Raw genomic sequence first — 144,179 nt, 5'->3', positions numbered from 1 at the left:
CAACTGTTGTCAACATTTGAAACATGAACCACACTTTCTTGCATAAGATTCTGTCATCATATAATTATGTTATTGTTGATACCTGTCAGTATTTACATAACGTTTATAAAAACAGAACTGCACTCTTAAAGGATGATTGATATTTATAGTTCACTCAAACATACTATTTATAATGTTAAGCAACTGTTGGTAATGTTTGAAACAAGTACCACACTTTCTTTCAAAAGTATCAGGTCATCAGATAATTATGTTATTCATGATATTTGTCAGTATTTACATAAAGTTTATAAACTCAGAACTGCACTTTTAAAGGATGTGTGATATTTATAGTTCATTCAAACACACTATTTATAATGTTAAACAACATGTACAATACTTTCTTGCAAAAGTATTAGGTCATCATATAATTATGTTATTAATGATACTTGTCAGTATTTACATAAAGTTTATAAACACGGAACTGCACTCTTAAATGAAAAGTGATATTTATAGTTCAATGAAACATAATGTCTCAATGTTAAACAACTGTTGTCAACATTTGAAACATGTACCACACTTTCTTGCATATGATTGTACATCTGCCTTTATATGAGCGTAAGCGCAGTACATGTTCATAAAATCAAGCATGTATTATGGGCCTTTGGCCTTTATACTGTAATGAAGAATCTGAATCTGAATCTGTTCTGGTTTATCCCGAAGCTAGATGTATCGTTTACAGATATATACATATGGCATTGATCCATGTTGATATATGTGTAACATACCATTGATACACTCTCCAAGTTGGATGCAAGGATGAGTGAGTGATTATTGTTTAACTCCGCACCAGCATTCTTGCAGCAATTCGCGGCCAGGATGAGCTGCATCCCGCCATATGATGCAAGGCAGCAGAGAAGCAATTAAACCCAAAGTCAAATACCTATTTCCACACTTACAAGACATGTCAGTAGATTTCTGTTTCTGTATTCAGAAATTAATACAGTATACGATGTTTTCTTTATCTATGGAGGCGGGACTGCTAGCGGACGTCCGGACAAACTGGATCGCACTGTAAAACTATTAGAATCTAGCTTGAGGACTACACTATAATATTACATATCTACCGCTGTACCATAGTGTTGACCTTGTAATCAACAGTGGGGGCTGGTTCACCGCAGTACCATAGTGTCGACCTTGTAATCTACAGTGGAGGCTGGTTCACCGTAGTACCATAGTGTCGACCTTGTAATCAACAGTGGAGGCTGGTTCACCGTAGTACCATAGTGTCGACCTTGTTATCAACAGTGGAGGCTGATTCACCGTAGTACCATAGTGTCGACCTTGTTATCAACAGTGGAGGCTGGTTCACCGTAGTACCATAGTGTCGACCTTGTTATCAACAGTGGAGGCTGGTTCACCGCAGTACCATGGTGTCGACCTTGTAATCAACAGTGGAGGCTGGTTCACCGCAGTACCATAGTGTAGACCTTGTAATCTACAGTGGAGGCTGGTTCACCGCAGTACCACGGTGTCGACCTTGTAATCAACAGTGTAGGCTGGTTCACCGTAGTGCCGTGGTGTCGACCTTGTTAACAACAGTAGATGCAGGGTGGGCGCCGTGCTGTAGTGTCGACTTTGTTAACAACAGTAGATGCAGGGTCGGCGCCGTGCCGTAGTGTCGACCTTGTTAACAACAGTAGATGCAGGGTGGGCGCCGTACCGTGGTGTCGACCTTGTTAACAACAGTAGATGCAGGGTGGGCGCCGTGCCGTGGTGTCGACCTTGTTAACAACAGTAGATGCAGGGTGGGCGCCGTACCGTGGTGTCGACCTTGTTAACAACAGTAGATGCAGGGTGGGCGCCGTACCGTGGTGTCGACCTTGTTAACAACAGTAGATGCAGGGTGGGCGCCGTGCCGTGGTGTCGACCTTGTTAACAACAGTAGATGCAGGGTGGGCGACGTGCCGTGGTGTCGACCGTGGTTATCACCACTACGAGATCGTTCACTGATGTACCATAATAACGTCCCTGTAGATCACGTGCAGTAATAAGATAAACCACGAATCGCCAGCTACCACCATGGGCCAACAGGCGAGCGGGACAGAACACACGGAGATTCAAAAGGATTAATTTGAATTCAAATCACAAACAAATGGTTACTACATCGAAACGTCTGTCAGTTGTATTGAATTCATTCATACACAGGAAGCGTATTATCATCAGGTGTATGCGCGTGAAGTGACTATTTCACAGCTCGACTATTCAAAACGCTTTTTGGAATATCGCGGCGCACGGCCACACGGAACATTATGTATTAAGACATGTAGCGCTCTTCGATTTCCAAATGATCTGTATCTGCAGCTAAGACAGCAATAACATGTGCTGCTTGATGAAAGCCAAACGCTGTAAACAGTTGCATATAGCGATAAACAGAGACCACCATGAATATGTACATATGAGTAAAACCTGGAAGATTTCTGCATTAATATTCATTCGTCACCACCGACACCAGTGCGAACTGTGTACTTCTAAATACTTTATCAGTGGTGAATGTTATCATTAATCCTACTGCCAACCCGATATAGTTTTGTGATGGCATACAGTTCTCGTTGCCGCTATTAGTATTGATTCGCACATTTCGTGAAGCCCCGCTCTCTAATTTATTGAATACACATCCCATCTCTGTGCTAGGCAGCTTGTGTCCGTGCTCGGTTGTAGCGCTGCCTTCACCCAGGCTCATTCAGCCAGAGGAATTTCATTGAACTCTTATCAAAAGCCTCTGCCTTCCACCCAGGGCAGTTGTCGCCGACTGGTCCTCGTGTCGGTTGTGTATAGGACTATAAGTATGGATATCCCGTCACTCTCCGGGCAACACACGGTAAGTCTTGTCTATTTCAACCTCAAGCAAGTCTATTTCAACCTCAAGCTAGTCTATTTCAACCTGAAGCTGTTATTTCACTTATCGGTGGTTCCGAACGGACCAGCGTTACTCCATGGACAGTTGGCTCATTGAAATATGATCATCTGTAGCCGAGGGCACATTTCATTATGAAATGTACAGTTGCAGATTTCATGTTTTGGGGTTGGGTTAGATGTCGACTCACTATGTCGTATAGCATATTTGTATGTTTTTGCCATGTAGGTATGCATGAAATACTATACTGAATGTCAACGGTCCTGCAAAACGTATGCTATCGGTGTCTATGGACTATATGAAAGTGACATCTGTTGCGTATTTCAACGCTGTAGACAAAATGAAGGGAAAATGTGTCTATCTGATATGCATAATGTATGGCAACATGACAGTCAGCCCGACATGGAGAGACTTCTAACGTAGCGGAACCCTCTGACGTCGTTCTGCCTTCGATTAATGGACTACTGCCTCAATTAAAGATGCAATAATCACACAGAACGTCGTATCCCGTGAAATTAAACCCAACTGTGGGAGAAATTAAATTCCTGGATCGTTTTTCGATAAACAGCGGGTACCAGGCTTGAAATAGACAAGCAAGTACCGCTGCTTCCATTGATCATAAATCACTGACATTTCGGTACCCAAGTCAAAGGATAATGTGCCACAGAAAAGATCAAGCGTCCTTTACGTAAGCAACAGTGTTTGTTCATGTCATCTCTCGGGGAAATAGACAAGCACTCCCATTGAGAGAGACAACTCTGTTGGTAAAATTGATCTCAAATATCGAAAGATCACGTCCTGTCCCGAATATCAATAGATGCCCAAGCATCGAGATTCCTGAATCGATTTCACCCTCAACAAGCGCCTGAAATTGACAGCCTTCTAAAACGAAATTTTACATTAATTTCGTGACCTAACGCTCACGCGAAGGGTCCAACTTGCGGGATCACTTTGTGCTGTTTACTAACTTTTAGCATTAGGTTGACCGTAATGAGATTTTCTCTCTTTTGTATTTACAAATCTCACACGTTTTAACGACCAGACACATATTGTTTGCGGACTAGAGATGTAAATTTCATCTATTTACATGTCATTACATGTTATTGACAACCCTCCCAGACTGTCAGCCTCCTTCAAACTGTGTCCACGATTGATTTCCTAGAGAGAGTGCCATCCAGAGCACATAGGAATATTAATACAACATAACGGTAGCCTGAAGAATGCATTAAGTATAACGACTGAGGGGGCTTCAAGTGGCCATCTCCAACTGCCTGTCATGTGTGTGGCTTCCCGTACAGCGTATATAGCACACATAGTGTGTGTTCACAAGCAGGTGTTTATGTGAACGTGCATCGGATATGTGTATCGACATTGTGTACCAGGTATGATGGCATGACCACGCGTAGAGTCCATGCTATGCAAGTCTCGTGTTGCTTGGGCAGCTGATATACGCTGTCTCCACCTGTTACTGAAACATAGACGTGTCCATTTCATGCCTAGATCTCGACATGCGACAGCAACGTATATTTCATGTAGGTGACCCGAGAGGAAATACTTTTGAAAAACATGTGGTCATATTTGAAGAAAAAAACAAATACTAAAATCACTTTGTTTTTTTACGCATCATTAAATGGCATCGTCCGATTTAACCGAGTGTGGAATAGATACTCACGTACTGGCACAGTCTACACGAGACCCTCGTATTATTAAGAGCATTATAATATGATAAAATCTACATGTTACATATACCGGTACGCACGTATTACTGATAGCATAAGAACATGTCCAAGTCTACATATGACATAAACCCACGTATGACTGATAGCATAATAACACGTTCTAGTCTCACTGTCATCGCTGTGTTGAGGTGAACAGTACTTCGTGATAACCTCACTGTCATCGTTGTGTTGAGGTGAACAGTACTTCGTGGTAATCTCACTGTCATCGTTGTGTTGAGGTGAACAGTACTTCGTGGTAACCTCACTGTCATCGTTGTGTTGAGGTGAACAGTACTTCGTGATAACCTCACTGTCATCGTTGTGTTGAGGTGAACAGTACTTCGTGTTAACCTCACTATCATCGCTGTGTTGATGATGAACAGTACTTCGTGGTAATCTCACTGTCATCTTTAGGTTGAGGTAAACAGTACTTCGTGATAACCTCACTGTCATCGCTGTGTTGAGGTGAACAGTACTTCGTGATAACCTCACTGTCATCGCTGTGTTGAGGTGAACAGTACTTCGTGATAACCTCACTGTCATCGTTGTGTTGAGGTGAACAGTACTTCGTGATAAACTCACTGTCATCGCTGTGTTGAGGTGAACAGTACTTCGTGATAACCTCACTGTCATCGCTGTGTTGATGATGAACAGTACTTCGTGGTAATCTCAAAGTCATCTTTATGTTGAGGTTAACAGTACATCGTGATAAACTCACTGTCATCGCTGTGTTGAGGTGAACAGTACTTCGTGATAACCTCACTGTCATCGCTGTGTTGATGATGAACAGTACTTCGTGGTAATCTCACTGTCATCGTTGTGTTGAGGTTAACAGTACTTCGTGATAACCTCACTGTCATCGCTGTGTTGAGGTGAACAGTACTTCGTGATAACCTCACTGTCATCGTTGCGTTGAGGTGAACAGTACTTCGTGCGCTTTGAGATCATTACGAATTCTGCGGTAGACGTTTTGAATTGATAAAATTAAAAATAGTCACTTTAATGCAATTTTAAACTGTTTCGCTGAAATTATATTTGCTTATGAATAAATAATTCATATTCTACGACTGTGTAAATGTTTTGTAGATATGGCAACCAGACGTTTATGATGCATACGACGGACAGTTTTTTTATCCTAAAGTTCTTGATTGGCATACCTTTCCTCAATAGTAGGTGATTTCATTCAGTTATCATTCCCAAAGAAAGAGTACAATGGATACAAACAAATACTTGAAAGAAATCTGAATTATCAGGCTGGTTATTCGATATTCCTATACAGAGCACGTCCCAGTGTATTTTGTAAAACCATATTCCCATACAGAGCAAGTCCCAGTGTATTTTGTAAAACCATATTCCCATACAGAGCAAGTCCCAGTGTATTTTGTAAAACCATATTCCCATACAGAGCAGTGTGACTATTGAACAATTAACTATCATAATCCGAATCAAGGGTGTGTGTACGTCGCCCCTGATTGTAGCAGCGCCTGTTGCCGGTACAACACCCACTCAGTCAGCCAGTCAGACATGCCCTCAGTGGCTGCAGGGACACATCAAACATATCACGCAGTGCCTTACAGTGCATCACATAAAGTTCAGTTCGTGAAACCATGTACATAAATTATTAATGTTCAGAAAGGGTAATAATCCCTCAGTTAACATATACACAAGTCACTCCAAGTCTGCTAGCTCAACTATCATGATGTAGATTAATCTGGCAGACATTGTTTACCCTGATTACACCGAGATACTGACCATGTTTCACACACAGCACTAATTACAATGTCTGCACGTGGAAAGAGATGTATTTAAGGCCATAAGGAAGCGTCCCGTGACTGTGTGTGGCGCGTCACTTATATCTGGAGGACTACTTGTTCAAATTTTAATTTAAGCATTCATGAACTTACCGAAATACCTACAGCCTTATCATTAGATTATTATATGTTTATTTAAATAAATGAATAGATAAAATGTCATGAGAAATTATATCTGATCCAACGTCCGTGTTAACTACATACACTGATAGCCACCAGTAGCTTCAGTCAACGTCAAGGCGCCAGCCGTCGCTACGCGGAGCTGAGTTGATATGAAAAGGTGGTCTTAGGTTCTAGTCTCGGTTTAACCCTGATTAGGAGCTTTGGTCTGTCAGCACCATACCTGTCTGCGGCTTACGCATCAGTTAGCGTTATCATCAGCAGCATCACCGCGGGCTCTCACCCCTCATTTAACTGACACGCCATGATATAACTGCCTTCCTGTTTAAAGCGGCGTGAATCCCAATTAACTCGCTTAATACACAAGTGTCTTTGTGACGCTAATACAACTGATTTGCAAATGTCATTTCAATTGTTTATGAGAGAATCGTGAAGACTCGTATGGAGGTCAAATCAAAAACACAGAGCAGCCAAACCATTTCATCTACCTGGTTATCAGAGATGGCATTTGGTGTGTTTATGTTCACAATGTAATTAGAACGCTGGGGTAGAAGTTTAAGGCACCTTTACCATTTCTCGAGATCCGTCTTTGAAACCGAACTCCCACGCCACTTCCTCGGCAAGCTCACGATCCCGGAAAGCAATGAAGTCACGTGGTATACTTTGGGGGTATTACCTGGTTGTGATCTCAGTTTCAATTAAACTCCCTTTTCTTCTTCCAATTGGATTTTTTCTCGATTTGCATCTGGTGTAACCAACTGATTTGACTTCCTTTGGAAATGTATAAACTTCTCTTTGAGAACAATCGATTTGACCAACCCACGTGACGGTGAGAGTCATCGAATGTGCGTCACAACAGGAAATACATTTATTTTATAGCTGGAATTGCAATGTCGTGCTCAGAACTCTCGCTGATTCTAAATTAGAACTTACTGAAAAAAACATGTGAAAAAGAATGTAAGAGACGAACAGCATGTCATATTGAAAGTGTGAATGTTGATTTTGCTTTTTACGCCCAAAGAATCTGTTTCGGCGAATGAAAGAGACGTTATTCTCTAGCGTCGACGTAAAGTATTTCGAAAACGACGTATACCTAAATCCATATTTTAATATTCAAATATTATTACATAGGTCAACGCGTGGCGTCCATATGCATTATTGTATTTATGAGCAGTGTACCCATCACATTCCGTGAACATTACTTTAATATATGAATAACTATATGAATCTAACTTCGGGTCTTTGAGACGTTACATGGAAAAGGTGTTTTATTTTGGCCGGTGGTCAATGAATGAGTTGTTGTTCTTCAACTGTATGTGCACCTTGAATAAAGTCTCCTGATGCCGGGGCCACAGTAGATCACTGTATGACCGTACGCGTGGGGTCGAATCCCGGTTCGCCTCGATTATGTTTCCACGTTTGTCAGCACCATACCTATGTCGTGAGTTTAACCGAAGTGGTTATCGTTTGAGAACTGCATCACTTCGGACTTTCCTCCCACCTTTAGCTGACCACAACGCTTTAATATAACCGGAATGCTGTTCAAAGTGGCGTTAAACCAAACTCACTCACTCTCCCGATGCTGACGGCAGACCTGCTTAAGTCCCACCAACCGAACAATTTGCCACCTTGGTTCAGCTGAGCCCCTATGTCGACAAAAGGGGTCACTTCATAGATACAATGTTGATGAAATTAAGTTTGAGGTTTGGTAGCAGTGTGTTTTGGGGCAACGCTATTGTACTTTGTCAGTGAATGTTGTTGACATAACAAATTATATGCATATTGGTGTTGCCAATTACTGTATGTGTGCACACTTTGTATTTTGGCAATATTAATGAATTTCGAATTTTTGTCTTCTATTTCCTATATCTTTTTGCATGTTGTATCGAATTTCTTTTTCACAGTTGTACGTGTCCTGACACTTCTGCGAGTTATATTTCATCGTTATAACTACTAGTCATAAAGTACAATGCGTGGTCCACCACGTCTCTTTACAGTGTTACAAAGCAACTGACACTGCTGCGAGTTATCAATCGAGTCTCGGAAATACTAACTTGAGGTAAAACTCGTTGTTCATTGCACTAACTCTGCAAACACTGTTACACTCTACTGACAAAATGATGCGACTTTTCCTGCGAGGCGTCGCTAAAACAACTGGAAGTGAAGCTGTTTGTATGATATTGCGTCAACTCTCCTCACACTGTTGAACATGTACTACACTTCTGCAAGTCGTCATGTGTGGTGTCGCTGAGAGGTCGTGTGATGTAGATGTGACAGGGAAGGTCAGATGGAAGTGAAGACAATCTTTGTAAGGGGGATCGATATCTGTGTGACCCAAGGCCTCCGAGCTGCCCGTGCCGTGCACGACACTGCTCCCTGTGATGGCGCTGCTACCATTTGACAAGCTGGGTCGGCGCACTGCTCGTGGCTAAACGCCAGTTGTTTTTAGCTAAATAGGTAAACGTCAAGAGTCTGTAATAACTAAATAAAAAACAAACCTATTACCATAAACAGAGATCGCTTATGTGAAGTCGTCGTTTTAAGCATATCCATCAAAGGGAGAGATAAGTATTTTATGATAAATAACGAAGATTCATGGCTGCAGTGTCTCAGATGGTTGGGCTGGAATCATGAAGTACTATCTACATATGTCTCTATCAGTCCTGCTTCAACACCCTAGATCTGTCAACACCCTACCCGAGCTCGGGGAGTTTCACAACAGCAGTACAACATCACATTTAACTCATACGATGCTTCGACCTCGCCCGATAATGCGAGTTACGTGGGTATTGAACAACACGGTCGTTAGCCCACGGAAGTGGTGCGGATGCAGACTCTGATGATGAAAATCAATCTAAATCTATCTTGCATCATATCGTGGAATCGTTCACATCCGTTCCCTCTCACAGATCGATAACCTGATTGTATTCGTGCACTCTAGTGCCGTGGACAGACCTTGTGGTGTTATGGTAGTTGTCGTTGTTGTTGTTGTTATTATTGTTGTTTTTTTCTTTGTAATGTTGCGAGGGCGATATTCTTATACCTGTATTCAATTTATCTCCCCACCGAATATCATCTGATGTTTTCAAACAGTGGAATATGTTATTCTTTAAAATCTTGCCACTTTGTAATTTGCAGAATTGAGAGAAACACGTCATTATACTCAGTATTGATTTCCCCTGAACATTGCATTAAGGTTTTGTATGCCAGCTACTAAAGTAGCTGTTGTAATGTGTATTTCACCTGCCCGTCACACGGAATGTCAACAGTGACGGACGTATGATTGGCAATGTAGCACATGTATTTGTCAGACTCCTCAATGTAATTTATACCAATCAGTTTCCACGGTTTGTTCTACAGGAATCTGGCGTGATAATGCCAGCCTAAGGCTGATTAAAGTCCACAGAACAAGACGAATGTTGCAATTTGTGTTTCTTGACCTCATAACTTGTGCGGGTGAACAAACCCTCAAGTATGCTTGGAGCGTGTCCTGAAAACTACGACTCTGCTGTGTGGGCGTGTCACACACTGTGTGCCTCTCCTGTAACGGGCCCCTTGAAACATCGCCACGCGTCACCATTGTAGTGCTATTGATCTGTAGGAACTTATCAGAATCACTGTTGAATTATTTAACTATGTTTAATGACAATCTATTTATGGCAGCTTTGTAGATAGTGATAGGCGTTATTAATTTGAATTCGTTGTGCTGGCCAAGTTTACACCTTCTCCTTTGTGTGTATGGGGGGGTCACGCTTAGCAGTTATATCTGATCATAGCGAACGGAATTTCTGAACGGAACTGTTCAGCTATATCTTCCCTCCAACAACCCCTGGGCGCTTTGGCATTTCACAACTGATGACATGTTTGAGTACATGAACAATTCTCTCTGATTTAAAAATGAATGCGTTGAAAGCTATCTAACAAATACTGTATGGTGATGAATAGAGCAGCGTGCGAGCGTTGCTAAAACTTTGGTACATGATGTGTCAGACAACTTCAAACTTCTTTCGTAAGGCAAGAGTTGAGATTCGCACTGACCTCAAAACTGAGTGAAACATGAACCCACTGGTGCCTCTATGTCCTCCATGTCCACCCTTCGACGTGAATAACCCTGGTGAACTACACAGTGTCATGCTGGAAGTGAATAACCCTGGTGAACTACACAGTGTCATGCTGGAACCCTGGTGAACTACACAGTGTCATGCTGGAAGTGAATAACCCTGGTGAACTACACAGTGTCATGCTGGAACCCTGGTGAACTACACAGTGTCATGCTGGAACCCTGGTGAACTACAGTGTCATGCTGGAACCCTGGTGAATTACACAGTGTCATGCTGGAAGTGAATAACCCTGGTGAACTACACAGTGTCATGCTGGAACCCTGGTGAACTACACAGTGTCATGCTGGAACCCTGGTGAACTACACAGTGTCATGCTGGAACCCTGGTGAACTACACAGTGTCATGCTGGAACCCTGGTGAACTACACAGTGTCATGCTGGAACCCTGGTGAACTACACAGTGTCATGCTGGAAGTGAATAACCCTGGTGAACTACACAGTGTCATGCTGGAACCCTGGTGAACTACACAGTGTCATGCTGGAACCCTGGTGAACTACACAGTGTCATGCTGGAAGTGTTCATTCATTAGGGTAGGACATGACAGGATTTTAGCATCCGTACTTGCTGACGGCAGAATAAAGCAGATGTGTCTGCCGAGTCGGGTTACGTATTGGTTGTATCTCCACGGCGGCACCACCCACAGACCATGTATATAGATAAGATATGGGAAAAACATAGTACTTCGCAACTCGACATGCAGCTCCCCAGATACCAGGATCGGCCGAGCGTTTGTTTTTTGATCCGTTAGCCAATATATATAGCTAACTGGTGCTGTGGAAGGTTGGTTAGGGGACCAGAATGTTGACTTCTACCGATCGGGCATCAGTGACTGGCAAACTAGGGGGAACAAGTGTGTGGAGTTGGGAGTGGACTATGTTGAAAAATAAAGTAGTAACAATCCAATTCTTTTACTTTTTCTGTGTGAGGCTCAAAACTTTTTGATATCCCCTCGTATATTGTTGTTGTTATCCTGCGCGGAATAAACAAGGAATCAGATTACTGTGCAATGTTTCTGACAACGTTCAAGTCGCGATAGTTCCACACTTTGTCTGTATACATACACTGTATTCACGCATAGGTGTGACTCACTAAAGCCATCGTTTCCTAGTTATAATGCTTATCCTAACGTGGTATCCTCACTCCTTATCGTCACGGTTTGTCATCAGAGGAAATTGCTGCGTCATGGCGAAATGTTGAACCAGTTGAAAAACCTTTAGGAATCATCTTTGACGACCTTACAAAACTCTGCCACAGACGACATCAATCGTATCGGTTTATTTGATAGTGCAAACTCAAAGGAATCTTACTTTTGGAAACCGATTCTCTACTTTGAGTTTCTAGTGCTCCAGAAAGCAAATACCAACAGTGACGTAATTTCATAGATTATCCATACTTGATGTCAACTAAATTGTTCAGTAAATGCAGGCTTATATTCACGCGATCACATGTAAACCTTAAGATGCTAATGATAATGTATGAAGTAGTTTGTTTGTTTGTTGTTTAACGCCACACTCAGCAATATTAAAGCTATATGACAGCGGTCTGTTAATAATCGAGTCTGGACCAGAAAAAAACAGTGACTGACATCATGAGCGTCGATCTACGCAATTGTGATACGATGACACGCATCAACCAAGTCAGCCAGTCTGTCCACCCGATCCCGTTAGTCGTCTCTTGCGACAAGCATGGTTGCTGAAGGCCTTTTCTAACCCCGCTCTTGACCCGTCATGTAGGAAATAGACCACAGATTAAGGACAGTTTACCATCGTGACATCATACATTGTTTATTTATGTTTATTAAGTTTGAAACGAACCTTTACAATATTTCGTTTTTACATTCAATTTAAAGGCCAACTTGGTAAATTGCATTATGAGTGTCCGCCTGTGTGTTTAACCACTGACCAAGGGGATGCTTCATGGTCATACTGTGTCTTCTCAGTGTCATTGCATACTGGGCGCACCAAGGTCTCCATGTGAAACACGCCAGACTAGGAATACTGACCTGGGTAGACTGGTTGAATGGAGTCATCAGCACGCAGCAGTAGTTTTTTTGCGAACGAACGCAAGCACCGGATTGTTCATGTGAGACTGTCAAGTTGAACTATTATCAGATAAGTGTTTGTATGTATGGATGGTTGGTTGGATGGATCATTAAAGTCAAATCTGCATGAACAGATCTGGACACAAAGAAGAAGGTTGCAGATGCTGCGTGTAATTGTTCCTCTGTTTAAAACCTGCATCCTCCACGCTACCAGTGCACTTCCTCTGATACTTCAACAAAATCAATTATTCAGAGAAAATAGTGATTTACTAGATTTAATTGGGGTTTTACACGAAATCGGAGACGCTTGAGGGAAATGGGTCAAATATATGTGCGTAATAAATTATCAACATGATGTGAAGGATGCGCTTGTGTTTAATCTTGATGTGGTTCAGGGCGTGCATCTTCTTCATCTTCCTCAACAACACCAGCAGCATCCTAGCTGGTGCGCCTAAATATCCATTCGCTACAGGCAGTGTATCAGTTTCAATTTGGCGCAATCACACTAACAGCAGTAGACGTCAAACTGTCGACATCGCTCATACAATGCCAGGATGAACACTCAGATGCTACAATTTGTCATTTTAACTCAAAGACTTTGAAAATACAGTCCCGGTTCCAAACATGAAACTGCTTTATGGTACGACACAAAGCCGTCGTTAACTCCATTTTATCATAAAAACATTTTTTCATTTTCATTTGCCTGTACCGTGTATGTGTTACACCACATGCTGAGATTAAAACCACAAAAAATAAATCATCCCCGAAAATTCTGTTTCATATTTCTGGGGAAAAAGAAATTGTCTAGCACCAAAATTACCTTGTTGCAATGTCCTTTTTAGAAAAAATATTTTGCCTTTTAGATTTTAATAAAAAAAACATCTGGCTTTGCAGCTGTAGCTGAGAAAATATATGCCTCAATACAAAATGTCAGCCCACACCACCTCCACCCGTCTCTACACCCCGTCTTTGTTTCATATGTAAGCTGTAACTATACTTCAATCAACAATTAATGGAAACCTATAATAATTCTTTTCAATCTGTTTGTATTAAAGGGCCTTGGATACAGATTGTTTCTTCACAAAAGATGTCTCATGAAGACAATTTCAATGCAATTTCCTGTAACGTCGAACGGATTGCATGATCTTATCATTTCGCATGTTTGGTCTCCCTTGGAGATCCAACAACTACAAATGGTACATGTTACAGAACCGCTAATCCATAGACCAGTCGGACGAGCAGCATATTTCCAGAATACAATTAAAGGTAATTGTCAACTTCAGATGAGTACAATGTGAATGTTCTTGCCAGAAAGCCTTCTTGAGAGCTGTGCAACTCCGGAGCAGAACATCAAAGAGCGCTTATCACAACCAACCCAACTTGAAGCTGTCTAGCACGAATGCTAGGGCAAAAATCAATTGAAAGTTTTCAAGGGATTCTTTGGGGCTGGGGTATTTTGACATTTGACGTGTCCCAAGAGCTCAGGAGATTTCGCCGGTAGACTGGGGAAGGGCTAGAACTGCCCGGGTCTGATTGTGCTACCCTGACTGGCGCGGCGCCACGCTGGCCCATCTCATGTGTACAGCGGAAATGAAACCTGGAGGATATCGTCAAGATTGCTTCACTTTTGTGCGTGGAAATATATGTACCTAGTGGAAGTTCATTTGAAATTGATAGTGTTTCATCGTAAGAGGTAGTCAATAATTCTTCTGATGTGGTTGGTTATAGATTTAGTTTTGTACAATGGTTTGGATTGCATTCAGATCTCGTTATAGTAACATTCTCAAACGTTACGATATACCGATATCGTGTCGGTATCTTTATACCCACTGTGTCAGGGATGCAGATATTTGTTTGGACAAACATTGACGAGGCGTACCGGCTCATCAGACGCCAGGGCACAGGGCATTGAAATCACTGGATTTATACAACGGTCGGCTTCTCGAGTCCAGATGGGAAAGACAATGTGTAGATGATATTACATGCAATGTACTATATTCCTCTCCAAGCATCTGCTAAAAAGCTGCAAATATTATTGGGAACACATCCATGTTCAGTAAATGTCAATTAACAATGAACACTTATCTATTAAGTCAATATTCCAACACAGTGAAATCATTACCAGACCACTCACCCCTCTGGGGAGGGAGGGGGAGGGGGGGGGGGGGGGAGGAAGTGGTGTAGCCTAGTTATTTAAATCATTCGCTCGTCACGCCGAAGGCCCAGGTTCGATTCCTCACAAGGGTGCACTATGTGAAGCTCATTTCTCGTGTCTCCTGCGGTGATATTGCGGGAAGATTGGTAAAAGCGGCGTAAAACCATACTCACTCACTTACACCTCGCGGAGTGCAAGCAGGTTTTAATCATCAGTCTGAAATACCAGTGCTCGTACAGACCTGTCACGTCAATTTCGGGGACATGTGTGGCAGCATAACGATACGTTCATTTCAATGACCAACAAGATCTTTGTATTCAATACGATGTTTTGTCTCTTTTGTTTCTGAAACAGTTTGGTTGATGAAGACAATTTCCACTTTATCTAAAGTCCCGTTGCCGATACAGAATCAGTGTCAAGATCTACCATCTTTATCAGTGGAACTGTTTGCATGTTTGTGTAATCTGTGTATGATCTATACCTCTATGTTGTATAATGAACACCTCTGACCCTATGGGACTCTAACCGAGACGGCTTGAGAGACGGAATGGGGCAGCAATGTCTCCACCATTGATGTATTTACACTACTGAAATTTGTCAGATGGATTGCTCAAGGCAATGAGCAAGTAAATATACTTGCAGCGGAAATTTCCACCTGATTTTCGTTTTGCCAACAAATGTTATATTTTAGGTATAAAGCGTGTCAGTTTAAGATTATCCCATTCTTCTCAAATCAATAGGTAATTATAGGAATCTGTTTATACCATATGTGGAATCTTTAAGATGTTTCCTACACCCTTTAACCGTCGTCGTTATTTTGTTACCTAGACTATTGACGCATGTATATAGTTTCCCGTTTCAAAGTTTGTGAAGGGTTCTTTCTGAGGAATACTTTGAGATTACAGGTAACTGTAAAAAGGCATCGTGTAACATAGGCATGGAGAATCTACATACAGATTACAGGTAACTGTAAAAAGGCATCGTGTAACATAGGCATGGAGAATCTACATACAGATTACAGGTAACTGTAAAAAGGCATCGTGTAACATAGGCATGGAGAATCTACATACAGATTACAGGTAACTGTTAAAAGGCATCGTGTAACATAGGCATGGAGAAGCTACATACAGATTACAGGTAACTGTAAAAAGGCATCGTGTAACATAGGCATGGAGAATCTACATACAGATTACAGGTAACTGTAAAAAGGCATCGTGTAACATAGGCATTGAGAAGCTTCATACAGATTTCACTTTTTTGCAAGTGATTTCATATTGATTGTAATTAATACCGATCAGAATGTGTCAGCACTATGGAGATAACCTGATTACCTACAAGTGTCGAGATAGAGTGAAATGGATTACAGTCCTTCATACAGAGGTTAAGCTTGACGCGGATTATTTGCGTGATCGGTCCTTCACTAAATAACTCCTCTCACGGTTGACTCAAAGAGCCATATCTGCATATCAAATAATCTCCAGTACCCCTAGTAAAGTGGCGGCGCTGTGCCAGACCTACCCGGGATCCTAGTTATACATGACACACACCTGGGAGCACAGGTCTTCCAAACTATAGTAAACCATGTACCGGAGGTTGTATAGGAAACGGCGTCCTTTTGGTATAAGGGTAAGTCACTTCTTCTTTCAAGAACGTACCCATGGTGTGTTTTATGATGCAAGTTGCCCTGTTCAGAACGTTATTAAGAATGAGGAACAGATTTGTGTTTATAATATTGGATTGTGACTATATTTACAAAACACCTACAGTTTGTATCCGGTTCTAATAGATAACAGGTTGGAGATATAATCAAGTTAACCCAAACAGTATAAATTGGATGTGTTTGTTAAAATGGTTTGTTGTCGATTGCAACTTCCACAGGTTAAATGAAGCGTACAGTGAACGATGCCTTAAAATTAGTCGCAGTTTGGTTGGTTTTAGAACTTTGACAACAATCCTACATTTGTAATCGAAACTATAATGTGAAATAACCCTTCGCTTTAATGAACACATTACCGGGCTTCACTGCAGGGTAGGGACACTGACTTAGAGGCAGTGTATGTAAACAGTTCCACTACTTCAGTCTACTGAAGCAGAAATAATTAGTTCAAGGACATTGGGGATTATAGCCGCTCATCATGAAATCTGTCCTTAACAATAGACAATGGAGACTAGCACCACACACGGGACAATAACGGGAAACTATGTCATGGTCGGCGTCATTCGTCAAACTCTGTCATGCGAGTCTCGTGTGCATCTAGAGGCTCTTTAGTTAGTTGAGGACTTAGCATGCAATATATTTGGATGTTTTTGTTCTCAGTGTCATGAAAGAGAACCTTGAGAGTGGCCATGTTATATGGCCATCCATATCGGGGTTGTAAGTCTTCCAGTGGACATATTCTGCCTATACCCGTTGACATTAATTTGTTCTGAGGGCATTCAGGATGGTGACGCTTACGTACATGTACTAGTATACTCCGTGTACAAGCCTTTGTCAACACGCCCCTTTAAGCCCTTTATAGTATATACCTCATAGTACTGAGTTTCATACTATACTTTAATAGTCATACATACGTTTCAGTGTTTGCCTCTACGTTGATAATGCATGTCGTTCCCGAGGCCGCCCATGATGGCTTGCCATGGCCCGTCGTTCCCGGGACCGCCCATGATGGCTTGCCATGGCCCGAGGTTCCCGAGACCGCCCATGATGGCTTGCCATGGCCCGTGGTTCCCGAGGCCGCCCATGATGGCTTGCCATGGCCCGTCGTTCCCGAGGCCGCCCATGATGGCTTGCCATGGCCCGTCGTTCCCGAGGCCGCCCATGACGGCTTGCAATGGCCTGTGGTTCCCGAGACCGCCCATGATGGCTTGCCATGGCCCGTGGTTCCCGAGACCGCCCATGATGGCTTGCCATGGCCCGTCGTTCCCGAGGCCGCCTATGATGGCTTGCCATGGCCCGTCGTTCCCGACACCTCCCATGATGGCTTGCCATGGCCCGTGGTTCCCGACACCTCCCATGATGGCTTGCCATGGCCCGTGGTTCCCGAGGCCGCCCATGATGGCTTGCCATGGCCCGTGGTTCCCGAGACCGCCCATGATGGCTTGCCATGGCCCGTCGTTCCCGAGGCCGCTCATGACGGCTTGCCATGGCCCGTGGTTCCCGAGACCGCCCATGACGGCTTGCCATGGCCCGTGGTTCCCGAGGCCGCCCATGACGGCTTGCCATGGCCCGTGGTTCCCGAGGCCGCCCATGATGGCTTGCCATGGCCCGTCGTTCCCGAGACCGCCCATGATGGTTGCCATGGCCCGTCGTTCCCGAGGCCGCCCATGACGGCTTGCCATGGCCCGTCGTTCCCGAGACCGCCCATGATGGTTGCCATGGCCCGTCGTTCCCGAGGCCGCCCATGACGGCTTGCCATGGCCCGTGGTTTAAGCATGTTCAACTACTCCACTTCATTGCTTGTATACATAAATAGTATATCTGTCATATGTCAAATCATGACAATCTCCAGAAAACATAAGCCCTGGCGAAAACACATTATGGCATTATCCCTCTATTTAATGCCTGTTAAAGGTTTATTTACACAAGACGGCGTCTATTGTGAAGATTTGGCATTCGTCCATACACAACCCGCTTTAACCCGTATACATATACTCAAACATCCTATACATATTAAAGTCGTGTTTGATGTACTTAACCCGGGGCCTCGTGCATAGCTGTGGTACTCGCACTGACAAAGTTCGCAGACGGCATTTAACGTTATTGTGGGTGTCGGTATACTGAGAACGTTTATAACTGAGCTTTATTACCAGCGCTTTGCCAGACGAAGTGCATGTGTCTGCTTGCGTTGTATTCACCTATGAAAGACGTGCGAACAAGTTATCACCTATTGCTCTGCAACTGTTTGGGACAACGTTGTGTTTTATGCATAACTGATTCCATTGATTGGGCTTCGTTTCATGATAAGTGCTCTACTCGTGTTTGACACTAGTATACTGATGCGTGTGAAAAGGTAACAAAACAATAATGTTCTTTGTAAGAACTATATAGATGTAAAGGACACATTGACAATAAACATGTACATATAGAGATACAACAGAGGTTAATGGGTAAATATAGGTTTGAAGGTGGGAGTGAAAGTTGTTTTACTTATCAGTCGTCTATATCAGGCGTGTCCGAAGAATATAAAAAATGTGTACGTTATTTTGTTGACTTGGCACAGATCCAACAGCTGAAATATATGTAGTCTACGGTTTGCTTAGAGTTCACACGCTCACACTATGTGGCGTGTTCTTTGAGATGCTGGGGCGGTGGGGTAGCCAAGTGGCTAAAGTGTTCGCTCTTCACGCCGAACTCTTCGATTCCCCACATTGGTTCAATGTGTGAAGCCCATTTCTGGTGTTGCCCGCCGTGAAGTTGCTGGAATATTGCAAAATGCGGCGTTCCACCCTACTCACCCCACTTTGTGATGTTTTCAAAATGCATGATCGTCTCATACGGACTTAGATGATAGCAGAGTGTTAGAGCTTGTTTTATATGTCAGTTTTGTTTTGTTTTTGGCGAAATATATTTTTTCAAATTAGAAAATAATTACTCCTTTAGAAGAGACACTTTGTAACGTCTACATTTTCCAAATATGTGCAAGTAATTTCTGTGATTTACAAACGTCGCATTCAATTCTCCCAAAGCCTATGAATCGAACACGGCTGTTCCAAATCTTATAACAAATACGATCTTATATTGTGAATGTGTATCCCTTGTTTGACAAACATTTTACACTAACACGGAAGGATGGCCGACGTGTCTCGCTTTACACAACACAGGAGATGCTACCTGGGTGTTCACGTGGAGAACGGTAATAACACCGAAATAATGACTTGGCGATGTGTTCTATTGTTCGATTATGACAGTCAGTGTCCAAAACCGAATACTAGTCTCTGATTTATGTTTACTTCCCCCTGTTTCCAATGTCAATATACCAGGATATTTAACAGATATTCACCAATTAAAATAATGCATTCCCTATATTTCCTTCGACAATGTATCTCGTTTATAAAAAAAACCCACATTTTGTATGTTTACCTTTGATATACCGTGTTTGTCACCATCCCCTGAAATATACCATGTTTGTCATGTCTAGATGTTCTTCTGAACATACTAATTGTATCAGGGGCCAGTGGCCTCCTAGATTAATGAACTACAAGCTTCTGGTACCGTGTCTAGAAGAGAGCGCCGATAGCGAGGCTTCCTGTTGCAGTTCGACATGAGAGATATACTGAGAGCTAATCAGTGGTATCTGTCTGTGTTATGTATGTTAATTTATGTATTTTCCATCTAATCTATATTGCAAATATTTTTAAGAAACACGAGAGCAGAAACCCTATGAAATATTGAGCACGTTCTGTTCATGCGATATTAGCACTATTAAATCAATATTTACTATTTGTAAATAATAATTGAGGGACAAATGCAATATGACACATCCAATATGGAACCCCAAGTTACCATTACGTATTATTTAAATATGCTTCATGACGTCCTTTCACTGATACCAATTCTCAGTATAAAAAGTATATGTTAGATTAAAAATATGTTTCCTTCTTCGTTAGAGCTTTGTCCCCGTTGCTGACGTATCACGGACAGCGTGTCCATGTAACATGACATATCCTAGAACTGGCTTGAATGCATGGTGAATGCTGGGCACGTTCTGCACAACTTCTGACAAACTGTGGGAATGATTAGTCAAGGCTATATCACTTGACCAATGTCATCACGCAATCAAAAATACATTCACTTCTGCCTCCACTCCAAGCTGATATCTACTGCCATTACTATTAAATTGCTACTACGCTCTAACCACGCAAACACACCTCCACCCCACCCCATCACACACACCAACCCCATCAAAACACTAACGCCAACCCATCACACCCACAGATACACACCAACCCATCACACCCACAGATACACTACAATCCCATCAACACACACACACGCCAACCCATCACACCCACAGATACACTACAACCCCATCAACACACACACACGCCAACCCATCACACCCACAGATACACTACAACCCCATCAACACACACACACGCCAACCCATCACACCCACAGATACACTACAACCCCATCAACACACACACACGCCAACCCATCACACCCACAGATACACTACAACCCCATCAACACACACACACGCCAACCCATCACACCCACAGATACACTACAACCCCATCAACACACACACACGCCAACCCATCACACCCACAGATACACTACAACCCCATCAACACACACACACGCCAACCCATCACACCCACAGATACACTACAACCCCATCACACACACGCCAACCCATCACACCCACAGATACACACCAACCCCATCAACACACACACACGCCAACCCATCACACCCACAGATACACTACAACCCCATCACACACACGCCAACCCATCACACCCACAGATACACACCAACCCCATGACACACACACCCCAACCCCATCACACACACACACGCCAACCCATCACACCCACAGATACACACCAACCCCATCACACACACAGATACACACCAACCCCATCACACACACACCCCAACCCCATCAACACACACACGCCAACCCTTCACACCCACACACGCCAACTCATCACACCCACAGATACACACCAACCCCATCACACACACACACACACACACACACACACACACACACACACACACACACACACACACACACACACACACACACAATCACACACAATCACACACAATCACACACAATCACACACAATCACACAATCACACACACACACACGCCAACCCATCACACCCACAGATACACACCAACTCCATCACACACACACCCCAACCCAATCACACACACAGATACACACCAACCCCATCATACACACAGATACACACCAACCCCATCAACACACACACGCCAACCCATCACACCCACAGATACACCCACAGAGGTTTCCTGCCTGAGTTTCCCTCTGAAGGCAGCCAGGTGACAACATCCCCGCACCAAACTGTAACAGCTCCACCTCATGTAGCTTCACGCCCAAACGAATTTTTTTAAAGACATGCTGCTAGTCCAACCATTAATTCCGTTCAGTTGATTACGCTTTGCACATGAAGCATTACTGGTTGTGCCGTTAGACAGCGACCATTTTGTACTCCATTGAATATTCCAATTTACGACCCCGCCACGGCGTGGGTGATCTCCTCGCCGTCCCTGCCGGGTCTTTGGGGATGTAGTTGACACTCGGTGGGAAATCATTTCTTGTGAAATATTACTGATTACTCAGGGGTCAGTATGTTTATCTGGATATGTTATATGAATGGAACGAAATCTAATTGGCTGCTTCTTCAAGTTTTTTCATCTGTTATGCGACAAGGGATATTGAAAAAGAACAGAAATAATGTATATTGTGACATACATATGTGACAGTAGGCGTGATTATTGTGACATACATATGTGAAAGTAGACGTGTGTATTGTGACATACATATGTGACAGTAGACGTGTTTATTGTGACATATGAATATGTATTGTGACATACGTATGTATTGTGACATACATATGTGACAGTAGACGTGTTTATTGTGACATACATATGTGACAGTAGACGTGTTTATTGTGACATACATATGCGACAGTAGAAGTGTGTATTGTGACATACATATGTGAAAGTAGACGTGTGTATTGTGACATACATATGTGAAAGTAGACGTGTTTATTGTGACATACATATGTGACAGTAGACGTATGTATTGTGACATACATATGTGAAAGTAAACGTGCGTATTGTGACATACATATGTGACAATAGAAGTGTGTATTGTGACATACATATGTGAAAGTAGACGTGTTTATTGTGACATACATATGTGACAGTAGACGTATGTATTGTGACATACATATGTGAAAGTAGACGTGTGTATTGTGACATACATATGTGACAGTAGACGTGCTTATTGTGACATATGAATATGTGAAAGTAGACGTGTGTATTGTGACACACATATGTGAAAGTAGACGTGTTTATTGTGACATACATATGTGAAAGTAGACGTGTTTATTGAGACATACATATGTGACAGTAGACTGTTTATTGTGACATACATATGTGAAAGTAGACGTGTATATTGTGACATACATATGTGAAAGTAGACGTGTTTATTGTGACATATAAATATGTATTGTGACATACGTAAGTATTGTGACATACATATGCGCCAGTAGACTTTTTTATTGTGACATACATATGTGAAAGTAGACGTGTGTATTGTGACATACATATGTGACAGTAGACGTCTTTATTGTGACATATATATGTGACAGTAGACGTGTGTATTGTGACATACATATGTGAAAGTAGACGTGTTTATTTTGACATACATATGTGAAAGTAGGCGTGTATATTGTGACATACATATGTGACAGAGGACGTGTATATTGTGACATACATATGTTACAGTAGACTTGTATATTGTGACATACATATGTGACAGTAGACATGTGTATTGTGACATACATATGTGACAGTAGACGTGTGCATTGCGACATACATATGTGACAGTAGAAGTATGTATTGTGACATACATATGTGAAAGTAGACGTGTTTATTGTGACATACATATGTGACAGTAGACTTTTGTATTGTGACAAACATATGTGAAAGTAGACGTGTATATTGTGACATACATTTGTGACATTAGACTTTTGTATTGTGACATACATATGTGACAGTAGACGTGTTTATTGTGACATATAAATATGTATTGTGACATACGTAAGTATTGTGACATACATATGCGCCAGTAGACTTTTTTATTGTGACATACATATGTGAAAGTAGACGTGTGTATTGTGACATACATATGTGACAGTAGACGTCTTTATTGTGACATATATATGTGACAGTAGACGTGTGTATTGTGACATACATATGTGACAGTAGACGTGTGTATTGAGACATAAATGTGACAGTAGACGGGAGATATACAGTTGTCTTGAAAAACATTAATCCCAATTCTATTCTATGAATATTAGCTTCCGCGGTGATGCGGCCGTCAAACCAGCTGTTTCAATCAGAGGGGATTTATTGTGATTTAATAGCCTCTGACTGACCGATCAGAATCGAGTAAATTTCAAATTCAAGATAGAATTGACGTTATATGGCATGTACATATCATTTCATTACTGAAAAAGACGCGGAGTATTTAGAAAAAATCTGTATGTATCTATCACCTTGAAACGAGTCATCTCACAAACACAGAAGTGAAAACCCATGCAAGAAATATCAGGCTTTGAGACGAACAATTACAGTCGCACAAAGTAATATGCTTGGTTGACGCGAGGCGGGCTGAGGCCCTAAAGGTAATCTTTCTGATAGAGATTCCCGAGGCTGCGTTTCCCTAAAGTTGGTTTATTGAATGCATTACCCGCTGTCACTCACGACATCCCTGGTACATCACAGTAAAGGTGGCATGCGGGAATCTTGGAGCAGCAGTTTTGCCAACAACGTCATACAGGCGGATCACCTCATTTCTGTGATGGTGCTTCCACACATTATTGCAAAGGTTAATATCCCTCGTCCTCTTCCCGCCAAATGTCGCTCCCAGAACAATTGCACTTAAGTGATTTGCATGTCCTTATCCCAAGACGTGTTGTAATGTTGTCAGTGCATTTTAAATAACTCGAATACCGTCGCAGAACACACGAGGGTCCATGTGAGCGGATTCTTGTAGGCACTTCAGAAGAAGCATTCAGATAAGCAAGTGAGTGAGTATGGTTTTACGCCGCTTTAAGCAGTATGCTAGCAATATCATGACGGGACAGAGATACGAGCATAATATATGTCATAGTGTTGGTATTCTTAATTTTCCTTCCTATTTAGGTTTATTTGGTTCTGAGGAAGAGAATTTATGGATCTTTATGGATTTATGAATTTTATTCTCTTCCTTATGTGTATCACTTCTAAATACCATTCAGAGACTTAATTTATACGAATGGTATATATACAGACGCAGCATATCGACGAGGCCTTAAACAAAGACCATGTGGACCAACGTAGGAAGGAAATGAAAATACCAACAGTACAATATATCTCATGCTCAGATATACCATGTAAAGAAGCAGCATTAAACCTCGTTGATTTATTGGTCTTTTTATACAGTATATATGACGTACATAATAAAAAAAACATGTCGTACGTGACATATCGTGCGCCACACTGCGAAACTACACACAAACGCGCGCAGTAGATGACAATCCTGTCTTGACCCTCATGGAATATACAGATCGCTATGGTTCGAGTCGTTAACATTAATTATCTTCCAGATAACAATGTTCGTGTAAACCTCAATGGGTACCTAGGAACGATTAAAGTGGGAGTTTACTGACCGTGAAGTTATTTGTTATACAAAGGTTCAGGACCTCAGTGTGTTCACGATCTGCTGTTGTTCTCTGGGCAGCCGTACTGAAAGCTAACGATGTTTGGTTCGGTCATGTAGTGAAGGCTCACACACGATGGTATGTCACTAAATGAAGTAACGACTTGCATCGGACATCATTTCATGTGAAAGAGTAGATTGATAACATGATAGGTTGATACTGTTATCAATCACTCTCACAAAATAGATTTACAAAATTGCTTGCCTAAACTTGCCTGTCTTTCTTTGAAAATGTAATAGAGATAAGCGTTGTTACAGCGTCATCGGGCTGTGGTTGGCCATTTGACGAAATACTGGAAGCCAATGGCTTAACCCGACGATATTTTGTTTTTTACAAACGTACCTACCACCCACACCAACCTTTTATCAAGCTCACAACTAACGGTATTGTATGTATGCCCCAAACACATGGACCGGTTTATTCAAGTAAGTAAGTGTTTGTTTTGGTTAAGTACATTTGTCATGCGAGATTACTTACCTAGTTAGGAGAGGTTACAAAAGTATTTTTTAAACTGAAGCTATTTAATCTCTGTTCGCAACACTACTCACGTGAGTATTTGTGTTTGACCTTTAAGTGCTTTATTTTATAGTTATTGTTCCCAGAGTCGTAGAGTAATACAGTATTCCGTCAAAACATGCTTCGGATTGCATAAAAAGACAGAAAACACTCTTTAAAATTAAAAGGTTTGGAAACAAACATTGTTTCATTTCATACTAAAAGAGTTGCAACACACAATCAGACTCAAACATAGCATGTATCAACAGAGAGCACAGAATGACATGCTGATATAAAAGCGACTATTTTTAGTTAAAGTTATTGTTGTCATCCTTTATTATAAATTTCTCGATTGAATTGATGTTTTTAAGTAGGTTTAAAAGTATTTTCGGTTTGATTCCTTTGATTCCGCATACACGAATACTAGTATGCCCTTTTCCCTTAAAGTATATGATTGATTAAAGTATCAGAGTAGTTAGAACCAAGCCAAATCAATTTAATTTTTTGTGAAAAATAATTATTAAGCCAAAGTTCGAGATCATTTTAAAGTTTTTTAGTTTCATTACATTCCCAAAAGACATGGCTGATTACATCACAAAAGCTACATACACTGTTTTCTACAAGATTCATTGTTAATAGTTCCTTCTTGTGTAGATAATTCCATGTAGAAATCTGTACTGAAAATCTAAACGTTTTACATCCTTCAGTTTACATCTATAAACAGTAAATATTCTTTTTCATTTAAACTCACCATCAAAAAGTGATAGCCATTTATCACAAACTTTAAGATTAAATTCATTTGATATTAATGTATCATAAAAGATTCTTGCGCCTTTAACAGGTTTCATCAGATCACTTCAGCAACTGTATATATACACATTCTGTAAATGAAATCTACTTTTCTTGATTGTTGCTTTCCATAAGTAAAAAATGAATATCTATAGTCTAATAGTGTGCCTTTTATCGCATATTTCAGTTTCAGTTCTTTAAATGATATGAACCTGTTTTCATTACATATATCTTTAATTGAGTAAATTCCATCATAAGCCCATTGCTTTATATAGTATGCTGCTTGTTTGAAGCTGTGATTAAGCCATAATTGTTGGGACAAAATGTCTTCTATAGTGTCAACTTTAATCATATTTTTTCTACAAAAGTTGTTCCAAGCTTTCAATACATCTTCCCAGTTGGCGTTCTTTCACATAAGATTGCTTGTGAACATTAGAACCCACAGAGAGTGTATCTTTGATAAAGATATTACACGGTTTCTATTTGTGTTATATAATCTGAGGGTAAGTAGTTTTAGTGCGTCAATGTAGGCTCTTACGTTAATCATGCGTAATCCACCTTCCTCATATTTTCTTGTCAAAGTGGTCGTTTTAATAAAATTGTAAAATATGTTGTCAAGTGATAAAACAAAGTCCTCAGGAAGGTTTGGTAGTGTCGAAAATGCTAAAAATAATATGACTGTAATTTCTCCCTATTAACGTTATATTTCTTTTTCTCCAATTTGCTAGCAATATATTTCTTTCTTCGAGCTTTAATTTTGTATTGATCACCCAGAGTTTACTTAAGTTTGCATTAAACATAATTCCTAATACTTCAAATTCCTCATTGTGACATTCCATTCGTAAATCTTGACAAAATCGATCATTGCTACCTGCTTTTGAGGTACTTGGCTATCGCCAATCGTTTTCTTGATTACACTGGCAAGCTGTCCCTTTTCCCCTTTGGCTTAAGATACTTCGACAATTTATCACAAACTGAATCAAACACACCCCTGTCCATTAGAGAAGTCTATATCCGGCCATGTCCTGGCTACTGTTGAAATCATCCCGCCATGTTGGTTGCCTTTCTAGGAGATAGTCGTGTTATGGGTTAGTCTAGCTGTACGTGCATCCATAGTCGCGTTATGGGTTAGTCTAGCTGTACGTGCATCCATAGTCGTGTTATGGGTTAGTCTAGCTGTACGTGCATCCATAGTCGTGTGATGGGTTAGTCTAGCTGTACGTGCATCCATAGTCGTGTTATGGGTTAGTCTAGCTGTACGTGCATCCATAGTCGCGTTATGGGTTAGTCTAGCTGTACGTGCATCCATAGTCGTGTGATGGGTTAGTCTAGCTGTACGTGCATCCATAGTCGTGTGATGGGTTAGTCTAGCTGTACGTGCATCCATATACAGTCTTACGTTTCTTTGGTACGACAACCCTTCCAACTTGAGATTTATGTTGAAACTGAAACAGTTAAAAGCACGCCTGAATAGATGAAACACTCACCTTTCGTTGACATCATGCAACGTACAATTCGTATCTTTTACTTCCAGGGCGGTCGGCTAGCCTAGTGGTTAAAGCGTTCGCTCGTCACGCCGAAGACCCGGGTTCGATTCCCGACATGGGTACAATGTGTGAAGCCCATTTCTGGTTTCCCCCGCAGTGATAATGCTGAAATATTGCTAAAAGCGGCGTAAAACCATACTCACTCACTCACTTTGACTTCCGTGAGTAACTGTACTCACGAGAACATACACACAGAAGTAGATTGCTAGCATGTGTTTGTTAACTCGTTGCATTGGTCCAGATCACAGAAGAGATTTGAAGCGTGCAATTATTCAACAGTGAAATCCCATTACTCCATGCAGTTAGAAATGTACGTGTATGCGAGTAAACACATATTCTTGTATTAGCCAAGTTACTTCAAAAACAAAATTGAAACAACAATGACCAAATTCACAAGAATGTTTCAAAATAAATTGATACAATAAATCTGAAATCCTTTATGTTCTCGGGGCGATGGGGTAGCCAAGTGGTTAAAGCGTTCGCCCACCACGTCCATGTCCCGTGTTCGAGGGGGCACGGGAGGCCCACTCGTCTAAGGCGCCCCGATTCGCTGTGCAGAGTTGCGTCCCTTAGGCACGCCAGAAACCAATGATTGTGGGTTCGAATCCCGCTTCGCCCCGATTATGTTTCTAGGTTTGTCAGCAACATACCCCTGCTCGTGGGTTTCACCGAAGTGGTAAACGTCTGAGACCTGCATCACTTCGGGCTTTCCTCCCACATTAAGCTGGCACGCCGTGATATAACTGTAATACTGTTAAAAGCGGCGTTAAGTCCAACTCACTCACTTACTTCCTTGTTCGAATCCCCACATGGGAACAATGTGTGAAGCCAATTTCGAATACCCGTCGCCGTCATTTGCTGGAATGTTGCGAAAGGCGGCGTATAACCAAATTCACTCAATCATGTTCTGACGTATTTGAAACGCTTTCACGCAGTTGCTTGGGTCGAAACAGACTCGGATCTATGTCGTGGTGACGTCCGAGTCCGCCATTGTTGATCTGATTATTACGTCCCTGATGTCGGATGTGGGTCAAAGTATTGTGAAAAATGTAGGATTGATATAGTAGCGTAACTATGACACTCCGTGTATTATTGATTTGATTTGATTTCTATGTAAGGTGATCTAGCAGAATCGCTTCATTATGTAATTTGAAAAAGTCTGACGTCATAACTGTGATCATTAGACATTTACAACCTCATGTAGACAGGATGCAATGTAAACGCCGTCAAGATCATTAAATCTACATTTTGTTCAGCATTAACAGACAGTGACTGATGCTTTCTCTGCTTGTTCTATGTGACTCGAGATCATTCATATACTGTTAATGCGTGATGCAATTCCAGTTTGCAAACTAAAGCCCATGTAGCAGCTATCGTCCTTTTTAACCTTATTTTCTGTATGGATATCATGATCGTTCAAAGTCATTTCCAGAGCAATGTATCCAATCTCAACTGCAGTTATACAGTGCTATGAATTTGAATATTCCCAATTTCTTAATGTTATTAACGCGAATAACCATAAATAACTAGTCTATTACTTCATATCTCCACGCCATGATGATAAACTCATAAAGCATCAGTGAGCGTCAAATACATCCAGACATAAAATCCAAATAAAATCAGGTCTGGATGATCGTTATGTACGACTTCATTTCATTTGACTTTGCAATGTGGAGGTTTCAAGACAATATACCGTTCTCTAAAGCCTGCCCAGCATACACTGCCCCGAATCCTAAACTCCAATTTGCAGTTATTAAGACTTCTCCAGAGCGGTCATACGCTTTCAAGTAGCACAGCTATTTCTTCAAGGAATCGATACCTCCCCATCAGTCGCTAACAGTTCGATCATCACCTATAATCAGTGCTTGCATGTGGTATGTCTGCTCCATCGCATGTGCTCCACTTCGTATTATGCCAAATTGACGTTGACTTCATCTCCCTTTGGAAAGCTCTCAAGGCACTGGCCCCCATGTTGCAAGGGTTGTGCCCGGGCGCCTGTTTGGGCTGACCCCCTTTAGGGAACTCAAGTCGTTGTACCCAGCCAGAAATGTCCATTGCTTCTGGCTACTTGTCTATTTCAAGTCAATATGTAGGTCAATTTCAAGTTGTTTCACGATGGCGCTGTTATTATCACCGTTTGCCCTGTGTTGACAGTTACAATTGCCATAATGATTTCATTTACAAGTTCCACGAAGCGTGTAAAATTGAAAGAACTGCAACGTTATTGTCTGCCCTGAGCGTGCAACACAGCATCAGGTTTATCCCATGCACTGTGTTAGACCATCATGTCTTGTGTCTCGGGGAGATATATACTGCTGGTTAGACCACCATGTCTTGTGTCTCGGCGTGATATATACTGCTGGTTAGACCGTCATGTCTTGTGTCTCGGTGTGATATATCCTGTTTGTTAGACCGTCATATCTTGTGTCTCGGTGTGATATATACTGCTGGTTAGACCACCATGTCTTGTGCCTCGGTGTGATATATACTGTTTGTTAGACCATCATGGCTTGTGTCTCGGTGAGATATACACTGAGTTAGACCGTCATGTCTTGTGTCTCGGGGAGATATATACTGCTGGTTAGACCACCATGTCTTGTGCCTCGGTGTGATATATACTGTTTGTTAGACCATCATGGCTTGTGTCTCGGTGAGATATACACTGAGTTAGACCACCATGTCTTGTGTCTCGGTGAGATATATACTGTTAGTTAGACCACCATGTCTTGTGTCTCGGTGAGATATATACTGTTAGTTAGACCGCCATGTCTTGTGTCTCGGTGAGATATGTACTGTTAGTTAGACCACCATGTCTTGTGACTCGGTTAGATATATACTGCTGGTTAGACCACCATGTCTTGTGTCTCGGTGAGATATATACTGGTGGTTAGACCACCATGTCTTGTGTCTCGGTGAGATATAAACTGCTGGTTAGACTGTTATGTCTTGTGTCTCGGTGAGAAAAATACTGGTAGTTAGACAACCATGTCTTGTGTCTCGGTGAGATATATACTGGTAGTTAGACCATCATGGCTTGTGTCTCGGTGTGATATATACTACTGGTTAGACCACCATGTCTTGTGTCTCGGTGAGATATATACTGCTGGTTAGACCATCATGTCTTGTGTCTCGGTGTGATATATACTGGTAGTTAGACCATCATGTCTTGTGTCTCGGTGTGATGTATACTACTGGTTAGACGACCATGTCTTGTGTCTCGGTGAGATATATACTGCTGGTTAGACCGTCATATCTTGTGTCTCGGTGTGATATATACAGCTGGTTAGACGACCATGTCTTGTGCCTCGGTGTGATATATACTGCTGGTTAGACCGTCATATCTTGTGTCTCGGTGTGATATATACAGCTGGTTAGACGACCATGTCTTGTGCCTCGGTGTGATATATACTGTTTGTTAGACCATCATGGCTTGTGTCTCGGTGAGATATACACTGAGTTAGACCACCATGTCTTGTGACTCGGTGAGATATATACTGGTAGTTAGACCACCATGTCTTGTGTCTCGGTGTGATATATACTGTTAGTTAGACCACCATGTCTTGTGTCTCGATGAGATATATACTGGTGGTTAGACCACCATGTCTTGTGTCTCGGTGAGATATATACTGGTAGTTAGACCACCATGTCTTGTGACTCGGTGAGATATATACTGTTAGTTAGACCACCATGTCTTGTGTCTCGGTGAGATAAACACTGAGTTAGACCATCATGTCTTGTGTCTCGGTGAGATATATATTGTTAATTAGACCATCATGGCTTGTGTCTCGGTGAGATATATACTGTTATTTAGACCATCATATCTTGTGTCTCGGTGAGATATACACTGTTATTCAGATCATCATGTCTTGTGTCTCGGTGAGATATATACTGGTAGTTAGACCGTCATGTCTTGTGTCTCGGTGTGATATATACTGGTAGTTAGACCATCATGTCTTGTGTCTCGGTGTGATATATACTACTGGTTAGACCACCATGTCTTGTGTCTCGGTGTGATATATACTGCTGGTTAGACCACCATGTCTTGTGTCTCGGTGTGATATATACTGCTGGTTAGACCACCATGTCTTGTGTCTCGGTGAGATATATACTGTGAGTTATACCATCGTGTCTTGTGTCTCGGTGAGATATATACTGTGAGTTATACCATCGTGTCTTGTGTCTCGGTGAGATATATACTGTGAGTTATACCATCGTGTCTTGTGTCTCGGTGAGATATATACTGTGAGTTATACCATCATGTCTTGTGTCTCGGTGAGATATATACTGTGAGTTATACCATCGTGTCTTGTGTCTCGGTGAGATATATACTGCTGGTTAGACCACCATGTCTTGTGTCTCGGTGAGATATATACTGTGAGTTATACCATCGTGTCTTGTGTCTCGGTGAGATATATACTGTGAGTTATACCATCGTGTCTTGTGTCTCGGTGAGATATATACTGTGAGTTATACCATCGTGTCTTGTGTCTCGGTGAGATATATACTGTGAGTTAGACCATCATGTCTTGTGTCTCGGTGAGATATATACTGGTAGTTATACTATCGTGTCTTGTGTCTCGGTGAGATATATACTGTGAGTTATACCATCGTGTCTTGTGTCTCGGTGAGATATATACTGTGAGTTATACCATCGTGTCTTGTGTCTCGGTGAGATATATACTGTGAGTTATACCATCGTGTCTTGTGTCTCGGTGAGATATATACTGTGAGTTATACCATCGTGTCTTGTGTCTCGGTGAGATATATACTGGTAGTTAGACCATGACGTTTTGTGTCTCGGCGACACTGAAATAACACTGCATCAATTACCTGAACACTAGGAGATGTCCCCGGTGTTCTGAGGAATGTACTGCGTCGCGTGCTGGTAAGCCCTACAATAACTGACCCCTGGCGACAATGTATATTTCATCTCATCTAGAATATACATACATATTCCTTGCAGCTTCATCATGTCCATCGGCCTTGTGGACATTTCACAAGGATGGTGATGTCTATTTCGGTCCAGGTGTTGTCTGATGTGGCCAAACATTGATCTGTGTCCATGCAAGTCTAGTATATTTCAGACGAGACAGATAGCAATCAGTACTTAGATAGGTTCTGTCTTGTGTGTCAGTCACTGGCCTATTACGGGAGTATCGATATTTTCTTTAACTTTGACAGTTATGGCTGACAAAAATAGAGCACTTCCAACCACAGTTACCACTTGCGAGTGACAGTAATGTCTTTTTGGGGGGTCTACCGCGAAGTCACTCACTGTTTCACATTGTTCTTCTTTATCGACCAGTATGTGCCTTTTAGCCTTTGCAATATGGAAACAACAATTTGATGTATTTTAAAGGGTGGGTTCGGCGGGGGGGGGGGGGGGGGGGACGGTTGGTGTTAAGATTAGATTAGATATTCATGTTGTGGCGTGCGGGCGGGCGAGTACACGTGTGTGCTTGCGTGTGTGTAGAGTGTATGTGGTATAAGTAAATTTTCACAGATACTTCGATCGATCGATGGTCCCAAATCCGAGAGGCGATCACGGAGGCGCCAGATAAACTAATTGGCCGGCGCAGACTATGTGATTTATTGTCTAACCAGTCATTTAACACACTTAGGGCCACCAATCCCCACTGCATGCATGTGTTTTATTTACTCGGATATTAGACGAAGGCAACGCTCACCCAAAGTTATTGGCAGGAGAGATATTGCCAGCTCGGAAAGTGTTGGATCGATGACATTTTGTAGCGTCCATTTGGAAGGCAAGTCTACAATCCGGGGCTTGAAGATAGTGTGACTCAAGCACGGCCGGATTGTTTGGGCGCGGTATCAGAGTGGATGACTTGAGTCTGTATATAGGGAGTTATCTGTTTAACTAGATCTCGGCATCACTGATAATGACTTTAAAAGCTCGTGTTTTATTTTACCTCGTGATTAAGATACACATACTTCTATTGACAGAATATTTTGACCTGAAGTAAAACACACACAGAGAGAGTTAGTCGATTATATTTTTAAATTATCAACACGATGCATGGAACGTAGAAGTCGTCATGTCTCGCACCCATCCCGGCTTCCATACTCGCGCCTTTACCTTTATATCACGCCATGGGGACGTCCAGATAAAAGTCCCACTGTCTAGACAATCTTTCGATGCATTCACTGCCTTCAGATTGAACCATCTTCTCGAGTGAAGAGGACACCATCGTGAGATATCTTCGTTGGAAAGGTCTTGAAGCATGTCCGGGGAAAACTGGTTGACCGGGAAGATGTAGGAAGATTGTTCGATTGCTGCTACAAGACCTTCCCTTCTCAAGCGATAACATAACCCGCGAGACCTTCATTACAACATCTATGACGTCACGGAACGTTAACGCATCCACCAGGGGCCGTTTGCCATTGATTTGCTTGGAATTACAGGGGACAAACTCGCTAGCCGAGTGAAACTGCATTTATTTGGGAAATTTCACCGGTTTAAGTTGACATTTTCAGTGTTCGATTTTAATGCCGCGTGTGGGTCTGACACATTGAACCGAGTTCTACACTGGCGTCATTGAGGTAATTGATTTTAACGTCAGAGCTATTGATGTCTCCCCTCGGTCATAAATCACACAAAAGACGCTACACTGGTTTTGCGGTGAAAATCTTTACACGTAAATAACAAAATTATGAGAACAAGAATGATTATTTAAATACATTTGCAGTTCAATAAAAGGTTCAGGTAGATCATTCTAGACATCTCATTACTATGCAGTGGTCATGTTTGTCTCTCAATGATTTGACGTCTCCATTCTTGCAGGCCGACACTAGGTACGTCTTGATACACACAGGCCGTCACTATATGTCTTGATACACATAGGCCGTAACTATGTACGTCTCGTCTTGATATACACAGGCCGTCACTATGTACGTCTTGATACACGCAGGCCGTCACTATGTACGTCTTGATACACGCAGGCCGTCACTATGTACGTCTTGATACAAGCAGGCCGTCACTGTGTACGTCTTGATACAAGCAGGCCGTCACTATGTACGTCTTGATACACACATGCCGTCACTATTTACATCTTGATACACGCAGGCCGTCACTATGTACGTCTTGATACACGCAGGCCGTCACTATTTACATCTTGATACACACAGGCCGTCACTATGTACGTCTTGATACAAGCAGACGGTCACTATGTACGTCTTGATATACACAGGCCGTCACTATGTACGTCTTGATACACACATGCCGTCACTGTGTACGTCTTGATACAAGCAGGCCGTCACTATGTACGTCTTGATACACACATGCCGTCACTATTTACATCTTGATACACGCAGGCCGTCACTATTTACATCTTGATACACACAGGCCGTCACTATGTACGTCTTGATACAAGCAGGCCGTCACTATGTACGTCTTGATATACACAGGCCGTCACTATGTACGTCTTGATACAAGCAGGCCGTCACTATGTACGTCTTGATACACACAGGCCGTCACTATGTACGTCTAGATACACGCAGGCCGTCACTCTGTACGTCTTGATACACACAGACCGTCACTATGTACGTCTAGATACACGCAGGCCGTCACTATGTACATCTTGATACACGCAGGCCGTCACTATGTACGTCTTGATACAAGCAGGCCGTCACTATGTACGTCTTGATACAAGCAGGCCGTCACTATTTACATCTTGATACACACAGGCCGTCACTATGTACGTCTAGATACACGCAGGCCGTCACTATGTACATCTTGATACACGCAGGCCGTCACTGTTTACGTCTTGATACACACAGGCCGTCACTATGTACGTCTAGATACACGCAGGCCGTCACTCTGTACGTCTTGATACACACAGGCCGTCACTATGTACGTCTAGATACACGCAGGCCGTCACTATGTACATCTTGATACGCGCAGGCCGTCACTATGTACGTCTTGATACAAGCAGGCCGTCACTATGTACGTCTTGATACACACAGGCCGTCACTATGTACGTCTAGATACACGCAGGCCGTCACTATGTACATCTTGATACACGCAGGCCGTCACTATGTACGTCTTGATACAAGCAGGCCGTCACTATTTACATCTTGATACACACAGGCCGTCACTATGTACGTCTAGATACACGTAGGCCGTCACTATGTACATCTTGATACACGCAGGCCGTCACTGTTTACGTCTTGATACACACAGGCCGTCACTATGTACGTCTAGATACACGCAGGCCGTCACTCTGTACGTCTTGATACACGCAGGCCGTCACTATGTACGTCTTGATACACGCAGGCCGTCACTACGTACGTCTTGATACACACATGCTGTCACTATGTACGTCTTGATACACGCAGGCCGTCACTATATGTCTTGATACACACAGGCCGTCACTATGTACGTCTAGATACACGCAGGCCGTCACTATGTACATCTTGATACGCGCAGGCCGTCACTATGTACGTCTTGATACAAGCAGGCCGTCACTATGTACGTCTTGATACACACAGGCCGTCACTATGTACGTCTAGATACACGCAGGCCGTCACTATGTACATCTTGATACACGCAGGCCGTCACTATGTACGTCTTGATACAAGCAGGCCGTCACTATTTACATCTTGATACACACAGGCCGTCACTATGTACGTCTAGATACACGTAGGCCGTCACTATGTACATCTTGATACACGCAGGCCGTCACTGTTTACGTCTTGATACACACAGGCCGTCACTATGTACGTCTAGATACACGCAGGCCGTCACTATGTACGTCTTGATACACACAGGCCGTCACTATGTACGTCTTGATACACGCAGGCCGTCACTACGTACGTCTTGATACACACATGCTGTCACTATGTACGTCTTGATACACGCAGGCCGTCACTATATGTCTTGATACACACAGGCCGTCACTATGTACGTCTTGATACACGCAGGCCGACACTAGGCACGTCTTGATAGACGCAGGCCGTCACTCTGTACGTCTTGATACACGCAGGCCGACACTAGGCACGTCTTGATACACGCAGGCCGTCACTATGTACGTCTTGATACACGCAGGCCGACACTAGGCACGTCTTGATAGACGCAGGCCGTCACTCTGTACGTCTTGATAGACGCAGGCCGTCACTCTGTACGTCATGATACACGCAGGCCGTCACTATGTACGTCTAGATACACGCAGGCCGTCACTCTGTACGTCTTGATACACGCAGGCCGACACTATGTACGTCTTGATAGACTCAGGCTGACACTGTATACGCTTTGGTTCATGTACGTGTATGTATTGTGTAAAAGTTGGAATGGTCAGACCGCGATAATAGTCACGTCTCGGAACGGCAGACCACGACAACGGTCAGGTATCACGAAAATAGTCACGTGTCTGAGCGGGCTGACTACAACAATAGTCACGTCTCTGAACGGGCAGACTACGACAATAGTCACCTCTCTGAACGGACAGACTACGACAATAGTCACCTCTCTGAACGGGCAGACTACGACAATAGTCACCTCTCTGAGCGGGCTGACTACAACAATAGTCACGTCTCTGAACGGGCAGACTACGACAATAGTCACATCTCTGAACGGGCAGACTACGACAATAGTCACGTCTCTGAACGGGCAGACTACGACAATAGTCACATCCTTAGTGCCGATGGCTACACTCCATCAATGTTATTAGATAACCATTACCGTGTTGCTGATTCAGATGTCTTGTGAACCTGTGTGGCGGTACTTCCTGGATCAGCTGTATTACCACAGCCTCGCCATTCCCATCGTTTTGGCAGGGGTCACTGAGGTGAAGGATTGGCCAAATCTCCTGACATCTTTCACAATGGCCGACATAGATAGCACCAGTATGCGATGTCGTACCCCTGAGACAGCTTGTGCTGGCATACATCGCAGGCCATTCGGCATAGTAAATGTTCAAGATGACATTATCATTGTATAAAGAGCCACACGGGAGCGTGGACGAGACAATAACGGGCTCTCCGAGCTTCTCGCTGGTCCAGTTAAACTCAAGCTGGAGATTCGGGCACGTTGTTCCTGGCCACTGATCGATGGAGTGGCACGCCTGCAGGTCCACAGTTCCTGCAAGACAGCAGGAATGGAGTCAAATTATGCAGGTGTGCCACTGGTTAATTCGCCTCTCTCGCGTTGTAGTCTGTATTCAGAACAAATGGTGATCTGAATATTCCCAGTCAAACATAGCGTAATTACATGGAAACTCAATATATGAGTCGAATATATTATGCATTATGTTATGTTTTAAAATGAAATAATAATGAAATGTGACAAAAGGGTTAACAATAAGATTGGTATGCGTTTCATGCGTCTACAGCAAAATTTGAAAAATAAATAAAACATAAGAGTCAGTCCATTGTTCGATTCGGACCATCGTAAGCATGTGTTAAAGAAGCACTATCAAATAGTGATACTACCGGGTATACGCGAAAAGGTGGGCGTATCCTGCCCCACTGGTAGAACCCGTCACAAACACATGCAAAGGCTAGTCAAGTTTTCACCTGAACACTCTGGGAAACATAGGGAATTCCTTTGGGCAACAATTTGGTGACTGAAATTTCCTCCACATATCGAACATAAAACTTTTGAGCAAAAGTCGTTGAAATGTTCGTAGAAAGAGCGTGCTCGAGCGTACCCCAACAGATGTGAAGTGTAAACACCATACATACGTAAGGCTGGAACTGTTGGAATGTTAATCCACATTAAGTGAACGTTGCCTATGGAACATGGAACTCACCCTTCTTGTCACAAAGTCTTTATGCACGGTGTTATCTCGAGGGATACAACAGTGTCACATGACCCACACCAACAAACTGGCATTTATGCCTGAAATCTGTCAAGTAAGGAAGACAAAGAAAATCAAAAGATAGCCTCACGTATGTATAAGAATCGTTCGTAACTCTGTTTCACGGAGAGGACAGCATAGCCTTGAGGAAGCCATACCGTTGTAAACCCTTGCGGGTCATGTGATGAATGACCTTTCATCCGACCAATCAGAGCGTCGCTAACCAAATGGAGCAAGTGACATTCGGAATGTGTTTTCTCGAAAACCTCGAAAAGGTTGACATTGGGTATTAAAAACGACAGTTATCGGCAGTGCGTTTGATTCCCTCAAAATCATCGTCTATCTCTTGCTTCAGCTGGACAAACAATTCAATCGGAAGAGACTTTCCATCGCCCGTTGGAAGTACTGCCATACAATCTCGGCTATCTATTAGACATTCCAGAATTTTATTCTGTTCAGCTTTCATATTTTGAATAGAGAATTTTTCAAAATATTTTTCAACGCGTAGTCAGGGGAAGTCGACAGCTGCAGTTGTTTCTGATTGGCTAATATCCACTTCTTGTTAGTCATTTCACTGGTCGGTTAAAGTTTGCGAAAGTCGTTCTGTTCTGACCCATATATTTCCAAGACGCAACATTGACAGTTAGACAAGCAATGTCCATCGTAAAGCCGGGATGAACAAAGGAAGTACAGCCTGTCCGCGTGACGGCCTATAACGTCACTCTAAGACAACTGTTATTACCTGATGCCAGTCTCCCACCTCCTGGTGCAGCGTATAGCACAGACAGGTAATCCGGTAATCCCTCCATTGTAAGTCCTGTAGCTTTAAATGAAGTGCGGCGCATTATAGCTGTGGCATGGAGGTCCAGGAAAGTCCCGAGATGGCCGAGCTTATTCTACTGTTGGGTTGAGGTCGGAGCTGAGGAAAATATCTCTTATTGATGAAGATTTTCAAATAGGGTTTAAACAAAAAAGGGAATCACGAACAAGGGAACAGGGATTTTCCCCAGCGCTTACCTTTATAGGGCCTTTCAAGCGCCCTGTCCTCTGTTCCCACTCCAAGTTTTGATTGCAAGGAAAGGAAAACATCGAAAAACATAATTTGGTGAACATGTTTTGAGGTTAGGGCGATGTAGGATGTTATAGGGAGTGCAGTCACCCTATTGTTCCAGTGTACATAGAGCATGGGTCTCGGGGTTTGTACGGAACTGTTACACGTGAAGGAGTGCTGCTTCAAAGATAACTGATCTCGATGTAGGTATGGTGATTCTGATGTGATATTTGACTTGATCACATGTCCATGGCCATTGCAAGGATGGCATTATGAGATTCGTTGCATATGTCCATACAAATAATTACAATGAGATACTTTGTGTTCATCAGAGGAAGACATTGAAAGCAATGTCAAGACAGACGAAACCAGGGCCACTTGGCAGACTGCCATCCACCAAATTATACAGGCAAACCTAATATAGCTACTTTGACGAACAGCAATGCCGGGCCTTGATCCGACAAACAATTTGGTCCGTGGAGATCTGTGCTTTCTTTGAAAGGTGTGCAGGTTGAAAATCTATTAGGTTTAGAGTATTGATTATTTTAGGTTGCATGTATCAAAGCATGGACTTTGTGCAAGATTCATTTCCATTTACGACTGTTTTCAGCAGTAAATCCTTATTCGCTTTTATTCAATCAAGTTCTACCGGCCGGAAACTGCGCAGAGGAAGTAATTTGACATCAGAGAAGTTGTCGTCGAGTTCGTCCTCTCCATAGAAACAATCCTGCCCTAATGATTAAGGTGTTCTTTTACGACAACATGTCTCACAGCACTATTATAAATGGATTAGTGCAACAATGTTTCCGTGAGATAGAATCATTGAAATATCGCCATGTAGCCGTTTACGACAACCATAAACCGTCCAATGTCGCATGGTACACATACTTGAGAAGCGAACCATAAACTGTCCAATATCGCATGGTACACATATAATACTTGAGAAGCGACACAAATAACCTTGAGAACTACTTCCCCAGTACCAAAAGCAAACTGTTCGTAATTTTCTCGACAAATTCAATTTATCCGGTGAGTTCAGTGTATGGTGTGTTCGGTATGTCCGGTGTGTCCGATGTGTCCGGTGTGTCCGATGTGTCCGGTGTGTCTGGTGTGTCCGATGTGTCTGATGTGTCCGATGTGTTCGGTGTGTTCGGTGTGTCCGGTGTGTTCGGCGTGTCTGGTGTGTCCGGTGTTTGTCTGGTGTGTCCGGTGTGTCCGGTGTGTCCTGTGTGTCCGATGTGTCCGGTGTGTCCAGTGTGTCCGGTGTGTCCGTTGTGTTTGGTGTATCCGATATGTCCGGTGTGTCCGATGTGTCCGATGTGTCCGGTGTGTCCGATGTATCCGATATGTCCGGTGTGTGTCCGATGTGTTCGGTGTGTCCAGTGTGTTCGGTATGTCCAGTGTGTGTCCGGTGTGTCCGATGTATCCGATATGTCCGGTGTGTCCGGTGTTTGTCCGGTGTTTGTCTGGTGTGTCCGGTGTGTCCTGTGTGTCCGGTGTGTCCTGTGTGTCCGATGTGTCCGATGTGTCCGGTGTGTCCAGTGTGTCCGGTGTGTCCGATGTGTTCGGTGTGTCCGGTGTGTTCGGTGTGTCCGGTGTGTCCGATGTGTCCGGTGTGTCTGGTGTGTCCGATGTGTCCGGTGTGTCCGATGTGTTCGGTGTGTCTGGTGTGTCCGGTGTGTTCGGTGTGTCCTGTGTGTCCGGTGTGTCCGGTGTGTCCGATGTGTCCGATGTGTCCGGTGTGTCCGGTGTGTTCGGTGTGTCCGATGTGTCCGGTGTTTTCGGTGTGTCCGATGTGTTCGATGTGTTCGGTGTGTCCGGTGTGTTCGGTGTGTCCGATGTGTTCGGTGTGTCCGGTGTGTTCGGTGTGTCCGATGTGTTCGGTGTGTCCGATGTGTCCGGTGTGTTCGGTGTGTCTGGTGTGTCCAGTGTTTCCGATGTGTCCGATGTGTCCGGTGTGCAAGTTTGCCGTGCGTGAAGAAGACGTCCGTCGTGAAACTTCACGCAAAAGTGAATTGTCTCTGTTTGATGATGGAATAAAGCTTAGGGAAAGATAGCCGCAAGGGGAATAGTATCTTGTCTGTTACATTCTCCCTTGGTAATCGATACGACCAAAGTGTAGCGGATTCTTACTGTGAAAGCAGAAAATAAGACATTATCACGTCACGGAGGGTGTTCATGCTGTCATCAACGGGACACATGTCTTGCAATTCTTTTGCTTGATTCGGAATCCACCGAAATGATTTTAATATTTAAGCATGAACGTAGTTGTCTAAAGTAGCAAGTGCTTCAGATTGCAGGTTCATTCTGAAAAGATTCCTTTTCTCTTCTAATGTCGGTTCTTTTACTGCCCTTGAGCCATAATCCAATCTGGACATGGACTGGTGAAGTCAGACGGTTTTGAGGCTGATGCTCTCAAGCATGTTTTCTGCAGCTGCTTACACTCTGTTCTGATATTCGAAGTTCATTTACATGCTGTTTCTTTGAATTAACCCTTTCCCTCCACCTAATGATACTGGCGTGGGTACACGTAGCAAGGTGTTTGCTAAAAGACACGGGCAGTGTTGGGTGGTACTTTGGGGCAATGAACGTGTCGAGTACTAGGACTCCTCGGCACCAACATGAAGTCGGACTGCCAGACGAGAGGGTGCTACAAAAGATATGTGGTAGAATAGAAGGTGTTGTGTAAACATTAGTATGTAACTTGCGCTTTTATTGTAACAATCTCCAAGTTTTATAAACCCACTGCCACTTTTGCCTATTGTATTGGAGGCCTCTTCCTTCCTCTTGGAGGATTTACTTTTTCCATGTACCTTGTCAGGATCACCATGGTATATTACATGTACCTTGTCAGGATCACCATGGTATATTACATGTACCTTGTCAGGATCACCATGGTATATTACATGTACCTTGTCAGGATCACCATGGTACATTACCTTGTTGGGATCACCATGGTATATAACATGTGCCTTGTCAGGATCACCATGGTACATTACATGTACCTTGTCAGGATCACCATGGTATATAACATGTGCCTTGTCAGGATCACCATGGTGCATTACATTACCTTGTCGGGATCGCCATGGTATATTACATGTGCCTTGTCAGGATCGTCATGGTATATTATATGTACCTTTTCAGGATCACCATGGTATATTACATGTACCTTGTCAGGATCACCATGGTATATTACATGTACCTTGTCAGGATCACAATGGTACATTACATGTACCTTGTCAGGATCACCATGGTATATAACATGTGCCTTGTCAGGATCACCATGGTACATTACATTACCTTGTCGGGATCGCCATGGTATATTACATGTGCCTTGTCAGGATCGTCATGGTATATTATATGTACCTTTTCAGGATCACCATGGTATATTACATGTACCTTGTCAGGATCACCATGGTATATTACATGTACCTTGTCAGGATCACCATGGTACATTACCTTGTTGGGATTTCCATGGTATATAACATGTGCCTTGTCAGGATCACCATGGTACATTACATGTACCTTGTCAGGATCACAATGGTACATTACATTACCTTGTCGGGATCGCCATGGTATATTACATGTACCTTGTCAGGATCACCATGGTATATTACACGTTCCTTGTCAGGATCACCATGGTATATTACATGTACCTTGTCAGGATCACCATGGTATATTACACGTACCTTGTCAGGATCACCATGGTATATAACAGTCGCGTGAACCTTGTCATGAATAACATTCTTATTACAAATGAAGATAGGAATGTGCTTATCGTGTCGTAATCTTCACAATACATTTCATTTGGCTCGTGTTTTAAAGCCTCTACTTCTGTCTTAGGGAGATAGACTTAGAGAGCCATGCTGACGTCTGGTTATATTGTTGGAAGTATATGCGACAACCAACTAGTGTAACGCTGCAGGAAACTCCTAAATCTTGCTCCCAGTCAGCGGCTCCGCCTGCAAATGGATGTTATCGGTTCAACACGTTACGGGTGTTCATAAGCCGAAAAATCATTAAGTCCAAGTTTGAACCTACGCACGAAGGACCGGCCAGTGATATAAACGTACTCCGGTGCACGCCGGGCGGAAACTGACACTATTTTCACTCATCCGGGTTGGTTCCTTTTATCTCGACGCGGAAAACCTCGAATAATTCCGACTTTGCCTGCGCATAAATCTTCATTTACTAAGTTATTATGTCCTTAAAGAGATCGGCTTTCCAGAACGAATAGTTTGATGTATCCGCGCACCTTTGTAGCCAGGAGAGAGAGGCGGAGAAATACAATTACATAGTCCTTAGGGAACTATAAGCGTTAATCACGTCTAATGGCAGTTTGGCCACGTCCCATCAGCTGATCAGGTCGATTTCAGCGAGAAATTAAATGCTAAGTTAAAGACTCGTAACGTCGACTTTTTTCAGATAAAGCTGAACACCGTACTACAGTTTGGATTTGCTATCTGAAACATATGACAAAAGGGTTTTATCTTTGATCACTCCTATGGTGAATGTGATTGTGACATCGATGTTGTTGTGTGTCAAGTGCAAAGCCACATAGTTGGACACGTTCCGGATATTTCTGAATCGACGCTGTGTTTAAACGTTTCCTAATATGGCGCAGTTTCAAAAAGCTTCATACTGGTGATATACAGTATTGTATGACAATGATATTTGTGTGAAAGCATCCACGTGGTGTAGGACTGACTGAACGTGGTGTAGAACTCACTGAACGTGGTGTAGAACTGACTGAACGTGGTTTAAAACTAACTGAACGTGGTGTAGGACTGACTGAACGTGGTGTAGGACTGACTAAACGTGGTGTAGGACTGACTGAACGTGGTGTAGGACTGACTAAACGTGGTGTAGGACTGACTGAACGTGGTGTAGAACTCACTGAACGTGGTGTAGGACTGACTGAACGTGGTTTAAAACCAACTGAACGTGGTGTAGGACTGAGTGAACGTGGTGTAGGACGAGCTGAACGTGGTGTACGGCTGACTAAACGTGGTGAAGGACTAGCTGAACGTGGTGCAGGACTGACTAAACGTGGTGTACGTAGGACTGACTGAACGTGGTGTACGACTGACTGAACGTGGTGTAGGACTGACTGAACGTGGTGTGGAACTGACTGAACGTGGTGTAGAACTGACTGAACGTTGTGTAGGACTGACTGAACGTAGTGTAGGACTAGCTGAACGTGGTGTAGAACTGACTGAACGTGGTGTAGGACTAGCTCAACGTGGTGTGGAACTGACTGAACGTGGTGTAGAACTGACTGAACGTGGTGTAGGACTGACTGAACGTTGTGTAGGACTAGGTGAACGTGGTGTAGGACTGACTGAACGTAGTGTAGGACTAACTGAACGTGGTGTAGGACTAGCTGAACGTGGTGCAGGACTGACTAAACGTGGTGTACGTAGGACTGACTTACCGTGGTGTGGAACTGACTGAACGTGGTGTACGACTGGCTGAACGTGGTGTAAAACTGACTGAACGTGGTGTAGGACTGACTGAACGTGGTATAAAACTGACTGAAAGTGGTGTAGGACTGACTGAACGTAGTGTAGAACTGACTGAACGTGGTGTAAAACTGACTGAACGTGGTGTAGGACTGACTAAACGTGGTGTAGGACTGACTGAACGTGGTGTAGGACTGGCTGAACGTGTTATGGAACTGACTGAACGTGGTGTAGGACTGACTGAACGCCCCAACATACACTAAAACCAACCACTCCAACATACACACAAACACACCACCCGAACATACACACAAACACACCACCCCAACATACACACAAACACACCACTCCAACATACACACAAACACACCACTCCAACATACACCTAAACCCACCACTCCAACATACACACAACCCCAACATACACACAAACACACCACCCCAACATACACACACACCCACCACTCCAACATACACACAAACCCTCCACTCCAACATACACACAAACCCACCACTACAACATACACACAAACCCACCACTCCAACATACACACAAACCCACCACTCCAACGTACACACAAACCCACCACTCCAACATACACACAAACCCACCACTCCAACATACACACAAACCCTCCACTCCAACATACACACAAACACACCACTCCAACATACACACAAACCCTCCACTCCAACATACACACAAACCCTCCACTCCAACATACACACAAACACACCACTCCAACATGCACACAAACCCACCACTCCAACATACACCTAAACCCTCCACACCACTCCAACATACACCTAAACCCTCCACTCCAACATACACACAAACCCTCCACTCCAACATACACACAAACACACCACTCCAACATACACACAAACACACCACTCCAACATACACCTAAACCCTCCACACCACTCCAACATACACCTAAACCCTCCACACCACTCCAACATACACCTAAACCCTCAACTCCAACATACACACAAACCCACCACTGCAACATACACACAAACCCTCCACTCCAACATACATACAAACACACCACTCCAACATACACACAAACCCACCACTACAACATACACACAAACCCACCACTCCAACATACACACAAACCCACCACTCCAACGTACACACAAACCCACCACTCCAACATACACACAAACCCACCACTCCAACATACACACAAACCCTCCACTCCAACATACACACAAACACACCACTCCAACATACACACAAACCCTCCACTCCAACATACACACAAACACACCACTCCAACATACACACAAACCCTCCACTCCAACATACACACAAACCCTCCACTCCAACATACACACAAACACACCACTCCAACATGCACACAAACCCACCACTCCAACATACACCTAAAACCTCCACACCACTCCAACATACACCTAAACCCTCCACTCCAACATACACACAAACCCTCCACTCCAACATACACACAAACACACCACTCCAACATACACACAAACACACCACTCCAACATACACCTAAACCCTCCACACCACTCCAACATACACCTAAACCCTCCACACCACTCCAACATACACCTAAACCCTCAACTCCAACATACACACAAACCCACCACTGCAACATACACACAAACCCTCCACTCCAACATACACACAAACACACCACTCCAACATACACACAAACCCTCCACACCACTCCAACATACACCTAAACCCTCCACACCACTCCAACATACACCTAAACCCTCCACACCACTCCAACATACACCTAAACCCTCCACTCCAACATACACACAAACCCTCCACTCCAACATACACACAAACCCTCCTCTCCAACATACACACAAACCCACCACTCCAACATACACACAAACCCTCCACACCACTCCAACATACACCTAAACCCTCCACTCCAACATACACCTAAACCCTCCACTCCAACATACACACAAACCCTCCACTCCAATATACACACAAACACACCACTCCAACATACACACAAACCCTCCACTCCAACATACACCTAAACCAGCCACTCCAACATACACCTAAACTCTCCACTCCAACATACACACAAACCCTCCTCTCCAACATACACACAAACCCTCCACTCCAACTTACACACAAACCCTCCACTCCAACATACACACAAACCCTCCACTCCAACATACACCTAAACCCTCCTCTCCAACATACACCTAAACTCTCCACTCCAACATACACACAAACCCTCCTCTCCAACATACACACAAACCCTCCACTCCAACATACACACAAACCCTCCACTCCAACATACACCTAAACCCTCCACACCACTCCAACATACACACAAACCCTCCACTCCAACATACACACAAACCCTCCACTCCAACATACACACAAACACACCACTCCAACATACACACAAACCCTCCTCTCCAACATACACACAAACCCTCCACTCCAACATACACACAAACCCTCCTCTCCAACATACACACAAACCCTCCACTCCAACATACACACAAACCCTCCACTCCAACATACACCTAAACCCTCCACTCCAACATACACACAAACCCTCCACTCCAACATACACACAAACCCTCCACTCCAACATACACCTAAACCCTCCAATCCACTCCAACATACACCTAAACTCTCCACTCCAACATACACACAAACCCTCCACTCCAACATACACCTAAACCCTCCACTCCAACATACACACAAACCCACCACCCCAACTTACACACAAACCTACAAAACACCATGCCACCCCCCCCCCCCCCCCCCCCCCCCCTTCTAGGCAGCAAACTGAAATGACGCACGCAGGGCCGCATTCCGCCAGTCGCGATAACATACGCGCTCTGTTACGATAGATATACCTATATGTAATGTGGCGTGAATGATAGCACCTCGGGCTGATATGAATGACTACTGTGTAGAAGCCTGTTCCTCAACGTGAAAACCATATCTATAAGTAAATAAATAGATGAGGTTTTTTTACAGATTACATTAACAATAACTTTAAGTATGAGGTGAGGTACTTAAGGATACATATGTGTACCGCCAGTATCTGGGTGAGTGCGTCCAAGAATGTGCCATGAAGAGTTGATGCCAGCCATTTGCAAATATTTACCACAGGAGAGAAAAGTTCCTGCTGACTGATCTGCCTAGCACTTAGTAAAGTTGGAACACGTTTCACGAGCAGCAGTAGCACATGTGTGTCCCTTTAGGGATGTTTGTGCATTACACAAGAAGCATGTATCATTTATCTTTTATTATGTATCTTATACTTCCCAAGTTATTATTGACTAGTAAACGTGTTGTTTATACCTGGGTACTGCAGGCGACATGTAAACAATATACATAAACATGTGTTCACATTTAACACCACTTTTAGGAAGTAACCACTGTTATTGTCCTCGGTGTGCGGTATAAATGTAAAGCGGAATGTCTTCGTCCCTTCAGTCGGTGGACACAAGCGTGACACATTACACTTGACCTCAAGAGCTCTACATCGGCAGCCTTCGCGTACGCACGTACTACGTGCTAACATTCCTATTTAATCTCCACGGCGTTATAAAAATGCAGTAATACCATCTTGTGTGTACGTCAATACCATCGTGTGTGTACGTCAATACCATCTTGTGTGTACGTCAATACCATCTTGTGTGTACGTCAATACCAACTCTGTTGACGTGATCTGGGCACGACTAGTTGAAAACACTGGAATTACCCCCGTCTATTAATAGATCTGACATCAGATTACCTCATACAACCGTATCCTCGTTACGGACAGAGCTCGAGGATCTGTTGGACAGTTTTCCACGGATGATGAACCCCTTCCGTTGCGAGTTTTCCACGTTGGGGATGCTACGACCCAGAACACTCTGCTGTGTCACATTTCCATGAGCTAAAACGTCCTGTTACACAAGGCGTATATCATATAGTGTATAAGGGTAGCCAGGGACGATGTTCCGGTTGTGTTATCCTAGGTTTAGCCTCTCTTTTGTGACTTAACTGCGGTTAAATAAGCACAAGTAGTTTCATCTCCGCTCCACTCAGCTTTACAACCTTCGTCTTCACAATAGCACGGTTTGACATGGACGTATTTGTCATCCAGTGATAACACGGTCCCTTCGCAATAGTCCATGCATCTACGTCACATGTTGTGTCAGCATCTGCGCCTCAGCGATAAAGGATGGAAAAACCCTACTGTTTTGTTAACAAGACAAATGTACGCCTCTATTTACTGGTGCTGGCATTGTCTGGTCGGGCATGTCGATCACCTCCCATGGCCGGCGACATGTCGTCAGAGATGGGGTATTGACGTCACGGGTTATTCAAATCGACTTGTATCGCGAACTATTATATTTCATTTTCTTTTATCACTTAATGACTGGCCTAGAAAACATTTTGCCAAAGCTTTAAAGACGGCGAAATCGATATATATGTGTCTGCATTTCTCATAATCCAACTAATAGAAGCAGTTAGCAGCAGTATAGCAACAGCAGCAATAGAGGAATAGCTACCGGAATAGTGGCAGTTGTAACATATTGTTACTGTGTACTCAGTTTCATTAGCTGCAGATGTACATAATAGTCATCACTGATATAATACATTCGAAACACACTGTGTGTACGGGGGCCCTGCACTTTATGTATCCCCTGCAGCACTGTAACACACGTTCTTCCGTCGTGAAGTAGTCATTTGACGTGTTCCATTGTTCTATTTATGTATGCGCTACAATCAGACATGGGTTAAGAACTATACAACATACTAACAGGTGTACTTGTTAGGCTTGTTTTCCGTTCACTATGTGCTTGCTCAAAGCGCACTTAATTATTACCCTTGTCAATGGATCAGTGTGCACTACTCTAGACTCATTCAGGGTGTGGGGTGGGGTGGGGTGGGTGGGTGGGTGGGTTGGTGTGTGTGTTTGTGTGTGTGTGTGTGTGTGGGGGGGGGGGGGGGGGGGGTAGGAGCTAGAAGGTTAACAGCCGGTCATCTCATCCCACTGGGTACCCATCCACTCCTGGGTGAACAGAGGCACACTTCGAACGAAGTTGTGTGATATATAACACCCCGCGTGGCAGCAACATTGATTCCAGCACGCGGTACATTGCACGGTATACTGAATCTTACAACATAAATTCTTCTACAATATTAACTCCCGTGACCTGGCCCGGATTTCGAGGTCGCGTTGGCCGCAGCGGTAGTTGTATGGCTGACCACACTGCGTCTCCCCATCACTCCACTGACCGTCTCTAAACAACCTGAAGCCATCACACGAGGAGCCCCACTGTCTGGTAATTTACGAGGCACGGGAAACCTTACACGCGAGGTATTCCTACTACACAGCTAAGAACCAACACGTTATTGTAAGCAATAAAATAATCCGACAACTTAGTCCATAGATATTTTTATGTAGGAAATGTTTAGTGTTGAGGTACAGGTTATGACAACCGGTAATAGTATATATACCCAAGCAACAGCTGTCTTAAAAATCACATTGTTTGCATCCTCTTTGTGATGTAAATCTGATGGCATCGAGTGCTTCGAAATCTATAACGGAATTGGGACATGATACGGAGAGGACGTCACTGGTTCTTTCAGGGATGGCAGAGGTGTTGACGGGAAAACCCTATTTGTAATACACGCCTACGATATTTGTTTTAATGATTTTGGGTAAGGGGCAATGTCGTGAAGATACTTGTCATCCACAAAGCATGCTGCTGACGACAAAAGGCCTGTTAAGATATTTAGGGTACACATATAAGTGAGTCTGTGGATATTCAGGTTACAAATGGAGACACCGACCAGGACTAACGTATGTTAAAATTTTGTCGTCTATTGATTGGGGATGGTTATACTCAGACTGATTACATATTTTAATAAATATACCATCACAAAAGTAAATTAGCCGATGTGTGTCTGTGTGTGTGTGTGAGAGAGAGAGAGAGAGAGGGGGGGGGTGGGGTGGGGGGGGAGTGTGTGTGTGTGTGTGTGTTTTATTACAATTATTACTACTTATATAACGTTTGTCGTGATAATGAAAGATAACAAAATACACCGTGTCTCTCAATATGAGACGACAAATATCCCTTTACCATGTGATACATTTTATTATTAACAAATGAAAGAAAACGCGTACAGTCTGACATTAGGGGACGCGGTTGCCATCAGTGCTGGACGGTGGGGCACCTAGCACATTCCAAATCAATTGACAATTGAATCAACACGTACTTTGGCGCATGTGGGACGGATAGATACATACACAAGATAACTTGGCGCAAAGAAACTTTGTTGCATACCTACCTATTGATGCAAGTACCTACACTGTTATAACATGTGTAGCCCAGACGGAAAAAAACCCTTCAGAATCAGATATGAGAATATGGCATATTTCAGTTTAAATATTTATGTAATATGAAAGTAGAAAACAAACATTATGAAAACAACTAGTTATACATTTTACAATGACTTCCTGAAACTATATACAGTGGTAAAGTTATTAATATTTTTTTCATATTTAATCTTTTCAAAGTAATAACTACAATGTTGTAATATTATTCTATAGTGAAGTAGGTCTGCATAGTCTGTCTTACAGACCCTGATACAAATATATCAAATACAGGAAACTTGGTCAACGTTTCCCGCACAGCGATATGCAACAGGCCTGTTCCCGACCCTTTCGACGGGCAGACCTCGCTACGCAGAATTGCCTCGTTGCCAAAGGACATAAACATGTTTAGTGTAATAATTTACGGTTAGGAATGTTTTAAAAATATTTTCATAATTATTTATGTACTTCTTATATATGCATATTATATACACATGTGAGACAAAGATAAAGTTTCTATTAAAAGTTCGGTTACATCTTTTCAACGATTACCCACCCCCATATGGCCCCCATGTAAGTTTCTCAAACCCATAAAAAAATGCAATAAAGTCTCACATTATGTAAAACAATGTGTTCAGTTTAAACATAGGTGAGAGTACAGACGCCGCTCACTGTGGATTACCAGAGACTACATGCATAAATATTAAAAATATAGCATTGATTGGCTAACATGCGATAAAGTGTTTGGGCAGTATTTACAGATATGTCCCTTTTAGACATTAAAAAACAGAACTTTTGTACATCTGATAAAACACGTTATATTGATAAGTCATTAAAATATTTGCTACAGCGTAGGTCTGAACATATAAGACTTAAAACGTTAAGCTCATCTTCAGCACCATTACTGCAGCAGATCGGGGAAATTCTGTCTCTGTGGGGTTGGTTACTTTGTATTTTTCTATCCTCACCGTACACACCACAGGGCAGATTAGAGAGCGACTGCGGGAAAGGTAGACCCCCGGGCAGGCGATTAGAGTAATCTCCCCCTGGCCGCTAGATGGCACTTAAAGCACTTGCAGACGGCTTGCGGGATGTCACAGTTCGGATATTTTGACAGATCCCATATTAATTGGAAAATTTGGTGGATTGCTGAATGAAGCTGACAGTTTTTGTTCAATATGGTGATTGTAATAACACATGCATTGGCCTCTGCATATTTGTTCAGTAAGGATCCTGATAAATTTCTGAGGAACAAAAGTCAAGAATCGGAGACCTGTAAACCAGATGCTCAAGCAGTTCCCTCCGAAGGCATTGGCAATGTTTACATACAGGTTTGTGCGCATTTCATCCGCCACGTGTGTCTCTGTGTGTTGATATTTGTTAGTTATACAATGCAGAATCCTTTCTATGACCTGCCACAATTGACAAGTAATGCTAGAGAGCGATCGATAAGTTTTGATGGCACTAAATTGTAGGCTGTGCAACTGGAGACCTGCATGTAGCCTAAGATTATCTAAAATACCTCGCTCAGCACAGGAATGGTCTGCACTGTTTCATAGATCTACATAATTAGCAAACCAGACATTGTCATATTTTTCATGATATATTCATGATATTAGGCCTATAGGATATTAATTAGAGAAAATGATGCACTATTACTACAGACCCTTTTTATTACAGGAAATCAGTTTTATTGATTAATACATACTTGCTCATCTGCTGTGTGTAGTATACCAGTCAGTTATTAAAGTCTGTTTAGATATCTTGCTAATTAGTCACAATTCATTATATTACTCCAGACCATTGGGGTATGTATCCTCATTATCCTGTCTTGCGTGATCTGACAGTCCAGACAGGCCTAATTCTGCATTTGTGTTTGTCCTGATAAAAAGACACAGGAGATGATTTTGATTAACTTTGATCACATTCCATTACAATTACTACAATGCCAGGTGAAAATATATGACACCTTCTTTCTACCACGTCTACTGGTCTCCTCCCATTAGTAAGACAGCCCAGTTGTGAGACACCTTCAAACAACAATGTCATACCTGGTTGCACATGTTAATCAGGTAGCCTGCAACCTCGGGGTATCGCGGTACTTGTCATGTACGCTAAACGGAACAAAATGCACTCACTAACCTATATGATTATTCGTGTTCTCTGTGTCAGATATCATTCATTTTATCAAACAATGCATATTTTACTGATAAAAGTTTATTATTTACATCAGTAGCTCCGAGTAAAAGCCGGGCCTCGCGCTCTGTTTGACAAGGGAGGGAACTCCATCGTATCGCGGTACAGAGAAAAGTTGTGTATGGAGGTCCGAATTGGACAAAAAGAGGACATAATTCTACCAACCACCTGGTATGATCATGCCAGGAATCAGTGATTTGTCCAGACAAGTGCAAAGACAGCACAAGTAAAATTCTAAATGTGTTATCAGCAATAGGTATTCAATGCATATTTACCGAAAAGTAAGGGAAAAATATTTGTATAAGTCAACATCAAAATATCAGAAATGATATTTTAAGATTGTTTAAAAAAAAATTGGATGACAATAATTTGTCACAAAATGCAAAAATGTTAAATGTCAAAAATAAATATATAAAAAGCACTCCTAGTATGCCCAAAGTATGTATTTATCTTTTGGTTACTAGTGAAGAACGTATTTCTAAGTTTGGCATTATGGCCCTTATGATCTCCCAATAGATTCTGGGCACAGAGCGGGGAAAAATGTGCTGACTACGTAACTTCCGTTACCTCATTAGTCGCCATGAATATGCAGATGATCTAGTTCAGGTCGATAGAGAAAGTTTACGTGGGGAACTGCGGGTTATATCGTTGGCCATTGATAGATGGAGGTAAGGCAATATTACAACAGATGCCAGAAATATGTATCAACGGATTAATAACTCCTTACTTACAGCAGACGGAACATTCCGAGGAAATTGAAATTGTTTACGAAGTGAGCACTTCCTGGCTACTGATTTGCATTAATAGACAGCCGCTAAGAGGCGTGTCCCGCGTGAACTATCGGAAATCACAAATGCCGCGATACGATGAATGCCGCGGTACCATGGGGTCCGAGTATAATTAACAGCTATCATGAAAATGGACTTGTCTTATTATATACAAAAGAAATGACTCAAGATGCTTGATACCCTCTTTTACTTTATTTCATTCAACATTTTAATTCATCCATCCCTTAAATCCATTGTTTTAAAATATTCGCCACTTAGAGTTCAATTAAAGTTAATTTCACAGTTCACATCACAGTTCACATCAAGGTTGTCACACTGACACAACCTTAATCCATCTTCAGAAGTTTGCCAACAGCATCCAAGAACTGGAGTGGTGTCTTGACACCATGGGATAGCTGATCCTTCAGTCTGGAAAGCCGATTGTCAATCTCCATGTACACACGCTTTCTTGCTGGTGGAGCTGCACCTAGGTCTAACTGAGATAGCTGGGTCTTATCAGATTTCTCAATCTTCTTGATGATCTCGATGAACCTGTAGAGATTAGGATGACGATGATTCAGTGATGCATTGAGGCGACTGTGGAAACCCTCCAGGTTGTTGTTGGTACTGGGGCCAAATGTCTGGTGATGGTTCCACAGTGAAAGAGGAAATCTGGCTTCATAAGCATGTAATATGTAGTCGTTGAATTCGTCAGCATTCGTTACATCGGGAGACTGGATCATGGAGTCAATCCATGCATCCTGAACCTGTTGAAGAGGCAGCAGAGTCAAGGCAGCAGCTCGTCGGATCCACTGTTCCACAAGGGGGTTATCTCTGTATCCAACAGCAAGACCAAGCTCCTGTGTTTTCCGCCAAATCGCCTGGGTAAAGTGGAAGAAACACCCCTTGATGTCTGGACCTTGAAACTCTATCTGGAGGGCTCTAATGGCAGGAACTTCAAAGTCAATGTCTCTGGGTTGAATGGTTGGTTCAGTAGATGTTGGATGTGGACCTTCAACTGAGCAAAGAGGCGTTGGTAAGTTGTAGTCCGACGATCAGGCATCAATGCGTAGACTAGGGGATAGGTAATGCTTCCTTTCCGTGCATGCAGTATGTAAAGCTGATTCCAAAGATGTGGGCAGGCGGAGAAAGTACCATCCGTGTAGACAATGGAAGCTGACTGGAGGACTCTAAGCTGATCATCAGTTGCAAATACCAGCATCTTGTCTTCTTCACCGTCCTCAAAAAGCAGAAACCGCTCACCATCATGGGTCTCTCTCCAGGGTGCTGCAATGTCGACTTCAGCTCTGGTTTTAGGGAGTGTCGGGATGGTGTGTGCGGTATCTGTACATGGCGCTGCCGACTGATCTGAAGGAGGGAAATATAGCTGCGGCCTCCGGATCATGTCTCAAGACCTCGTCGTTGTAGAGGGCTAGCACAGGAGTGGTTGGTTCTTCTCTTGCTCTCTTCCTTAAGCTGCCAAGGAACTGGATTCTGCTGGTGTCTTCTGGTGGGTGGTTGTGTACAGTGAAATTTCTGACAAAATTTCCAACTGTTGTACATTTGCCAATGCAGGTCTTAATGGTACATCGCCAGTGAGTACCAGTTAGTCTTACTTTGTTCTTGTAGTGGAGATATCCCTGAAAGGGGACCTGGAGAGTACTTCTTTGACTGGTAATGAACTCAACCTGCTGCAGACCTGCCATGATAAACTCTTTTATTTCCTGAGAATATTCAAACAGAATTACTGGCCTACTCATATTAATTAATCTGCTAATCATGGGCTGTGACCATTGTTAAGTGGGTAGACTGGCTGTGTTTGATTAATTATTCCCACCTACTCCACTGTCTTACAATGGGTGTCTCACTAATGGGATGTCTTACTAATGGGATGTAACCTTTCTGCTGACACAGTACTACATCACACATCTGTTGCAGAAGAGAAATTTCCAATTTTCCAGATTGATGACTACGTTAAGCATGTTAACTGTTAAGACTGTGCACATTTCTAGTTACTGCTGAAATTGTTTTGACAAATTACTATTTGTAAGCTGTTACACGTATCATAGTAATGTGTATAATATATCAATGTTTACAGACACAGTGTCAGACACTGTTGACGATAGCTATGGTATGATTGTTTGACCATAAACACTCACGATCCAGGATTTGAAGACAGCTTAGTAAGCCTAAGACTAGTAAATTCTGGAAGGACTGACGACAATTCCTGTGCACTACCACTTTTTACTACTAACTTAATGCTAAGTAGATGGCAACTCTGTAGAAGATCATTATGGTTGACTTGTGGATCTGAACTTCATTTGTGTTCAGATGTTTATTATATGCATTAAATAATTTAGTCCTAAGCAATTTAGCAACATCATGCAAATAATTATCAGGGTGAAAGAAATATGTGTCAATGACACAGTTAAAGTAAGCCCTGGGGCTTGAAAGGCACGCTGAAATCATATTTACTTAACAGTAATACCTTGTAATGTTTACAATGACGCCAGTGATAAATGTTCTTTCACACAGTAAACTGGCTAAAATGCATGGAAAATTATGACCATAATGATATGAGCATACCATTGTCTAAAGGGGCACTGATCCAACGCAATTCCTCGGGACTGGTTGTTGCCTTTGTAATTGTTTTTTCCCAGTGAGTACCCGGATGTATAGCAGAAATCTAGACTAGTTCGCGACCTCTGCTGCGCCATTCGTAAGCGCATTAGTCACTTTTTTGGATACCGGTAGTAATAAGCGCGTATGGTCACATTGATCAACAAAATGAAACACATTTTTCGAGATAATAAGGAAATGTAGGTTTCTTTGTGGGTAGCTTCGGTAATGGTGACGAAGTTTTGATAAGTCACTTGCTTGGTAATTTTGCGATTTTCGTTTACACTATTTTGACTTGCAACATAAAGTAAATAAAATACCATAATTACAACCTACCAAATTTATGTGTATAAATTTTAGGCAGCTTCCTTGTTCGAGGAATGTATCCGTGAATATCCACAAAAAGGAACAATATCCCACTCGCCTGCAGCTGTTCAAAGAAACCTATTCGATGTCACGTGCCTCTGTAACAGTCAAATATTTTAAAAGATATATATCGTTTCGGGATGTTATAATTTGTAACCCGTGTTCGTTTATCAACTGATCACTTGGATTGCTTCAGGTGTTTCACATAGGTGTCAAGTCTCAAGGGTAGGCTGAGAAAGCCCACATGACAACTATTTTCATAACGTCCACGGTTCCTAAAAATTCCATTGAGTGATAGATAACAATGATCAATCAATCAACGTATTATCAGTTAACCCTTTGAACAAAGTATGGTGTTTTTACATGGGCACTTCACGCCATGATATGAGTGTATTCCCTTTTTTTTAGTAAACCTAGACATGTAAACACTCACTTTTGACATATCCACTGTGCAAGATAACAGTGATTAATCAATCAACGTATTTTCTGTTAATCCTTTGATGACTAGGAACAATCCGTTGATTTACCAAAAAAAGTAAATCAACTGATCATTCATCTCATGCTGGGCTGCCACGTGCATATTACATAACACACATTTCACCTCACTTCAAACCTGGATTTAGATTGAATAATTACCCCAGACACAATAAATGCCGAATTGGAACCTTTGTCAGGTAATCTTAGTGGTGCTACCACTAATTGTACCTGTAATAAATTCATTAACTGAGCATCAAGTGAATGACGACAAATACACAGGTGTAGGGTTATTCGAGAAAATGTTGATGACAACAAGGGAGTAGTAATCGTATTATCGACGCAATCCGAAAATGCTTTCACTGCATGGACACTTTTTTAAGTATTAAACTATAACCATCTGGGGTATTTCCAAATGATGACATCCGATGAGCTCCGGCGTTCTTTTTGTCTGTTTGTTTTGGCTGAAGAAATTAATTAACATGCCCCCTTTGTCGAAATCTTTATAGATCACAGTTAACCAATCAGTGTTTATGCAAAATTGCGTAAAACAAATATTGCCTCCAGCCTCCAAGTTTATTTAACTGTCCTTGCAGACGGTAGCCCAGTCTCTGGTCACGCTCAGTTGCGTTGCATATCATCCGGGTACTCACGGGGGAAAAAACAATAACAAAGGCAAACAACAAGTCCGAGGAATTGCGTTAGATCAGTGCCCCTTTAATCATTGCTCATGCACAGTAATATTCATTAAATAAGCCTTGGGATTGAGAAATTGCTTATTATCCATCTCATGGTGAAATGACCTTCACAAAGTTCACAGATGCATCAGAAACGTTTTTCTTGTTGGCACACTTTAATGCCAAAGGACACACCTACATTTGAGAGTGTCATGAGGCACAATGCGAAATAGATACATTTCTATCTGGCAAAAATATATCAACAGAATTAACATCATGTGCTCACATCTCCAATGGCTTGCAGCTAATGACAGCTCAAATGTTGTGAGCAGGTACTCACAAAGTTTTAACAAAGACCTCCAATATAGCAACAATGTCAATATGGTTTTGTTGGAATAGCAAGGGCAAACAAAGCAGATTTAAAACAACAAGTATCCGACTATCGTATATATTGTCTACGCTATAGAAATGTGTGGGTCAATACTGATTATAAGAAAACTAGTGTCGGTGGTGTTTCTTTTTCGTTTTCACCATGACATTAACAATCATACACTGTGGTCATTGGTTGTTTACTATTATGACATTAAACATTATGTTTGTACAACATCAACAATTGGTATTTGCTTTACACCAATACCATTTTGCTGTAGTGCATTTGAAATCATTACTTGTGTGCTTCATGTGGATTTTAGTTAACTCTAATATCTTGAACTATGTGAAATATCAGTGTGAGTTATCAAAAAAGAAGTTAAGTATGTATTCTACTTTTCAAATTTTGTATTGTCACTGTCTATGATTTTGTTGAAAACAAATGGCATTACCACATTTTCACAATTTTATCCACTTTTGATTTTAATTTTTATAACAACATCTATAAGGACATTGATTACCAAAACATTCTGATGCGATTACTGATGACAGTCAGTTCATGTCAAAAAGAACTGGTCTAAAACCCTAGCCATACATAATGAGAGTCCTTAATATTTGATTTGTCAAACTTAACAATTGTTAAGATGTGCGTTCACATTACCAATAACACTATCTCACACATGAAATACAAACAGGTCAAGTTATCTGACAAAATTTATGTTGCATGTTAGTGGAAGGAAGCATGACGTGACTCACTTGACCCCTTACTTTCATGCTTAGTTTCGAGAACTTCCCAACACTTACACATACACTGTACATTGAAAACTATGTTGAATTGTCAATCATTTTATATTTATACTTCTATATCATTTATGAAACTAAAGCTAAATGTAAATGAGCATTATAGGTTTCATGTTTTCGAGGCATGGTTAGTTGGTTATCTACACACAGACATTGACGACGTGAAGTGGTGATTGATTAGACATCGACTGATTCAAGATTGTCATCCAAAGGTTTTTCCTATTTGGTAATGATATGGAAAATTCAACAAGTACAAATTCTTTATTACAACTGAGGGGATGTTTCGGTATGGATTCTAATACCCTTTTAAAACAAGTGATGATCAGTTGCTTGATGTGATGTTAACCTCCCTTTATGTCATTCTTGATTTGGAACACTGCAGTCATGTCTTTCATATGTGCAGTGCATGAGATTTTGATAAACAAATGAAACCTGTTTCTTAATCTTCTATTGTCTTGTCATGCAGGGAAGGACATTCATTACTAGATAATTCAGTATCTGCACAAAACTTTTTTTATACTTGTCCAAACCTGTCCTTCTGTATCTTTATCTGGTTTTACTTAATAAGAGCCAACTTAGTTAAACATGTTAACATGGTTAAGATTACAGCCAATAATTAAAATATCTAAAACTAGATACGGGCTTCTGGCTAGAGTAGGTGCATGGTGAGTTTAATAATCATAACCATGACAACAATCCTTATTCAAATGTTCAATCATACAGCAATAAACACTAACTATGCTAACTGTCACTATCATTGTGTCAGGAAATGGAAGTAGTCTTTGACTGTGATTGGTATTTCCTTGTTGTGCTGATCAGCTTCAGTTCATCAACAACTTCCCCAGATCATCTTTTCAGTGAAAGCAAGTAGTTCCTAACTTGTTATGTAGAGGCTTAACCTGCTGCTGCACAGCTTTTATGACATTAGCCTAATACACTCTCAAAGTAGCTTTCTATGTTTTGTATAAACCAAATGACCAAATTATATGAGACCTTGGGGGCATAACCTTTTATCACTCTTTAGTCATTCTTTTCAACAAGTGATTTGGTACTGTTGCAGCCATAAGGTCATGCTGCCTTTCAATCGGACAGTAGAATTTGCTGTGGATTATGTCATATGAAGAAATATTGTATTTCATCCAAACTATGAAGCTGGAAAAAAAAACCAAGTGGTTTAAATTGCAAGTAATGTCTCATAATATTGAAAAGCCTGATACTTGTGATTTGTCAACACATTCAGGACTTAACTATGATGTATTGTATCTATGAACCTTCCTAATGACACCCTTCCAGTAGACCTGATCCATGTAATTATTTAAAATCTGGATGTTGTCATGACAACAAAGTGGATCAGCAATCTTATGTTCTGATTCCAAAAGAAATCGTTGACAAATTCATTGCAGTAACAACGCCCAATTAGAGAAGATCTATAACTCATTAGCTTTGTTGGAAACATTGATCAAAAGAATAAAAGTTATTGATCTGGTTTTCAATATTTCTGTGAAAGGAGTGATTTGGAAACAAAAGTTCCATTTTGTACAAACTAATTACGGTAATTTTTTTTATTTTGAATGTGGCTATTTGTAAACAACTACTATAACAGTTTTACTGTGTTTATCAGCAGTGTTCGAAACTTAGGGGGGGGCCCGGGGATGTGATGTTTTCAACAATAGTATTTGATTCTAGGGACCCCCTAGTAACATGTTTTAACATTAGGATTATCGTATGATAAGGACCCCTCATGTAAACTATAGTTTAACCTGTTAATTATGTAGACCCTGTCATTAGTAATAACGCATTGACAATGCCTGACAATACAAATATATGTATGACAATAAGCAAGATCCTGATGAATTTCAGTAAAAAAACAGTTTGCATGTTATGTACCGAAGCCAGAGGTTAATTGAGGTAATTGAGATTTTTTCCAATCAGCAAAACTAGATAGGCAGCCAAACAGCTTCTGTAACAAACTGTTTATCCCCTGTCCATCATGTCCTTGTCATTCAAAAAATATACCATATCATGTAAACATGTATTCATCTTATCCATGTACTAGACATTATGTATGAGCACCATTTTCTATCAATATTCAAACTCATGCATGAGACAAATAACCATCCACAGATACATTGTTTACATGTATGGCAGTTCTTCAACTAGTGTGACAAACTGATGGTCAATTTCTGGCATAAGTCAATTGATTGAATTCTTACTCAAAACAAATACAATGATCAATTGATAGACAAACATCTAGTTTCTGAAATCAACACATTCTACAGGAAAACGGTTGTTAAATTATCTTGATAACATATAAAATTTAAAAGGAGCCCAGAGACTTTCTTCATTTACAGAAACTGCAGTAATGTAGACTTGCCAAATATTATGGGCATGCATAGGCTGTATTGGATATATTTGTTTCAGGGTCTGTATGACAGGTTAATTAATGTGTATCCAAACTTGATTTAGATTTTGAAAGTCATCACAAAGAGCAGATAGTTCTAATTATTGTATCTTATTTCATATATGTAACCAGTGATACATGTTGATTTTCCTATTGATCATGTTGATGCAGAGGCACTAGTATTAGAGTAATACTACACTCAGTACATTGGTATTTTGTTGCAGTGCTTGTTAAAGATTATTTATGATGCATAAAAAACATTTGTATAAACAAGAAACAGTCACAGTTATCTATCATGTCAATCTCAGAGTTAAATGATAAATATTTCTCGTACTTGCAGTTTTTGTCAATAAGATATTTGAAAGAAGATGATAGTTTCAAGCAGTGGTAGAAACTAACAGTTTTAGCCCACTAGTCCTTATAATGATAACATATAGCAAACCCCTTAAAAATGTCAAATTACTACTACCGGTAGTCCTTATGATACCTTAACTATTGGGCTTTTTGGCAAGGGCTACAGGACTAGTGCCAATTTCTAAATCTGGTTTGAATATTAATAAAACTCAAGTGTGTACATCCATTCAGATGCAATATACACAATAGTGCTCTATGAAAAAAAACCTACAACAAAATGTCATGGCACTATTGGCCTCAAGACCACATTTGGAAAATAATTCTGTCTCTGTCTGTCTGTCTATTACTACATCAACTGCTACTACCTGTGCTTGTCATACAAGAAGAGATAACCTGTTCAAGTTGTTTACCTTTCATCAGGTCGTACATTCATGTGTTGCTGCGCATGTCATGGCTGTGTGTTGACGGCCTGTCTCTCAATGTTGACTCTCATATTGACATAGATTGCACTGCTCTCACCATTATCGTTTCCCATGGCTATTCAATTATCAGCTCCTTACTAATAAATGATTTGCCAGTGATAGTAGCCATGTTCACATACTGCCTGAAGATATTGAACTTGAAGTCGTTTTTTGTGTGATTCAGCAAAGGTAGCATATGGTCAGGAATACTATTTCCAAATGAATAAAACTACATATTGACATGATCATGATATTGAATAATTCATGTGTGTATTGTGATTATGTATAGCATGATCATGTTGGCATGGTGTGTAAATGTGCATTTGAGGGAAACCACCACAGGAACAACAGTATTGAGATTGGTATTTTACCCACCCTTCTGTGATTTGTCAGTCCACAAGTTCAAGCTAGGAACTTATCATATACTTCAGTGTGTTTTCTTAAGTTCAGAAAAGTGATATTTTCATTGCAGAGAACATAACACTTGATATTTCACTGCAGTGAACATAAGACTTTGAGAGAACTATTGTTATTCAAGAGCTACCTCCCCTCAAATTGTCTCCCTTTTACGTAAGTTCCACGTTGACTAGGCAAAGTATTGACAGATTGTAATTTGTGGAGTTAATATCGCTTCTTGTCGTTTGTTTCTCTCTTCGTTATAAACTGTAAATATCTCATTTGACTCATCAGTCGAGAATGTTCGTTTCGCAAAGCACCATTTTTGTTACTTGACCAGCATTTATTCCTTCACTTCCAAACGCAGTCTTGTAGCTTTCAAGAATATTTTTTTGAAGTTGATTTTGTATATAATCATATCCAAATGTATGATAAAGAATTTCCGTGACCCTAAATATATTTTGAGACTTTGGTTTTATTTTTATAAGTTTTTCAGACTCAGAACTACTTTTAAGTCACAGTTACAAGGGGTGGTGAAACGTTCCTGTGTGTTAGGTAGGGTGAATTTACATTTAATTAGGTTTTACATTTTTAATGAAAAAATAATAATTTACAAAAAGTGTTTTATATTGTAGTTGAGTGCAACTGGCCATAAATATATAGAAGATATTTCATGTGTCTTTTGAAATATCATGTTTCTCTTGTTTCATAATGAGTTGCACTCAATAACAGTATTATGATTCCTGTCCTATTGCAACAAAATACAAGTTATTGCCAAATGTATGACCCTGTATTCAAAATGAATCCTGTAAGTTAATTGAGGGATTGTTGGCATAATCCCTGTGGTAATAGTTAAAGAGTTAGGGGTACCTAGGCATGTGTGTGTAAGATGCAGATACTATAGCAGCAAACAGTTTCTAGGACATGTCACGGTACCACCATCAGTTTTGAACACTTTCACCAATATTTAAGAAAAGATTTCAGTGAACAATAATCCTATCAAAGTCCTGGCTACAAGCAGCCTTTTGTCAGAAATGGTCAATTCAAATTTAGACAATCGTGACTAAGTTGACCAAAGCAGATAATAACATATTAAGACCCAGGCACTTGATGACAACTAGCTTCTCATGACCTTGATAGCTTCTCAGGATATATGGTTGTTTTGACAAGTGAAGATGACACACACTGACTCTTGAGGACTTATAATGTATGTGAAAACAGAGTGACCCATATTTCATTCTCTGGTTAACTAAGACCCTGGTGATATTTGAAAGTAAAATAAATCCAGGTCACTGGTCATTACAGACTGGGTCAAATATTTTTGTATGTTTGTGTACCATATTACATGCTTACTACGAGACATGACTAGGACAAATGAATCATCACATCCTTTTGAGTTACTCAGTTACATGAAGCCTTCTATACAAGGATGTTCAAAATTCTAGATCTCAACAATGATGGAGGTAAAGCAGGGCCATTCATGTGGCCATGTTTGCCTACTGTGTATTTAACATTGTTTTCAAATTGCCCAAATGATGTAGCCATTACCCAAACGTAAGGCAATCTTTCAAATTCAGTGTGGAGTTATTTTGACATATACATGGTAATACATTAGCATTACTCATATGTTTTTGTGTTGTTTTTTTTGTTATGACAACCAGCAGTATTCCAGCAAAATAATGTCAGCCTGTAAATATGATCGAGTCCAGACAAACCACTGAACCAGTGATCGATATGTCCACATACTCTATTGTGTCCACATAAGAGTAGTACCAAAACTTGACATGTCCTGCCCTATTATGCAAGTTTTGCTGATTAGCAATGTGATAACTCATCTCAACATTGCTTAGATACTGACTTATTTTTCTGACATACTTTTTTATAAGATCTGAAAAGTGATTGTTGTGCAAGAATTGCTTTGGTCTACCTCCGACTTTAAACTTATGCAGAGATGTGGAATATTAATTTTATGGTGTAAATGTGACTGCAAATATTAAACTGGCTTGAAAAACAGACAGTGCTTAATGTTGTCTGAGAGTTTGTTCTGCATGAAAAAAAACATTTTGCAACTTTTTATCGTACACCGATAAAAGTACCGTGTGATGAACTTTTTATCAGCTTTACTGAAAATATGAGCAAACAAAATACTGCCTTAAATATGAACAACATAAATAATCATCAAATTGATTTGAATGCGAATTCGTATAACATTATAAATTTGATACGGAAAATAGCTTGCCAAAAATGAAGAAAATCAAATTTCCTATATGACGTCAAAAGACAACAGTAGGGTACAAGCATTATGAAAAGGGGTTAAATTATCTGCTGCTAGTCCTTTGTGACTCAGCTGAATTTGCTGTGGATAACAATAAAATGTTTTTGTATTGTTTTGTTCATGAGAAACCAAACTATTCCAACACAAATAATGATATAGAAACCATGCACGTTTTGGTATTATCTAAAAATCATAAGTAAAATCATTCTTAAAAAAATTACCTGATTGTGTAAGTGCATTTTGACTGATGTTGCACTATTATTAATGGAGCCTTATCAAATGTAATGAATTACTGAAAATTTGACACGTTTTTGTTTGATGTCATGTGGCTTGTTTTATGTCTGTATGCCTTTTCATTTGAAATTGATAATCGGTGATGACCTAAACATGTGGTCTGGCATTGTCATCTTGCAGTTCAGCTGATAATTCTAGGTAATGGATCAACAACAGGACGCTAAAATGTTTTTGTCAACATATCACTGGCCAAATGTCCATTCACTTTAACCCAGTCAGTTCGCCTGTCATGTGTGATACCGCCCCACACCATGACTCGACCGCCTCCATGTAAATCATGGTCAAGACTTGTTGCCCTGGCTTACCCCTCGCCACTACGCTGACAACAACCTTTCCTGCCATCTGTGAATCTGAGGCAAAAACTTGATTTGTCTGTAATTATGGTGTAAAGCCATTGATGCACAGCCCGTTCCAGGTGTTATCTAACCCACCCCAATCTTTGCTGCCTGTGGTATGCTGTTAGGGTCACACCCTTCAAAGGATGCCTTGCTTTGAGACAGGCTGCGTAGAGCTGGTTTTTAACGTTAGATGTGGACAAGGCATCCGACCTCAGATCAGAAGGTCCGTAGCTCAGATCCCATCGTGGGACTCTGATATTTTATGGCCGCTACATTGGCGCCCAACATAAGGCTGAGCACGTTCATATCAAATTTGAGCAAAATAATCCTCAGTACCCTACAATCTGGCCCAGGATGTGTCCTCTGCTGACGGGAGAGTATGTAGCAGGGTGTGGAGTCATCCCACAGATGACATCCTTACCTTGTCAGCTTGCTGATGGGGTTAACCTCTTTGGTCAAGTGGACAAGGCGTCCGACCTTGGATCAGAAGGTCCGTGGTTCGAATCCCATCACGGGACTCGGAAATTTTATGGCCGCTACAATGGGAACAGATTTGAATCTTTTGCATAGTGTAAGTAATATAATGAGACAATCTTGTCTAGGTTGTTTTAAGCACTGTCACACCTAGGTCTCATTGCAAGAACACCTTTTTTACGGTACTTGTTCCACAGTTGAGAAATTACACTTTTTTGATTTGCCAATCTTTCCGGCAACTTGGGATATTGACGCCCCCCCTCTATCGTACCCACAATTCACTATTTTGTCTGTTCATTGAGACACTGACTTGGAGGCATTTTTAAGCCTGTGCTCAGTTTAATTGCATTAGTGATTGTGAGTTCCCCTAAAGGCACACACACTTTGGCTTCTATGTGCATGTGCATCACAGGATGTTCCCAGTTGTCTACGGCGCCGCCATTCGCTGTGCAGTTGCATCCTTTCTGCACGCCAGAAAGCTGTGGGTTTGAATCCCGGTTCGCCCTGATTATGTTTCCAGGTTTGTCAGCAGAATACCCTTGCTCATGGGTTTTTCCGTGTTCTGGTCCTTTGGATCACTGACAAATTTTGGACAGTGTCAAACACTGAATTTGCAGTGAAAGTCCAGTGAATGGGTCCATTTAGGACTTATCAAAAGAATGCATGATCAGAATATTAAAGATAACATCGCAGTTTGCGAACACTGTGACTCTTTTGTGAAATATTTTGGGGGAACACAAAATAAGTGGTTTTTACACTTGGTTACATAACAAATTACAGATGAAAGAACACGCAATAAATTGTGGTAAGTATTGCAATCATTAATGAAGTAAATTGGAATACGAAAGTCTGAGTGAGGCCAATACCCCCATCATTATGGCATCTGAGTGTGAAATTATTAATATATATGATGTAATAGGTATCTCATAGCTGTCATCTCAACACTATCTAATATGGTGGAAAGTTCACTTTGTCGTTCATGTTTGCTTATTTTCTCAAAAATGCTAAACACTCTTTGGTTCTTGGCAATGTTTCATTGGTGCAGTGACAAACCTAGGATTTTATTAAGGTGGGCCCAAGGGCCCATAGACCTTGACAATTGTGGGCCTTGTCATGAATATCGTGGGGCATGTAGTAAATGTGATGCCTGTAACCATGAAAAAAACACATGAAGCATGCAAGACCAATCAGTCAAACAAATCAGTAATATTAGACAATCGGGCATAGTTTCTATGGTGGCATTACTGCCACAACTTCGCCCCTATCCCCCAGACACAAGGACAACTGTCACAAGCGTGCAATGTCTGACCGTTTCCCTCGTTTGAGCATATTGAAAAAAAAACTTCCCTTGCACTTACTTTTTGTTTAAAACAAGACAACATTGTAAACATAAGACTTTAATACAACATATATGACATCATCTCATGTACAATGTTAAAGGCATGATGCTGAAAACATTGATGAAAACAGGACAATGGTATTTGTTTCTGAACATTCACAGAATGACAAATTTGCTAAATTGAATTCTTTGGTGTTAGCAAATATATTGAGTGAAGCGGCATTGTTTTGAGTGGGTTGATGATCTGAATTACGGAATCACCAATAACAGCCTTTAAACACTGTAATACTCCACTTTAACATATGACATGTTTTGAAACTTGTATAAGTTATAAGCACGACAACTGGGTAAGCTTACATGAGATGGGAAACAATATTACCACCTGTTCAAAATATGATCTACAAAATGCTTTAATGTTCAAAGGTTTGTGTTATGGTTGAACAAACATAATCAAAACATACCAAATGTATTCACGAGTCGCCATTCTTTTCATGCTTCATTTAAAACAAAATTCAGCCAGCAGCTGTTACCTGCAAATGCTCCGGACGTGCAGGCTGAAACTGGAATAATAGAGAACTGCTCATAATAGCATCCTGATGTAGCAATGGAAACATGGATGGACATGTATGGTCAAGTTCTGTGAAATTGTCACAACTTTATAACATTTTATGTGATGATACACCTGCATTCAACAGTCACACTATTCATTCTAATAGTGAACACCTTTATCAGCAGGGATCCTGAACTGTACATGGTGGTGTTGGTATGTTTCATTTTGTTCATGTTGACAATAATACCATGTTTGTTTACAGGAAGCATTCCTCCCCTTGCTGGAAGCCAAAACAGTAGCAGAACTTAGGACAGCAATAAGAAAAGCCCTGACATACATTCTTCCTCAAGTGGTAAGTACATGTGACATCAGTTATCACACTTGAATAAAACAAGTCTTATTTTAGATTCACATTGAGGTTTTTGTACCTGCACTTTTTCTTTACATGGTATTTAGATATCAGATGCTCACCTCAACTAGAAACCCAAGAGAGATTATGTCATGATCTACCATAATCTATTCCTCTAGATGGTGTTGTAAAAATAGGTTTTGCATGTATCATGTATGTAGTGATACATGTCTTGAATCATAATGATAACCAGGTATTAAAGTATGGGTGCCAGCAACACTGTTCAGGTGGCTGTTTATGAGATCAACATTTACACTATGGAAGTGAATGTAACAGTTTATTATCAGCTGAGGAGCTGCAATGTATTGTAGTGTACAAATTTCATCATCAGGGTTTGAATTTCCTTTTATGTTAGTGACCATTGCAGCCGTAGAAACTATAATGTTTAGTCCACTAGTCCTTATAATGATAACATATAACTAAACCCTTAAAATTGGCAAATTTCTACTAGTCCCTATGATACCTTAACCATGTTAACTATTGGGCAGTTTGGCAAGGACTACAGGACAAGTGCCAATTTCTAATGCTGCATTGGGCAGTTAAAATGATACTTGCATCTTGAAAAGTAATGAAATATTTAACAATACCTTGTGACCTTGTGATGATAATGAATCAAGTATTGCATGTTAGAGGCTGATACATGTTCTAATGTGACAAACAACCCACATGACTTGTGATGAAAGGGCCTTGCAAGCATTTAGCATTGATTAGATTTCACTTCTAACTTCAGTTTTACTACAGCTTATCTGTATTTAGTACCTTGGTAAATATCAGACAGACTGGAAAAGTGACCGTGCTGACTGCTGATGTTTCATGCACCTCCTTCGTGGTTCCAAGAGCCATACATTTGTCAGAAATCATATAAAAACGTATGGCTTGTGGTATTCACCTCAGCCATTCCTAACACACCAACAATATGAAATAGAAATGATTTCATTTGGGTCTACTTATAGCTTTTCATATTCCAGGTGGCTAGATTGGAAACATGCTAAAAATAAATTTTTAGATAGGCAGACACATCAATTTGGTTTGGCCCGACAGTTTCTTTTTATTTACATTATACGATTCATTTGGGCAGAGAGTGTCTGTTCTCAGCAGGAATTGTCTTCATCAAGACACCCTGGTAATGACCCATGGCCTGCTGAATGAGTCTTTCCTCCACTTCACACATATAATGGAGTGAGTGTATTCATATCTCTTGTTTGAGAGAATGTTTCCCCTTTGATCTGATTATGGAGGTAAATTGGCATAAATTCCTATGAATAATTGTTCTCTTTGTAAGCCATGTAAGCCTAGGCTGGTCTTTTGGAAGAGACATTATCGATCGTAGGTGAATGGAAATGTCTTCTGTTCTTGACGGACAATATAGCTTTCTCAGTCAACAGATTTGTAGTGGCTGTTGGCAGCAGCAGTGGCCATGAACATAGTTAAAGGTTGGAGATTAGATGTAATGTGGTTAAACACTTACAACTCTCAGATCACTTAATCGGTCAAGCAAGTGCTTTTTTAACAAATATCTGGGGTGAACCCTGGTACATTGTGTGTTTTCATGCGTCGATACGATACACAATATGTTTTTTCTGTATTGAAACAAGATGATACACATGCATAAACAGATTACTTGATACTCGTTTATTGATTTTCTCCCCACCTCCCAGTGTTTGTCAGTCAAATATCGCAAAATGTATTGTAATTACTGTTTCAAGTTCGTGACTAAAAATAACCACTACAAACATGTGTCAACAGCTTGCTTCTCCTTTTGAACCTGCTCTGAAATATTTATAGTCAAGATTTGACATGAATATGCATATGGCGATATGTATCATAGTATCATATCATGAACTTGCGTTTCACCCCTACAAATATCTGCATCATATTTTAAGATGCAAATGATTGTATACATTGTTCTTATCCCATAGTCTGTAGGATCCAAGAACATGTATTTCCAGGATGTATCATTTTGGTAATCCTGCACCATGACTGTGGAATTTATATTTTTTAGGTACTTTTTTTATGAAAAGCCAAGGCAAGTCTAGATCAAACTAACCAAATCTAGTTCGCTTGATTCCACAGTCTATGTCTACAGCAGAAGAGGAAAGGTTCTTTCAAGAAAAAAACGAAAAAAACTTAAAAGACATGTTTTCATTGACGAAAGTGTTAGTCTATAATTTTGGTTGCTTCTGTATTTATCTTGGAAATGTTGGTTAAAATAAAAAAAGTATTGTGATTGTTTAACATGCGAGTTCAGTTTGTGTGACAGTTTTATTCTTTAACATTTTTTATTATGTCAGTAAGCATGCTCTGCTTTCGAGTGTCAACTAAACATCTGCTGCAAGACTATCTTTGCATCATTTTCTGTGGCTGTTAGTGCTGATATATGGACTGTGATAATGATTACGGGCAGAGCTTACAAGACTCCGGATTCGACTTTTCTGTGTGTGGTGCTGCAGCAAGAGTAACCAAAAAAAGGCAATCTTTTCTGTTAGTGCAGGACACAATTGTAAAACGAGCACATGCATTGATTTAAGGTCTGTCCAAACTTCATTGCTCTGCTCTCCAAGCATGTTTTCCTTGCACATGTTCCTGCCACAAAATAGAATTGTGTAATCCTGACTCTCTCTGTCATTATTGATTATACAAGAAATGGATCATCATGTGTAGTGAGCATAGAGGTAAAACTGTGGTTACTTGAACTTGAAGTGTCTTGTGGATGCAATCAGATGGAGTAAGGGCTTCAGGTTCCATGCGAATAGACAACCGATACTGGGCTCCATGATTGCTCAGTGATTGAGAGTACTACCAGAGAAATACAGCCTCTTTTTTTCTGTGATACACATGAAATTAGTAATAGTTTACTGATAATTACGGCAAACTCAGTCACATCAAAAAGGACTGTTTGCTTTGTGTTCTTTTATCAGGATTTTGCAGGTGAAATATCTCTGTGGGTCCTCAAAACTGTCTAGAGGAGTGAAGTTTGTTGGATCTGGGGGAAAAACAATATATCTTTGCGTAATTGGTTTTCAGTCACACACCCTAACAACAAATAAATAAATACGGAACCTGAGTTATCTTACCTGTTAACTTGACTTCTATTGATGTTTTGAAGAAATCATGATTGTTTTTATCCTTGTAATCATGGTAATAAAGAAACAATCGGCCGATTGCTGCAGCTACCAAAATAAACTTCAGGACATTGACATCATTCAGTCAGATGATTGGCTGACCAACAGTGATCTCCCTTGTACTAATATGGTGCACTTGGAGGGCAACAAATTTTGTCGTCCCTAGCAATCCATAAAATGAGAAAATTTACAAAAATATGTACACAGGTACAAGTGACTGTTACATAATGTTTGTTATGGTGAATACAAAAGCGGTCCCATTCTAAACACTTTCAGATATTATGCACATATATACACATGTATACATGTCTCAGGTGTCCTATTCATTCTTTTTTTTCATGGTGACATGGACACCAGAACTCAAGAATAACACGGGTACACACTTTCAAATGTACCTAATGGTGACAAGAAGGGTGTGTGCACTGGGACCACAGCATAAACACACCGGATGCACATCCTCAAAGTTCTTTGGATTGGAATCTGTGGCACTGGCAGCATAGTTCATCAGAGTCAACTTTGTTGTTTGCATCATAATATTAAATGCTGGGACGATGCAAGAGGATGCCTTGTGTACGTGGCTTGGGGTCAGGTTTATTCTGCCTCATTACAACCTGTCCCTTGTTGACTGGAGGATGGTTTGCCTGGTGTTCAATGTTCTTCTCTGGAATCAATCTTGTCTTTAATGATTGCCCTGATGACTTTCCTTTTCTTTGTCGGCTGTGGTTCTACTTTAGAACATTCTGTTTTCTGCTGAAGAATGCCACACTGTTCTTCTGTCTGTCTCCTACCTCCTTTACCACGGCACTTGATCATTGCTCCTCTTGAAAAAACAGTTGAAGAAATTAGAAATAGGGGGCTCTTAATTAGAATATTATTTTGGTGAAAGTTGAAAGATCATAAATTTCGTGGTTAATGCTGACAGCCTGAAATGTTTATATACAACATATATTTTTCCAGAATTTAATTGCCCATAATGAAGGATGCATATAACACACGAGTGCATATTATACATAAATAATTAAGTCTTGGGTGCATTGATCAATTAGAAGGGGTGCTAATTGGGATTGTTCACTAGCCAATATATTAGCAAATATCACTGTGGGCACTTTTTACTTTGAATACAGTATACCTGTTTATGAAAACAGAATTTTATAGGTTAGTTGTGAAAATAAACCTTGTTGGAAAGTTTTGGGTGTTCATACTCCTTTTAAGGTTTTACAACTAACATAAAGTATGCTAAGTAAAAAACCCAACATATTTACAGATTAAGACCCAACTAAAAGAGCATTGAAAATGATGTTGAAAAGCCTTGAATTTTACTTTTTTTTCGTGTTCCTTATCTGTATGAACCTTCATTGCAGGTATCCATTTACTTAAGTTTTGTTTGTTGGTTTGTTGTTTAACGCCGCACTCACCAATATTCCAACTTTATGACGGCGATCTGTAAATAAGTGAGTCTGGACAAAAAGTCCAGTGATTGATATCATGAGCGTTGATCCAAGCAATTGGGATATGATGACATGCGTCCACAAAGTCAGCAAGCCGGACCACCCCATCCCATTTGTCACCTCTTACGACAAACACAGTCACCTTTTACGGCAAGCATGGGTTGCTGAAGACCTATTCTGTCCCGGATCTTCACAGGTCTTCAGGGGAATACATATGGATAATCCCTTTTTGTTATTTTTAAAAAGACAAATTTGTGTGAAAGTGATGAGGGTATTCTTAACCCTATCAAAATAGTTTCATTAGCACAATAGTTTCTATAAATCATATCAATCAAAATAATTACATTTTTGTTCTGCCTTGCATTCTAAACTTTAGTGACACGTGAAGAACGTCCCCTTATTTTCACAATTTTTTTGGTTTTGTTTTGCATGGACACTGATGGAAAAAGTGAAAGTAAAGTTTCGGATAATTTCAGGTTTTAAAGTTGTAATGGCCGGTGAGACACTGCCTTAACCACAAGCCCTAACATAGGTGTGCACTTGGACATTTTTTGTAAACTTATATCTGTTCTATTTGAAAAAATTGCAGTTGGAAAAGTTGTAAAGTATGCATTTGTAATTTGCATATATATGTGGATGTACATGTACTTTCTAAAAAGCCCATAGGCTATGAAAGATTGCCAACAGTTAATCGATCACTGTGTGATCATTGTGCTTGTGTTAGTAGTGTGGCAAATGAACCCTGGAACACCATCTCATATTCAGGTTGTTTCATTTTCTTGGACACAGACTGTCATAAAAAATAATATGAGAAAGAAGAGTGTCCTACTAAAATTGTGAAAATCAGGAAAATGGCCTAATTGACATTTGTTTCGATGCCATCTTCTGAGACATCAGCGTAAATATTGGATTTCCATTCAAAAGTGTGAAACTCACACATTGTCACATGTCCACTATCATGAATGTGAATAACTCCGCATTGTATGATATGTATCTTACACTGACTTCCTAATAGATCAGACTTGTGGAAATAGCTTACTGCACTCATTTCCATAGCAACAAGGAATGCAGTTTGGCGTTTTGTGTTTGGTGTCATTCTTTGTCTCTTGACAATCTCATTAAAATCAGATCTTCTCGCTGCCGCTAAACAAAGATCTGAGGACATCCCATTACAGGTCACGTCAGACCGACCTTTTGCAAACTCTGACCGACCAATGGAATTACTGACAAGAAGTCGACATTAGCCAATCAGGAGACAGCTTTCTTGTGCTTACGGCACTATTTTCAAATTGGTGACTACGCTTCGAAACATATTTTGACAAATTCTCGCTTAAAAATTTGAAACCTGAACAAAAGACGTTCTAGAATGGCTAATACATGGTCTAGAACTATCGTTCGGAATACCCCGTTTTAACGTTTTCGAGGCTGTATGATTAGAAATCACATTCCGACTGTCACTTTCATGATCTGGTAAGCGATGCTCTGATTGGTCGGGTGAAAGGTTGTTCTGACATGACCCCTAATGGGATGTCCTCAGATCTTTGTTCAGCGGTAGCGAGAATTAAGATATGATTTTAATGAGATTGTGTCTCTTGATTGATAAATCACTTACTGAAGGCCTTAAAATGTTGGCACATATTGAAATGATCTATCTTGTATGTAACTATCTATCATAAACAACTACAAAGATCAGCAGTCATCCATCGTGTCTTGGAGGCTTTTATTTGTTTACACTGGCTTTAATTATTAATTTGGCAAAGAAACGCATACATACATACATGCATGCATACATACATACATACATACATACATACATACATACATACATACATACATACATGTTTTTATCTCCTGTGAAACTCATCGTTGGTTGCTCATGTTCAAATATTAGAAAAAAAACTATGCATTTAGTGATGTCAGAAGTCCCAAACATGCAATTGTTGAAATTAACAAAGTATAATCAGTTCTTATTTTACACTTGTTGTAAGAGGCGGTTAACGGGATCGGGTGGTCAGGCTCTGACTTGGTAGATGCATGTCATTGTATCCCAGTTCCATAGATCAGTGCTCATAATGTCAGTCACTGGATTGTCTGGTCCACACTCAATTATTTATGAACTGTTATATAGCTAGAATATTGCTGAGTGCGGCGTAAAACAACAAAGAAACAATTCTTAAATTATGGATGTCATGTGGGCGCAAAAGGACCCTTATCGTACCTTGCCCTTTCACAATTCATGCTGATATAGTTATAACTAATGCTATGACTTTGCAGATATGTTTTTAGATACAAGGTTAATATACATCTGAATTTGAGAAAATAGAAACTTTAAAAACAGTAAAGCAATATTTCCCAATTTGCCAACCAAGGGCACTGAGTTTGAAATATTCATAAAAATCATATGCATCATTCAGTGAATAGGTGAAGCATGTGAGTCAGATCAGTGAATAGGTGAACTATGTGAGTCAGATCAGTGAATAGGTAAACCATGAGAGTCAGATCAGTGAATAAGTGAACCTTGTGAATCAGATCAGTGAACAGGTGAACTATGTGAGTCAGATCAGAGAACAGGTGACCTATGTGGGTCAGATTAGTGAACAGGTGACCCATGTGGGTCAGATCAGTGAACAGGTGACCCATGTGAGTCAGATCAGTGAATAGAGGAACCATGTGAGTCAGATCAGTGTATACATGGTATAGGTGAACTATTTGAGTCAGATCAGTCAAAAGGTAAACTGTGTGACTTTTATTTGTTTTTATTTGTAGTTACAGTGCTTTGATTGTGTGATCATAGATGAAGGATACAAAAGCACACTGAACATATTTAATCAGCTAAAGCACCCTCTGTCCAGGATAGTAAAATCAGATGGAATCATAATACATTAATGCTTTTTTGTCAAACATGGTTATTTTGAAAACATTCCCCTGAGAATGATTGCAATGCCTGCTCCAAATGTTGATTATCATCATGTAGCCTTTGATCAGTCTTGTCAGTGACATGACTATATCAGGGAAACGATAAGAATATTTGCTTGATTGAGAAAATGAAATGAAATGTTTGTTTAATGTAATGTAACCAGTTGGAGGCATGGTGATGTATGATAACCAGGACTGAAATATCTTCATGTAATTAGGCTATTCCGCTAGTCCATGGCATTGCCTTGCTATATGGAAACAGCTGCAGCACATACCGATTGCAATCCCAATAGCCTTGATTTGCAAAACTGATGAGACATCTCATCAAGGGACGACACAGAGAGAGCTCTTTGAGCAGCAGACTTATTTGCGTCATCATCCTAAGTTTATCAGTAAACTTCCACTTTTCCCAGCATTATAGATTCCTTGATGGTTTAATGACAGATGTGGTGTACTCATCTGCTGTTGAAGGCCATGTAAACAGCAGGCAATTGGTACAGGTTGTTGGAGATAATAACCTACCTATGGCTCAGCACATTGTAATGCTGATCATGGCCAGCTGTCACTTAAGCTCTAGCAATAATTTTTTGTTTATTAGGATAAAAAGGACTCAAGTAATTTTGTATGATGTTTTCTGCAGTAGCTAACAAAATATAGGTGAAGATTGATTTAAATGTTTTGCAAGATTTAGATATGTATATGAATCATTAAGTTTTACAGTCTTCGTTTTGTTTGTTTGTTGTTTAACGCTGCACTGAGCATTATTCCAGCTATATGATGACGGTCCGTAGGTAATCGAGTCTGGACCACACAATCCAGTGATTGACACCATGAGCATCGATCCACACAATTAGGATAGGATGACATCATGATGATAGGCATCAACCAAGTCTGCAAGCCTGACGACCCGATCCTGTTAGTCACCTCTTACAGCAAGCATAGTCACCTTTTACAGAAAGCATGGGTTGCTGGAGAGCTATTCTACCCCGGGTCTTCACGGGTCTTTACAGTCTTCAGGGGAAACAACTAAGTTTTCTATTAGCATGATTAGGGCTAGTCCACATAATGATGTATGCATAGCAGTGTTTAAAATTGAGCATGAAATTCTTGGAGTAAAAGATGTAGGGTCACTGTAGATTCAAATACCATGAAAGCTAACCTAAAGGATACTTAGAGCTCCTTGATTCGAACACTGCATGATATTGTCTTTTATTGGAAATTCCCTGTTTTTGGTTGCAAAGCTTGTCATAGTTTTTTGTATGCTGTCAATTGTAAGAATTCAGCTTGAAACCTACTAATACCCATGGAGATTATGTGTAAGGATAATGATCCCCAACAAATGTTTTTCAAAAGAGGTTACTAAATGGACCTGTCATGGTCAAGTTCGGCGACTTTGTTGATTGGATGTCATCGTATCTCAAATGCATGGATCATAGCTCATGATGTCAGTCACTGGATTGTTTGGTCCAGTTTACAGACTGCTGCTATCTAGCTGGAATTTTGCAGAGTGTAGCATTAAACTACAAACAATCAAAACCTACATAATATATCAATATCACTTTCCAACAACTTTTTACACGTGTTAGGCAGGGATAGAAATTAATCTAAAAAAATCAGCTAGCCTGATTGGCAGGGATAATTCTAGAGTGGAGCCTTTTGCTTTTAGCCACTAAATTGAAAAAAGGCCCACATTTTCAAATACAATGGCGCATTTAAACATTGTGCTCTACCAGCAAATGTACCTCAGGAATATATGAAATTTTCACATAAAGGGCCCATGTCAGAAAATACCTAGAGTGAACCCTGAAGTGGTGGTTTGGGAACACCTCTAAAGTGTTCCAAATTCTACCAGCCTTCAGGGTACCTTTGAAATCTGTGAAACTGGCTTCGGCTACTGCAAGTTTCTGTCCCTGATAAGATAGACTTTTCTTTAAAATTCAAAATGGCAGTGCCACTCTAGCTCATTTTAGTGAAATATATACCGGTACAGCTTTTCTGTCTTCCTATTCTCATATAGATTATAATTTGATGTTGATAAAAGAGAAATTGATTTAGGTAGTGGCCAGATTATTTTGATTCACATCATTTAGCAGGAAGACATTGATCTTTCCATTTGTATGACATTATGAATCATACACAGTTGAATCCATGTAACATTTTCCAGTTTTCAATTTGAGCATCTCCACCAGTTGCTGCAAGAGTGTTCATACTTCATAACAGCATGCTTGTACTGACCTATAAACAATCATAGTTTTAAGCCATGCTGATATTGCATCAAAAAAAGAACTGATCTATTTTTGGACTTACAGTTTCATCTAGAAAAATCCTGGTTGATAAATGGATTTTCAGTTGCATTAGAAACTATCACTAGCCCTATACTCTCATCCAAAAATTTTAATGATTAAGGTATCAACAGGATAGTTAGGTATCAATATGACGAGTAAAAGCTTATTGGGAAAACTTCTATCATCATAAAGACAAGTGAATAAAGTTAGTTAGTTTCTACCACGGTTGAGTTCTACAGATAGACATTGATCGATTTTACACATTATTCCTAATTGTATCCTATGATAATGCCCTTTTATTGTTCTGTTAATGGCACATATTCATGCTATCGTGCTGGAGTTAATATGCATAATTTTAAAGTGATGTTCCTGATAGACATGTAACACAAAAAGGATGATGATCGCTGATGTGTTATCTTACAAACATACAAACATTTAAGGGGCGGTCGGGGTAGCCTAGTGGTTAAAGCGTTTGCTCGTCACGCCAAAGACCCGGGTTCGATTCCCGACATGGGTACAATGTGTGAAGCCCATTTCTGGTGACCCCTGCCGTGATATTGCTGGAATATTGCTAAAAGCGGCGTAAAACCATACTCACTCACTCACTACAAACATTTAATGATTGCTAATTTGCATTTCAGACAAAAGCAAATGTATACTTGCGGAGTCCTGAGACAGCTCGAGTAGAAACTGATGGCAGAAAATCTCTTCCAGCAAAAGGACTTGCATGGTAAGATTACTTATTTCTTCCCTCACGGTTAATGTCACGGAGATGGTAGTCCATTTCCATGTTCATATATATACTCGGACCCCATGGTACCGCGGCATTCATCGTATCGCGGCATTTGTGATTTCCGATAGTTCACGCGGGACACGCCTCTTAGCGGCTGTCTTTTAATGCAAATCAGTAGCCAGGAAGTGCTCACTTCGTAAACAATTTCAATTTCCTCGGAATGTTCCGTCTGCTGTAAGTAAGGAGTTATTAATCCGTTGATACATATTTCTGGCATCTGTTGTAATATTGCCTTACCCCCATCTATCAATGGCCAACGATATAACCCTCAGTTCCCCAAGTAAACTTTTTCTATCGACCTGAACTAGATCATCTGCATATTCATGGCGACTAATGAGGTAACGGAAGTTACGTAGTCCGCACATTTTTTCCCGCTCTGTGCCCAGAATCTATTGGGAGATCATAAGGGCCATAATGCCAAACTTAGAAGTACGTTCTTCACTAGTAACCAAAAGATAAATACATACTTTGGGGATACTAGGAGTGCTTTTTATATATTTATTGTTAACATTTAACATTTTTCCATTTTGTGACAAATTATTGTCATCCAATTATTTTTAAACAATCTTAAAATATCATTTCTGATATTTTGATGTTGACTTATAAAAATATTTTTCTCTTACTTTTCGGTAAATATGCATTGAATACCTATTGCTGATAACACATTTAGAATTTTACTTGTGCTGTCTTTGCACTTGTCTGGACAAATCACTGATGTCTGGCATGATCATACCAAGTGGTTGGTAGAATTATGTCCTCTTTTTGTCCAATTCGGACCTCCATACACAACTTTTCTCTGTACCGCGATACGATGGAGTTCTCTCCCTTGTCAAACAGAGCGCGAGGCCCGGCTTTTACTCGGAGCTACTAATGTAAATAATGAACTTTTATCAGTAAAATATGCATTGTTTGATAAAATAAATGATATCTGATACAGAGAACACGAATAAACATAAAGGTTAGTGAGTGCATTTTGTTCCGTTTAGCGTACATGACAAGTACCGCGATACCCCGAGGTTGCAGGCTACATATACAGTCAAACACTGTTGTGTCGAAGTTGAAGGGACTTATGTAAATACTTTGAGTTATCCGAGGTTTGACACAACAAATAATGATGAATACAGAAGGAATACTCAGGGACCATGCTTTTACTTCGAGACAACCTTAAGTTCTATACAACAGTGTTTGACAGTATATTCAAATTGCATTCAACTTTTATGTATATATCATATGAGTCATATGATAACTTGGTATAGAATTTAACTTTGAGATCAACCATTGTAAAAATACAACTGACTGATACAGACTGTATTCTTCAAAATTTCTTACATCTGCCTAATTGGTTACATCTACGTTTAGTCCACATATCTCTGACATCTTTATAGCTGTGAGCTGTTTGAAATATAACTTCCATACATGTATATATAATAAGTTCCATACAATATTTTCTTCTTGTGCAACACAAAAGTAAGGCATATTTTGAAATTATAATATTGTTAGGTATTGTATACTCTTGTGCAGTGTTCTTAAACTTTCATGCTGCCTTTTTCCCTTTTTGTTTTTTATTGCTTGAACAAAATGTAATTTAAATTTTTCTCTTTTTGTTATTAATTATAATAGCGTGGACAAAATTTAATATCGGTCACCTGGACAAAGACCAAGCGAGTCTATGTCATAGCCTGTGACAGATGAAACTATATATAGGATAATCCGATTATATCATAGCTATATCATGGCAACAATTTTATGAAGTATCCTCTTTAACACATTGTTGCATTTTACGATAAATGTATTCAGACATGCCAACCATTATGCTTTTGAGCCTAAAATTATGCTATTACACTTATCCTCCACAAATTATGATTTTTGACATTTTTTTCATGAATTATTTACATAACCAAATTGTTAATGCACCGATCACGTGAAGAATTCTAAGGGGAGTTGATTGCATGTACACCAATATTTCTTATGACCTCAAAATACCGCTTTGTCTTACTGCAATACAGTTAATATTGTCTAATGTTGAATTTCATGAATGTGTGAAGCTTTGACCATATGTTTAGGCATGTATTGTTTCTGAAGCCACTTTATGTCACCTTGCTAAAATATCAGGGGCTTTGGGGGCTTTCCTCGCACACAACAACTTGAATTGAATGCTTTTGTAAGGGATTTATGATCTGTAATTACCAAAGTTATTCAAAATATGTTTTTGTTTGCAATGTGTCCACCGAGGAGGTTGTCACATGCTGTTATGGAACTTCTATTTTTGAGTACTTTTTCTATATTGATGTTCATTATTTTCGATGTTTGGATATATGTTCAGTTATGAGGTGGAATCATGTGTAACCATACAAACGCAAGCAGAATCATCTGATTATTTTAAGCTTTATCAACCTGTTTTTAAAATAGTGTCTTGCATGTGAAGTTTCATTACTAGCTTCATGTATGTATAGGCCTGTTGAAAATGTCGAAGCGAAACCCAGCACCATGGCATACTGTACTCGGAACATTACTCTTTCTCTCATGAAATTATGCTTCTTTACCACACTGATTATTCCAAAGCTTCATTTAGGGTTGGCATCTCTGTGCATTGTTGAAATTTAGGTAATTGTTACATATTTATCATAAGGATCATAGTCCTTTATATTTCTGCAAAATGACCGCCATCGTGGTCTAGTGGCTGGGGTTCAATCCCCAGCATCTCTTGCCACAAGACGGTAAGAGATGGTACCCTGCCTGGTGCTCATCATTAAGGGCTAAAACAAGAACCTATCGGTTCAAAGTCGATATACTGTGTCTGAGTGGGGTATTCACTAGGGCAGCAACAAATACACTGAGGCAAATATGATTCATATCACAAATATAGGGTAACAAATACAACTATTAATTCACAAATACAATAACAAGTCACCAGATGATGTATTATTTATTATATTAAGTGAAACAATAACAAAATAAAAGCAATATATCGATATTTCGATTTATTGTGACACCCCCTATAAGTCGGCATTAGTCTGGACTTGTGCAGTAATCTTGGACACGATGCTAAACCCCATTTCACCTCACCTCAACTGCAAAACAATCTTTTAAAATTGGTGTTGGCAGCATGATTTATATTAACTTGACATTTTGAGTTGTTGACAACATATCCACCCATAATCCAGGTGAGCTACAGTGCTGTCTATTATTTTTACTTATCTTATAGTTATACAAGATCTTATCATTGTTCTATTCTGTGCAGTTCAGTAAAACAGCATCAATTGCAGATGGAAATATTATTTGCAACTTGACAAATAGTATAATCATGGCAGTACCAGCAAGCTGACAGCATAAGGTCAATGGCAGAACGAGTTATTTCATCCAACATCTTCCATCAAGCCTGTAATCTCTGATCTTAGGCTAGTCTCCAATTCAGATCTATTACTTTGGCAGGAAAGCATACCAGCAGCGACAACAAATCGTCCAGCCCATTTCCTCACCACAAGACCCTGTGATCACTGCACTAGCCCTTGATGAAGACATTCAACAGAGCCAGCTCGGTACGTATACATGACATTGGTGGCATCCTTCATTATAAGAATCCATCAGTCAGCAGAAAGACACAGGGACATACAATGATACAAACGATTGAATTACATGCAGAAAGAAACAGAATATCATCATGGCATAGTCAACAGTCATCCAAGATTAATCCATAATGAGGTAATATGGATAGGACCCTTGATCATGTTGCGTCATTAATAAACCCATTCCACTAAGCGGCGCTCTGTGGCACTCTTACAAATCGCCATAGAATGTCATATAGAGCGCTATGATTTCCAAAAGCGTTAATGGACCGCTATCTGATCTCTAGCTGATCTCAAAGATCGTCACTGTCACCGCCAGTTGACTCCCTTCCACAAAGATCTGTGGCACTCCGCCCAGAATGCAGTCAGATCATTACTTGATCACCAAGATCGCCATCGGAGCATTACTTGATCGCCAAGGACGTAATCAGAGCGTTACTTGATCGCCAAGGTCGTAATCAGTGTTACTTGATCGCCAAGGTCGTAATCAGAGCACTACTTGATTGCCAAGGTCGTAATCAGAGCGCTATCGTATTAGAGTGCCACAGATGGCCACAAAAGACTAGGACCTACCCCTCTGCTACCAAGCGTAGAACTGATAAGCGCCTCAGAACGTTACGAGTTTTTTTAGGATCGGACCCAAAGTGCTAATTGAGTGCTTATGGATCTCCATCGCTAAAATCGCTATCAGATCGGAGTTGAGAGCATTAGATTGCAATGATCGCCATCAGAGCGCAGATAGAGCGCCATTGGATCGCATCCTGATTGCCTTGGATCGCAAAAGGAATGGGAACTGATGTGCAGGATCGCCACATTTTGGGTTGCTGGTTGGGATCAAGGGTCTTCAAGTTGCTATCGGATCTCATAGATCGATATGGGATCGCAACAAGAGCGCTATCTGATCGTAATCACATCGTAAGTGCCCCTAGATTGCCGAAAAATGAGCGAGTACAGCGTAGTAGAGCGTCACCTTGTGGAATGGGGGTATAATATTTGAATCAAATAAACATGTAGCAGTATCATGACTAGCATTTAGCAACAGCAGTTGTATTTCCTCTCTGGGGAACAGAGATGGAAATCAATTTCTTGCCATTGTTAGTGATCTGTTATCACAGTATAGGAATATGACTGACCTTCATATTCTGTTGTAAAAGTCACTTTACTAGCTACCACCTACATGTATACATGCAGACATGTTGCAAAGAACCACTGTCAATAACAATGCAAAAGTGTTAACAGCAATTTTCATTCCAAAATTCAAGAAATATGAAAATATGAAAGCACAACTGTATTAGGCTTCTTGCCATAATTGTTACCATGCTAACACTGGTAAAAGCATCTTGCAACAATCTCGCTTTCCCCATTGGTGCATGTGTGACAAATGTTCCCTTTTGTTGAAAGAACAGATGTAGTTTAAGAATGATTACGGTAAGTATGTTTGGCTAAGAAGGGCCTAAATGGCTCTTTTTTCCGATATCGGACAGTGAAATATGAATGAGATTCAGGGGATCCTTGTAGTAATCTGTGAATCTATGATGTTAAATGTTACAGATTTAGGGAGTCAAATACTATATGGGCAAACCTCAAGGCCTCAAGTAAAAGACTTAGTTTTGAAGGTTAGGAATACAACAATAATTGATTGATCATCTCTGACTCTGAAATCAAGGTCAGACAGCTCTGGCCAGTGTATATTTAGTTTAACTACCCCAACCATAGATTTGCCTTATTTCTTCAACATGAAAGATTTTTATATATATCCTGGTGGCAGTGACAGATGAAAGATTGGGTATGTTGCTTGACACGCATGCAGTGTATTTCCGTTTCCTGTAATAACGAAGATAGCAAAACAGAAGAGTAGGTCGAAGATGCATAGACAGAAAGCATCATTGCTTATAGTGAATGTAAGCTAATTGGCTTTCCGGCAAGACTCTCTTTGCTTTACACGATTTGTATGAGCTGGGTCAATACTGTGTCTGCTTCCCTTGACTTCAGTCTTCAAGGGAGGGGGGATCTATCTTTGCTCATCTCTTTTTTCTATATAGGGCTTAGAATTGTTGAGACTCATTCATGCAGCTTATTACAGCAATTGGGGAAACAACCTTAGTTGCTGATATAGGGTCTAGACAGTTTAATCAGTCATGTATCATCCAAAGTTTGCACTTAAAAACATTTTGTTAAATGGAAAATCTGTTGATAAGTGTTTTGTTTTTGAATTTCAGTGTTATGTCTACCAATTCAAGATAGAGAAGACAATGAAAATATAGGTTTAATTGTGGTAAGTGTCTTAGACTAAGATTTCAATCTACACATGATACAAAGTGTCTCTGGGAGATACCATCTTTTCCACATCAGTATACAGTAGAGCACGGATATAAGGAACACAGATGGAGCGAACAAATGGATACAACGAACTGTTACAAAATACCTGATTTATCTTCTCTATATTATCATATAAAATGTGCATATATAACGAATTCTCTACAGCGAACTAACGTATATAGCGAACTGATATCTGATCCATGACAAGCTGAAATACCACTAATTAGTGACGTGTATAGCAAACTGAGAAATCTGACTCAGTGCCAAGTGTCACTGACAGTTGGCTATACGTAATCAGCGGCGAATCAAAACAATCAGCGGTGACGATTCAAACTTGTTGAACTTGCTTTATGCTTATCTTGCCTGTAACTGGACTAACCTTGTCTGTAAGACAAACATAAATTTCACGAGATGATGTCAAAGTGTCACTTCTCTAGCATATGCTATCATGGCGGGCAATGCTGCAATTATGTGTATTGTGTTTGTTTTATCCAAGATGGCGGTCGTGTTTAAGAGAAAACGTATGTAATGAACATTGTTTATAACGAACTGATTTCTCTGTTCCTTGTAGTTTGTTATGTCCATGTTCTACTGTATTTTGTTTGATGCTTCAATAAAGGTAGGCAAGTGTTTCACTGCAATAAGTGAAATGATGCAACATCCCACTCCATGACATGAAGTATTGATTGGTGAAGAACATGATATTGTTGATGGGTCACTTTCCCACTTGTCCTTTCTGACTGGGTTTCAAGATTCATCTCGTCATTCAATCATGTTAATGATTTTTAATTATTATGTTACAAAATTACATCAGATTAGCCACAATGGGTTATGTCTCTAATTCAACCAGTTTGAGTAACTTATAATGGATTTGTTGACATGACATCAATTATACTTTTGTCCGACTACACCAATGTCATTATTTCATTCCAAAACACAAATCGTTATGTTAGCATTGACATGAATAATGTTATATGTGCTGTTTTCCCACAGACAGAATAAATCAGCATCATATGGTTATGTGTTGCAACTTCTCAACTGGCCAGTAGAACATACACCGTGAACTGATACTGGTCATTGATTTGGATTAGACATTCCTACAGTCAGGAAAAGCAGCTCAGGCCAAATTCATACAGCATTGATTGAAAATTTGAGCAGCCCTAGATCCTCAATAATGCTCAAGGATTGTTAGTTCCTATAGCAACAAACCTGGGCAGGAAAGAAGCAATTGTTCTTTAAAATGATTTTCCTGGATCAAAACTGTTTCCATTTATAGTTGGATGTTGATAAAAGAGAAATTGATTTAGGTAGCCAGCATATCATTTTGGTTCCCTCTCAGTTCAATATTTCACATCATTTAGCAGGAAGACAATGATCTTTAGATATGTATTGCATTATGATTTATGCACATTTGATTCCATGTCACATTTTCAATTTGATAAATAAAAAAAATCTTTTGAATTTGATATCTGCCAAAATCACTTCCTGGAAATACATAGATCTACCACTTAAAATGGGGAAAGGCCACAAGAGACTTACAGATTTTCAAATCTTCAGGAAATTTCACTCATGAAGTTAATCATTACACATATAGCTCAGTTCCTTGTGCCACCTCTGTGATCTTGTGAATAGAGTGTAAGGTTGGTGGTTTACTCCTAGCCGTGTTATTCCAAAGACGTTAAAGATTTTTGGTTACCCTACCTAGCGCTCAGTATTAAGGTTATAAAACAAGGATTGGTTGGTTCGGAGTCAGTATACTAAATGTCAAAGTGGAGTATCCATGTTATTCTGCAGCATGGTATATCAGTGGTCTAAAACTATGTATGAACAATAAGATGTTTACCTTTATCTTTCTTTCAGTAAAATCAGATATTGAAATGCCCTTTGAAGTGATTAGAGTGAAATTACATATCCGTGCTGCAAGAACTGTGACATAATTATCGAAAATTTATAAAAGACATATATTTGTGGTCTACATGCTCATACCTCTCTATGTAACACTGACAAGGCCAGTCCTTAATAGATATGGAAGAGCGAGTTTTGTCTCTGTCCTGATAATCAGAAATATAATGGACTTTTATAACAGTTAAACTGTTGTGTAGACACGTCCCTTTGGGGCATATAAACACACAATTGTAGTTATTGTACAAGTGGTTATGGGGGTATATTTACACAAAGTGTATGTATGCAATTTAAGGCCATGTAAACAAGCCTTTTACTTGCAAGTCATAGCTGAAACGTTCTGAACCTAACTATGATGGACTGTGTTGGAGTTTTGCTAATTATTTTTTAACATAATCCGCTCAATGGTTCACACACTTCTGCCAATGATGCTGGAGTGCCTGGATCCCACAGGTGTAGAAGTCCTCCTACTGGTGGTTTAAACGTCCATAGCAGAAAGGATATCAGCAACATTTGCATAATCAATGATAATGCTTGCCAGACAGTTTTTTCTTTAAATTTGGGCAGAGGTGGAAATAGGACAGTGACAGGTCTGGTGAATAATAATAATAAGTTCACAGTCTTGCGCTGCAGCCATGGTGACAACCGACTTGTACACAGGTGTATTGTCCTGTGTAACATGATGCTTTGCCAAGACTTATCAATCATGGCCACAAATTTTTCCAGAAAATCAGCTCTTGGCGTATATTCTCATGAAGAACCTGGAGCATTTCTGATCCAAAGTCAGAATTCTTGGAAACCAGCATGCTGAAACCTTTGTAATATGGCTGATGCCCAGTTCATTTCTCAACTCTCTAATGAGAGATGCCTACTGTATTAACTATGTGACATGTGGTAGCTCATTGATCTTCCATAAATATATTATGTATTTAGCAACATGTTTCATAATGGTGGGAGTTAAAGGTCTTCCTGATCCTGGATCATCTTCGAGGTTCTCTCTTCCCCTCTTAAAATCAACTTTCCACCTCTTGGTAGTGGTAAATGAAGCATCATCATCCCCTAAAGTTGACACCAAGTTTGCAAAAATGGCTGTTGGAGTTACTTCATGACAGCACAGCACATCTTTATCCATTTATATCAACAGAGAATACATAATCACTGTGGTACTTGCAGAAATTGTCTGTCTGGTTGTGTGTTCAAGTGCAGACTGTAAGCATGGAAAGTATTGTACTCAATACATGCAAACTGTCAGGGATGTACTATACATGCTTCATAGTTAGACAGAGACCTTTACAGCCACCCTTCGTGTGTCTGCTGTTTTGGTGTCATGACAGACAGTATATATCTGCTTGATAATAAGCATTAAACAATAGATGTTGGATATGAGGCATGCAAACAAATGTGTCCAAAAGTGTGACAAATGTGGGAATAAATTTCCAATGGATTTGCAGCCATGTTGTAGGTGGGGGACATGTGAGTCTCATAGATAGATGTTTGCTTGACACAGTTGAACCATGATCTTTGAATACAGGCATCCCTACCACCTGGTAAAACTTCCTGCTCAGCAACTGAAGAAGGAAACCTCACATATCTAGCAAAACAGGTAGGTTGTTTTGAACACCTTTTGCACATGGATGCACCATAATGTAAATAGATGTAAATAGACGACACTAGGGCTTGGACAGTACACCAACTGTGCTATCCGATACATATCACAATACCTTGTTCACAATCCAATACATATCACGATACTTGTATGTGCTCTTCTCTGTGGTTCATAGGCCATCTTTTTCATAGACGGGATAGTCAGATACCTGACACACTGATGATTTACAGTTGGCAGTGTCAAGTATGGGGCAATGGATGAAAATATTTACTTTTTCAATACTAATTAGTGTTTGGTGTAACAGGCATTAAAGTAAACATTTGAGGTATGAATCAATATTTTTACTTTGTGTGCAACTGTGATCGATACTTGTATCAGGAAGTAAAATGTTGCGATCCACCAATGCAGTAGTACCTGACCTTATCTATTTGCATATTCATTCGTAAATAACCCAATGGATACTACTTTTATCTGTTGGCTTTTTCCTACCAGGGAAACCTACACATTATATGATAAATAATATTTGCCTAGTGTAACTAAGCATATTATGAACTTGTCTTGAAACGGAGATAAGATCTATTCATTCCAAATGATAAAGTTATATAGTAGTCTTGGGAATTAATTAAAATTGGTTGAAACTTCAAGATTGAAATTTGACATTTGTTAGAAAGAGCAAGCTGGAAAACAGTAGAATGTAGGATGGATGAAGAAATTATATCAGAACATCTGTTTATTTCTTCAATGCTTGAATCAATTTGTTCATAAAAGGGATAATGTGTTTTGAAGGTAAATCATCTTTTTCAACGTTACTTCACGTTATTGGCCATCTCCCCAAACATTGTTTGTAGGGATCCTAGAGGACAATTATCCCACTTCATAAACAAGGAATAATTGTGCTGGAAGGCGTTTTAGAGTGAAGAAATCCCTTCCTTAATTCTTTGATCTTTTGTGTTGTAGCTAGGCAGCAGCTGGGAACTAAGCCTGTTGAATCAGTGGCAGAAAAACACTGTGCTTTACACTATTTGGGCAACACAGATTTTATGATACAGTTAATCTTGTCGATAATTTCAAGATTTTACACTCAACTATTGACATCATGTTCATCCAGCAGTTTACTTAAATTCTGTTTTATTGAAGAAAGAAATGAAGTATTTCCAATTTATGCTTGGTATTTCAAATGCAGACAGAACCAGATTTATGAAGTTTTATGATTAGGTTGTGAAGTGTTAAGATTAGGTTGTGTAGAGTTAAGATTAGGTTGTGAAGTGCTGGTTAAGATTAGGTTTGTAAATCTGATAGTCCACATAAGAATCTGCTTAAAGGGATGATACAGAATGTTTGTGAAACTATGTTGTTCTTCAGTACATCAAAAGAATCATGCAGACATATATGCTGTGAAATAACTGAAATACTGTTCAAGACTCAGTTAATTTGGGATGCAAGATATCCAACTCCTTATTGTCTCTGATTTCTGATATAAACCTTGCATCAGTTTTATGTCCTAATGTTCTCAGGTATCTGTTTGTTATCATCTTACCAAAAACTCTGTGACACGGAGAAGGAGCATTTGTGCAGATGACACCCACTTTGAAGCCCTCATCAATTTGTGTGGTGAGGTTTTTTTTGCTGCATTCAAACCCTCAAACATTAGGGGAGTATTTAGAAATCAGACAAAACGCATCTCAGTAATGCCATCAAATTAACATAGGCATGAAATTAATGAAAATATGTGAATGCCCCTTGCTGACATTCTGTAGTTGATTGTCATGTCAGGTTCACTGCACATACTGGTAACAATGACATAAGTAACATATAAACACCCAATAAACAATGTAAATTAATGCTAGACTTAGCGTGTACCATGTCAAGTCTGATAAATCCTTGTTTACAGTCTACATGCTTAGTATGGGGCGACGTGGTGGCTTAGTGTTTAAAACGTTGGCCTATCATGCCGAAGACCTGGATTCGATTCCCCACATGCATACAATGTGTGAAGCCCCCCACCATGATATTGATGAGAAAATTGCTAAATGCGCCCAATACTCACTCACATGCTTGGTATTGTCTTTTGTCAATGAACAGAGTAGTGTTTTCATATTGCCTATTTTACTTTGAAATCTAGTGACATCATAGTTTCAATGGTGAAAGACTCTAGTAATAAACTGATGTGTAAGGCTACTTTGTATCACTTGATGTTACTTCAAGAGTTAACAAGGTAGGCTATCACATTGTCATGTTTTACTCATCATGATGATGTATTTTTGTTGTTATGTAGGAGAACTATATGACCATGACGCAGCATCACTTCAACTCAAAGTCATTAAATATGTAAGTAATAAAATGTATTTTCAGAAATTCAGATACACACTCAGCAGAGGCAGATATATGGACCATTACCAATGATGCATAGGTTGAATTCTGTATTGACATCAGTTTACATTATTTATCATGTCATTTGGAACATGAGAATGATGTTTGTGTTTCTTTAATAACAGGCAGCCAGAATCGTAGGTTACGATGCAATACTGGAAAATGATATAGCTTAAGTATTTCAATTGCAATAGCCCATCTGCCCGTTATCTGGTTGTCATGTTGAACAATCAATTCCTTAAAATTTGCAGTGGGAGGTTAATATTATTCAACAAACATGATGCATGTTGCTATGTTTCTTATTTAGACTTTGTGTTTTGTCATATTTGTGTTGGATTAACTGTCAAGTATAAAATAACTGATATTTATGATTTGTGAGGGGAGAGCTTTCAAATAATGAATATCATATTCAATAATGCAGAAAAATGAATATCAATAGCAACCCAGTAGCTTCAGGCTCGTGAAAGGGAACAAGTTAAGTAACCTATTTATCTAAACATCACCCCAGCATGAATCATTTGCAGTCCACTATGAACTTGGTTCAGACTAGAGAGCTAGACTGACTCTAGGTTCTGATATGAATATATACATATTTCAGTGCAGTCGGTCTATAGCAATACATATTACTCTGGCTATGCCCATCCCTACTTTCAGCTTCACTTGTATACCATGTATGCTTGTTATAATATTGACTATTTTCTTGATATTTTTGTTTGGCAGTTGGAGCAACGAACACAGGCACAGACAGCATTTTTACTGCTTGTTGTCAAAGAAACAAATGAACTTTTCTGTCAGGTAAGGATGAGCTTTACATCTTACCAAATCTCTGTCATATGGTTGAATTTTAGATACATTCTGCATTTTCTACAAAATGTTGAAGTTGACATTATGTGATTTATAGGATCATTCCAATTATCAGACATGATACTGTTACATGAATTGTGAAATTAAACTATCTCCCAACTGGTCACAAGGGATGTTAAGCCCAATGATGTTTGTATACTTTTCTGAAAGAGTTGTGTACATAGTGTGAAAAGGGTAGAAAATCAAATCCAAAATGTAATGACAGGATAATGCTACCGCATTGATTTCATCTCGGTTGGCCTCATCTGAAATCCAAATTTCTCTACAGTATATGGATCTGATGGAATTATTTTGTTATCTTGTAGTAGAAAATGCCGAAGGCACAATCATTGATTGGATCCTATTTCTAGGAATAGATCCCATAATTCTTTCTTTGTAAACAGCCTTGACTTAGGTGTGCCTGGCTAGCATCAGTATATCCCTCCTTCTTATGATGAGCTTCATTCTCCATGGCTTGATAGCTTTATGAATATGCTATTGATAGGGTGTGCCAGGAAATAGGTAAATATTCATCCTAGACTGACCAGTGGCCTAATGTTGTATTTGCAGGTATATTTCAATATCTGTCTTGCTATGTTTCATGTGTGATTGACATTGACAATTCATGGCACTAGCTATCATTAGGCTCTTGTTTCATTAGTGGAAATGTCAGTTATGTGTCAGCTGGTGGTGGAATTGACAAGTAACATGTAGTTCATGGATGCCCCGACACACTGCCATTTCCCACTGCTGCTCAACAGTAATGCAGTGGGAAGGAACAGTGATCACATCTCAATGTACTGATACAGCACCCTTTATCATGGCCATTGAATACAGCCAACATAAGAGACATCAAAGACTGGAACTGTGTGTCCATAACTACATTCAACTGCCGTGACATTTGACAACAAAGCCAGTTTCTCTTTCCTCATTTGATATATTCAGTCCATAATTATAAAAAAAAAATATTCAAATGTTTTGAAAATGCCTGCACGAAAGTTTAGAAAGAAAAAGTGCCACAATGGTTTCATGAATATATTTATTTTGCTTTAATGTGAATATCTTGAATGTAATGTGAAAAGAAAGTGTGAGCTGATGTTACTGCATAGTGTTGTCAAAAAGTCAGCTGATTATGATTTGCTTGTCTCTTTTGTTGATCTTATATTTCTATACTTGTAACATTTAGTCATAATGGAATGAAACAAAGCATTGTCAAGTATCTCTCCTTGTCAAAGAAATGTTTATTGTGCCCCATTGTTCACTCAAGCTAGTACTGGTAATGGATGCTACATCACACAATTGTTGTTTATGTGTTCATGTGCTAACTATTTGCAGGTAGTTGGAACTAAAATATTACAAGAAGAAGTTCGCTTTCCAGTGAGTATAATGAAGGCTTTCTTTGTGTTTTTGCAATGTTGACATTGTGTTACCACATTATATATAAGAACTCTACATCATATTTCATTTGCATGTGAGAAGGTGCCATACAGTAATTAGACTTTGAAATGCAGCTGTTCTCCTGGGAAATGCTGAATCTTTAATGTGCTGATAAGCGAAAACATTGGGAATGGAAACAAATTAGTGATAGCCAGCCACAAGTTGCCACCCAAGCATCACTGACAAGGTTCAGGCGTTTTATCCTCATTATAAAACACTGGTGTTACCTCTTCTTCAAAGCAGCCTTTTCATTGTAATTTGCATGCTAACTGTGAAAGATCTGCTCAGAAATATTTTACTGACATGAACACAACAAATAATTGCATTTCTTTTGTTTTTTATAACTTCATTTTCACCAACATCCCTTATTCTTGCATCTGAGATCACATTGACCTCACCAACATGCTGTTTCTGTTGGTAGGTGGCTAGTACTAGGAATACAATCAAACCCATTATCTTGAATGTGCTAATATCTCCAACCAGGGTTAGAAATTGGCACTAGTCCTATAGTCCTTGCCAAACTGCCCAATAGTTAAGGTATCATAAGGACTAGTAGATATTTGCCATTTTTAAGGGTTTTGCTATATATTATCATTACAAGGACTAGTGGACCAAAAATGTTAGTTTCTTCCGCTGCCAACCTATTCTCTGGTCCCAGTAAACACATATAAGTCTGCCTGCTTATCATGAATATATTAAAAGCTTTATCTCAAACCTTGGATTCAGTCATAACTTTGACTTTACTATTGAATTTTGTACCTTTATTTCAAAGTAGGCATTTGTCACACTAACATTTTTCATAAGCATCTCACATAACGGTGAGCAATTCTCCAAGATACATATATATCTTATACCTTTCCTCACACATGTAACATTGCTGTAAAAGTACAGTGCAATTTGAACCAATTGTTCAACCAATAATGGACTTACCTTTTGACCCAATTGTAATGGTAATCTTTATTGACAAACATAACGATGTGAGTTAACATGAGTAACAATGTGTGGCACTCTCTGGCTACATCAAATAGTGCTAATCAAAGTCAGATTAAAGGAATCAAAGTTGTGTGACGCTACTCCAATATCCAAGCCGTGACTTCACCTTGAGGTGAGAGAGTCACTTTGTTTTTTCTGTCAAGTGGACAGACTAAGTAAAAACGGACGTGGATGTACCATTTTAACCCTATTGCAGTATGTCAGAGATAGGTGATAAGTTTTTACAAAATACTAAAACCAGGTGCCACTCACTCAGCTATTGTTGATTTCTGTCTGGATGTTCATGCCTCTCGATTGTCCGAATATCTCGAAGTTACAACACAGTCCCACTAGGTTCAAGATAACAGGGTTTGACTCATCTTCCCGAGGCAAGAGAGTTAGCTGACTTTAAAAGTCTAGTTTCCACCCTTGCCGAACTATCCTTGAATTCCTGGGCTCGATCGTAGTGCCACCAGTGGTTATTACAAGTTATGTCCCTTCTAAACCTCTCCTATGGACCAATCAGATTCCACCTCTCGTATTACTTGCATTTGATTCAAACTAGATGGCGGCACCCAGTCAAGGTGGTCTGATCGATAATCAAGATCTTTATTGTGTTAAAACGGGTCTTACATCGCAAAGTGCATCAAATCACGTGAGCACCTTGATTAAAATCATGAAAAAATTTGGAAAATATCTGTTAACAACAAGTTGGCGGTGCACATGCTTTGCTAATCCTGCAATCGACCGAAATCAGCATGACAGTTTACGAACAGGATTTCAAATTTGTTGCGCAATTTTGATTGGACTAAGCATAGGCTCGTTAGCACAGCCAAAATGTAACTCCATAATACCAGCCTAGTTCGGCAAGGGTGGAAACTGGACTTTTATAGATAGTTAACTCTCTTGCCACGGGAAAATGGGTTTGACTGTACATATAAATGCCTAAAAAAGCTACAGATATTCAGTGGTGCACAGTATTACCAGTATATCGGTAAATTGAGGTTCAATCTTTCCATGATACGTATCAGTGTATTATCACACTATCATTTTTTAATGCACAGTATATCGAGTGATTTCAAAAAGCAATTTTTGTCGCGAAGATAGAGGTTAATTCTCAGTTATGTGCATTCGTACACCTCAATCATCAACATCCAGTGTCACAAGATGGCGGTGTGATCAGTTGTCAAAAGTGAAAGGCAAAGTGTGTAAGCACTTCTGTCTAAAACAAACAGATGGCAAAGTTGATAACACAAATATTGCATTCTGTCACAAGTTGGCTTCTGAATAAAAAATTTAGAGTTATACATTATTTAAGAATTGACCTTTCACTTTGTGTGAGATGATTGGAAGCTCCGACGTTCATACAATGTTTGGCCCTCACTCTATGAAGGTTCATACTCCAATGAACTCACCCAAAGTGAAAGTGAATTCTTATAATTTTTTATCACAATTTCTTACCTCTTAAGTTTCTCAATGTATACTGAAATGCTGAGACCAAGATTAAAGGTTCTAAATGATCAGAAATAATGCTTATGTATGTTTTCGTGCTATGGAAATCCCAGGGGTTTCCCCAGGAATGTGGAAGTAGTCCGTCAGTGTTGACGTCATTTCAAGAACAAGGTCTCGTGAAAAACGTATGAACGTCAAATTGTGTCGTTCATACACTTATGCACGTCAATTTTGCGGTCATGTGACCGACCTCTCGTCCAGTGGAAAAGCTGTATATCGCATAAACGTCAAGTTAAAAAATTATATCATGATAAATCTCGCAATACGGCCTTGTGCATCGCAAGATATTGCGATACACTGTAAACCTCTGATACCCATCACTATTCAATGGTATTACGTTTGCTCTGAAAGAATAGAAAAAAATGTGCTCAAAGTTGATGATGCAAAGGTATCTTAGACTTTGACACAAGTGCTTGCCTTTGTTGATCGATCTGGCAATTTGTGAATCCCATTAGATCCACTTGGGAAGATAATGCCAGAACACTGAAGACTGCACTGTCTTACAGAAAGACAATTGCGTCCCCAGAGCTCCTTGTATGTGACAGCATTAAGTCATGCTCTTTCTTCCTGCTGCCTTCATCTCTCTTTATCCAGTTAGGTCACCTTTTAAGCTGCTTAAGCCTGACTGCTTTGTATTGAAGACTACTGTTGGGGTACTGCTGGCACTGCTGGGATATAAACAAACTGACATCTGTCATCATATCTCAACACTGTAGCTATCATATACTGCTTAGATACAGTTTGTGTGCAGATCTGTTGTGTAAACACTGTCCTTGATTATTTCAACAAACGTACATGTCAGTTCAAACTGAGCGTGAGAAGGTAGAATCCTGTACTCATCTTGCCTATCAGCTGTGAGTGATGTAAAGACAAAAGAGCACCTGCTTGATCATTTGTAATTTTTCCAGAGCTTTTAGCACCAGTGTTTCAAATTTGTCAGTAACAAATAACCGTGATGATTGGATAATATGCAGAGAATACAGAAATGTGGACCATGTTATGTACTGTGCACGATGCATGGTTTTGGAATCATCAAAGCAGAGCTATTTGGGCTTGTTTATAGTTCATAACAAGCTTCTTTCCACAACAATGTCAGAATAGAGTTAAAATATTTATTTCAAGGTTCATTTTCAGGTTTCTTTTGCTAATATGGATTAATAATTAGTAAGTGAAAATGTTACAATGTCTTCTACCATACATTTTTGTCTTTGGTAGTAAATGCAGAATCTACACGTGGGAAAGACTTTAAGAAATAGAAAAATAATTTCATTTCTCATCAAGATAATCTACATAGCATCTAAGTATGGTAACGTGTGATTGTGCTGACAATATGTATATTTTCTACCATTGCTTTTTGCTTACACCCTCATTTCAGTTCTCAAACTTCCTGACATCATCGTGTATAAATAACTTCCATTTCTATTATGGATCGTGAACAGAATTTCACTTGCCTTAGTTTGCTCTGTTAATTTGAGATCAGTGCAAAGCAATCAGAGATCCATTTCCTTTTCAAAATAAAGACACCAGCCATTTTCCTGATTTGGGCTCCAGCACATGGACAGTAATTAAAGCCACAGGCAGGAATTCTTCCTGTAATCTTTACTGCCTCAGCAATCTGAATGGAATTATCTTGTAAAACTGTAGCTGCTAGCAGCAAATGAATACCATACAGTAACTAATGGCTAATGTCCATGAGACAACTTTGCCATTGATGATGACAATGAACTCACAAACGTGCCAAAATGCCCTTTCACATATTTTTAAGATTTTTTGTGCCATCAGCCCCAATATTTTTCAATTATTATATACACTCTATTCAAGATTCAAGTCAATGTTTTGTGCATAATACCATGTTTTTACATAAATATTTTATCCTCTGCCATGAAGTGGGAGGGGGGTGGGGGGAATGGGTGCTGTTAAGTTCCATCGAATGAAAATCCCTAGTGTTTCCAATGATAACCACTGATCCCAGTGATCTTTGATTACGTAGCACCATCCTACTGAGATGGCTGAAGGTACCAGTCAGCTAGCAGAGTGTAAATCAGGTTTTGATTAAGAGTCATTTAACTCCCCAGGCACCATTTGTGGTCAGGAGTTTTAGTTCTGCAAGGGATATGACTAGCTCATGCTTGTTTATATTGGTATGTCCTCAAATAGGTGTAATAAATTATTCTGAGAACAATTTTGCAAAATTTGATATTTTTCAGGAATCTCTTTTATACTGCCCTATAAAGACTGATAAGAACAATAGCTACCATACCACCTCCGACCTGATCCATCAAGTTGTTCCCCTCCAGCCAGCAATTGTGTATGATGAAGAGAAAGCCCAATAACAGCTAATCCCATCATGTAGCCTTGAGTGCTAATATAGATACTCGTTATTTGTTTTACAGGGAGAAACCAGCAGTTTTGCTGTTGCTCTGCAAACCAAGCAGCCAATATGCCTGGAGGATATTCCACAGGTGGGAAAATCTTCTGTCTGTCAATTGGCCATGCATGTTTTGAGTGTCATTATAATGAACAGTGTCATAAATTACCACCGGTCTGCTGGTTGGCCTGGGGAAATTGCTAGAGTAACTCTTCTCAACATGATTAAAGGAGCAAATGTGTTGAAGGATTTGTAATTGAAAAAATGCTTCTCCCGTATGAAATTTTGTTGACCATGCCTGTTGTTATAATTGATAGCAAGAGGGATTTGCATGTAGGTTGAAATATATTGATATTGGCTATAAGATAGCCCATACTTCATGCATCTACATGTTAGTTCATGTTGAATTAAGTGTTCTTTTGTGTATAGTCAGGATCACATGTGATGAATAAAATAAGTAATACTATCATCCAGGATCTATAGATGTTCCATGGTTCTTAAATTTTACAGTTTATTTTCATTTATTTGAGTGATATTGTGTTTCAAATTTAGCATATGTTTATAAAGGCTGTGCTGAAATCTTTACTGTTGTGAAGTCAAAACTTTTGATTTGTAAAGCTTAATCTTACATTGGATATTTGACAAGGCATTATCTTTGAACCGGTAGATAAATTTGCAGACTGCACATTGGTTCAAAATAAGAATTGTATTGTAATATTCCATATGCTTGTATCCCATATTTCTGAGAAAAAAAACAGAGTTACATGATCATGATGTTTAGATAGAATGCGTTTAGGGTGTCAACTCAGTTAAAGTGATCATTCTATGTATTGTGTTGACAGGACCGCCGGGCAGGTTTGGAAGATCACATAGGTTTGAAACTGGAATCCTTCCTGTGTGTGCCAGTCAGGAGGAAAAGCAGTGATGACTTGATTGCCCTAGCATGTGTTGCCAACAAAAAAGGAACAATTGGGTAGGATTTCAATAAACATTGTAATTTTTTTTCTAATGTCATCCATTTATTCAGTTGAAGTTTGTTAGTCCCCTAGGCTTTGATAGCCAAATCAATATTTTTATGAATTAGTCTTAAATTTCTCCAGGGGCGGTCGGGTAGCCTAGTGGTTTAAGCATTCGCTCGTCACGCCGAAGACCCGGGTTCGATTCCCGACATGGGTACAATGTGTGAAGCCGGTTTCTGGTTTCCCCCGTCGTGGTATTGCTGGAATATTGCTAAAAGCAGCGTAAAACCATACTCACTCACTCACTCACTCACTCACTTAAATTTCTCCAAAATACATTTTCTCACACTGCAAACATAAGAAAAGACCAATGTAACTGAAATTTCACATGCTTGTTCTCTGTCGTGAAGACATATTACTGCCAGCTGAAACTCCTGATGGTCATTGCTCATCCATTTTTGTTGGAAATGTATTGAAATTTGGTATTTGTTTAGTTTCAATACACATGTTTTATGCAATATATTTAATTTTGACCTTGTTTTCACCAGCTGAACTTTGGCATGTATGTTTCTGCCAATGATGATCATATTTGGTTCAAATCATTAGACTTAAGTGTCCGTTTTTATTATTAGGTATATATGCAGAATTATTTCTAATATCAATGCTGACTGCACTATTTATGAAGTGCCTGTCTTTATGACATTATGAACTGTTGACTACATATAAGGGGAGCTACACTGTCTAAGCACTATTTTTTTATGTCATGACATGAACCCATGGACTTAAAAATTACAGTACTTACAAACTATCAGGTATAGCAGTATAACATACATCTTCCCGAGGCAAGCGTGTCCACAAGCCTATATCACAGCCTAGTTTCTACTCTTGCCACATCAAAGCCACTTTCTTGGCTTTGAGCCTGGCGCCACCTCGCTTAGATCATGAGTTGTGCCCCTTGTTATAAAAATACCATATCCAATCAGAACACTGTTCTTATCGCTTATAGCTTTACAAAGATGGCGACTACCATAGGCGACAACCTTGTTGATCAGATAACGAAAACATTCATGATTTCATCCCTGACACAAAAACATAGGCAATCGTTCGGGGCTATAAAAGAGGAAAAAGACATATTTGTATCAATAAAGACAGGCAGCAGTAAATCACTTTCATAAGAATGTATACCAGTCATGGATGTTGATTTTGTGAAATGTTCTCTGATTGGATTATCAATATGTGCGATAGTCCAATCATATTTAGCACAGGAAAGTGGGCTTGATGTGGCAAGGGTGGAAACAAGACTTTGATGAAAAGGCTAGTGGACACTCTTGCCTCGGGAAGATGTATTACATATGAATCATGAAAATATACTAATGGAAAACAGTGATTGTGTTTCATATAAAGTTCAATAAAATTCATTTATTTTGAAATAAATAATGAAGACACATCCTCGACATTGAGGTCATGATTGATCATTTACAATTTGCATGTACATGTTAATGCACAGCGCACAATTTGGATGTTTTTGCATGTTTGTTGGCAGCATAAAACTCATACACATGGTTTTTGTGTAATGTGAACAGCATACACTGATAGTTTAGCTATCATGTGCACATAAAAACAGTTTTGTTTAACAATAAATAACACTTACACATTGCCACAGCTTGCTGAAAATTAACGTGTTCACGTTGTGGGTATGTTGCAAGGAGCAAATGGCGCCAGTTTAATTTTCATCAAAACTCCACATATGGCCCATTTTAATGATAACATATAGCAAAACCCTTAAAATGGGCCAATTTCTACTAGTCCTTAGGATACCTTTACCATTGGGCAGCTTGGTAAGGACTACAGGACTAGTGCAAATTTCTAACGCTGCTGAGACAGTATACTGTTCACAGATCAGTCTACAGGCTACAGGAAAATGTAACAGCAACACTTGTGTTACTTAAAGTCATCAGTTTGAGGGTGTAGTGTAATGGTATGGGGCAGCATTTTCAATGGCAGTTTGATATTAAAATATAAAGTTATTTTCAATTCCACTTTATATGAAGCACTTTACAATGATCTTAAAGTTGCTTTTTGGTGATATTTTGTTTATGTGCAGAAACATTCCGTTATATGTCATTCTTTTTTCAGGTTCACTAGTGAAGATGTTTATGCAATCCACCAATGTTTTCAATACACCGCCACTGTTCTCACCAGCACACTGGCATTTCAAAATGAAAGGAAGCTCAAGATTCAAACTCAAGTAAGATAATTTGATTACCGGTAAGCAATATGCTGAAGTCATGTAAATTGCTTTATGAATTCATCCCTCAAAAGGAGATGCCCTCTTAGAAGCTGCAATTAGTTAGTGTCAATTCTATGTATCATATTTGACTTAACAAGCACCCCGCTCTAATAAGCGCCCATGGTGATATTTGCTCATATTTTGGCGCCCCTTTCTGATTGATCAATGTACACAGACTTATTTATTCATGTAAAATACGCACTCATGTGTTATACGCACACTAAATTATGAGCAACTAATGTCTGGAAAAATACATCTCCATTTTATGATGCGCACAGACTTTTCTGAAGTACCATTTCAGGCTGTCAGTATATATGACTGTCATGATCCGTCATCAGAAATAGAATATCAACAAATCAGTAATCAGTATTGAATTATGCATGTTAATGCTTTTGTTACACTATATATGTGTTAATTGTATATCTGGACTTATGTTTGTTCAGAGGTTCAAATCAGATTTTCATTATGGCAGCCATATTGAATGAATGAAACTTGGTACATGTGTAGTCAGTAGAGGAGATAAACATGTTCCAGTTTCTTTTGCTTTGTTTTGTATTTTGCCCTTGATTTGACTTTGACACTTTGACAATACTGAAAGCAGAAACTTCTTATGGCAATTACACAGCCATCAGAGATTTTTGTTCAAAATGTATTGATATATGTGTGGTTATTTCAACACATGTATGCTAAACACTTTGGGGGATATTTATAATTTTGGCCTTTGCAATTTGACAATGTTCTTAATTCTTCCAAAATGCACTTCCTCAAACTATAGACATCATCTCCTCACAGACCACTACAAATGTAGCTTAAACTTCACATGCATGTCCCCACCAATGGTGACACTACAATTTGCTCAAGAAGTTCGAATTTGATTATCAAAATGTCTGACTCTGCAGTTATTTTGATAGCCAATGCTCAGCCATTTCTGCTCAAAATACACTATAAATGTCTTAAATTATCTCAAAATGCAGGTTTATTTGCTCTGAGGAAGAACTTTAAATCATTAGTGTTTTTGTGTGTGAAACAATTGGAAACATTATATGGCATTAAAAAATATATTATTATCAGAGGGTTGTCAATCACTGGATTGTCTTATCCTGACTTATTTACAGACTGATATCATATTAGTGGAATAAACAACAAACAAATTTTTGTGTGTATTTCAACAATGTTCTACAATAATACATTCATTCTTGCCCATTGTGGATAGTCAGTAACTTGTATCGATTTCGTTAAAACTTTTGTCTTCAATAATTATGTTGAAAATATTTGAGAAGCAATGCTGACAACATTGTTTGAGTGGCTGTCTCTCTTGGCATTTGAGACTACATATCCAGGTGAGCTACAGTGCTGTGGCACTATTTTTCAACCTTCATTTGGATTTCTTGCATGATAAAGGTACATGCTACCTGTATCAAACTGTCACATGGAAAGAATAAGGAAGATGAAGATATAGATATCTTTTCTTTCTTTTTTCAGGCACTTTTACATGTAGCCAAAAATCTATTCACCCGCCTAGGTGAGTTTGTTTTTGCACTTGGCAAGCATTTTTGTGCATTTAACAAAGTATCTACCTCTTTTAGTGACTGTCTCTATAGCACTGCAGTGACAATGAGTGAACAATGTCATGAGAGTTTTAACAATTCCTCCCTGCTTGCTTATACCTCCATGGACACTAACATAGTTAAGCAACTTCAACAGCAAGAAAAGCTTGCAAATGCACTCACTAACAGTAGCAATAATAGGTCACCTGAAAAAGCAGGGAAATTAGACCACAAATTTCACCCGAAGCTGAAATCCCCAAATGTTAAAGTATCAAAAGATGAACCTGGAAAGAAAGCTGCTTTAGTCTCTCCCTACAAGAGAAAACCAAAGGCTTCAGCTGAATCTGATCCACCTATGCCTACCAAGGACCAGGCAGCAAGCGGCGACTTCTTCAACAGCAGTGATGAGGACTTGGACTTGCACCAAGTATCACCAATGAGTGGCACTGAAAAGTACTTCAGCCCTGTCTTCACTGATGTGAGCTGTGATGAATACCTGTCTGTTGGACTCTCAGAGGACATTGATGGACAGTCATCAACATCCGGAATTATGGAAGATGAAGATGATGATGACATGACTTGCAAACAGAGGTTCTTTGATATATGGGTTGAAGCTACTTTGAAGCTGAAGTTAGATAAGAAGACAAGTAGATCAGATTCATGTATTATCTCAGAAAATATATCCAGCCAGATGCCAGATATTGTGAAAACTGTAGATTCTGAGAGAGGTGGAAGCCAGGTTCACATCTCTGTAAGTGAACCTACTTTAGCCAAGACTCGAAGTCAAGGTAATACAAGCTTCACCATCTTAGGCAGCAGCTCCAATTTCTTGAACACTGCATTCATCAATGAAGACTCATCCAGCATGGAACAGTTCAACAGTGAGCTTGCCCTCACCCTGAACATGGATGATAGACAACTGTCTGAGCAAACAGTGATTGTAGAGGACACTGAAACCCAGGTAAAGCATATCATCTCCACCAAACATGTGCCCTACATCCGCTCCTTCAGTGAGATCCCCACCAATACCACAAGCTGGCTCTGGCACCAGCAGGAGTTGTGGACACCCAGCACTTATGTCATGTCACAGATGCAGGTGCCTATTGCTAGGGGCAATCTCTTACAGAAAAGTAGGTGCAAGAATTCATGTTCTTGTTTCCAGTTGAACTTTAAACATCAGCAGTTCTGTCTTTGTTGTGTTTCTTGTTCAGGTTTAGAAATGTATCAGTTTCAGCCAACAGCTTTAACAATAGGGGACTGCACTCAGTGACAAGCCAATGTTGGTGGACAATAATATGCAGCTGCAGCGTGTCTGGGCTGCCTTCAGCTAGCGACCTCTCCCTTTCGGCCATTTTATGTCTTATTGATGCTGCTAAAAACAAGCACATCAAAGAAGTTTTCATTGTATCCCCCATTTAGTAACACATTTGTATAGTCCTTACAGTTAGTAAAAGGATAATATTTATAAGACTTAGGCACTGTCCACATCTGCAGAGGACTTACTAATGGCAGCAGTTTTTTTCTCCTCCACAAAAGGAAATGTTTATCCTGACAAAAACCAAAAAAAAACCATAAAACATGTTGCCTGCCATTTGATGTTCTGTTTAAGCATAAAGTAGTATAACACCTGTCTTAAGACATACTTTGATCAGCTTTGTTCAGATTTATATGCTATGTTGCATAATTGTAATATTTTAGGAACACAGTAATTGTTGACAAAGAAAACATGTTTATTAGCTAATACAGTACACTTAATGAGCTACTTTGTTACGTCGTACAAGTTGATAAGATGACTTGTTTGTGTGGGAAGGTGCAAATGATATTGACTCTACCTAAGGAGGCTACATGACACAGTGCATGCAGCTTGGATATTCACAAGAGAACTGACTTGTCACTGGGAAGACAACGTAACTGAATAGGATTGATTTTGTACAAACAAGTACAATGTTTACTACTAACTTTTCAATACTTACATTTCAAATCACAGTTGTGATAATCATGTTGCCTTCGTTATTATCAATTCCAATTTCATTAATTCACTAATCTGCTGCTTATAGATCAATGTTGATATCATTATCTTATTTTTAGTGTCAGCATCAAGATATCATTAAAGTTATGTAAAATGTTGAAACTTACTAAAGCTCATTGCAATTAACTTTTGTCTCAATTATTTTAGGTTTAAGTTCTCCGTGACAGGTTTGCTTCATGAATTGAGGCAATAAGTTATTTAGTCTACATGTGTCATGTTCATCTGAGGGCCCTGAATGTAGTTTTTATAACATTTATTATTGTTTGAAATAGCAAGAAAGACCTTTTTAGAAAACCTTTTCAAAGTGCTGCTGCTTCATTTCAGATGACCTTACAAAACTACTCAGAGAAATTATGCAAGAAGCAAGAAATCTCACACATGCAGAAAGGTAAGGAAACATCACAATTAATCCTTCAAATAAATAATGGTTCATGATTGTATTGCACCTGGAATGTAAATGATGAATCAATAGATATTTGGCAAATGAGGTGCTCATGATTTTTCAAATTTGGAATGTAAAAGGGTTATTTGTGGCTTCATAAGATATTAACGTTTGATTGTTCAGGAATTGTATTTTTCCTCCAAAATGTTTCATTTGATAAGCATACCATAATGGTACATTCCATTTTTATCAACAGCTGATGCAAGAACGCATTACTCTGTCACACTTAGTGAATGCTTTATCAGACAACTTACAAAACGAAGAGTCCTTCTCCCAAGTAATCATGTACAATCCACAGTAATACTTGTGTTACAGGTGTTCTGTGTTCCTCATTGATCCTGAAACAGACGAGCTAGTTGCCAAGGTGTTTGATGGGATAAGTGCAAATGACAAAGAGGTGAGCTGATCCGACGTTCCTAGGTGCAAGTAAGAAACAAGACATTCAGTTAAGTAGTATTTGACCAGGATTTCAGAATCAGCCTTGTTGAAAAGGATGCTGCTCAAATCCAGGTAACTGGCTCCTCCCCTCTTGCCACCCTGGGATAGAATACCTCTGCAATATCCCATGCTTGTCACAAGTGCTAAAAGAGGATCAGGTGATCAGTGACTTGGCTGATGGCGTGTCAGAGTGCCCCAATAACAAGGATCTTTGCTCATGCTTTAAAATCACTGTTTGTCTGGTCCACACAGACTGCTGTGATAGGGGTAATATTGTTGATTACAGCATTAAACAACAGCTGCTCACTCATACTTCTATTTCAGGTACAGCAGGAAATTAGAATGCCGAAGACACAAGGGATAGCAGGACATGTTGCTACAACTGGTGAGATAAAATGATTCAGACATGAATTATTTGTGTTATTCCTCTATTCTTGTACTGTTTCATTATTAAACTTTTCAAAAAGAGATGTATATTTGTTTATGCAAAAGAATTCATGGCTCAAATCAGTGATAGCAAGTAACAACAAAATCTGGTTTGCTATCCTGAAACTTATGTGATAGCCTATATTCGCGACCGACACTCCTCAGATTTAACTCAAGAGGCACTTTTGTTATTTCCACTAGTTAGTACTCGCAGATAATGAATGACAGAAGACACAATACCAGTATTTTGTTACGTATATATGTGATTGAATAAAATATTAAATGACCAAGCTTTTTTATGACACTTATTGGAGCATATTATGATTTTGCTGCAATGGAAAAGAAAATGCTACATAAAAAGGATCAACAATAAAATATTGCTTCTTTGCAAAGAGGTTATTTCTAGACATGGACATAGGTCCTAATTGAGTTCATGACCTGTTTCTCTTTCATATGTTTACATCATACACGTGTTTGTAAACATATTCCTTGTAGTATATTCATATTTGAATGTTAGTTTCTAAATTATGGAGAATTGAAGAAACATAATTGAAGAAAAATTAATGTGAAAAATGGATTTGTGATATCAGTGGTAGCTTTGGTTGACATTTAAGCTGTTAAAGTGAAAGTATTATTATAACAATTTGCTTTACTTCTACATTGATATTGGATATGCTCAAACCTGATATAGCTAAACCTGAAGTATATATTTTCCATTATGATTTAGAATGGCATGCATTACTGTGAGTGTAAATGTAAAAGCAGAATTCTTTTTTAATCGACTAGGTAACCTGCTTAACATTCCGGATGCATACTCCCATCCATTGTTCTACAGAGGCATCGATGATTCAACAGGGTTCAAGACCAGGTGACAACTCCTTGTTGAATGCTGAGTTTCATAACTATCCATTTGTGGATGAGTGATATAATACCATTCGGCATGAAAAGTCTGTCCTGATATACTCCTCTCGACCCTCACATCACATCACTTAAACATGCTGAAGAAAACTGAAACAATAATTCATGTACACAAGTAAAGGGAGATGACTCTTAAAGCTAACTGTCCGACCAGTGATGTTGTAGAATTAAATTTTTGTCGTTCTGAGGTTAAGGCCAAAATAAATTGATTTCATCCCCAGCTGCCTCGCTACCAAACAGCCCACCTGGCATCATTTGTCCCCAAAGTACCTACAGTCATATAAGATCACTGTGTGGTCCCTTCTATTTTTACTTGATAACATACACAATATACATAGTCCAAATATGCATACATGCTTCATGTGCCTTGAACAGTTAACTATATACATATAATTCCTGCACATCACACTTTTTATATTTTTGATAAAAATCTTATTATTTCATTATAAATAAATAAACAGATCCATGTCAATATTTTTACCTCTTTCAGGAACATCCTCTGTTTCCCCATAAAGGATGAAGAGGGTAAGACGTTTCCTTCATAGTATAGTTAAATATATCTCTTATTTTATCATTAAATGAACTCTGTCGTGGGGATTCAAGGCTTGAATATTGGTTGCCATGCAGCAACCTATCCTTGTCATACAAGGTGGCTTTATGGATCAGGTGGTCAGGCTGAGTGACTTGGTCATACCCCAATGGTGTGGGAAATTGCACAAATGTCAATCACTGGTTAGTCTGGTCTAAATTTGATTGTTTACAAGCAGACATTGCTGGATGAGGAGGCATTAAACAAAAGACAAACTGAGATTACTCCCCCTGGGTAATGGGATGGTGTGAATTTCTGTCCCTGACCAGTTAATGTTCTTCAAATGTAATTATGAACAGACCAAATAAAGACACAATCACTTTGTATAATATGATATCTCTTATTTGTTTCAGAAGAAGTTCTTGGTGTGGCTCAGCTTTGCAACAAGAAGACTGGTCCCTACTTCACTGTGTTTGATGAAGATATTGCATCCGCCTTTGCTGTGTATTGTTGTATTAGCATCAGCCATGTAAGCATCATTTATGACATTAGTGTATACTTCACTAAATGAGTTATTGCCTTTTATTTGTATTGAACAAGTATGTTGGAGATGTCAGGGAAGAAGTAAAAAAACCAGCATGGACTCTAAGGCTAAAAAGAATAATAGTCTTAGTTCTCAGGCACCAACTGCATCATCATACAGTCCGCCGCTCATTTAGTTTTTATTTCCCTTTTAAAAAAAAATAAAACAATCCTAATACTTAAAAACAATGTGATACAAATTAGCACACACTTACATCCCTTTACATGGGCACTGCTTCACTGCACATCTCATGTTATGGATATGCGGCAATAGGAGTGTGTATGCTTTGTTAAATGTAGGGAGGCCCTTTCCCAGGTTGATGTTACACAACTATTTATTTGGTTACATACTAGTTTGAACAAGGGAACAAGCAAACAAACAAAAAACACCGCCCTCACACACTGTGGTTTCAAAAGTCATTGCCTGAGAATCAATTCTTTTATTCTTTTAATCCTTACTTTTCAGTTACGGTTTGTTATGGTGTTCGATATGAGGAAGCATTTATGAAACAGCATAATATGACCAGGCTGCTGTTTATGTTGTGACATTTCAGGTGTAAAACATGTTTGATGCACCATGTGTCATATTTCAAATTTCAAGTTGCAGAAGACATTTTGGTTTTACATGCTGTAATGTAAAATTACTACCATATTGTTTAACTGTGTGCATTGAAGCCTGGACGAATGGTCTAGGTAGGATGTAGAGAACCATGACTATCTATCTGTTTCAGTCTCTGATGTACAATAAAGTGATTGATGCTCAATACCGAAACAGTCTCGCAAACGAGCTGATGATGTTTCACATGAAGGTAAACCATGGCAGCAGTTTGGCTGGCTTGCTGGCTGGCTGTCTGTCCCCTAGACCTGTAAATGTCCTAGCTGATCATGGGGAATGTGTAGACATCTTTGGTTTCTTTCTTTCTGTATCATTTGGACAACTATATCTTTTGTTTCAGTGTCTCATGTACAAGAAAGTTCAGGACGCACAGCACCGTAATAATCTATCTAATGAGCTTATGATTTATCACATGCAGGTTAGTTAGTTCTTTGTGTTTTGTTGGTCCTTCTGCTTCAATATTTCTTTCACACACTTTTTATTTCTGCTTCTTTGCATGATATGTAAAGATAGAAGTTGCTCAATGATGAAGTTGACACAGGTTATGTGGAATAACAGAATGGTAAAAGTAAGTGTTTGGACAACTGATCTTAATCTTGAAAAATAAGATTCAGCACATTTGTGACTTAAACAAATGCTGACAGTGCTTCTAGTAGTTTGTCTTTTCTGCCATATATGCTTGTTAGAATAATATCTATTTGATTCCAACTGCAACTTCTATCTTTCCCCTAGTCTCATTTGTTTGCATTTTCCACAGCGTGTTTGCAGTAGGGTTAAACATAACTTTTTATGTCACATACTAAAACTTTGTTTTTCAGTACGCTTCTGTGAGCTGTTGACTGCCAGATGTTACTCACAAAGCATGGTCATACACTAAATTATAGTACTGATCTTAATTTTAATTAACATTGAGATACTGTATGAGAACACCCTAAAATGTTTGAAAATCTAAAAGTACCCTTCACCTTTATCATGAGGGAAACCGGCATGGTCTACCGGGCTAGTACAAATGTCTGTCTTTCCATTGGACCTGGTTCTGTGCTCAAGCCCTTGTTTACACATTTTGGGTTTTTACAACAGAAACTTTTTCCATAATTTGGAAAATGACTGAAATATTGAGAATATGCATGTTGCACAGTGTTATTGTTGGATGATACACTGATACACTTGCAGTGATGTGGATACAGAGTGGCTTGGTGGAGATGCAAACAAGCACATCATTCTTTTGTCACAAGCATGGATTGAAAGCTCAAATCTTGCCTCAGTTCACATGTTCTGCAGTGTGAAGATGCCTGCCAACAGATGTGATTGCAGAAATAGCTTTGCTGAGGTTGACTATCAACATGGACAAGACTAGGTCCAACTCATGTTTTTTATAGATAGATATATGTTGATCGTTGTACTCACGGAATAAGCTTCTTTAATTAACTAGGTTTATTGGGGGATTTTGAATGACTGTGTCTAATATATCTGGTGTAGTTGATGGATCTTGAGGAGACCTATTTGTTGTGTTTATACAAGTGTGTCTGTGAGATGCCATTGTTTGTCCTAGGTGACAACTGATGAAGTCCGAGATCTCATCAGCTCTGACATGCTGTCAGTCCATGTCATCAGTCCTATCTTTGACAAATTCTGCTATGCTCCCCGGACAATTCCAGAGGCTGACACCCCTGTGGTGAGTGATAGATGAGACTAATGCTGAGATTAGCCATAATGTATGGTGGTCCTGTGTACAAAATTTGGCAACGATGGTCGCAGAGAGTAATTGGATGAGTGACCATGCTCAACTCGTGAGAGTTCCCAGGGCTTTGGTCCCACTCGAAACTGGAGTGCATACAGAATATTTGGTGTCTCCTTAGGCAAGTGACTTTGTTCGAAAAATAAGCCTCTGTTCACTCAGCAGTGAATGGGTACCCGGTAGGATGAGATGGTAATGTGACTGTCAACCTTCAAGTGCCAAACAGGCAGAATGGGTTGTATACTCCCTGGGTAGCTGGGAATGAAATAGAGTGCACACTAACCCATTGATCGGGGGAATAATAGTGTAGGGCTTTGAGCATTCCCCAGTGTGGTGTGAAAATAAAAGCACATAAATGGCCTATTCTCATGATTATTTATATATTGTAGGATGCATTGATGCATCAAGGTAATCTGGGTACACCATCGTCATTTTCAACAATTTGCCTTGTGTACGAGTCATTTTTAGGTATTGGACTCAGTATTGAACACCTTATTACCTTTCCAAGGATTGTTATGCATGGCAGAATGGCACATGCTTGTGTGTGTCATCATGCCTGAAGGTATGGATCATTGATCCTGTTAGCATCCACTGTCTGACCAAGGACACATTATTTTTAGGCTGCCATTATGTTGCAGGATTATTCTCATTCAGTACATGTGCCCCCTGTGAAGATCCAGGTTAGAATTGGTCATCAGCAACCCATGCTTGTCATAAAAGGCAATTATCGGAATCAGGTGGTCAGGCTCGCTGACTTGGTTAATTGTCCGATACCTGGATTGACTGGTCCAGGCTTGATTATTAACAGACAACCATTATATAGCTGGAATATTGCTGAGTGTGGCTTAAAACAAAAATGTACAAAAACAATGTGCACCCAGTGACATGTAATACATTGTTTCTAGGGGATCATTGCATTTTAATATCTTGGTATTTGGAACCTCACAGGCTTAGTGCATCCTAAAAGAAGGGTTTCATGTGTCAGTTGCTATTATAGTTAAAATGGACAGAATTATCATTAAACTGCCCACATGTTATCAGAAAGCGGGCCACTGTAACTTGATAATGGTCTCATATTGCTTGACGACGGGCCTTTATCACGCTCCCTTGCTAGGTGATGTCATAGGATAGGGATTGTTGACGTCATGTTGAATAGGGACGTCATCTGGTTTGTTCTATGATGTTTCCATATTTGTAAAAGTGGGTCAGTGACATTCGTGTTGATTGCAGTACATGTTTCAAAAATGATATTGTTCTTTCTTTTTATTTGATAACAAATTCCATCCATTTTAGCTATAATAAAGGTAACGCTATTTTTCAGGGCATTAGCGTTTGCAGAAGCCCTCCTTGCCCTCCTTCGTCCGACAGTTAGTGGAAGACCTTAGGCTTCTGCAAATGATAATGCCCTAAAAAATAGCATTACCCTTATGGTATAAGAGTTTGTTGTTTAGCTTCACAAAGGTTTATGTCATATGTCTGGTTTGAATGGAATGTTTTAATTTTTTTCAGGCTTGCTTGAGCATGTTTGAAGATCTTGGTTTGATTGCCAAGTTTAGAATAAGAAAAGACACATTGGCAAGGTGAGAGCAAAACTATTAGGTTCCTGCCCAGTGGGGATTTCTGGGGTAGGATAGGTTCCCAGAACCCATGCTAGTCCAAATGGACAGAAATAAGGATGTGACTACTATTATTGAGGGTTTCCTTATGGATTGTGTGTCATCAATCCATAACAGCATGGATCATACCCTTACTGGCCATGGATTTATCAAGTACAAGCTTGATTCATGCACGATCACTTTTCCATAATATTGCACTTTGGTGTCTAATTACACGAAAGTGTTAAAAATTAAGTTACTGGGTGTGTATATGATGAATTTGTGTAATAATTTATATTCATTATGCAGTTATAATGATACTGACAGAAATGTCAGAGTGTGTAGCTATGTGACTGAGTTATGTTGTTTTGCACTATTTCAGGTTTGTACTGATGGTGAAGAGAGGATACAGGAATCCACCATACCATAACTGGATGCATGCATATGCTGTAGCCCATTTCTGTTACCTTCTGGTCAAGAATCTGCACTTGGAGAAACATTTAAAGTAAGTTGTCTGATCGTAGTGAATATGTGTTTGTGTCTCTTTGTCGCAGGCACCTGGCCAGGCCCAGAGTTCAAAGATGCTGCAAGTTGCTGTAACTAGTTGTGCCCATCATGCCACGAAATATCAATTACAAATGGAAGGTCATTTATTGTTCTTTTTCAGGACTCATGACCCAGGCAACATATCAGTCTAAAGACTCAAACTGCTCCTTTGTTTCCCGTGAACTGTATTGTGTGTGAAATGCACAGCTAGAGTGTCAATAATAAAATCTGTATGGTGGTGACTATTCAAAGAAAAGATAAGTCATTCAACAAGTATACTTCTCAGTGTCAACTTAAGCTAGGTCCAGGTGTCATAGAATCTTGCACTTATACAATAGTACCTTTTAGGTTTGGAACTATGACAACTGTCCCTTGACTTCATGCTTAATTTCAATCCCTGCTTCTTGTTGGTGGAATATGTCAAAGTGTTGCATTGCTGTAGTTGACAATATGGACTTCTGAACTGAATTAATCTGTTTATCATACCAGTATGGCTACAAGAGTTATTCCCCTTTGCTTGTTCCCCCAGAGAGATCGAAGTGTTTGCTTTATTTGTGGCCTGCCTCTGTCATGATATTGATCACCGAGGAACAACCAACTCATTCCAGGTGCAGTCAGTGAGTACCCATTTCTAAATTCTTTTCAATCACTTTGAACAAGTTTTGTCCCCAGTGAACTAAAAAAAGCCCATTCATTACTATGACATACTTATATTATTCTTTCAATCATGTTAGTGTGTAGGAGTAGGCGCCCAAATTTTTCACAACTATTGCTTTACTCAGGCTTTGTATTCCTTCCTGGTTTCTAAAGTTGCTTCACTGAATGACAGTATATCTGAAATTTCAATTAATTTGAGAATAAAAATTAAATGATAAAGAGACCATTACCCTTGTGGGTTTTTGTATCATTTGTTAAGAATAAATAATATGTATTGCATTCACCAAAGGTTGCATTTTTCTATTTTTTTCCTAACATACATATAGTATTGATATTTATGATGCAAAAATATGGCATTGATAAGATTTTGATTGCCAAAGTGATTTTCATCTTTCTAATGTTTTCAACAAGAACACATTTGTTTTGGCATCATGAAATTATGATGTTACTGAAACTTGTACACTAGTCCTGTTGAATATTTCACTAAAATAAATAATTATTTTTCTTGTTACTTCTTGACCATACAGTATGGGCATTTTGTTTTCCTGTCTAGGAATCTGTGTTGGCAGCTTTGTACAGCTCTGAAGGATCCGTCATGGAGGTAGAAAAAAAGTTTCACATGTCAAAATTCTGACATTTTAATTCACAATCTAACAGAGTAGATACATCAACATCATATTCCTTAATAATCATTACTTTAAGTTCAAGTTTAGAACAGTTACTTGAAAAATATCTTTTCTTCACAAAAGTTAATGCAAATGGTAACTGTAAACTGTAACTGTAAACTGTTCAACTCTGGCAATTTTGATTGGCATCCTTTGATAAGAGGGTCAGTTGTGCCAACAAGGTGACATCTGTTTTTCAGTATACCCGGTATGATTTATGTTTCAGCGTCACCATTTTGCGCAGAGTATGTGTATTGTGAACACAGAGGGATGTAACATCTTCGAACACCTCTCAAGTTCAGTAAGTGCTACTTCCAGGTGAATAGTATCAAGCATTCACTACAGGGTGAAAAAGGCACTTGTCGAAAAATACACAATCTCCCTTGTAATTGATTACTGATGGAACATTGTGAGTTGCTTATAGCTTTTTTAACAAGTGATCACTTGCCTTGTGAATAGTGTTCAGGAGCATGTATGAGGGGTGTTCATTAAAGATTTCCCCTGACCCACTTCTGACGGACCTAGTGGAATGAAACTTGGCCTAGGTATTAGTCTTTCTCCACATAGAACCACCAAGAGTTACACACTTCTCCCATCGTTTTATGCAACTATGGAGACCTCGCTTGTAAAAGCCCTCATTTTGCGTCTCAAACCAGGACTTGACTTCAGAAATCAGTGTTTTCCCTTCAAAAATGACTTCATGGTTGGAAAGAGGTGGAAGTCAGATGGTGCAAGGTCAGGAGAGTAAGGAGGATGTGGAAGGATGTCATAGCCACAGAACCGCGCTTCTGTCTGGGCAACATGAGAGTTGTGTACTGGAGCATTATCTTGCAGGAGACAGACACCCTTGGTCAGCATGCCACGCCTCTTAAGCTTGATAGCGATTCGGCAATTTCCGCAGCAGTGAAGCATGATAAGCTCCTGTGATTGGGATACCCTTTGCCAAGAAATCCATCATGACTACTCCATGCTGGTCCCAAAAGACCGTGAGCATGACCTTACCTGCAGAGGGTTGGACACGTGCCTTCTTTGGGGGTGGTGACTCCACATGCTTCCATTGCATCGACTGAACTTTAGTCTCAGGATCATAGTGATGGACCCATGTTTCATCCTGTGTGATAAGTCTGTCAAAAAAGTTTACCTGGTTTTTTTGGCACATGTCCAAAAGATCCTTTGAGCAATTAACTCGTTCCTGCTTTTGGAAAGCAACCTGGGAATCCATCGTGCAGACACCTTATGCATGTTCAAAGTGTCATGGATGATTTTTTCCACAGACCCTACACTGATCTTGACATCTTGTGCTAACTGGCGAACAGTTATACGTCGGTCTGCCAAAATGGCGGTCTCCACTTGATGGATAGTGTCCTCATCAGTGGCTGAATGGGGGCGACCAGGAATGGCAGCTGTTTCCACAGATGTCCGACCACACTTGAACTGGCGATGCCAGTGTTTAACAACGTCATATGATGGGGCATCTTCCCCATAAGTTGCTTTCATTTCACCGAAAGTTTCTTTTGGTGTGCAACCTTTCAAATATAAAAACCTAATCACTGCTCGTTATTCTACTGGCTCCATTGTCACCTCTACTCGATCATAACACCTGTAAAAGTGGTAAGATTAATAGTTCGGTGCTGCAAATTCAGACATAACCCATATATACATGTATCATTACACATGTGAAATTTCAACCAAATATGATAACCCTAAGTGGTTTAGGGGAAATCCTTAATGAACACCCTTCGTATGCCGGTACTCCTTCAGCTTTTTTCCTTCTTGTACCATTTGAAATCATGACTATTTGGGGGCATATATATTAGAAAGATTACCGTATTAGAATTAGGGGGCTCTTATTAGAATATTATTTTGGTGAAAAAAACAGTGTTGAAAGATAAATTTTGTGGCTCATGCTGACAGCCTGAAATGTTTATATACAAGAGATACATTTTTCCAGAATTTAATTGCCCATGATTCAGGGTGCATATAACAAAGTGCGTATTATACGTGAATAAATAAGTGTTGTGTACATTGATCAATCGGAAGGGGTGCTAATTAGTATTGTTAACTAGCCAATATATTAGCAAATATCGCCGGGGACACTTATTAGAGTGGGGCGCTTATTTTGTCCAATACGGTAGTAGAAGGTAGGTTGTAGGATTTCAGATTTCTGAATATATCATGGCAAATGGCTAATTTTACATGCTGACCCTTGTGATGGTGATATACTGACCCATGTGTCACTTGTCAGTATTGAATTCAATCCTTGATTTGCCTGAGATCTCTTGTCTCACTGCTCTTGAGTCCCCACTGACACAGGGGGATTTCACAATCTCTATTATCACTGACTTCCCACAGAATGTCTTCCGCAAATGAAAGTAATTTGATTGCAGAAATTAGAATCATGCCATTTGAAAGAGATTCAAAACAGGGATGATATGTTGAATAAAGTAATAATTTGAAAACAATACAGAACTGGGTGGACTGCAGTGGACATATTAACATGTGAGTGCACCATGGCAGGTTTTCTGGGATGTACATAAAGTATAGTGGAAACTGTTCCTTGCAGGACTACCAACATGTGCTGGACCTAATGCGAGACATCATCTTGGCTACAGATCTTGCACATCATCTCAGAATACTTGGTGGTCTGGGAATAATGGCTGAGAGTGAGTATACATACATTGAAACATCCCCCTTTATTTGTATCAAATTCCAGGAAGTAAGTAAATTGGTTTTCTGTAGGGGATTGATCTAAACAGATACCTTATTCCCATTTGTTGTTATATGGTACCTGATCTGTGGTATAAGATATGCCACCCTTATATTTCTCCCATTTTCTATTTGTGCTACAGAAGGCTATGATAGTACCAAACCAAATCAGAGGAACATGCTCCTGTGTCTGCTGATGACCTCATGTGACCTCTCTGATCAGACAAAGGACTGGAACAACACCAAACACATAGCTGTGAGTAATTTGAATGTGTGGCACAAACACATAAAGTTTCCTTCTGACTTGACTTTGGTGTGCAATGCAAGCTAATCAATAAGTGGGAAGCAACACATCTTTTGATTTGTAAATAGATCTGACATATTCTTTGGATTTCTTAATGGCATCCATCAACCATTCGGACATGCTTTGCCAAAATGTGCAGTTCACACCCACATGTTGTTAATGTGGAAGATAAAATGTTTAATCAAAAAAATTAACAGGATTTTAAGAAAGGAATTTTTTAGTGTGAAATGATGACTAACATATACATCTGCAGATTAATTCTCCAAAGACCCCAGGATACTGTTCCATAGCCATTTCTTTGCGTCTTGTTTTCACAGGTTTAGTCAGGGTTTTATCAGACTTTGAGCACTCCTGCCTTTGATTTTCTTTTGGAAAAGCTATGTAGAGATTATTAACAACAATGGTATCTTCCCTTACTTCTTCGTGGCCTCAGGCCATATCATGTGAAGGTCAGCGATAGAGGTCATGAGATTTGAGCATCTGTAAAGATGAATGTCCGTATTTCCAGGCCCAAGTGTACCAGGAGTTCTTCTCCCAAGGGGACTTAGAGAAGGCAGTTGGGAAAGACCCAATAGAAATGATGGACAGAGAAAAGGCCTGTATCCCAGACCTGCAGATCAACTTCCTTGATGGCATTGCATTGCCAGTATACAGGTGAGACATGCTATGGAGCTGAGCTGGTGAACACTTTTTATACCTATAGGAGAGGTGCAGTGCGAAAAGAGAAATATTTGGATTTTCTGAAAAAAATATAGCTTTTCTTCATTTTTTACTTTTTGGACTTGAAAACTACTTCGTGGATTCTTTTCTAATGGTGTTACAGTTTCTACACCAATAGTAGAGGTGCATTGTGAAGTTTGTTTTCAATAATTGGATTTTCTGAAACAAAATACAGCTATTTTTCATGGTTTAACTTAGAATCTGTTCACTGAAATAATTGTGAAACCTAATACTAATAGAAGAGGTGCAAAGTTTGATTTTGATATGTGTATTTTCTGAATTTTTGAGAAAAAAAAAATCATGTTTTGAACTTAGAAATTTGTTGGAGTCGAAGTCAGGGTATGAGAGAGCCTTGCTCACTTTTTGTCTTGTCATAAGATTGTAGTAAAAAGAATCAATAATGGTATCTTGTCAGGAAATGATGGTTGACAGTTTATGTGCATGTGAAGCTGAGCGTTTCTCACTTGGGGGGCACGGGTGGCCCAGTCATCTAAGGCACCGCGATTCGCTGTGCAGAGTTAAGTCCCTTGGGCACGCCAGAAACCTATGATTGTGGGTTCGAATCCCGGTTCGCCCCGATTATGTTTCTAGGTTTGTCAGCACCATACCCGTGCTCGTGGGTTTCAACGAAGTGGTAAATGTCTGAGACTTGCATCACTTCGGGCTTTCCTCCCAAATTAAAGGGGCACTGATCTAACGCAATTCCCCGGGACTGGTTGTTGCCTTTGTTATTGTTTTTTCCCAGTGAGTACCCGGATGTATAGCAGAAATCTAGACTAGTTCGCAACCTCTGCTGCGCAATTCGTAAGCTCATCAGTAACTTTTATGGGTAGTAATAAGGGCGTATGGTCACATTGATCAACAAAATGAAATGCAGTTTTCGAGATAATAAGGAAATGATGGTATATTTGTGGGTAGCATCGGTAATGGTGACGAAGTTTTGATAAGTCACTTGCTTGGTAATTTTGCGATTTTCGTTTACACTATTTTGACTTGCAACACAAAGTAAATATTTCACCTGAGCATTGCTTTTTTATAGTGTGTATATTTTTTTACTGTCAAAATGTTTAACATTTTCAAATTTATTAAAAGTGACTAAAAAACATTTCCATTTGTATTATTATGTTAACGAATTCCAAACATTTTGATGTTTAATGTCACCACCAAGGGACTGAAAATGTTACGTTGAAAAGTACATGTCTATGTTGTTTGGCTTCTAATCCTACATAATAATCTGTTGTGATGTTTGTAGGCCCTGTTGATCATCTTAATCAATCTGGACAGATTTTTTAGTCAAAATGACTGAAATATTTACACATTTTATAAATTGCCTGAGAGAATCACATTTTACAAATTGACGGTAATATATACAAGCTTACAAAGGAAAAGACCTGTGAAAACAACGTCTATCGTGCATTGAAGAATTTCCCAACCAAGACGTTGAGAAACAAGAACGAATCTGTTCAAATGAAGGAAAACAAAATGCAAATACCATAACTGCAACCTACCAAATTATATAAATTGTATAAATTTTAGGAGCTTCCTTGTTCGAGGAATGTATCCGTGAATATCCACACAAAGGAACAATATCCCACTCGTCTGCAGCTGTACAAAGAAACTTATTCGATGTCACGTGTCTCTGTAACAATCAAATATTTTAAAAGATATATATCGTTTCGGGATATTATAACCCGTGTTCGTTTCTCAACTTATCACTTGGATTGTGTCAGGCGTTCACATAGGTGTCAAGTCTCAAGGGTAGGCTGAGAAAGCCCACGTGACAACTATTTTCATAACGTCCACGGTTCTTAAAAAATCCATTGAGTGATAGATAACAATGATCAATCAATCAACGTATTATCAGTTAACCCTTTGAACAAAGTATGTTGTTTTTACATGGGCACTTCACGCCATGATATGAGTGTATTCCCTTTGTTTTAGTAAACCTAGACATGTAAACACTCACTTTTGACATATCCACTGTGCAAGATAACAGTAATTAATCAATCAACGTATTTTCTGTTAATCCTTTGATGACTTGGAACGATCCGTTGATTTACAAAAAAAAGTAAATCAATTGATCATTCACCTCTTGCTGGTCTGCCACGTGCATATTACATAACACACATTTCACCTCACTTCAAACCTGGATTTAGATTGAATAATTACCCCAGACACAATAAATGCCAAATGGGAACCTTTGTCAGGTAATCTAAGTGGTGCTACCACTAATTGTACCTGTAATAAATTCATTAACTGAGCATCAGGTGAATGACGACAAATACACAAGTGTAGAGTTATACCAGAAAACGTGGATGACAACAAGGGAGTAGTAGTCGTATTATCGACGCAATCTGAAATCCGAAAATGCTTTCACTGCATAGATACTTTTTATTAGTATTAAACTATAACCATCTGGGGTATTTCCAAATCCGATGAGCTCCGCCTTTCTTTTTGTCTGTTTGTTTAGGCTAAAGAAATTAATTTACATGCGCCCTTTGTCGAAATCTTTATAGATCACAGTTAACCAATCAGTGTTTATGCAAAAATTCGTAAAACAAATATTGCCTCCGGCCTCCAAGTGTATTTAGCTGTCCTTGCAGACGGTAGCCCAGTCTCTGGTCACGCTCAGTTGCGTTTCGTATCATCCGGGTACTCACGGGGGGAAAAACAATAACAAAGGCAACAACCAGTCCGGGGAATTGCGTTAGATCAGTGCCCCTTTAAGCTGACACGCCGTGATATAAGTGGAATACTGTTAAAAGCGGTGTTAAACCAAACTCACTCACTCACTCACTTCATCAAAAGAACTGTTACATTTGTTAGTGTTAGTTACTTGATGTGTCAGCATTCAACTCATTACAGATAATCTGAATTGTATATATTATATGATTTACAACAACGATGTTTGGAACAGTGTGGTCTAAAGCTAAAAATGTCCAGGGTATTTCTTTATCGAAGGCGTGAAAGTATGAGCTGTAAACTGTACAAATACTTAGAGACACAAGACTAAAGGATTATAAGTTGAATTAACTTCAGTGAAACAAGTTTTAAGAAACATGGTAAATAACATTGTATTCCAAAACACAAACATCAATTGATGATTGACTGACTAAATGAGGGCTTTGGTCTTTGACAAGTAATTTACTGATTGGCTAAAAGTGGGAATTCCATGACATAATAAATATGCAGAGTTTGCCAGTGTGTGTGATTGGTATTCACACTAATTTCATAATAAACATTTTAAAACAAGCTTTGTGTGAAAGATCGCGCAGAAAAATAATTAAACCTGTGTTTTTACAGTGCACGTTGTTTCTAGTAATTGGAATTATAATTGTAAATATATCACAAAGTAGTCTGTCATAAGCAAAGAAATTGCAAAATCTAGCTTGATGTAAGCAAAGTCTATGATACTCAAGACTGTTATGTTTGCTATAGAAACAAAAGTGAATGAATTCCAGGAAATCCCTGCGATGGATTTAAGAAACATTGATCTGTGCATGACCGGAACTGTTGTCTTTCCATTTGAGATTTGATGCAGACAACAGTTTATGAGTTATATATGTCAAAATCAAGTGAAATCATGGCTTCAAAATGGAAAGTACCAGACTTTTTGGGATAGAAATGTATCTGGAGAGACAGATGCGTGTGATAGAAATATTAATGAGAATGACAATATGAGAGTGTACCAAGCCAGATTGATATAACGGTATTGACAGTAACACAACACATAATACCACTAATGTACTCATGGAAATGAAAAAAAACTGTTTTTTCGATCTCAGATTTTAAGTAAATGCAGTTAATATAGAAAATATATAAATATTCAAACAACTCATTTAGTACTAATTGGGCCTTGGCACAAATACAGCGTATCAAAGGTTTTTATGTCTTTTTACACATAAAAGTGTGTAAAAATATGAACAAAACAGCAAGGGTGACTATTGAGGCATTTTTGACCAGTGCGATACTATTGCGATAGTTAAAACAATTATTGCAATACTATTGCGATAGTGGCCCTACTATTGCGATACTATTGCGATAGTTTTCACTTGCAATTATAGCAGGCTTTAGCAGCATATATTTCAGCATTTTGACTGACACCATCAAAATAATTATATCTTTCTGATACTATTTGTAAAGAAAACAAGAAATGAGAAGAAAACAAGTTCAAATTGACCTCTAAAAAACATTTTAATACAAAATTTCACTTCATGTAACTTGTAAAGTCTTAGGTTACTGCAGTGTTTTAGCACCAATGTGAATGAATGTGATTGAATGACTAGTATTTGAATATACAAACTGTCAAACTAATTGTCACATTGGCATTCACTGAATGACTAAATGTGATTCAACATATCAATTAGGAAACAAAGTTGACAAAAACTGACATGTGGCGTCCGCCATCTTGTCAATGTTGCCTAGCGACGAGTAGCTAAGGGACGTAATTCTAAATCAAGGAGACAAAGTAGTGCAATCCAAAGGAAAGCACAACAGAGGTTAGATGATCATAGGAGTTATTTCTATGTTTTTTAAGAAAGTAAATGTACCAAACAAATTAACTATCGAAACTATCAATAGTTAGACAAACTATCGCCAATAGTATCGATTGTTTCAAGTTGCAATCGATAGTGTACTATCGTGAGACAAGCAATCGCAATCAATCGATAGTTCAATGTATCCTTACACCACTACAAAACAGACTATTGTGAAACTCAGATGTTAGTAGATCAAGGTGAATGTCCATGACCTATGACACCTTGATGACAGGCGAAAACAGGTGCTTGAAACCCACGTGCATGTGATTTGTCAGTGGTTAGTGATTTGTGAGTGGCATTGTGGGATAGTAAATCATCGTCAAAATATCAAACGTAAAAGTAACATATTCCCTTCTCAAACAACTTACTTGTCATTATTATTATGTACATAAACATAGCTGTTATTTTTATTGTTGTTTTGATAAAAAAAAATCCAGGCTAATATGCATAATGCCTATAGCCTATTTCTGCCATGTCAATTTGGACTTAGTTTTATTTTTGAATGTTGAAAGTGCCTACAAATTACCTCCTGTAAAGTACATTTTGTATTGAGCACTGAGATAAAACTAGCAAATCCAGACTAGTGCTTTTCCAGTTGTTTTGTTATTTCGTATTTACATCTATGTAATGCTTTGTGTCGATTATTAAATCCAGCAAAACAGGGTTTTTTTCATTTCCATGAGTACTTTAGTGTAGGCCTATTGTTTGCAAAGTGCCTAAAAAATGCAGGATTTAACCAAATTTGCAAAGTTCGTGGTGTTTAAAGTTCATATTGCTTTCTAAAATCCAAGGAATATTTTAGTGTTAATAAAAAGGATGACATTTCGTTGCGATTTTCAGTGTGAAACTCTTAAGATGTTATTTTCAGCCACAGTATATATTTGACTGACAGGAGTAATTGCAGTAGTCCAAAGGAAAAGTATATTTTCTGTTTCATTAGCCCATGTTAAATTTGTCTCACCTTGGATTAATGGCAAGCATAAAGGTCAAACAAGTGGTAGAGACTAACATTTTTAGTTCACAAGTCCTTATAATGATAACAAATAGCAAAACACTTAAAAATGGCATATTTCTACTAGTCCTTATGATACCATGCGTATTGGGCAGTTAGGCAAGGACTACAGGACAAGTGCCAATTTCTAACCCTGGCAAACCCTGCATTTCTAATCTCATTATACGCCCCTGAATGTAATTTTAAAAAACAACTTTTGCAATGTTTACAGGATCCTGGAGAAACTTTTCCCCGAGTGTAAGGAAGTTAATGATGCCGTGGAGAAGAATAAACTGAAATGGGTTCGTATTGGCCAGCTTCTGAAGATGCGCCGGGGAACCAGCACCCAGGGTTTGAGCATGGAGCAGATCCTCACTCTGGAGGATGATGATGAAGAGGCACAAGAGCAGCATAATGGCAGATAGATCTCAAGCCTCATTCATATCCAGTTCATTTTTCAACATTATGTCATGAAGAAAGACCTCTTTCCTCTTCATGAACGTTGTTCCTACAGCAGTAATTGGGCAGTCTGTGTAGGTGTGCAGACGATGTGGAAGGATGGAAGTGCTGTGTGTATGTGTGATCAGGCATCTGATGCTAACAATCCATTGGTGATACTGTGAAGATATATGCTTCCAGCTGATATTAATTAGTGCTATTCATATCCTGCCTGTTTGGGTGTGGCTATTGTCAGAGAAGAGGAAGGAGGGTCCTGATGTGTCTCTAAGATACTTTGATTGATTGTACATCTTAATTTGCAATTATTGAAAATGTACTATGTTTACAATAATCTAAAAAATGTATGCAGACAACAATTTGATGTTTCATTGCCAGGGCTTCAATTATTTTGGGGGTGTTGAACCAGGTTAAAAAACAACAAATATAATAATAAGCATCATAGAGACACAAGTCCTACTATTAATTTCTAGCGCATTTTTTCTTTCGCAACTGTGCCTTGCTGTGCAGGAACTTTCTTGCATGTTATCCCAGACTGTTCTCATCAGGGCAAGAGATGTGATCTCCGTAGAAGACTGTCACTAGCCACACTGCCAGACACACTGTGTTGGTTGTACAATGTCCACCTGACTGGGAGATCCATGCAGTGTTATATGTGGTAGGAACCTTTTTTTCTGGTGCTTCAATAGTTCACTTAACTTGTGAAATAGAAAGCCTCTATAAATGAAAGGGATGAACTCTTTCCAGTAGAGTGATGTATTCATTAAGTTCTTGATGACATAGCATGAATCAGCTTTCAGGTGATATTCCTTGGATATCATGTAACAAGTTCTACTTCGCTGCGACATTGTCAGATTGCCCTTGAAATGTATTGTCATTTATTCTCACTGTACAAGCACTTTGAAATATTTCCTAAAGCTTTCATGAATATCATTTTGAGGACATTCCCACTAAAAACCTGTATACAAAGACTCTGTCTGCAACAATGAAAACATTTGTAATCAATTGTATCTGATTGCAACAGATAAAAAAACCTAATTGACTCATGTTTGACTTCAAGGATATTTAAGATACATATTCCAGCTGATGTGTCACTGTGATACCTTGACTGTTATGATATTGATGGCCTGTGCTAAATCCAGGCATTATCTTGGTGCTTAGAGTTATCTCCCTCATAACAGCAGTTGTTCTCTTGTCCTCAACATAGAATGATGGAAGTCTGTGAAAGTGAAAACAGGCAACATGTCTGTTGGTAAAGATTTCATGATATAAGTTGGAGTTGTTTGCTTCAACAAGACTATTTTGTTATTGATGGTGTTATTTCTTACAATTTAAAGTTTCTTAGCATTGTTTAGAGTTGTGTTTGTTTTTGACATCAAGTATCTTTTTCTCACTGCATTTCAGCTGAATGTTACATCACAAACCATTTGGTTAGTCAGTATTGTAGAGATGCATATATGCCTATGCTGATACAGTGTGTTTAAGCTGGCAGTGTCACTCATGCTCACGTCAAGCAAGCTACCCATATCAGTATCATGTAAGACATCAACATTCAAATAGTGAAAGTGTCAGATCGTTAATGGTTCGTGATATTTCTTGTGAACTAGTAGTCTATTTTCAAGGATATTGGTGAAAGACACTGATCTGAGGTGTTTTTTATTTGGCTTGTTGATATACAAAACTTCATGTACCGGTAGTTTGCGATGCAACATGAACAAGGTACATTTCATGAACTTGTTCTGCTATTTACGAAGATTGTTGTACAAATGTAGATATTTAGACCAGGATGCATTGTTAGGGTAAACTTTTAACCATGCAAGCAACTGCAGAATGTGTGTTTGCCTGTCTTTGCCAATGAGATATTGATATTTTAGACAAATCAAAGATATTCTTGTATAACAAGTCAGAATACTCGTAGGTGTCAATGTTCATCATCAGCATCTGATTAGTATGTTTTAGTCAGTTATGAAACCAAGGGGTTTCACCAATATATATTTTACATATCAATTACTTGCTTGATGAAATTGACAGTGAATTGTGATTCTGTGTTAGATAGCTATTCTAGATTCTATACATGATTGCTCCATTTTAGACTATCCCTCATTGTTAAGGCCTAGATAATTAATTTTTCACTGTGTCTAAGGTTTAGCAGTTGCTATTATGACTTCATTTACTATTTCTGAGCACACCATTATTTGTCCGTTCTTCTCGCTTCCAACATTGTTATTACATGTTTGTCTAAAAGAATGTAATTGATCTTTTCATAAATAATAAAAATACTGGTCATGCTGTAGCCACTCATACAGAATATGAAATAAATATAAAACAACTTCAACATTTCAAAATTTGAAAAATCCTTTTGTTGGTTTGCAGACATAAAAAAAACTTGATTCAAACATAAATATAGATATCCATGTTATGCTTAACAAAACGGGTTTAGTGACAAGAATCTCCTCCAGAATCATTGTATTGACTGATTGGCACAATAATGTGTCAACAAGATTTACAAAGCTGTTGTCTCAGTGCTTTGGGATCATTTTGATGTTTTAGATTTATACACTGCTGTCTGTTCACATTGGCATAATTTCCTTTTTGTGTATTTGTTACCTTTTATTATCTGTGATACAACTATGTTTGACCCACAAGTCCATTTGTTTGGATGATATTTGGACATTCAATTAAATTTTCAGGACAGGAATATTGGGTAGATCTTTACAACCACGATCACTAAGACATAACCAACCATGTTCTCTTTCAACAGTCTGAAGTCAAACACAAAGGACTGGTACTGATTTGATTTGTGATAGACACTGATATTATGTTAATTTGTTAGAACTACATTATGTACATATTTACAATATTTGTATATCATTAGCACATTCACCGCTTCCATCAAGTCAGTACCATTTGTGTTATGTGTTCAAATGTTATCAGATGTAATTCTTACATGTACAAGATATTCATGATATTAATCAGCTGTATGGTGCACAATTATGATGGCTAAAATATCTGTACCTTATGCCTCATGCATATGGATGCAGCAGTAAACCAAAACCACTTCCAGCAGACACAGATGTACCCCACAATAACCACTTCAAGCACACACAGATGTAATCCACAATAACCACTTCAAGCACACACAGATGTAATCCACAATAACCACTTCCAGCAGACACAGATGTACCCCACAATAACCACTTCAAGCAGACACAGATGTACCCCACAATAACCACTTCTAGCAGACACAGATGTACCCCACAATAACCACTTCAAGCAGACACAGATGTAATCCACAATAACCACTTCAAGCACACACAGATGTAATCCACAATAACCACTTCCAGCAGACACAGATGTACCCAACAATAACCACTTCTAGCAGACACAGATGTACCCCACAATAACCACTTCCAGCAGACACAGATGTACCCAACAATAACCACTTCTAGCAGACACAGATGTACCCCACAATAACCACTTCCATCAGACACAGATGTAATCCACAATAACCACTTCAAGCAGACACAGATGTAATCCACAATAACCACTTCAAGCAGACACAGATGTAATCCACAATAACCACTTCAAGCAGACACAGATGTAATCCACAATAACCACTTCAAGCAGACACAGATGTACCCCACAATAACCACTTCCAGCAGACACAGATGTAATCCACAATAACCACTTCAAGCAGACACAGATGTAATCCACAATAACCACTTCCATCAGACACAGATGTACCCAACAATAACCACTTCCAGCAGACACAGATGTACCCCACAATAACCACTTCCAGCAGACACAGATGTAATCCACAATAACCACTTCAAGCAGACACAGATGTAATCCACAATAACCACTTCAAGCAGACACAGATGTAATCCACAATAACCACTTCCAGCAGACACAGATGTACCCAACAATAACCACTTCCAACAGACACAGATGTACCCCACAATAACCACTTCCATCAGACACAGATGTAATCCACAATAACCACTTCTAGCAGACACAGATGTAATCCACAATAACCACTTCAAGCAGACACAGATGTACCCCACAATAATCACTTCAAGCACACACAGATGTACCCCACAATAACCACTTCCAGCAGACACAGATGTACCCCACAATAACCACTTCCAGCAGACACAGATGTACCCCACAATAACCACTTCAAGCAGACACAGATGTAATCCACAATAACCACTTCTAGCAGACACAGATGTACCCCACAATAACCACTTCCAGCAGACACAGATGTACCCCACAATAACCACTTCAAGCACACACAGATGTACCCCACAATAACCACTTCAAGCAGACACAGATGTACCCCACAATAACCACTTCAAGCAGACACAGATGTACCCCACAATAACCACTTCAAGCAGACACAGATGTAATCCACAATAACCACTTCAAGCAGACACAGATGTAATCCACAATAACCACTTCAAGCAGACACAGATGTACCCCACAATAAACACTTCCAGCAGACACAGATGTAATCCACAATAACCACTTCAAGCAGACACAGATGTAATCCACAATAACCACTTCCATCAGACACAGATGTACCCAACAATAACCACTTCCAACAGACACAGATGTACCCCACAATAACCACTTCCAGCAGACACAGATGTAATCCACAATAACCACTTCAAGCAGACACAGATGTAATCCACAATAACCACTTCAAGCAGACACAGATGTAATCCACAATAACCACTTCCAGCAGACACAGATGTACCCAACAATAACCACTTCCAACAGACACAGATGTACCCCACAATAACCACTTCCATCAGACACAGATGTAATCCACAATAACCACTTCTAGCAGACACAGATGTAATCCACAATAACCACTTCTAGCAGACACAGATGTAACCCACAATAACCACTTCAAGCACACACAGATGTAATACACAATAACCACTTCAAGCAGACACAGATGTACCCCACAATAACCACTTCAAGCATACACAGATGTACCCCACAATAACCACTTCCAGCAGACACAGATGTACCCCACAATAACCACTTCCAGCAGACACAGATGTACCCCACAATAACCACTTCAAGCAGACACAGATGTAATCCACAATAACCACTTCTAGCAGACACAGATGTACCCCACAATAACCACTTCCAGCAGACACAGATGTACCCCACAATAACCACTTCAAGCACACACAGATGTACCCCACAATAACCACTTCAAGCAGACACAGATGTACCCCACAATAACCACTTCAAGCAGACACAGATGTACCCCACAATAACCACTTCAAGCACACACAGATGTACCCCACAATAACCACTTCAAGCACACACAGATGTAATCCACAATAACCACTTCAAGCACACACAGATGTACCCCACAATAACCACTTCTAGCAGACACAGATGTACTCCACAATAACAACTTCAAGCAGACACAGATGTAATCCACAATAACCACTTCCAGCAGACACAGATGTACCCAACAATAACCACTTCCAGCAGACACAGATGTACCCCACAATAACCACTTCCAGCAGACACAGATGTAATCCACAATAACCACTTCAAGCAGACACAGATGTAATCCACAATAACCACTTCTAGCAGACACAGATGTACCCCACAATAACCACTTCTAGCAGACAGAGATGTACCCCACAATAACCACTTCTAGCAGACAGAGATGTATCCCACAATAACCACTTCAAGCAGACACAGATGTACCCCACAATAACCACTTCAAGCAGACACAGATGTAATCCACAATAACCACTTCTAGCAGACACAGATGTACCCCACAATAACCACTTCCAGCAGACACAGATGTACCCCACAATAACCACTTCAAGCACACACAGATGTACCCCACAATAACCACTTCAAGCAGACACAGATGTACCCCACAATAACCACTTCTAGCAGACACAGATGTAACCCACAATAACCACTTCAAGCACACACAGATGTAATACACAATAACCACTTCAAGCAGACACAGATGTACCCCACAATAACCACTTCAAGCACACACAGATGTACCCCACAATAACCACTTCCAGCAGACACAGATGTACCCCACAATAACCACTTCCAGCAGACACAGATGTACCCCACAATAACCACTTCAAGCAGACACAGATGTAATCCACAATAACCACTTCTAGCAGACACAGATGTACCCCACAATAACCACTTCCAGCAGACACAGATGTACCCCACAATAACCACTTCAAGCACACACAGATGTACCCCACAATAACCACTTCAAGCAGACACAGATGTACCCCACAATAACCACTTCAAGCAGACACAGATGTACCCCACAATAACCACTTCAAGCACACACAGATGTACCCCACAATAACCACTTCAAGCACACACAGATGTAATCCACAATAACCACTTCAAGCACACACAGATGTACCCCACAATAACCACTTCTAGCAGACACAGATGTACTCCACAATAACAACTTCAAGCAGACACAGATGTAATCCACAATAACCACTTCCAGCAGACACAGATGTACCCAACAATAACCACTTCCAGCAGACACAGATGTACCCCACAATAACCACTTCCAGCAGACACAGATGTAATCCACAATAACCACTTCAAGCAGACACAGATGTAATCCACAATAACCACTTCTAGCAGACACAGATGTACCCCACAATAACCACTTCTAGCAGACAGAGATGTACCCCACAATAACCACTTCTAGCAGACAGAGATGTATCCCACAATAACCACTTCAAGCAGACACAGATGTACCCCACAATAACCACTTCAAGCACACACAGATGTAATCCACAATAACCACTTCCAGTAGATTGTTTCAGTGTTAAGTATCAGGAACAAACAAGTTATAAAATGTTTCAATCCCTTTCTCCTAAGATTGATTTTGTTTATTTATTTCTCCCTTTCTTTTAGTTTTGCAAGAGCTGTTTGTGAGGTGGCCTGTTAACATTTCTAGTGGAATCAGGGTAACAATGAAATTTCAATCAAGCTGATCCGAAGGGTCAGTACACTGGATTACACTATTTAGAAGGGAAAAACTGGACTACAGGGTCAGCATGCAATTCATTGCTGCATCCTGTGGCATTACTCTGCCATACTAACTAGATGCAATAACTTACGCATGCAGATAGTGAAACAGACACATAATACCTTCTGTAAAATGCTTATGTCCAATCATATTCAAAAGGTTTCAGTAAAGTGCAGTTGTGTTGAAATTGTTTTAAAAAAGACAGAAGAGTCAGTTTTAACTCTTAGAATATGACTAATTAACTTCAGACAGAGGGAGTTTCATGTTTTGTTTTGTTTTAGTGCTCAGTCTTTAAAACCAGCATGTGGAAAACAAGCTTCTACCTGTAAAAGAGTTGGACAATATCTGAATGTTCCTGCTGAAAACGGACGGTGCCTAAAACACAACCCACTCACTCACTCTTGCTGAATCCTCCAGGGACAGAATCCTATGCTTCCCTTGCAACGAAGATGTTAAGTCACTGTCGCATCATTCACAACCACAAGTCGCACTTCATTTGCTCTGGTTAGTAAGGACAACCATGCTATATTCTAGCTAGATGACACACTTCACTAATAATACAAACTATATATCCCATATAAACAAGCACCTGTCCAGTGGCATGGTCATGCAGAGGAATCTGTAATGAAATCTGTAACAAAATTCATTACACATCGTTGTTATCAGTTTGTATACAGATTCCTGTGAAGGACCCTTACTGATTATAATCATGAATGTAGCTGTTGAAAGTCATACCATGAAGTAATACCTGCAATATTAACAATATACAATCATATAATGTCTCATGTATATCAAACTATACCTTTTTTCAAATGGAAACTTTGTTACAATCATTACAATCACTGTTTTTAACATGACATGATCATTTGTGTTCAGTAAGCATATCTTTTATTGTTTTCTCAGTTGTTGAGTTTTTTCTTTTAACCTCTAACTAATTTTAGAATATTTTCTCTGTTCAGGTAATCATTACTCCAAAACGTTTCATGTGTTTTCATTGTACAAATTTTCTGTCCAGACTATAGTAAGCAATGTGTATTGGCTTACAGCCATTCTTTACATGGCTTGATCGTTTTGTTTTCAGGGATTGTTTTAGGATTGGAAAATAAAATGCAAAACTCCCAGTTTCTTGTTTAGATCTGTGCAGATTGTATAATGAGATGTCTTAATAATGTAGGCATCAGTTGTTTTAACCTTGTTCTTTAATAAACTTTTTGCTGATAAGGGATGATGCTTTGTTGGTTTTCTTTGCACATATACTGAACAAAAAGGATAGGCATCATGAATATATTTTGGGATATTTCGGCCAGACAAATTTCATTGCTTCTTCAGGTCTTCTGAACTTATGTTCTTGTATATTGACAGTAGACTACCATAAGTACAGAATCTCACCTTTATCACCACTTAAGTGAAGATGCAAAACAAGTTGTGCTGTCTTCAAGTGTTATATTATCGTATCTAGCTTTTTAATATGATAGACTTTCATCAAGTGTTAAATCGTACAGTGCTTGGCTCACTTCAGTTCTTGTTTACATCACCTTAAGATGTATACTCTAATGAGTGTTTGATCTCCTGTCATATTTCCCAACATATAAGAATTCCCTCATTTGTTTCCTCTTTTTGTATCTACGTCACAGTTAAGGCAACATTGACGGTTCAGGGGGAATAGACCCTTCAGAAATATTTGGCAACCTATTAGGTAAACAGCTTAAGTACAACTGCAAGATTGTCATTTGTAACCATTCCAAAATCACTCTTTTAAAGATATTTTTCATGCTGCAATAATTCATGTCATGAGACTTGTATATGTAACACTGAATCTGGAGAATTATTCTTGACATCCATACAAAAGTACAGTATACTGAAAATAAAATAGGAGCCATGGAAAAGTATGAACCCTGAAATTCATGAAAATAATTATACCCCCATTTATGAAGTAAATCGGGGGTATATAGCGTTCATCTGTCCGTCCTTCCGTCTGAGCTTTTGTACGGCCTATATCTATTTAACCATACACCCTAGCTTCACCAAACTTACTACACACATTTACCACAGTGAGTACTTGTGCCTTTTGCTAGTTTGAAGATTTTGAACTTTTTAATTTTTGCCGTTTCCATGGAAACATTAAGAAACTTAAACTTTTAGGGTGGGTGTTTTGTACGGCCTATATCTTTTTAACAATGCACCCTAGCTTTACCAAACTTACTACACACATTTACCACAATGAGTACTTGTGCCTTTTGCTAGTTTGAAGATTCTAAATTTTTCAATTTTTGCCGTTGCCATGGAAATATTAGAAACTTTTAGGGTGGGTGTTTTGTATGGCCCATATCTTTTTAACTATGTATCCTAGCTTCATCAAGCTTGCTACACACATTTACCACAATGAGTGCTTGTGCCTTTTGCTAGTTTGAAGATTCTGAATTTTATTATTTTTGTCGTTTCCATGGAATCCTGGTGAAACTTAAATTTTGAGTAGAGTTTTTGTCCGATCCATGTTTACAATATTATGTATCCTAGCTTTAGCAAACTTGCTACATTAACCACTATGATTGTTTTTTTATCTTTTATAAGATTCTGAAAGTTTTCTCTTTTGCTGTTTTCATGGAAACATGATGGAATTTAGAAATTTTGATGACTGGTTTTGTATAGCTCATGGGGTAACATGAGGAAAGGGCAGTTCCTCAACAGGTATATTTCATTAATTAACAAACTATTTACTATTTGTTGTTGACCAGCGGGGATAACGGGGGTATGTGGGCTTTGCTCACTTCTTTCTTGTTTTATATCCCATTCACATGCACATTTACTTGTGTTCGAGTTTTGCACAAGTGTAAATATACATGTGTGTATATGTAAATCTACTACACATTCACATGAAAATTAACTTTGATAATGAAGTATGAAAATATTGTAAGGCACAAATTCATCATTTGTGAACATCATGCATCATTGGCTGAATCTGAATCATTAGCTCATATGTCATAAGTCATAAGTGTCAGATGATCTTACTTTGTGTTGTTGCTATCATTGGGCGATCACAGGAAACTAGCCTGAAGAATAAATATGCTCATTTGTGTGTTATGTTTACTATTGAAGTATCTTTGACTAAGTGTGATTAAAATTTGTTATGAGTTATATTCTTGTCTAGACAGTTTCACCTGAAATGCAAGTTGTGTAACAAATTGTATACAAGTTGACCTTCAACAAAACTATATATACATACAGTCCAAATTTGCACCAGCTCCCATCACCCGTTAAAACGCTATGACAAGTATTGTCACATGTGTATAATGCTTGCGAATTCTCTACCTCTATTACATCATTGTCATAAATCCTGTATTTTGGCTACAATTACACAGAAGTCCTCTTCACTGTCAAACACACACAACAAGTTGTCAAGAAAATAAAACTGCCAATCAGCATCAAGCTCTTAAGCTTGCCAAGGCGGGAAAACTTCAATTCTTTCCTGTGTGTCCTCAAGTAAGCAGCAGTTTTTTCAACTGAGTTTAACCTCCAGCAGCTAGGCCTATATTTTCACACTAGATAGTTAAAATTCAGATAATAAGTTGTTTATCTATTATTCAACTTATTCAATACTTAAGATGTTTTTTAGTAAGTATTCTTATTAGCTGGTAGTCTCATAAGTATTAGTGGTATGCAAGTCCAAGATGGCGTCCTCGATCTCTTCCCCCAGCCTGTTTATCATGTGGGATGTTTATGATTACAGGGGATCCCCATCCGGCTTGCTGTGATTGCAGAGATGCCTCCTGCACAGTAGAAACATGCCTAACTCATGCGCATCCCTACCTAAGATAGCTATTTAACTCCGATCAAGAATGCTAGGAGGAAGGGGGCAGTCAAGAAGATGGCAGATGCTATTCTTCACCCTATACTGCTACTCCATCTGAGATCAGGATCACCGACCGACCAGCAAGGTAGAAGTCAAGTCAGCTTTACCTCCCAGAGAACCATGGTCGTCATGGACCACGCAATAACCAGGACCATCACAACTGCCTAGAAATATGGCAATATGGCAACTTTCATGCTCCTTAGCCCTCATAGCCACAGGGGGGCACGGGTAGCCAAGTCGTCAAAGGCGCCGCGATTCGCTGTGCAGAGTTGCGTCGCTTGGACACGCCAGAAACCTATGATTGTGGGTTCGAATTCTGGTTCGGCCGGATTATGTTTCTAGGTTTGTCAGCACCATACCCGTGCTCGTGGGTTTCACAGAAGTGGTAAACGTCTGAGACCTGCATCACTTCGGGCTTTCCTCCCACATTAAGCTCACACGCCGTGATATAAGTGGAATACTGTTAAAAGCGGCATTAAACCAAACTCACTCACTCATAGCCACAGACATCACCACAGTGGTTGCTTACATTCAGAAGCAATGAGGAAGCAAGTCGAGCTCCCTCAAGACAGACTACACAATTGTTTGTCTTGACAGACACCATCAATTGCCGATGAAAGCAAGAAATATTTCTTGGAGACTGAATATGCTAGCGGACAGCCTTTCTCACCAATGGAAGAGTGTGACAATAGAATGGTCATTACATCCAGAAGTATTCAGATGAAAAATGTCCCATCTGGATCTCTTTGCGACTTGTCTAAACAACCATCTTCTAGTCCAGGTAAACCCAGTACCAGACCCAATGGCTCTTCATGTAGATGCCCTATCAATGGTTTAGACAGCTGGTTCAACTACACGTTCCCTCCATGGACTCTACTAGACAAAGTGATCTGGAAGACAGAGATGACAGATTGCATCATCTTTCTGAGAGAGCACTTGTGGCCAAGCAGAGCATGGTTTCCCAGACTGTTGCAACTACTGATGGCAGAACCAATCCATCTTCCTCTGGAACAAGATCTTATACACTAACCAAAGTCAAACATATTTCACAGCAATCTACCAATGCTTCATCTAAACAATTGGAATCTGGGAGAAAATACAAGACTCGGGTTTCTCTAGATCCGTCTCTGCAGCTGTTTCTAAGTCATGGAGACCATCTTCATCCCTCCTTATGACATTTGATGGAATAAGTGCATCCAGTAGAGAAGACGACATAACCTGGGAGACAGAACTGGTAGCTGATTTTTACTCTGTCTACGTGAAGATAGAAAACTCTGACACGGTACGATAGAGTTATATGGATCAGCCTTATAATACATTCTGTACTACATCTTGATGAATATAAGTGATCATCCCACTATCATCAGACTAATGAGGACTTTCTTATGGAAGAGGTCAGATCTCCAAGAATATTCCCGAGTCTGAGTCTTTCAGTGGTTCTTTCAGCACTACTAACAGATCCATTTGAACCCCTTGCCAAATCCACTTTGATCCAGATATAAAGGAAAACAGACTTTTTACTTGCAATGGCCACAGGGCTAGAGTATTGGAGATTCATGGACTTTGTCGCCAATAATCAATCCACACCTATTGGACCACTTGGCCATAGACATTATACGATTCCTTAATTAGCACCATCAGTGGACCACCCAGATCAATTACTGGGTCTAAGCCGCGCCTTAAAGTTTTACCTGAAAGCTACAGTAGCTGGGTGGCCAATGAACAATAGCTGAAGCTACAGACTAGCCCAAGACTATCATCCTGCTCTGCCCATGAGATAATAGCATTGGCATCAAGTATCACATCCTGGAATACAGTTTCCGTAGAACTTGTATCCAGCTACCATGGTCCTTTAGTGTCTGAGCAATCTATCATAACCAAATAGTTTTCCCTCAATTGGAAAGAGGGGTGCGACGTCCGAAATCTGCCTCAAAGGAATGTTCTTTGTAACAACTTAGTACAGGCTACGTAGAAGGAGATTAACCAGAAATATTGACCGGTAGATTCCGACCGGCAATGATGTCAGAATCGGAAGTATCGTCATAGTTTGTAGGTAACAGAAGTGACGTCAATATTGAAGTGTTGTCAGAACAGGAAGTGATGTCATAGACCAGAGATAGCTCAAAATGATGTTACAAAAGCCGAAAATGACGCTTGAAACGAGAATTAACTTCACAACATCCAAACCGGAAATGACGTCATAATGAAGCAAAACCGGAAGTGACGTCACAAACCAGAAAGGACGATAAGACAGTTTAGAACATCTATTACGTTATTTATACGCATTATAACAAATATAAAGGTAGTTCTAATGAAGAAACCACATAAATGTGTTTCCGCACATGACGTTTTCAAGTCCCCTTGAGGTGATTTCATAGTTTGTTTTTCACCTTCAGGATAGGAAACAACTATTATGGGATGAAATCACAAGAATGTTATCTTACTGTCAACTATGCTGGAAGCAAACAGATCCCGCCTAACCCTCTGGCATAGAGGTAGAGGATTCGTAAGAATCATAGGAATAATAGACAACATTGTGAATGATTCTACGAATACAACCTCTTTTACATCAGAAGTACTCCCACCCTCTTCCCCGTTCTTCTGTCTCGAGATGATAGACGTTTAGGAAAGAAGTCATCCGTCTTGGCAAGCTTAAGAGCTGGATGCTGATTGGCGGTTCTATTGTCTTGACAACTGTGTATTTGACAGTTAAGAGGACTTCTGTTGAAAATTCTGAAGATTAAATGTGTGTGAATGCAGCCAAAATAAAGCATTTTTGGCAATGGTGTAATAGAGGTAGTATTCCAAGAATTATTAAGAAAGATGCCTGTTGTTCCTATATTTACATACATAGACAAATATACACACATATGTAATTTAGAGGTGCACGTGAACGGGATTGTTTGAACCTATTCACAGAATGAAATTTGCTCAGTTTGACTTAACCACTTCCAAAACATTTCAAGGTAATAACCTGAAAATAGAACTAGAAGTGAATATGAAGCTTTGAAATGATAACAGGCTAATCTGACATTTAAAGGTATATCACTCAAGAGGAATGTCCCTCAGCTGGGAATAAGCCCCCGTATATCCCATGGTTGTGAGTGCGGACTAATTATATCCGGTGTACAATATGCGACCTTGCCTATTCCGCGTACCCGACAGCTTGTAATATTGGCGATTCTCCACTTGCTGGACCAGGAATTAAATCATATCCATGTGTGGGAGCCCCGTCAGTTATTCACTCATTTGAACAAGATTCATGTAACTATGCAATATATTGTCAATCATTTATCTTGTTTTTTAAATAAAATATCAGTCCTAAAATGAATGTACGATTAATAGACCCCATGCAGTAATGCATAGCAATAATGCCGAACAAGACCTTTACGCTGTGTTGTATTTGGTTTATTGTGTTTAAACTTGTTATCAGTTTTAGTCCTTTCACCGAATTAACCAACCTTGACCCAGCAACATCTCGCATATCAGCTATATGTTGTGTAACTGCGTTGCTGTCCCACACCGACATGTAAACTCCTCATTGTGCGACCTGACCCCGCTGCACACATATCGACGTGTTGGGACTTTTACACTTGCACGTATTGAGTAATGGCGTCGTACAAAGGCATAGGTGTGATGTCGGGTACGTCCTTAGACGGCCTGGACATATGCTATGTGGAGTTCACAGGCGACATCGAAACGGATGTGTGGGGATACCGGATAGAGCGAGCTGTCACTGTGTGCTATGGCGAGGAATGGACGGACAAGCTGAGACGGGCCACGAAACTAGCCGGCGTGGATCTCATTAAGTTGCATTTCGACTACGGTCATTTCATAGGCGACGCTGTCAAACAGTTCATTGAGAAAGAGAGAATAAAGGTGGACTTCGTTTCGTCCCACGGTCACACAATTTTCCATCAACCTGAGAGCAGTTTTACGTTTCAGCTCGGGGATGGCGAGACGACATCTACGTACCTACAATGCCCATTTGTGTGCAACTTCCGAGCCAAGGACTTGGCCCTTGGAGGACAAGGGGCACCGCTCGTACCCTCGGGCGAAAAGTTTCTGTTCAGTCATGCTGATTTGTGTATCAATCTTGGAGGTATCGCCAATGTTGGACAGAAAGGAAGGAAGGGTTTTGACATTTGCCCATGCAATATTGTCTTGAATAAACTGGCCAAACAGTTCGACGGGGCGCGCGAGTACGATGTGGACGGCGAGATTGCGTCACGTGGGGTGGTCAAGGACAGTCTCCTGCAGCAGCTCGAGTGTCTGGAGTACTACGAGGAACCGCCACCAAAATCACTGGGCATCGAGTGGATCGACAAGGAAATATTCCCACTTCTGGATGTAAGACGCTTTTGTCACGTTACTTTGTTGTAAGTTTTACCCCTGAACTCCGAGAGCGTGTAGGCACCCTTATCCTGCAGCTGTTGACTAAATTATGTAAACAGCAATTACCTATCAGCAAAATAAGTTTGATAATCTAGCTTGAAAGCAGCCCCGCAGTCCAGTTATCACAGTGCATCGGTGTCTATCATTCAATGAGTGAGTGAGTTTCAGCCATATATAGCAAGTGCTAGATTTTTTCATTTTTTTATGTAAAACAACATACCATTATTACATCAAAGTTTTTTTTATAAAAGCAGTTTGTCAAACATACGAGGGGCATTCAATAAGTTTTGCAACTTCAATATATAAGACTAAGTCGCAGAATATCTTTTGCACTTTTATATTTCAATATAATCTCCATTCACCTCAATACACTAATTCCATTTGTCCTTCAAGCGTTTAATTACACTTTTATAGAAATCCGCAGATTGGCCCTCTTACCACTCTTCTGTGGCAGCCTTTGGCAGGAAATAGTCACTGCATGGGGTCTAAGTCTGGGCTGTACAGTTAAATCTCCCACCCTACAGCCCAGACTTAGCCCCCAGTGGCTATTTCCTGTTTCGGCAAATGAAATCTGCCCTACGTGGAAGACGCTATATGTTTGAAACGGATTATAAACCACCCGCAACCAGAGCTTAGAACAATTATATGGGAACAGTACATCAGCTTCCGGCACGAAACCCCAGCAGGATTTACGTCATCACTTGGCTACCGGTATCTGCGGACAAAAATCCAGTACAAATGTTCAATTATTGAGTTAAAACTGTTCTATCATGCAGTGTGTGTGAAACCTCAGGCCTACAGCATTGAGTATTTTACGGCCTCGAGTGTTTGGGTACTGTTATCAGAGACCAAAACATAGATTCTATTTTAGGGTCTCTGCTCTTTTGCAGTGTTTGCAGAAGCTCATGTACGGCTATCATACAGTATACTTATAGGGCCGACACAATATAGGTCCGATTCTCAGATATGGTTGTTCTAATGGTGCGGTAGAACCTTTGGGAAGCAGTCGATGGAAGATATGGCATAGGCACCACCAATGCTCACTAATGCCTGTAAATCAACACAACTCGTGCAAAAGAGTCCAAGACTATAATTATATAGGACTGTGTGTTTATAGTTCTCATGTATTCCTGAGTTGCTGCTACACAAATCTGTATATTCAGCTTCTGTTTCAGGACAAGCTGTACACTGTGGCAGACATGCAGCGGACATTCGTAGAACACATTACAAACAGGATAGCCAAGGCATGCGCCGACTGCTCTCAGGAGGTGGAGAGTAGTGAGCAGACTGTTCTCATCACGGGCGGCGGGGCGTTTAATAAATACCTGATGAATTTACTAGAGGGGAAACTGAAACAGTGTGGAATTAAGGTCCAGAAAACCGACGACGACACGATTAACTTCAAAGAAGCTATGGTCTTCGCTTTCCTGGGAATGAGAACATTGCTTGGTTTGGACAACGTGGTTTCCGTTGTCACAGGAAGCAGATGTGACAGCGTTTCAGGTAGTATTCACCGTTCAGTTCAACCGTATACAGCCTCTCCCACCATCCAGGACAGGTTCAACTATTTGATGAAGCGAAATTCCGAAAAATCAGCGACACGCCGTATGAGCGCTGGCGGTGTTGAAAATGTCTAAAAGAACCACCTTACAATATGTTACCCCTGCACAATCCGATATGCAGCATATGTCATGTCCACTTGGTGCAGCTGTACATATTTAAACAATCCATGTTGTTCTCGTTCCCCCGGAATCTAGACTCCATAGACTTCTGAGTGGTTCTAAGAGCATTCCAAGTCCATACACAATCAACTCGGATCCATAGACAACAGAAAGAAAATGGCACTGTCCCGTGACTATATGAACCACGTACGAACAATCCCACTCTCTACGTGCTATAAACAACGACAAAGTCACTTTATCGCGAATTAAAGCGTGTTTTCGCATACGTTTTGATGTCACAGATAGTCATATTTTTCTTACTTGGGAAAAAAACGAACACTACTATAGAATGGCTAAATAGTTCAAACATCAGTTTGGTTTGCGTGTATTTACGTCAGTATTATGAATAAGCATTATGTATACTCGGACTCCTGTGTGTGGTGGTTTTATTTCGTTCTTCCATCCTTTCGGTGCAAGTTCCGCAGCTGCTCGCTTTTGAAATAGGTCTTACTGATTCAATAAAGAATGCCTTATACAAATATCGACCATGTACAACAGCAAATCGAGTAATCGTTATCACCTTCATGTAAATGTGTTTACAAATTATTAATAAAATAACTTACTGCAGCCAACTTCCTGTGTTTGATGATATGTGCACGTGTGTGTTGTGTTGGATGATATGTGCACGTGTGTGTTGTGTTGGATGATATGTGTACGTGTGTGTTGTGTTGGATGATATGTGTACGTGTGTGTTGTGTTGGATGATATGTGCACGTTTGTGTTGTGTTGGATGATATGTGTACGTGTGTGTTGTGTTGGATGATATTTGTACGTGTGTGTTGTGTTGGATGATATGTGTACGTGTGTGTTGTGTTGGATGATATGTGTACGTGTGTGTTGTGTTGGATGATATGTGTACGTGTGGGTTGTGTTGGATGATATGTGTACGTGTGTGTTGTGTTGGATGATATGTGCATGTGTGTGTTGTGTTGGATGATATGTGTACGTGTGTGTTGTGTTGGATGATATGTGCACGTGTGTGATGTGTTGGATGATATGTGTACGTGTGTGTTGTGTTGGATGATATGTGCACGTGTGTGTTGTGTTGGATGATATGTGTGCGTGTGGGTTGTGTTGGATGATATGTGTACGTGTGGGTTGTGTTGGATGATATGTGTACGTGTGTGTTGTGTTGGATGATATGTGTACGTGTGTGTTGTGTTGGATGATATGTGCACGTGTGTGTTGTGTTGAATGATATGTGCACGTGTGTGTTGTGTTGGATGATATGTGTACGTGTGTGTTGTGTTGGATGATATGTGCACGTGTGTGTTGTGTTGGATGATATGTGCATGTGTGTGTTGTGTTGGATTATATGTGCACGTGTGTGTTGTGTTGGATGATATGTTACGTGTGTGTTGTGTTGGATGATATGTGTACGTGTGTGTTGTGTTGGATGATATGTGCACGTGTGTGTTGTGTTGGATGATATGTGCATGTGTGTGTTGTGTTGGATTATATGTGCACGTGTGTGTTGTGTTGGATGATATGTGCACGTGTGTGTTGTGTTGGATGATATGTGTACGTGTGTGTTGTGTTGGATGATATGTGTACGTGTGTGTTGTGTTGGATGATATGTGCACGTGTGTGTTGTGTTGGATGATATGTTACGTGTGTGTTGTGTTGGATGATATGTGTACGTGTGTGTTGTGTTGGATGATATGTGCACGTGTGTGTTGTGTTGGATGATATGTGCATGTGTGTGTTGTGTTGGATTAAATGTGCACGTGTGTGTTGTGTTGGATGATATGTGTACGTGTGTGTTGTGTTGGATGATATGTGCACGTGTGTGTTGTGTTGGATGATATGTGCATGTGTGTGTTGTGTTGGATTATATGTGCACGTGTGTGTTGTGTTGGATGATATGTGTACGTGTGTGTTGTGTTGGATGATATGTGTACGTGTGTGTTGTGTGGGATGATATTTGTACGTGTGTGTTGTGTTGGATGATATGTGTACGTGTGTGTTGTGTTGGATGATATGTGTACGTGTGTGTTGTGTTGGATATGTTTCTTTGTAATGTATATTCAACGCCAAAAGAAACGCGAACCATAGAAACATAGAGACGTTTTTGCGTTGAGAAGAGATGTTTCCAATGCGTTCCTCTTAATGAGAAAACTAAAAATCAGCCAACTTTACACGCTAATCCTGCATGAGACAAAATGGTGCATCTCGAGTCATTGGTCTATGACGTCACATGTGATGCTTTCATGAGCGTCGATTCACACAACATACCAGTTTGTTCGTTTGTTTTTCGAATCAATCTTGAATATGAGTAATTATTCATATATTTACCAACATGTATGGCATTCGCGTGTCTTTTGTCGGCGAGTATGAAACATAGGTATTTGTATATATAACAGGGGTATTACATCTAGGGCGGAAGAACGACATTTACCTGTGGGGATATGAGGCTCAGAACAGCCATCAGCACACACACACACACACACACACACACACACACACACACACACACACACACACCTGCAGTAATATTAACGTCACATATGCAGTACATCAGTACATATACACATATATACCAATGCTATCCATAGAACTATGTACATGATGATTTACTCACTCCTGCAAGACTTAGACTTTAGTGTGCTGACATGC

General features: G+C 39.7%; 3 protein-coding genes across 3 annotated transcripts; all 3 read left to right on the top strand.

Moving 5' to 3' along the window:
* Positions 1-41,085: 41,085 nt before the first annotated feature.
* On the top strand, positions 41,086-42,007 carry LOC139451006 (collagen EMF1-alpha-like). The gene is made up of 2 exons (XM_071232825.1): positions 41,086-41,238; positions 41,285-42,007. Exons 1-2 carry the CDS (start codon positions 41,086-41,088, stop codon positions 42,005-42,007), a joined length of 876 nt encoding a protein of 291 aa, XP_071088926.1.
* Positions 42,008-52,910: 10,903 nt separating this feature from the next.
* Positions 52,911-132,894, top strand: LOC139451136 (cGMP-dependent 3',5'-cyclic phosphodiesterase-like). Its single transcript, XM_071232933.1, has 31 exons — positions 52,911-53,154; positions 69,237-69,326; positions 79,796-79,884; positions 83,380-83,486; positions 85,733-85,788; positions 89,266-89,337; positions 90,855-90,951; positions 91,616-91,668; positions 92,431-92,505; positions 93,889-93,930; positions 98,868-98,936; positions 99,685-99,815; positions 101,938-102,049; positions 103,574-104,768; positions 105,992-106,055; positions 106,425-106,506; positions 106,872-106,932; positions 107,760-107,841; positions 108,382-108,416; positions 108,834-108,949; positions 109,959-110,036; positions 111,171-111,293; positions 112,866-112,936; positions 113,334-113,456; positions 114,027-114,114; positions 114,708-114,755; positions 115,046-115,120; positions 117,383-117,482; positions 117,669-117,781; positions 118,338-118,483; positions 124,311-132,894. The coding sequence occupies exons 1-31, from the start codon at positions 53,002-53,004 to the stop codon at positions 124,501-124,503; spliced, it is 3,939 nt and encodes a 1,312-aa protein (XP_071089034.1). The 5' UTR covers positions 52,911-53,001; the 3' UTR covers positions 124,504-132,894.
* A 6,045-nt stretch (positions 132,895-138,939) lies between these two features.
* LOC139449675 (anhydro-N-acetylmuramic acid kinase-like) lies at positions 138,940-142,136 on the top strand. The gene is made up of 2 exons (XM_071231161.1): positions 138,940-139,797; positions 141,018-142,136. The coding sequence occupies exons 1-2, from the start codon at positions 139,057-139,059 to the stop codon at positions 141,477-141,479; spliced, it is 1,203 nt and encodes a 400-aa protein (XP_071087262.1). The 5' UTR covers positions 138,940-139,056; the 3' UTR covers positions 141,480-142,136.
* Positions 142,137-144,179: the final 2,043 nt, after the last annotated feature.

Source organism: Haliotis cracherodii, unplaced genomic scaffold (genome assembly GCF_022045235.1).
Source record: "Haliotis cracherodii isolate W230 unplaced genomic scaffold, xgHalCrac1.p SCAF_8, whole genome shotgun sequence".
NCBI classification, from domain to species: domain Eukaryota; kingdom Metazoa; phylum Mollusca; class Gastropoda; order Lepetellida; family Haliotidae; genus Haliotis; species Haliotis cracherodii.
Note: the sequence above shows the minus strand (reverse complement) of the source record. Positions and strands in the feature narration are given on the sequence as shown.

Bases quoted from the DNA above. Each gene is read 5' to 3' on its own strand.
- LOC139451006 (XM_071232825.1), top strand. From the start codon at position 41,086: ATGTCCGGTGTGTCCGATGTGTCCGGTGTGTCCGATGTGTCCGGTGTG. The intron at 41,239-41,284 runs GTGTGTCCGGTG...CGGTGTGTCCAG, and splicing joins GTGTTTGTCTGGTGTGTCCG to TGTGTCCGGTGTGTCCGTTG.
- LOC139451136 (XM_071232933.1), top strand. From the start codon at position 53,002: ATGGTGATTGTAATAACACATGCATTGGCCTCTGCATATTTGTTCAGT. The intron at 91,669-92,430 runs GTAAGTAATAAA...TTTGTTTGGCAG, and splicing joins AACTCAAAGTCATTAAATAT to TTGGAGCAACGAACACAGGC. The intron at 112,937-113,333 runs GTGAGAGCAAAA...GCACTATTTCAG, and splicing joins AGAAAAGACACATTGGCAAG to GTTTGTACTGATGGTGAAGA.
- LOC139449675 (XM_071231161.1), top strand. From the start codon at position 139,057: ATGGCGTCGTACAAAGGCATAGGTGTGATGTCGGGTACGTCCTTAGAC. The intron at 139,798-141,017 runs GTAAGACGCTTT...CTTCTGTTTCAG, and splicing joins AAATATTCCCACTTCTGGAT to GACAAGCTGTACACTGTGGC.